The sequence below is a fragment of the Pan troglodytes genome, chromosome 10 (assembly GCF_028858775.2).
Source record: "Pan troglodytes isolate AG18354 chromosome 10, NHGRI_mPanTro3-v2.0_pri, whole genome shotgun sequence".
Taxonomy (NCBI): domain Eukaryota; kingdom Metazoa; phylum Chordata; class Mammalia; order Primates; family Hominidae; genus Pan; species Pan troglodytes.
Genome location: NC_072408.2, coordinates 23320926 through 23465104, shown reverse-complemented (window position 1 = coordinate 23465104; position 144179 = coordinate 23320926). Strand labels below are relative to the sequence as shown.

General features: G+C 37.1%; 1 protein-coding gene across 1 annotated transcript; it reads left to right on the top strand.

Annotated features, from left to right (window-relative positions):
• The first annotated feature begins 53343 nt into the window (after window positions 1-53343).
• SLC15A5 (solute carrier family 15 member 5) lies at window positions 53344-142200 on the top strand. The gene is made up of 9 exons (XM_001142606.6): window positions 53344-53719; window positions 58279-58501; window positions 73150-73319; window positions 86209-86429; window positions 91143-91329; window positions 106198-106386; window positions 113786-113917; window positions 136262-136370; window positions 140872-142200. The coding sequence occupies exons 1-9, from the start codon at window positions 53359-53361 to the stop codon at window positions 141029-141031; spliced, it is 1752 nt and encodes a 583-aa protein (XP_001142606.4). The 5' UTR covers window positions 53344-53358; the 3' UTR covers window positions 141032-142200.
• Window positions 142201-144179: the final 1979 nt, after the last annotated feature.

Genomic DNA, 144179 nt, shown 5'->3' with positions numbered 1-144179 from the left:
TAGGTGGCCCACAGGTATATCTAATTTCCTTAAGGGCTTGAATCAAGTGTCATAAAATGAAATTAGGATCTCTCCCCATTTCTCTGCCCTGCTTCCTTGGTGTTGACTGCATTCCAGGCAAACTCTCTGCTCATGTTTGGAAGATATGTCTGACTCTAACAGCATACTAAGTCACAGAATTAAACCTTCTTGACCCTAATTTGTCTTAATTGGATCTGATATCTATCACTGAAATTAGATGAAATGCACTGAATGTCTTACACTAGATGAGCCTACCTGGAGAGGCAGGGATGGAAGTGAATCTTAGTCACCTATCAATTGGGAAACTTGGGAAGAGTTTTAAGAATGGGGTAGAGACGCTTGTATTCTAAAGGCATGAACAAATGTCCACTAAGAAATAGCAATTTTCTATGACTCTCTGTTCCTCTGCTTCCTTTTATTATTTATTTCTAAAACCAGGTGGTTGACTGGGGTTGAATTTCAGTTCTACCACATATTCAGAACTGCCATATTCAGTTCGGCTTCATTCTTGAAGTCAGCGAGACCACGAACCCACCGGAAGGAACCAATGCAGTTCAATAGTTAGTGGAAGAAGCTGGCTATCAACAGAAGTCAGTGTGAGATGACCTGAGGTAGGTTATTTAACTCCACTAGGTCCCAGTTTCCTCATCTCTAAGGAAGAAATAATAATCCCTACCGAATAAAATTATTGAGTATTAAATGAAATGAGATAGATGGCATATATCACACACACACACACACACACACGTCCTTCAATAAGTTATTTTACCTCTGTATACCACATTTTTCCCTTCTGTAAACTAGAGATAATCATTGTACCTACCTCATGGGGATTTTTGTCATGATTAAATAAATAAATAGTGCTTAAAACAGGGCCTGGTGAGAGGTGAAGCCAGCTGGACTTCCTGGGTCGAGTGGGGACTTGGAGAACTTTTCCACCTAGCTAAAGGATTGTAAACACACCCTTCAGCGCTCTGTGTCTAGCTAAAGGTTTGTAAACGCACCAATCAGCACTCTGCAAAAACAGACCAATCAGCACTCTGTAAAATGGACCAATCAGTTCTCTGTAAGCAGGACGTGGGTGGGGCCAAAAAAGGGAATAAAAGCTGGCCACGGGAGCCAGCAGGGGCAATCCACTCGGCTCCTCTTCCACGCTGTGGAAGCTTTGTTCTTTCCTTCTTCACAATAAATCTTGCTGCTGCTCACTCTGTGGGTCCGCACTACGTTTATGAGCTGTAACACTCACTGCGAAGGTCTGCAGCTTCACTCCTGAAGTCAGCAAGACCACGAACCCACCAGAAGGAAAAAACAACTCCAGACGCACCACCTTTAAGAGCTATAACACTCACTGCGAAGGTCTGCGGCTTCACTCCTGAAGTCAAGCGAACCCACTGGAAGGAAGAAACTCCGGAACATCTGAAGGAACAAGCTCCGGACACACCATCTTTAAGAACTGTAACACTCACCACGAGGGTCCGTGACTTCATTCTTGAAGTCAGCGAGACCAAGAACCCACTGGAAGGAACAATTCCGGACACACTGGTACATAGAAAGTATTCTCTTGTATTTGTTATTATTATTTGATTATATCAATAGTCTGTGATCCTGACTTCTTCTTTCTCATTTGTTGAGTTTCCACTTCCTTCAAATTGCCTTACTCAGGGTTCCCAACAGAACTAGTTTCTTGGTCCAGTTTTTCCAGTCTTCTCTGGCTTCTTTATCAGAATTTACCTATGTCAATAAGATTTTTATCAGTGCATTCTTTCTGTGATTTACAAAGCTGACCAGAAACCCTACAATCATACATTTATAGAACTTGTAGGAACCATGGAAGCCATCTATTCTAGTAGTCTCCAAAGTAGGGTGCATAGGAATCTTGATCCATTGCAGTCAAGGGGAAAAATCTATTAAAATTTATAGGTCTGTGTATATTGTTAGTGTAAAATTTGAAAGAAATAATTCTTAAATGAATGCATTCAAAATGCTACATATTTATTATTTAAAATAGTCAATATATTAAAGGGCACATGCTCAATTTTTTTCTTTTTTACTAATAAAATGGTACAATCACAAAAGTTGGAAGATGAGTGATTTCATCTACTCCTCTTACATCACAGAAAAGGCAAGTGACACACAGAAGGAAAGCAACTTACCCAAGATCTCAATTGTTAGTGGAAGAAGCTGGCTGTCAACCGAAGTCAGTGTGAGATGACCTCAGGTAGGTTATTTAACTCCATTAGGTCCCAGTTTCCTCATCTCTAAGGAAGAAATAATAAGCCCTACCGAATAAAATTACCATGAGTATTAAATTAAATGAGAGAATATTTAAAGAGGGTAATGCAGTGCTTGATTGGCACAATCAAAGGTTCAATTAATGTTAGTCCCCTTTCTTTCCTCAGGGTAAATGTCTTCTTCATCGAATGACATTGCTTTTCAAAAACTAGAATAAATAAAATAGTACTTCACTATTTCATGGTGATAAGGTTATATGTTACTAAGATCTTTGCAACTTAAAACAGATTTTAAAGGCTGCAGACATAAGAATAAAACCAACAAATTCAAGCGTCACAGTAGGCTGGTGGCTGAGAGACGTAGGGGTAAGAGGCTTCTTTGCCACCTTTGGACCAATACTAGTGTTGGTCCCAGAATTCTCTGTTGGAGAAATTTAGGGGCAGTGCTGTTTGGGAAGGGGAATCAGGAACTTATCCTAAAGCTGGTTGCAAATATACCATTTACTTAGATGTCTGTTTGTTTGGAGTAGTACTTTTAAGGGGGTGTTTCTATTGTCTCCCCTTAACCCCCCACCCCGCAAGTCCCCCAGCCATCACTGGTTGCAGCCATTGGCCATCACATATCTCTGAATTACTAGCTTAGTCTTTCTGTTCCTACTCAAAATCCCATGCAAACAACAATAAATCTTCATATTCATATGTGCTCTAAATAGCCACTATACTAAGTAAACTGTTCACTTTCAATTTAATAAGTCTTCTCATCCCTAAATCAAAACTAATTAGCTTTGTTTTTCAAATTGCTGACACTGGGGGTCTTCGCTGTAACAAACCTGTGTGTGATTAGTGATGTAACGGCTGGTGCTGAGCTTGGGCAAATATTTATAGAGTAATCATATTGGATAGGGTTGAATAACCTCTTGGATTAAATGTGAGCTTCTGCCAGGCGATGCTGCAAAATTGTGCTAATTTAATGGTACAGTCCATTGTTCCGTCTGCTGATGTAACCTCTGTAGACACTGGTACAAATATAATCAAGGATATTAGAGCACAGTATGGCTCCTTTATTGGCACTCCTGGCAGTAATGTGCCAGAAGAATCCAAATATAAATTATGTGATAGGTAAATAGAAGTACATACAGGGAGCAGATCAAATATACACACACCCAGCACAGAGATGAGCCTAAGGTAAGTAGTCACTGGATAAATTGTTGTTGTGCCATTAGTATATTAGACACAAGAGGAACAATTTTGCTTTTATTTACTTTCAAGAGCATTACACAGATCTTAATTGGGTAAACCAGCTGTAGAGTTAAAGGAAGATTGTTTCTATATCAAGCTATATTGATATTAACTCCAACTCCTCACAGAGACACAGGAAATGAACCTGAAGATACAGTGTTAATTCTTAATACATAGCTGTTAACCCATAGTCTGAAAGGAAACTCAGACCTTGGAAGAAAGAGACGAAGGCAGTAGTTTTTCCAGATTTATGCACTTAAGCAATGGCCAAGTGGATACTAGAAATCCCATCTTCACACATCCCGCCCAGCGCTTTCTCAACCAGATTATAGGGATCCATAAAAGTAAAATACTGTAATATTGACCTACAAATGACTTGAAGAACCTGGGTCATTTCCTTATGCATATTCATTACTCATCATGTTATACAATTTTTAATTTAATAAAAGTTACATATTTGATATGTATAGGTAAAAAGACCTTGAGAGCTTTTTATTTGCATTGATTAATTGCAATTGCACCATTTTAAAAATACAGCTTCACTATCTGTCTTAGACACTCCAACCGGTTAGCTATATTTAGATGTGAGGAGGAGGCAGAGTATTTCTTAAAGAGTTCTATGTTTCTTACAACTGACTTGACTGACAGTCCTTAAGTGCTATTTCTTTCAAAGCAAATATGACTCACAGCCCTTAGGTAGAGTGTGTGCACAGGCTAGAAATATTGATCTGTCCACATCCTAGAAACATTCAAACACAATAAAAAAGAATTTTTAACTTGATTCTGAATAATGCAATAGCAAAAACATATGAACAGGACAAAATCGACAATGGTAATGTATCTGTAATGCTTTATAATGTCAAGGATTTAATTTAAACTCAAGAAACAGAAACTATCTTTCCAGCTCGAGCTTACCCTCTTCAGCTTAACTGTGACAGTTCTTAGAACAGGAGGTGCCTAAAGAAACTAATTTAAAGATATAAATAAATATGCATTTATTTAAGTCATTGAGTACAAAGTACCCACTTTATGAGTAACTCCAGTCACCAGCTTAAAATTTAGAAATGACAGCAACCAGGAGGCAGTTTGGTAAGACTTCCCTTTGGAGTTTACTGATACTGGGATGAAGAAATGTTCCCCATTACTCCACATCAACACTGGCCAGAGCTCTGTGGAGGAAGAGGCAGGTTTCAAAACGTAACCCGGGACCCTGAGGTTCCAGCCAATAGATGCTCCCCTCCCTTGTGTTTCCTGAGCTACTTGGAAACCCCTTTTTCTTCTTGCCCATGGCCAGCCTTCTTGCTACAATTATTTCTGGTTCCCACAGAAGGCAGCAGAAAATAATCAATACTGCTGTGGGTTACAAAACATGAAGTTTTCTCAAATTTAGCACTACAGAGGTGCCAGCAGCTGGATTCCTCTTCCTTCTAGCAGTGGTTCAGTGACAGATTTGCAGGCTACACTTCTGTCACTCATTACCTTGAGTAGTATTTTGTATTTTTTTTAAAGTTAAGTTTTCTACAATTAGCTCTGTTTCCATTTAATAAATGTATATAATCCTTTCCTGGGGTAATGTATATATGCTTCCATACAGTTACATGACTTGGGGAGCAGATGTCAATGAATGAGAGAGAAATGGGCTAGAGGCAGGAATTACTGGTGAGTGTGAGTTGACAAAGAATGACATCCCCAGCAGGCAATTTCCATGCCTGCTGACTTCTGTTTCCCAGGCCAGCCCCTCTGCAAGTCATTGCCTTCCTTTCTCACCCAATCCTTTCCCAGTATCCCCTAACATTGTTTGGCTCTTCCCATACAGATCAGGGTAGCAATTGGAAAAATGTCTGCTTAGCCTTCATCTATACACTGTAATCAGCCCAGTCCTTAGACACAAATAATTTCAGGACTTGTATTTAAGAAGTTTAATCTCCACACTACATCAATTTATTTTCTATCATAACACTGTGACTAGTGCAACCACGTTTCCCCAAGGCTGTGTTCCTGTCCCTGGCCACCTTTATTAGCTGGGCCCTCACATAATGGCAGAGACTGAATGTTTTGCATGCCACCAAAATTCATTTGTTGAAGGCTAATCTTTAATGTAATCGTATGCGGAATGGAGGTAATTAGGTCATGAGGGTAGAACCCTCATGATGGGATTAGTGCCCTTATAAGAAAAACACCAGAAAGATGATTTCTCAGTCCACTAAGGGAGGATATAGCAAGAAGGCATCCATTTGAAAACCAGGAAGAAGGCTTTAACCACAAACAGAATCAGCTGGCATGAACTTGGACTTCCCAGCCTCCAGAACTGCAAGGAATACATGTTTATTGTTTAAGTCATCTAGTCTATGGTATTTGTTATAGCAGCTCAAACTGACTAAGACATCTAATTTGATCCCCATCCCTACATCTGGGTTCTTGACATCTACTATTGAATAGTTGAATACCTTTCTCTTTGATCTCTGCCAGTTGTCCACTTTCTATGCCCCATAATAACTACCTGTTCCACCTCTGCTTAAGATAACATGTGAGTTTCACTCTAACCTTGGTTTATATCATGTCTGTTCTTTCCCCTTTGACTCATCTCCCAATTTCAGATTCCCTTTCTATATTCACATCCATGTCCTCCTATGGCTAGATTAATACTCTGGCTATAATCCTATTTTAGAAGCCCTGGGGGTGTCTATGAATTTATGGTCCTGGTCTTTGTCTCTTCAGCCCTATACTCCAGGTATAACAAGTGCCATATAAGTAATAAAACCATAAAAGATAATGGTAACTTATATCTGTTAAATACACACTAAGTATTAAGAACTGTTTTGTTTTTTTTTTTTTTCTATTTATTTATTTTGAGACAGAGTCTCACTCTGTCACCCAGGCTGGAGTGTGCAGTGGCGCGATCTCGGCTCACTGCAAGCTCCACCTCCCGGGTTCTCGCCATTCTCCTGCCTCAGCCCCCTGAGTAGCTGGGACTACAGGCGCCTGCCAATACGCCCGGCTAATTTTTTGTATTTTTAGTAGAGACGGGGTTTCACCGTGTTAGCCAGGACGGTCTCGATGTCCTGACCTCGTGATCCGCCTGCCTCGGCCTCCCAAAGTGCTGGGATTACAGGGTAAGCCACCACGCCCAGCTGACTAGGAACTGTGTTTTTAAGTTTTACGTTAACATGTACAACCACCTTTTCATTTATGCAGGGCTGATAGCCAGCTGATGGTCATATGAATATAGCATTCCCAGCTGTGAAAATACTGCAGTGCTTTCTCACGGGTTAGTAAATAGCCACTGCCCCAGTCTCCCAAAAACCTCCCACCTGACTTCCAAGTTTTCCAGGCTTTCTTACCATCACCTGCTCCCAAGCCCCATAATCCAGCAATCAAAAGGTTGATTCCTGGCACGGTTCTCTGGCCAGTGTTGATTCTGATTGGTTGCTGCCATGCCATGCTGGCTGTCAATTATTTTCAATATCAGCTCCTCATAAGCCATATTATGCCTAATCTACATACCAGCAAATTGAAGCTCAGAGAAGTATACTCACTCAAGGTCATAAATTAGTAAATGGTAAAGCACAGCCTCAAACCTGTATCTTCCTATCTTTGTAGACTATTCTCTTTCCCCTATACCAGATAGTTCATAGATGCAAAGAGGAGTTCCCCAAACTTGCCTGATAGTAAGTGTTTTGTCAAAATTACAGTTTCCCGGGCCACTCCCCGTGGATATTCTGATCCAAACCAGTCTAGTTCAAGGCTAGAATTGGTGTTTTCAAGAAGGTGAATTTTATGGTTATACAACCTTTGAAACACTGCACAGGGGCATTTTCTTTCAGAGTTTAATTTGAGAATGGCTGGAAACATTGTAATATCTTCATGTTTTAAGTGAGCAAGTAAAGACTGTATCACAATTCCGAACTTGGAGGAAATGCTTTTTGAATAAAATGGGATGTGTGTTTCAGGCGGTAGGCTACTTGGTGGTTATTTTAGATGGGGTGGTGTAATTCAAAAGTACAGTCAATCTTTGACAGGTCTGGAAACATCATTAGTGACAACCAGTGATGAGAATGAAACAAGATTTCAGTTTACCAATAGGTCAAATGAAAAGGACAGAATGAAAGCTAAAGCTAAAATAAAAGTAATTTCATGAAATGTAGAAAGGGGGCACTGAGTTTACTGAGGAACATTTTCTAACTCTAAAAACCATTAATTTACCCAAATAACACTACAGAATGTACTTTGCAGAACAATAACCTGTGAAAAAAGAACTTAAAGGAGGTTACATGTATAATGTTATCTGTGATGGCCATTGGTGCTTTCTCTCTGCGTGTTGCCATCATTCTGCAGTGGTGTATTTTCTGTTAATGTTTGACAATATGGTTTGTCACATAAAGCCTTTTTAGTAGCATCCCTCTCTGGAAATTCTCTCCCATTTCTGCTGTTAGCCAAAGCTAATCATGAAACATAAAAAGGTATCCAGAAAAAGGCAAGTACAGTATCACATATTAATTGCACACAGCAGGTTTATGATGCAGTTCTCTTTCACATGATGAAAAGGCTAAGAGAAAGAAAAAAAAAACAGAGAAAAAAGAGCAAAATAGATGAGCAATTGTCTCTAGTCTGGTCTTCTAGTAGACACTGATTCATTAAATATTTCTGAGGGCAACAGAGTCATCTAACCCAATAGAACCTCCTAAGATGTTCTTCCTGACATGTAAATCAGCAATGAGCGGGAGAAACCTACAATGGAGCTGAAATTTACTACCACAGGACGTGGCCCAAGCTGGGTTGGTTCTCTTCCAAGTGACAAACCTTGCCAAACGATTTAACACCTGCTGCAGTTATCAGTACACATATTTCCTTAGACAACTGAGAAACAACTCATCGGATAAACCAATAAGTAAAACAAAGTGCCAAACATATCCTCAGCAGAGACCGATAAAAGAAAACATTTAAATAAATGTAACTGAATACTTCCAAATGGCACACCTGACAATGACAGGAAAGCATAGGAGTGGGAGCCTTAAGGAGGAAAACAATATATTAGGCTTTTCTTATTTTTCTATAATTCTACAAAGCCAAATCCATATCTAACCGCACCCTCATTATCTGCAAAGAATGTGACTGCCTACCCTGGGGTGAAGAAATATGAAATGAAATAAAACAATAGCAATAACAAACCTTAGAATTGCATGGTGCAGGGGACCCGGAATAAAGAATGTTGCCCTCCCTGATTTACTTGAGTAAAAATCAAAGCTTTTCTTCATTTACTTGTTAGTTGGGCTTTCCCCCCACCGCCCCGCCCGAGTACTTACCACCTGTACGAAAGTCCCTGATTCTAGAGGCAGGGCTTATCTAATGAGGTGTGTCTACACAATTGGAAGCCCATTTCTAAATGAAAATTGCACTGTGCTGTGAGCACAATCCCTCCAGGTTGGAGAGAGCATTTATAAAGCAGCAGGGGTGGTAGCCAGTGCTTTCTCTTTAAGAAGGGGCCTGTAGGGTTACCACAGCTGGGAGAGAGAGGGGCTGACCTAGAGCTATGGGCTAACGTGATAATTCTCCTGCAAATCAGTCATATTTCTCCAGGTTACCTTCATAGATAGTGAGCAAAGGCAGATATAATCCCTTTCCTAATTGTAAACCAGCACAAGCCTAATTATATTCCCATTTACCCCAGATACTCTAAAATCATAGGCTTTCTGTTTGCTAATTCCTCTTATTCATGGTTTTATGACTCTGGAGGAGGCTTTGGGGAGCACAAATGGAAAAACAGTGCAGTGAGTTAGTTCCACATAGACATTAACTATGAAAAAGTAATAGCATGGAGGAGAAAAGCGGGTGGAAAGAAAAAAATCTCATATTTAGTTTAGACTGATTTCAATCCAAACTGGACGAGTGTTTGGAAGTCTTATCTAGTAAGCACAGTAGCTGAGGCCATAGTTACAAGAGTACACAGCAGTGTTTTAGCCATCGAGGCTGTATTTGTTATCTATTAAACAGCCTTTCTGCGAGAAACTTTACTCCCTTTGTCATAGAATGCCTATTATCTTTACCTTAACTGACATTTAAAATTATGTAATTTTTGAGTATTTTTATGTCAACCTATTAACACTAGCCTGAGGGGGGCCCCATGCACCAAAGCTTATGGGATCATGCTAGAGACCATAAGATGTTAGGAACAGACAAGCAGGACAAAGGGTGATGGTTGCAGTGGCAACCAAATTCATTCAAGTCTTTCCAGATAATGTTACCTCCATGTTCCTTTCTCCCATCCTCATGCACTTACAATGCACATGTGTGCATATGTGCATGGATCTGTGTGTATGTGTGTGTGTAAGAGAGAGGAAGAGAGAGTTATCAAACTACATAATTCTTGATGGAAAAATGAACACTCTAAAATAGGTTTAAATTATTTATTCTGGGTTTTTCGTGTAAGCAAATAATAAAAATCTTCCAAGTTATTGCCAAGATCACACAATCTTTGTCTCTTAAGTTTTCCCAAGGCCACACCTAAAAAGGGGGTTATGTCACTAGTGTTTGGTGTCAGTATCACGGAAGCCCAGGCATTATTTTAGTCTGTAGTTGCCAACATGTTCATTGCTGGTTGAACAGGTCAGTACCAGTTCACAAGATAGAGGAGGAACATGAATTAAGTTTGACCAGGTGCCAGGTAAGTATTCTGAAAGAAAAAGCATTTTCCACTTCTGGAAATGCAGGCATTTCTGGTGGAGACACATTACTCCAAAGCTATATGGGCCCAGGATTTGACCCTCCACTGCTACAGGTCAAGGAGTTTAATGGTCAGCTCCTCCAGATGATAATAAGGCCCACATTTATACTAAAACAAACACAACCTCACCTTACAACTTTGTAAGCAAACTGAGAACAGGGATGATGTTTCACTCATTTTTGTACCACCCCCACAGCCTAGAAGGATTGCTTGTGTAGATTAAAAATACTCAAGCAGCATTACTCAAATTGGTAGTAGAGAGCAAATTTAATAATTTTCCATGAAAATTTTTGATTTAAAACAGACAGGTTGTTTGTGTTTTATTTTTTGTTCCTAGTGCTTTCTTATCCAGGTCAGGAAACACTGGGAAATTGAATTTAAATTTGAAGGTTGTTTGGTAAATATGGAATCAGAGAAATCGAAATCACATGGCCTCAAAAGATGATACTTTTGTCAAGCTATGAAGCCTGGTGAGTCATTCCTCTCCACTAAGGGGTTATGTTTGCCAATGTAATCACATATTTATAGACCCTTGTCAAGTTACATTCTTTCTTTTGAATGCCACACTCCTGAAACACATTCATTCTAACCCTGCTTTTTGTTTTTCTGGATTCCACAAAAATCTATTATTTGTATTTATCGCCATGTTCCACATTTTAATTTAATCTTTATCATTCTTTTCCTACCAATCTGCAGAATATTCTCCCAAATAAGTTGTTAATTTTAATGTTTAGCTTAGGACCTTTCTTGTCTCACCTGTCCTGCTGACATTCTCAGACTCTTCAATATCTCATTCAATTTGATACACAACAATCACAGGTAAGGCAATGGATTTAGGGCTAAGTGGATACAAACATTTATAAGATATGGCCCTTGCTTTCATCATGTAGTATCAAAGATGACATTGATGAACCTGTAAGAAACTAGAGTAGGGTGGTCACATGCATGGGCTCTGAAACCAAACTGCTTGGATTTACCTGCCTTGACATTTGCTAGCCGTGTGATCTTGAGCAAAACTAACTCAACTCCTGTGTGACTATTTCCTCATTATAAAAGAAGAATGTTAATAACAGTTTCTACTTTTTAGGATTGTAGTGATAATTAGATGAGTTAATATAGCTACATTTCTTAGAACTGTCCCTGGTAAACAAAGCTCAGTGTATTTGCTATTATTATACACTTCTTTCTCAACTTTAAAAACCTTTGTATTTACTTCTTTTCAATTACCCATAGGTGCACAGACACCTTGTAAATTATCTTCATGTGAGGGGTCTTCTTGTCACCTTATTCTCCTACTCTGCTAACCATGGAGATGTGGATGGGCAATAATTCTTCCTTATGTTCATTCTTTCATTCACTCAACAATTATTTATTGTCTACTCTGTGCTAGGCTCTTTTAACATTGAAGATATAAAGATAAACAAGATAGACATAAAGTGTCTGGCCTCATGAAGTTCTGCTAGAAGAGAGAAGCATATATAAATAAAATAATAAAAAGGTAGTTAAAAATGTGATACCAGATCTGTGAAGAAAATGAAAGGGATATTGTGTTAATAAATTGCAGTAGGAAGATCATTCTTGAATGATCCAGACACATCATGAGCTTTTCATCCTCGTGAGATTAGTGAAAAAGCCCAAGAAAGAAGATGACCAAGAAGGAAACAAAAGGGGTTTGATGTTTTAAGGAACAGAATGAAGCCCTGTGAATGATATAAAATGAGATGGGAGACCAGGCAAGAAATCTACTTATGTGAGTAAATGGAGATCATGGTTTGGAGTTTGCATTTTACTCTAACCAAAACAGGAATTCATTAAAATTGGATATCCATAAGCAGAAGAAGGAAACAGGGCTCCTTCCTCTCATCACATACAAAAAATCAAATAAAAAGGGACGGAAGACTTAAATATAAGACCCAAAACTATGAAACTACTAGAAGAAAACATAAGGGAAACACTTCAGGCCATTGGTCAGGGGAAAGCTTTTATGAAGAAGACCTCAAAAACACAGAAAACAAAAATAGACAAATGAGATTATGTCAAACTGAAAAGCTTCTGCACAACAAAGGAAATAATCAACAAAGTGAAGAGACAACACACAGAATGGGAGAAAACATTTGCAAACTATTCATCCGACAGGGGTTAAAAACCAGACTATACAAGAAACAAACAACTCAACAGCAAAAAGTAAATAAATAATAATAATAATAATAATAATAATCTTGCCTGTAATCCCGGCACTTTTGGAGGCCAAGGTGGGCGGATCACGAGGTCAGGAGATCAAGACCATCCTGACTAATGCGGTGAAACCCCGTCTCTACTAAAAAAAAAAAAATGCAAAAAATTAGCCCGGCGTAGTGGCGGGCGCCTGTAGTCCCAGCTACTCGGGAGGCTGAGGCAGAAGAATGGCGTGAACCCAGGAGGCGGAGCTTGCAGTGAGCGGAGATCGCGCCACTGCACTCCAGCCTGGGCGACAGAGCGAGACTCCATCTCAAAAAAAATAAATAAATAAAAATAGTAATAATAATCTTATTTTAAAGTGAGCAAATAAGCTGAACAGACATTTCTCATAAAAAGCGATACAGATGGCCAAGAAGCCCATGAAAAAATGTGCTACATTATGAATCATCAGGAAAATGCAAATCAAAACCACAATGAGATGTTATTTCATCCCCATTTGAATGGCTATAATCAAAAAGACCAAAAAATAACAAATGCTGGTAAGGATGTGGAGAAAAAGGAACTCTTACACATTGTTGGTGGGAATGTAAATTAGTTCATCTATTATGAAAAATGATTTGAAGGTTCTTCAAAAAACTAAAAACAGAACTAACATATGATCCAGCAATCCTGTTACTGCGTATGTATCCAAAAAAAAAAAAAAAAAAGGGACATAAGTATGTCAAAGACATATCTCTACTCCTTTGTTGATTGCAGCACTATTTGCAATAGCCAAGATATGGAAACAATCTAAGTGTCCATCAATGGATGAATAGATAAAGAATAGTGAAATATATAGACACAATGGAATACTATTCAGCCATAAAGAACAAAATCCTGTCACTTGAAGGAACAACAATGAGCTTGGAGGACATTAAGTGAAATAAACTGACTAAAAATAATAATGAAAGCAAAAAAGAAAGACACACACCACACATTCTCATTCATGTGGATTATAACAGCTGATCTCATAAAAGTAAAGAGTAGAATAGTAAAGAGTAGAATAGATTACTAGAGGCTGGGAAGGATAGTGGGGAGAGGGGATAAGCAGAAATTTATTAACGGATGCAAAATTGCAGCTAAATAGGATTAAGTTCTATTACAGTCACCCTACAGTGTTTTATAGCACTGTAAGATGACTATAATGAACAATTTACTATATATTTTCAAATAGCCAGAAGATCGGATTTTGAATGTACTCAACACAAAGAAATAATAAATGTTTGGATGGATATGCTAATTACCCTAATTTGATCATTACACATTGTATACATGTATCAAAATACTACACTGTACCCCCATAAGTATGTACAATTGTTCTGTGTCAACTAAAAATAATAATAAAAGCAAAAAAGAATTCCTCAAAAAAAAAAACAAAAAAAACAGGAATCCATTGAAGGGGTCTAAATATGGTCTCTGGGCCAGGAGATGAACAGACTGCAGGGGAGAAAAGTGAAAGTAGGAGTCCCAACAGGAGGCCACTGCCATTGTAAAGGCCATGTAGAGGAGATAGGTGGACAATTTACGATGTATTCTTGAGGTAAAGCAGACAGTGCACCTTTCAAGTAAATGGGTGAGCACCGTGACGCTGAGAAGCTATTTTCCCAGTGAACCAGGAAGTGAGGTAGGTAGATGAGTCACCCAAGCGGGTGGGGAAGGAGGTGGTTGAAATTGATTTGTATATTTATTTTATAAAGTAAATGAATTAAGAGAAAAAAATTGGATCCTGAATCTGAACTTATTTACAAATTATTATACCTTACCAAAAAGGTCTTTTATGGACAATACTATAAAGACGGTAATGTTTACTTTTAGCATTACCATCCACACCTTTAAAATTATTAATAATTTGTGAGAGTTTGCTGTATACTAAGTACCCTTCATCCATTTTCTCATTTAATTCACAAAACAGCCCTATAGACATTTATTATAATTATCCCCAATTTTATGGATGCAACGAAATTGAATCTCAGTGAAGTTACTTTTCCAAGGCATTAGAGCCAGGTAACACACAGTTGGGTTTGAACCCAGGTCACTGACCCAACAGCCTGAGCTCTTAACCTCTAAGTAGAACACTATTATTCCCTTTTACATCACTGATTGCACCCTGCTTCCCCCAACAACACACACACACACAGAGACACAAGCACATATACGTCCACGTTTCCTTATAATCAAAATCTTCACTCAGAGAGAAGCTTACTCTCAGTCTCTCCAAACCCACTAATGATCTACCCAGTTTTGATAAATTACATCTTTCAACAGTAGAATCACTAATTGTGAAAATCAAGCTTAAGCAAGGCAGTAGAAGAGATACTTCTTGAAACACAGCAGCCTTATTTGTGCCTCTGATAGCACATCATAGCCAGCCCTGTGGATAAATGTGGCCTTAGCCAGGAAAGGATAAATGATAGATGATTTGGAAGAAATAAATGACAGGAGCGTTAAAATGTTTTAGGGCAAGGGACATTCAAATAAATGCTATTGGATGATTTATTTTCCAAAAGGTGTTACATTCACTGCTGAAACACACCTACATGTCTGCCAGAAATGTGGTCGTAAAAAATCTATGTGTATAAAAAAGTTACACTGTAGCAAGCTGACCTCAGCCCTTCATTTACTAAAGCCGCCACCTTAGCTGCAAGCACACATTCTCAACTTGCACCTAGATTTCAACACCTGGATGTCCCACAGCTACCTCAAGAAGAATATAGTCAAAATTCAGCTCATTACCTTCTCTCCAAACATCTAATATTTGAAATCCCAGTTAACATATCATTTCATCAGTTTTCAATGCTATAAACTTCAAAGTTTTCATAATCACCTCTCTTACCCTCATTCAGTTCTCTAATTCCAATCCCACGCAATAGCAAATATGGACAATTCATCTCCCTTAATTGTCTTACAAATGTACCTACCCCTCTTTACCATCTTCATTGACTCCTATAGTTCAAGTCTTCAGCATGACTCAAGCAAATTATCTTAGCCCTGGTTTTCTAAAAATCAGAGTTTAAGGCAAAGCATCAGTGCTAAAATGTTATTGAGAGGAAGAGCGAAGGAAAAAGAAAAGTGAGGCAAGAAAGGAGGAAAAGCAAAAATAAGATTATCTGTTACTGAACTGGCCACAGCTTCTTGAGGAAGCCTAGACAATGCCTCAGTTCCACAAGGTGGAAGGAAAGCACTGCTAGAAAAAAATCAATGAGAGAGGAAGAGTAAGCAGATGATCTGATCCTGTCTTCTATCTCTCATTGGTCAAAGTCCACCTCTTGGGGCTTTATTTTTCCTACACTTCTATTATAATTTCTTTCTCCCACCCTGGACAGCCACCAAAGAAATTAGAGTCTCCAGGCATGCATGCAAGTAGGACCTAAGCACTGAGCTACTATAGCTTTTCCATAGAATTGTAGTGAGTGAGATGAAGGTTGCCCTAAAACTCAGCCCTAAATTCCCGGGGAGGATACAAACAATGGGAGGTATTAGGAGATGGGATGACTGAGGCTGCAGCCCAGCATGGTGTGAGCAGTTGCTCTTTGGGACCAATCCAGATAGAAAGCCAGGCAAACGGCTGAAGTTGGAGTGGGTAGGCAAGGGAGTCAGGCTGGTATGAAATGACACGTAAATTGAATCTGATAAAATTCACTGAGTGCCACTCCATTCTGCTTACACTCTCTAATAACATATGAATCTTATATGTGAGCAAGGTGTCCTTACTTCTTCCGTGGAGGGGAAGTAAAAAATTGTAATCTTCCAAGACTGAGCCAGTTGCCATCTTCTAAAACAACATATAGAGGATTAGCAACCCAAGCTGCACTTCTAGCTGCTTTAGCTGATCCGAAAGCCCTATTGACATTCATCACCTCTCCCTTCCCTTACCCATTCTAGATTTTCTTTGTCCTTAGCCAGAGTTCCAGCTGATCTGGATTTCTTGTCTCATAAGGTGACCCAGACCTTCATTCTGGAAGGATCTGAGGTCTTAGTCACCTTGTCATTGTCAGGCTGTTATTGCTACGATTGCCTGTTAACAAATATCAGAGTGCACTGAAGCACCAAGGGAACAGCCAGTGAATCCCCACATCCTACCCCCATTGTGTAGTAGAAACCCTAGTTCCTGATAGTAGTTGGGATCAATTAGCCTAGTCTATAGGGTAACTCCTTTTTGCCTGATGATCTACTGGCAGGGAAATCCTAAAGCAGCCAAGCAGTATGTAGAGATTTTAGTTCCAACCTAACAAAGCCTAACTTTTCCAGGATAAGAGGCATGTGAGAGAATGGAAGTGCAGCGAGAATGAACAAATCCTACGTATCTCTCTTTTTTCTTCATCTTAAATATTCTTGCTATCAGGGACACAGTCCCATGTTCAGGTTGTAGGTGCAGCACATATATTGCACTAACCTCTTAAAAGTTGCCCCTGAGCTGGTGCCTTAACTGAGCCTATTCCACATGTTATCAAGCTGTCTATATACAAGTTATGAGGAACACACATCAATTTCATGTGAATGAGCCCAGTGGTGCACCTCCTTTGCCAAAAAAAATGGATCTCTGGGCCCAAAGCAATGTTGTGTGGCATATCATGTCAATGGATAAGGCTTTCTATAAAGGCTTGGAATGTAAGGCTGAGATTTGCACTGCAGGCAGAAAAAACAAACTCACATATTTGTTTTCTATTAAAGCTATGACAAATTATCACAATTCACTGGCTTAAAACAACAAAAATTAATTATCTCACAGTCCTATAGATCAGAAGTCCAATATGGATCTCACTGGTCTAGGATCAAGTCAATAGGATACATTCCTTTCTGCATTTCTCTACAGGAAGAATCTGTTTCCTTGCCGTTTCTGGCTTCTAAAGGCCTCCCACATTCTTTGACGCATGATCCCCTTCTTTATCTATCAAGGTTGAGCTGAGTCCTCACATTGGTATCTCTCTTCTGATTCTGTCTTCCAATTTTAAGGACCCTAATAATTAGCTATTAAGCCACCTGAAAAATCCAGGATACTCTTTTTTTTTTTTTTTTTTTTTTTTTGATGGAGTCTCGCTCTGTCACCCAGGCTGGAGCGCAGTGGTGCTATCTTGGCTCACTGCAACCTTCACCTCCCAGGTTCCAGTCATTCTCCTGCCTCAGGAATGAATCCAGTGAATCCCAGACAAGTAGTGGGGATTACAGGCACACGCCACCATGCCCGGCTAATTTTTGTATTTTTAGTAGAGATGGGGTTTCACCATGTTGGCTAGGCTGGTCTTGAACTCCTGACCTCAGGTGATCCACCCATCTCAGCCTCCCAAAGTGCTGGGATTACAGGTTGAGCCACCACACCTGGTCAACTCTTCTCATCTTAAGGTCAGCTGATTAGTAAGTTTAATTCCATCTGCAACCTTAATTCTCCTTAACCACAGGACCCAATATGTTCACAGGTTTTGGGGATTGGATGTAGATATGTTTGGGGAAGAGAGGAGCATTGTTCTGTCTGCCATATCCACGTCCAGAATAATGTTTTTGGTCTTAAATAGTCACTAATATAGGTCCAAAATCGTCCAGTATTTACAAATTCACATTATTTGATCTATTATTGCTTCTGGTAAGGATGAATTGCTCCCTCCAAGAGAGAAAAGGATCAATGTAATTGACCTGGCACTATGTGGGCTGGCCGTTCCCTCCAAAAAATGGTGCCAATCCAGGGCTAAGTATTAGTCACTCCTGCTGGCAAATTGTGCATTCCACACTGCCAGTAGCTAGACTAGCCTTCATTAAGAGGAAGGCCGTGTTGTTGAACTCATGTTTAGACTCCATCTCTGCCTCATGGCCACTCATGTTACAGGCCCACTAGAGAAGTACTGGGTACTAAGAGCAGCGCTGTATGATAACTACAGGACAGGGCCACTTGTTCCCTTTGGTACTTACAGTCCGTGCTGAGGTAATGCTTTCTAGTGAGCATGAGAAACAAAGGTTTACTCACCTTATGCCCATCCTCAAAGACCCACCTCCCAATGTCTTGTCCTTATTCTTTTAGGATTATTCCTTCCTGACCTCTGATTTGCTGGACAAGTCCAGGAACCAACCACTAGCCAGGAGTCTCAATGCCTATAACTCAATTTTCCCTTGTTAGCAACTAAGTTCTCCTTGCCACTGTCTTCATTTTTATTTTTTATACACAAATTGAGCAATACATTACCTGTTCCTCCGTCTCACTCTTAGGCATACCATGACCTATTGACCATTGCCACAGAATCCTGCAGGTAAAGGAACCTTGATTGTCACAATGTGCTACCTTTACTTCCAATTCTGTAATAAAATTCATCTTGTCTCTGATGTTTAAGTACTATCATCTGACCCCTGGCATAATGAAATCCCAACATCCCTACAGATAATAGGGATCTTAGTTCCGTGGCATATCTGACTGTCAACCACAACCTGCAGAGAGCACACAACAACCAATAAGCGTCTCAAAGATTTTGGTGTCTTGTTCTCAGGGCATTCCTTATTGCCTTCATGAAGGGAGAGTCCTCCCTGTTACTTCTCTGAAACCTTCCCAGGGACCATAGTCAAGTGGTTAGTCTTACCTAACAAAACTAGTCTAACATTCTCACCTCCCTGAGCCTTCTCTGGGAAGTTCTAGCCTCTCTACTTTATTCATCATAGGTCATCATCATGACCAAGCTTCAATAAATCATTCCAACAAAATACCAGAACCAATCCCCAAGTGAACTTGTCACAACACTGAATCCTGAGTCACTGTTGAATGCCCACCATGTCAATGGGTTTTTTTTTCATATTCAGTTTTCATTGCACATTCCCATGCCAACACATAAAATCCACTCTCATATATATTCTCCCAATTCCTGTTGGCATATAATAGCAAATTCTATAATTTCTTTCTGTTGTAGGCTTTGCCTGTCTCAAATAGGGATTTCGATTCCCCACTGAGTCTGTGTTGAGACTGTATCCTGATATTGGGCTACAGGCATTGAATGGTGTTGGTGGCACATCTTGAGAAGAGCAGGCATCTTCTAAGCTGAGGCTATTGAGTGGTGTTCAGGTGCTATGGTCTGAATATCTGTCTCCCCTCCACATTCATATGTTGAAATCTAATCACCAATGTGATTTTGGAAGCAGGGCTTCTGGGAGGTTACTAGGTCATGAGGTTAGAACCTTGATAAGTGGGATTAGTGCCGTTATAATAGAGGCCCCAGAGACTGTCTTCTCTCTTCCTTCATGTGAGGACACAACTAGATGCCACCATTTTTGAACCAGAAAGAGGGCCCTCACCAGACCCCCAACTATGCTTTCACCCTGATCTTGGACTTCCCAGCCTCCCCAGAACTGTGAAAAATAAATTTCTAGTGTCTATAAGCCATCCAGTCTATAGTATTTTGTTATCACAGCCTGAACAGACTGAGACATCAGGTAAATGGAGGCTGTTCTCCTCTAACAAAGGGAGAAGGGGCTTCTTCTGCTACCCAGGAGCACTCGGAGGAACTTCAGGGCTTTCTGTTCTTAGACTTGTCTACTCAAATGTCAAGGGTCCTACTTTTTCCCTATCAGGCATTCAGTGTTGACATAGGACACCTGGAATGGCTCTGCATTTAGTCTTCTTTGCAGCTCTACTTTGTAATGAGATCCTAGGCCTGATTTCTAGCACAGTCAGCCATATGGCTATATGAGATAAAAATCTCCTTTAAACCCGCCTGTGGCTTTAACAATATGCTTTAACTTGGCAAGTAGGGGCCCTAAGCCTTTTCCCAATTAACTATAAGAGTAAGCTTTTTTAAGCCATTTTATTGAGGTATTGACATGCATATTTACTGTGTACTAATTCAGTGAGTTTGGGGACAAGCATACACCCATGAAACCATCACCACCATCAAGGCCATAGACATATCCATGAACATGCAAAAGTAAACTTTAACAACTGTGATATTATTGCATGCTAGGGATCCTAATGCCTTGAAATCAGTGGTTGACTCAACTTCAAAATACTATTTGAGGGTCTGATTGCTAGAATCACTCCTCATACAGTTGTCTTAGCCTATCCCAGAGACGGAGGCAAAACATACATGTTAGTGTTTCATTTTGTTTTATGGGGGTAAGGCAGGATAGTCCTAGGAAAGTAGGAATGAAGGAAAATAAAAGTGAAGTAGGATATGAAACAAAGCAAAGATAGGGTGAGCTTGTTATAATATCTAACAAAAACAAACAAAAACCCACAGCTGATTGTCAGGACTAAATAGTCTCTGCTCAGAACTTGTCAAATAGAGGAAGCTGTTCATCTGTTGTGCTCCTTTCTGTCTCCTGTCTTCAACTGGCTACAATCCCATTGGTGTTAACTCCTTTGTACTTCTAGTTATATTACCTGGCCCCTCTGAGAAGCTGCTGGGAAAGCCAGTCTCCATGCACACTTGGTTCTCACTATGATACATGCTGTATTAGTCCATTTTACTGCTGCTGATAAAGACATACCCAAGACTGGACAATTTACAAAAGAAAGAGGTTTATTGTACTTATAGTTCCACCTGGTTGAGGAGGCCTCACAATCATGGCTGAAGGCAAGGAAGAGCAAGTCACATCTTAGGTGGATGGCAGCAGGCAAAGAGAGAGCTTGTGCAGAGAAACTCCCGTTTTTAAAACCATCAGATCTCATGAGACACATTCACTATCACAAGAACAGCACAGGAAAGACCCACCCCCATGATTCAATTATTTCCCACCTGGGCCCTCCCACAACACGTGGGAATTATGGGAGCTACAAGATGAGATTTGAGCTACAAGATGAGATTAGCCAATCGGGTAATGTGTAAAATGTGAGGTCCTATTCCAGCCAATGGAAATTGGACAAAACAGTAGGGCAGACGCGTCAGATTATGAATAACTCTGTCTCCTTTGTTTGGTGTGCTCTCATGGCTGGACAGCTATTGAGTAGCACCCTTTCTGCAGAAAGTAAAGCTCGCCTTGCTGAGATCATTTGTTCCTGTGTTAATTTTTTTTTTTTTTTTTTTTTTTTTGCGACACCAAAAACTTCATTCTCAGCATCCTACTCTTTCATTGGAAACTTACGAACAGCTTTCCCTGTTCTTAAGTAACTTGGCCACTCTCAGTTTATCCAGTATCCCTCTCCAAAACTATTAATAGCTGAAAAGCAAAGGACACTTCCTCCTGAGGTCGGTGGGAGTAAATATAGGAATTTCAAATAAATATTTAATATTTTCCCTGTATTGTCGCCTACCAACAGATTTAATGCTTCTTTTGCATTTTCCTTCAAGCTGCTCATGCACAATCCTGGCCACATATGGGTGCTCAATAAATATGTGTTTGCTGACTTCTTAGGAAAATGTTTCAGAAATTTTCATCACGGTCACCCAGAGTATTTAACAATATTAATCTAACACATAACTCCTGGACCCCTACTATGTGTGACAATGTACTAAGGGAGCTTTGGATGGAATGAGAGTGCGGCCAGAATCCAAAAGAAGTTCTGTCGAATCAGCCTGTGCATGCCACCAACCAAATAAAACTTGAAAATTGATCTGATGAGGTGATCCAAATGTCTCTTCAGACTCATAATTTTCTAAGGCTCATTATACAATTTCACATTAGCGTTTTCAGCTCTTTCAATCACAAAGTAATAGACCAAAAACAAACTAAGAATATAAGCAATATCTAGATCATGGTAGGAAGACTCATCCCCCTCTCAGCTAATTGACTGAACCAGAAAGCTACAATCACTTCCTACTGGAAAGCATTCACTGTACATTAGAAAAACCTAATGTTCACTAACATTGTACATTAAACCTAGATCATGTTCACTTGCAAGGAAATCATTTTTTTAATAGAAAGGATTCAGTTTGAATGTTCTGTAATGGGCCATTTATTAGTATACAAGAAGGTCAGAAGAACTAATTGGAGACTATTTGAGCAAGTGTAAGTAATATGGTTTTCCCAGGTTGCCAATTGGGATTCTAAATCCCAGAGCAGTATACTTAGATGCAGATATAGTATCAGATTTTACATGCCTGTGGGATTATTTGAGTGCCCCAAAGCTCAACTTAAATACCAGGTTGTGAAAATGTGCTTTAGTAAAGCAAGTTTAAGTCACATTCGTCCTTTTGATTTTTATGGGATCTGAGCAGTTAAAAGCCTGCTTGGGTTAAAAAAAAAAAATTAGCTGTGTGGCATTCCTTTTTCATTTTATGTACTTCGGTATAAACACTAAAAAGCAGTATTTTTTCTCTTTTTCACACCATCCAGCATTCATGACAGTAATTATCTGGATTGCTTAATTCCTGCACTCTTCCTGTTTGCATGTAACACACTTTACCAAAATTTCCTCAATATGAGACCATCCTAACGGTTTCTTTTTTCAGCAGTTGTGAGGCAAGCTGTCTAAGGAGAGGGAGTAATTTTGGAATTTGATAGCAAGGCCCCTGAGGATATGAAAACTAGCTCAAAATGCATTGTACAACTGCCTCAGGCAAGTCAGGTATACCCAAGCTACCCAAGCTATGAACATCTGGCTTGCAACTATTATTTACATAATGAATTCATTCTACCCTACCCTCACTATTTATCTCAAGATCCTCAGCTCTCTCCCACAGGGATTGCTCCAGAATACAGCTGAGAGGTTCCTAAGCCAGTCTGAGCCAGCCGGGAGACAGCCCAGCCTCCTCTTCCTCACCTCACTCTTCAAGGAGGTCAGGCATATGCTTTGATCCTCACTCTCTCTTTTATGATTCACACTTTCCTTGTTTCCAGCTAAAGTTATTTTTTTCTCAATGTATGGATTTGTCTTTTAAGCAACAATATATAGACATTGTCTAAGCAACAGCAAAAACTCCTTTTCTTCTTTTTTAAACAATTCCTTCCAGGTTACCTCTTTACTTTTCTTTGTTTACATTTGAACCAAAATTACAAATCATGTAAACACAGGAAAATATTAAAGTCAGACTTAAATCATATAAAAACAGAAAAGAAAGTCAGATTTAAGTCAAATTATATAAAAGAATTATGTTTAAGTAAATTTAAAAACAAAGAACTGGAGCTAAAATTCTCCCTCCAATTCGTCTATAAAGGCAATGAAATCTACAAATCTACAAAGACAGTAGAACAGCACAATCATCTGATTCTGAAGTTAAGATAGAGTAACAAAGAAAAAAGAATATCCAAGGTAATCATCAATCAGAACAACAAGGAGTGGGAGATTTGTCCTACCTGACACTCAACATTTTTATTAAATCTATAATAGTTAGGACAGTGTGGCATTTGCATGAGAGTAGATAAGCAGAATAATGGAAAAGAATAAAGAATCCTAAAATAATCCCACACAAATAATTTGAAACAGAAATTAAAAGTCACTGGGGAGAATAACATTTATTCAATGAGCGGGCCTGGGACAAATGGTTATCCGTAAGGGAATAAATAAATTTGATTCTTAACCCATATCATACCCTAAAATCAACTACCAGTTTTATAAATATATAAAACTGTATTTATATTTATATAAATAAATAAATTTATATAAATTAAATAAATAAAACTGTATATGTATATACTATATATATAACTATTATATATAGTGTGTGTATATATATATATATATATATATATTTTTTTTTTTTTTTTTTTTGAGACAGTGTCTTGCTCTGTCACCCAGGCTGCAGTACAGTGATGTGATCATAGTTCATTGCAGCCTTGACTTCCCAGGCTCAAGTGATCCTCCCACCTCATCTTCCAAAGTGTTGGGATTATAGGCGTGAGTCACTGCACGTGGCCACTAGTTGTATATTTAAGGCAAATATAAAAGGTAAAACTCTAGAAATTATAGAATAAAATATAGGATATCTTTACAACTGCAAATGCAGAAAAATTTCCTAAACAATAGTAAAACTTGCACATGGTAAAGTAAATGGTATATCACTACATTAAGACTAAAAATTTATGTTCATCACAAGACATGAGGAGTTAAAAAGACAAGCCACAGAATGAAAAAATTTTGCTATACATATTTTTTTGACATAGGATTTATATGTAGAATCAATAAAATAAGACAACCCAATAGAAAAACAAGTAAAAGTGTGAATGAACATTTTATAGCAAAGGCAAAAAAATGGCCCTGTGTATATGGAAGAATACTTATTGCAAATCAGAAAAACACAAATTGAAGCTACAGAGAAAAACAATTAACTTTCATAAACATTAAAATTATGATTTCTGGCAAGGCTGCGGAGAAACAGGGACGTTTTTACACTGTTGGTGGTAATGTCAATTAGTTCAAACATTGTGGAAGACAGTGTGGTGATTCCTCAAAGACCTAGAACCAGAAATAGCATTTGACCCAGCAATCTCATTACTGAGTATATACCCAAAGGAGTATAAATCATTTTACTATAAAGATACATGCATACATATGCTCATTGCAGCACTATTCGCAATAGCAAAGACACGGAATCAACCCAAATGCCCATCAATGATAGACTGGATAAAGCAAATGTGGTACATATACACCATGGAATACTATGCAGCCATAAAAAGGAATGAGATCATGTCCTTTGCAGGGGCATGGGTGGAACTGGAAGCCATTATTCTCAGCAAACTAATGCAGAAACAGAAAACCAAACACCACATATTCTCACTTATAAGTGGGAGCTGAACAATGAGAACACATAAACACAGAGAGGAACAACACACAGTGGGGCCTGTCAGGGTGGTGGGTGGTGCAGGGAGAGAGAGCATCAGGAAAAATAGCTAATGGATTCTAGGCTTAATACCTAGGTGATGAGTTGATAGGTGCAGCAAACCACCATGACACATATTTACCTATGAAACAAACCTGCACATCCTGCACATGTACCCTGGAACTTAAATAACATTAAAAAAAATTAAAATGATGACAAATTTTAAAACTAAAACTCAACCAAAAACAAGGTGAAGGTCTCTATCACACTTCTGGTGATAATATAAATTGTTACAGCCACTTGAAAAAAAGTCTATCTTGGCATGACTAAGGAAAATTCAACATAGGCATATCCCATGTTTCAGCAATTTCATTTCTAAATGGATACCATAGGGAAACTCTAACTATGAGGGAAGATGTCTTGTTCTTAATAGCCTAAATAGGAAATGATCTAATTTCCATCAACAGGTCAACAAACAAACTGTGTTGTATTTACATAATAAAATAAGACATAGGAGTGGAAGTTAATGAATGAAACGATTACACGCATCAGCATATGCATGTAATGGGATATATTACTGAGGAAGTATATATTGCTTGGGAAGGTGAGGAACGAGCAGAATTCAATAAAGGTGGAGCTACAGAGGACTTCTAAGGCACTCCTAGCATTGTATTTCTAATTCTATGTGATGGTCTCATGGGTATTCATTTTATTATTATTCTTTAAACCATACAGATGGGTTGTACACACTTTTGTATGCATGATATATTTTACAATAATCAAACACCTTTTTAAAGAATCAGAGTAGTAAAACTTCAAAACCCGTGAATGTTCCCAGAAGTCCTCTTCAACATCTTTGTTCAGACTCTTTTAGTAGAGGGTCATTTGAAATAACTACCTCTCTGCAGTATTCCTTCAACTGAAATGAGGTGTAGAGTAGAAACATAGAGGCTAATTATTGGCAAGATCAAATCCAGAGAGATTTTAGGAGCAAAAACATGCTCCTTCAAGGTCATTACCATATAAATTTTGTTCACTAGTATATCTCTAACAACTGGCCTAGTAGATGACACATAGTAGGTGATCAGTAAATATTTGATGAATGAATGAATGAATGTACACATTATGTACTATAGCAGATTGGATCCATGAAGGACCCTTAAATTCTATTTAAACATACCAAAGAGTACTGAGAATAATACTCTTCAATTATATTAGTTAATATTAATATGTCATCTAAGCTGATAAAGAGATCCCCCCCAAAATTGCAGTACTTCAAATAAGATAGAAATGTATATTGCACACATGTACCAGTACAAAAATAGGAGTCAGGGGACCTAGAGTAGATATGCAACTCAGCTTTTGGAAGTCTCAGGGACTCAGGTCCTTTCTCTCTTGTTTCAACATCCTCCATAACAGGAGTTGGCAAATATCTGTAATATTTTAAAATAATAAATATGTTAGGCTTTGCTGGCCAATTATGGTATCTGTGATATATTCTTCTTCTTTTTTTCACAACTCTTCAAAATTATTTTAAAACAGAATCTTAGCTCAAAGATCATATGAAATGAGACCTTTGGCCCAAGGACCATGATCCGTGCCCCAGGGTACAGTCTGTGCCTTCAAGATTGAGGATTGAGACTGGATTACCAGCAGTTTGTAGGTATTTTAGCACGTGGGGAAGGGGAATGAGAGGAGGTAAAGACAAGCAATTTCCTCTAAGAAAGTGAGTGGGAAGTCACACATATCACTTCTAATCACATTAAGTTGGCAAGGATTTAGTCAAATGATCGTAAGCAGCTGCAAGAGAGACTGGAAAACCTAATCTCTAGCTAGGCAGCCATATGCACTGTTAAACTCAGGTTAAAGTTTCTATTCCTGTACAAAATAGAGTAAAATAAGATCACAGATAGAGATGTAGCCTCCTCTATAAACATCTACTCAGTTTTGTTCCCTTCACTTCTTCCTTGAAGATAACATCTATCCTGAATTTGCTATTTACCATGCCCATTCATTTGTATTTTTCTATGATAATTATCGATTTTTTTTTAGTTTTAACCTTGAAAAGCATGTTATCGTACTAGATGTTATCATTTTACAAATTCTTTCCATTCAATCTTACGTTTTTGAGATTCTTTTCCTTGTTAATACACGTAGCTTAGTCAATTTGCCTGCTGTATAGTGTTCTTTAGGTGAATGGAATACAGCTGCTTATCAGTTCTGTTGGTGAAAATTAGGTTGCTTCCCACTTTTCTCCAAGATCCGGAGCTCAGAGAAAAGGTATTAGAGAAAGTCCAGGATGGAAATGGTTATGCCCTGAGGAAAGGTCTGGATTATGAAAATTAAGAAAACAGCAGACTTGGAAGAAGGAAAACTTGTTTTTAATCTCCTTCATTGGCAGGTCTTCTTCCTCTTAAATGTTTGTTTTCTGCAAAGTCTTGTCCTTTTTTTTTTTGTTTGACAGTCTCTCCTTATATAATATCATCTGCTCCAATGAATCAAAGTAGATAGCCAGCTACTGGAGCAATTCGGGTTCAGGTCTGCCTTCCCTACTCAGACCTCCTTTGTTCCTTCTTTCCTCCCTCTTCTCAAAACCAACTCCTACCACCATTTGCCCATGAAGAGCAATTCAGTTCTCTCCACACCCCACCCACAACCTCTATTTTTAATTCTATACCTTGTTTTTTTAGAGTGAAGCATCTCTAAAACCTCAGCAAAAAAATTTTTTAAAAACTATACACGGAGGCTTACGTTCTTGACAAAGGCTTTCTGGCCCACCCGTCTGTGTGTGTGATGTTATTTGTGGCAGGATTTTGGTTTTGTGTCTTGTTTTTTTTTGTTTTTTACAGGGGTTGGGTGGTGAGAGAGGGAGGAGTTGGAAGAAAGTGGGCATGTTTCTAGTTATAAATGCGAAGAAGGTATCTATGGCATCTTCCTGTGTGTGTGTCCGAATACTTCCTTGGTGTGTCTCCTCTAAGCACGAATAAGCACTGGTTGATTTAAATATTTGTGCTTTTCAGCCATGTTCAACACATTGAATCTTGGATTTAAATATAGTTGACAGAGGTACCACTAATTGTCTCAGATATTAATGCAGATTTATGTAAAAAATAGCCAAATTAACACTGGTCTAGCACTTATTATTTTTAATTTGCACATAATTGTACATATTTATGGGGTACAGAGTGATATTTCAACATATGTATACAATGTGTAATGATCAAATCAAATTAATTAGCATATCCATCACCTCAAATATTTATCATTTCTTTGTGTTGGGAACATTCAAAAACCACTCTCCTAATTACTTGAAAATATATAATCCATTGTTGTTAACTATAAGTCTCGCTATAGTGCTGTAGAACATGAGCCCTTATTCCTCCTATCTACTTGTACATTTGTATCCATTAACGAACATCTGGCTATTCCCTGACCCCTTAACCCTCCCAGTTTTCTACTCTCTTATAAAAGTAGGAGGCTTCCCAGCTTCCCACTCTCTACTTCTATGAGAGTAGAAGCCACCTTTCTCCTCTCTACTTCTATGAGATCAACTTTTCTGGCTTCCATATATGAGTGAGAACACAGGGTATTTATCTTTTCTGGCACTGATTTTAATGGGACAGGAGTCTAGTTCTAAAGAGAAACAAGTTAACGTAAACACCTGCCTTTAGGAACTGTTTTTCTTCAACCCCTTTCACAGACTGATCTGTCTCACAGAGAGTTGTTCCATAAAAAGAAAAAAAGGAAGAAACGTCTTAAAATATAATGCGCAACTTAAATGCTAAGGCAACAAAAATCCTTTTTTTTTCCTTTTTTTGAAAAACAAATTAGAGGACAAAAAAAGGTTGGATTCTTCTCACTGAATCATAACTTAGCTTGTGTCACAATCTAGAAGTCCTTGTCACCACCACCTTTTTTTTTTTTTTTTTTTTTTTTTTTTACAGATCATCTGCACAAGACTGCAATCCACAAAGCACTTTATCCTCTCCTGGGTTTCCTACACGACCTTGGTCAAACTGACTTCCTGTAGCCTTGACTTGGAACTAGCCAGAAACCCATCAGGAAGCATGAGGCTGGGACACTGCTGCCCATCCAACATAGCACACGCACATCCTAAATCCAAAGACTCCACTGCTTTTATTATTTGGGCAACAAAGTAGGATACATAATAATACAAAATGAAGAATAATGCTTCAGAGACCTAAAAAATCAGCCCAGAGGATATAGAAATGTGAGAGACTGGATCCAGTCAAATGGCATAATGCTTCTATCACTATCCCTCTCACCCCAACATACACACACACTTTGCTTGCTTTGAAAACTTAACATTCTTGATCAATTAATTGTAAACCAAAAGGAAAGAAAGGCCTCCAGAATGTCTGAAATAACTTTTTAGTGTAATGCATTTACACACTATTGACAAAACCAGGCAAGATTGAGATGCCCCGAATAATATTCAGCTATATAGACAGATACATTGGGAAAAAATTGTTTAAAGAGCTTTATAGGTCAAGAGAGGGCTATTAAGTGGATGTGACTGACAGCTGATCACTAAGTAGATAATAATATTAGCAGTACCAGTGGTATGTTGAACTTACATGGAACTTTCTATTTAATATCATTTGTGGTAATTTATTAATAATTAAATACAAAGTGTACCTTGGTTTCCTATCTTCGTAAAATGCATGTTAAATTCATCCCAGATGTTCATTCACATTTGCCAACATACCTTCATCAATTCGCATAGCAGAATAGTTTTGTTAGCAAAAGGGAAAGGGAGAAAAATATTTAAATTTTATTGTCAACCCAGTGCCAAGACATACTATGTACATTGCAACATTGAATCCCCACAATAATCATATGAGTATTATATTGCTATTTTCAATTTATAAATGAGAAGTCAGAGATTTAGAAAAGCCAAATAACATTTTTAATGTTTCACAACTAGGAAGTGGGAGAATCAGTACTTGAATTGTAGCCCATCTGGCTTCAAATCCCAGCAAGCTTTCTTTCCTCTGTGTTAAAACCCTCCCTAGTGAATGTCTTATGCAACTGTGAAGAGGTAGAATGGAAAAAATTTTTCCTATTCCCCAAATCTAACTTTGAGGGTTATTTTTAATAGAGAAAAGTGACAACAGGCGGGGCGCGGTGGCTCACGCTTGTAATCCCAGCACTTTGGGAAGCCGAGATGGGTGGATCACCTGAGGTCAGGAGTTCGAGACCAGCCTGACCAACATGGTGAAACCCCATCTCTACTAAAAATACAAAAAATTAGCCAGACATGGTGGTGGGTGCCTGTAATCCCAGCTACTCAGGAGGCTGAGTCAGGAGAATCGCTTGAACCCGGGAGGCAGAGGTTGCAGTGAGCTGAGATCGCATCATTGCACTCCAGCCTGGGCAACAAGAGTGAAACTCCGTCTCAAATAAAAAATAAAAATAAAAATAAAACTGACATCAAGCCTTATACCAAAGGCTGCTAGTAGTAAAGGCCTTTGTGGAAACTTCTCGGAATACCAGTCCCTGTAGGTCATTAAGCAACATGGCTTTGCCTCCTACTACTAAGTCATTCACAGGAAATGCCTTTCACTAAAACGCTGTTGATTGCAAGTGACTTCCAAATTCAAATAAGCATTTTAGGTCTGTTTAATAGATCAATACAGTAATTCGTTCCTGGGCCCCTGAAATCATTTGTTTGGACCTGATGTCTATGTAGTCAGATTGAGGTGTATATATTAGCATGTGCAGGGAATTACACAAATAACTTGCAATGAAAAATGTTAAACCAATTTAGATTGTGTGAAGGAGGGAGTACTCAACTCATTTCCAAGTGACTGGGATTAAATGGGTCATTATAAAGGCAATATCTTCAACAACCATCAAAAAGGAAAATAAACCTTTTAGCCAAAAACAAACAAACAAACAAAAACACTCCATCATGTAGAGATGCTTTGGAGTTCAACTGAGCAGAGGTTAGAAAGAAACTAGTAAAGAAAACCTAATACAAGTTGAAGAGATTTTTTTTTTCTTTTTCTTTCTTTTTAAAAAATCACTTCCACTCGACAGTGAAAGACTTTCCCGAGGGAAATAGTAGAGGACCTGTTGCTTGATTCTCTTAAACTCAGTGGACAAAACACCAGAGGGGAACAATTTTGCCTTCACTCCCAGAGGCACAGGGTCTATGTGAAACTAATAATAATTTTCCATTTCTAATTTTGATGACACAAAAACCAGAGTTATGTGCTTATTTGATCGAGTGTTGGATTGGATTTGAGCAGCAACATTTCATAGCAACTGAAGTCTGCTCATTATGTGTGCTGGGACGCCAGCCAAAATATTGTTACAATAGTCCAAAGGGAGTAAAATAAAAAGTTTTAACATGGATCCTTCCATCAGGAACAGAGAATTGGCAGTAAAAGAAAAATTTCATTACAGTTGAGGTGTGACTCATTTGTCAGGTATTGAAATAAAAGAGGATTCTCCATAAGAGACACAAAAAGACACCTTTCAAAATAGCATAAAAGGAAGTTCTTTGCTGATCAATGAATGACTTGAATGTGTCTATTGATATAATGCCGTTTACAGTGAAGTCATGTACACATTCATTTATTCAATCACTCAATCGTTGTTTTTACCACAAAGTACTTTTTAAGTTTTGTTTTTAACTGATGCCTAATAATCCTACATATTTATGGGGCACAATGTGATGTTTCAATTTATGTATACATTGCATAATCATCAAATCAGGATAATCAGCATATCTATCACCTCGACATTTGTCATTTCTTTGTAGTAAGAACATTCAAAATTCCTTTTTCTAGCTACTTTTTAAATGTACAGTACATTATTATTAACTACAGTCACCCCACTGTGCAATAGAACACCAGAACTGATTCCTTCTATCTAACCATAACTTTATATTTGTTGATCAACTTCTTCCAATCTCCTCTCTCCTTTACCCTCCCCAGTGGTTACAGGGAACCGCTGTCCCACTCTACTTCTATGAGATCAACTTTTTTAGATTCCACGTATGAGTGACATTATGTGGTATTTGTCTTTCTGTGTCTGGCTTATTTCACTTAATAAAATGTCCTCTAAGTTCACCCGTGTTTTCACAAATGACAGGATTTCATCCATTTTTATGTCTGAATAGCATTTCATTGTGTATATATACCATTTTTTAAAAATCCATTCATCCATTGATGAGCGCTTAGCTTAGCTACAACTACCATGTGATCCAACAATCCCACTTCTTGGTGTACATCCAAAGGAAATGAAATCAGTATGAGAGCTATCTTCATTCCCATGTTTATTGCAGCACTATTCACAATAGCTAAGATATGGAATCAACCAAAGTGTCTATCACTAAGTACTTTGCCAGATGCCATCAATACAAAGAGGAGTAAGGCTCAGTCCATGTATGAAAAATATAAAGGGAAAGCAGGGAAAGGAGATGTATATTGATAATTACACTGTAATATTATGAAACAGAGAGTGTTATGGCAACACAGAGGAACAACATCTTACCTGCCACCCACTGAGACATGAGGACATCCTCCTGGAGGACAAGACCCCTGAAATAGATCTTGAAATATGAAAATAAAATTTGCCTGGCTACAGAGGGTAATATTTATGAAATCATAGACAGCATGAGTTAAAAGAAAGAAACTAACACCAGGGTTATATTGAGAACTACGGGTAGTTCAGTGCTGATGAAGTAGAAAGAAAATTGAAGGATGAGGAACAGGCAGAGGCAGATTATGGTGGGCAGTATGAGCCTTCTCAAGGGGCATGGGCTTTATTCTGGACACTGAGATGCTAACAGAAGACGATGGCAGCTGAGTAGAAGAGAGATTATGATGACACAAAAGTGGAGGCAAGGTGATCAGTAGAGAATCTCTTATTATAATTATAGCAAGAAATAATGATGGCCTGAATAAGGAACAGTACGGGTAGTGTAAGGAAGGGACAAGGGAACACTTCCCCTTTGCCCTTTGAAGGGTTGCTGAAGATCAGCTGACAAAAGGCAGATTAAGAGGAGAAAAGGCATACACATTTATTTGATCACAGTTGTATGTGACACAGGAACCTTCAGAATGAAGACCCAAAGATACAAAGGAAATTGTCCAGTTTTATGCTTAGATTCAACCAAGTATGAACAGTCATGTAGAAATATGACTGGACAAACAGACCACGACCTCATGCAATAGACTGGATGGGAAACCCAGCCAGGCCTGTCTGTCTGGAATCTTCTTGGCCTCTCTGAGCATGCATTCCTTCCTTCTAGGTATGGGGCAGGAATCTATCCTGAAATTAGAGTTTCATGACCTACAATCAAATAAAGCTTGTCAGGTCATTTCTTTTTGGCCAGTTTTTTTGCACAGAAAGGTGGGGAGGGGAGAAGAGGGAAGTTAGAGTGATATTTTTAAGTTTTATGGCTGGTTTTGGGGAAAAGACATTCTGGTTTCTATGGCCCACCTTGGGGAGAGGGATTCTAGTTTCTATGGCTGGCCTCAGGGGATAATGAAGGGATAGAGACAGGAGAGCAGGAGAAGGTCAGAGAGAAACTTGTACTGTTTTTTTTTTTTTTTGAGATGGATTCTTGCTCTGTCGCCAGACTGGAATGCAGTGGTGCGATCTTGGCTCACTGCAAACTCTGCCTCCCGGGTTCAAGTGATTATCCTGCCTCAGCTTCCCGTGTAGCTGGGATTACAGGCATGCGCCACCACGCCCAGCTAATTTTTGTATTTTTAGTAGAGACGGGGTTTCACCATGTTGGCCAGGTGGTCTTGATCTCCTGGCCTCATGATCTGCCCACTTCGGCCTCCCAAAATGCTGGGATTACAGGCCCGGCCTGAAACTTGTGCTTTTGAAGCTGCTTCTGAGGCCTTCATGTGGAGCTATCATTTTCTGAGCCCCAAGGTAGAAAAGAGAAGGCAGTGTGAAAAATATTTAAAGATAAAATGGGTAGAGCCTGATGATTGGATGTGGAGGACAGTGAGGGAGAAGGACAAGTATCTGAAACCTCAGAATTTTAAATGAGAAAGGGGAAGGGGGTAAGAAAAGACATTAACACTTGGTCATAGGGCCAGAATGTAAGAAGCTCAAAGAAATGGTGATAAAGATGGCACCGAGAGAGAGATCTGAGTAATCCTTGGTAAATTATGTCATTTCCCTGGGCTAATGACCTCATTTTTACTTGGAGTACTTGATTAGATGCCTTCTAATAACATATCCAGGTCTATATTTGTTTTCTAGTTTTTATTTTTTACTAGATAACATATATCTGTATGCCATATATAAAAGTGCCTGAGTATATTTTGGCTGATTGAATTTCAATCTAAATCTGCTAGTACTGAAGTGTACCATACCTACTTTAAAGTCAGTTGCCAAGCCTGTTCCATAATGCTATTTTAGGCCCATCATTTACTTCTCTTCATTTTTCTATCAGTGTCTTCTAAATAATGAGGCACAACGGAAAGTTTGTGTTTCATCTGATCATCCTGAAGCACAATTCTGCTATGAATCAGCATCTTCATTATATAAATCTCAATTTTCATTTCAAACCACTAAGTACATAAGGCATTACATTTTCTGCTATTTGGAATCTCTGACTCAATCAGAGTTTACCTGTAAGTATGAGTTAAGAAAATGATAAAAACCAAAACATAATTTTGGTAGTTATTTGGACAGACAGAAAAATGTCAACATGGCCTTTCTATTCTAATTGTTAGTAATCTGCCCTGACATATATATTTTTTTGTTCATTTACCAAATATTCTTTGAGCACCATTTTGGGGCCCTTGTAAATGCTTCTGTTGGGAAAAAAAATAGCAAGAATTTCTGCCATTATAGAACTTAATCCTAGTATGGGAAAATATTCAATTAAATGTGTGTGTGAGTGTGTGTGTGTGTGTGTGTGTAAAGATAGATTACACAGATAGATTAAAACTTGGGCACAGTAAAGGATATCAGACTGAGGGATTTCATGGGATGTGGGACTTTCAGTGTTAAAACCGGGAAAGTGTCAGGCAAACTAGGACAAGTTGGCCATCCTACAGTGTGGAGAAGGCAAGTGGTAAACAATTTTAAAGAGGAAGCTCGGTGTCAGCTTAATTGAGAATATATTATCTGAGCAAGTCTTGATGGAGGTGAGGAAGCTGGACATGTGGCTATCTGGGAGAAAAGCATTCTAGCTAGGGAAGAGCTAGAGAAAAGCACCTAAGGTGAGAGAACGCTTGGTGTGAATATATCAGGTCGGTGTAAAAGTAATTGAGCAAAACCACAATTACTTTTGCACCAGTTTAATACATAGAAAGTAGATATTAAGAAGGATTATGTCTATAAGGCAGCAAAATAAAAAGACTGAGGTATGAGTCAGAACAGCGTTCAAATTTAGGCTCTTCTACTTCCCAAGACTCATACTGGATTTCTCCAAACTCCTTAAGGGCACAATTATGCATTGTGAGAAATAATAAAAATACCAAGTTTGGACAGTCAGTGAATGGAAAGGGATTTAATAAAATTACATTTGTACCAAATCAACGAACCAGAAGAACTTTGGAACTAAAATACATCGCACTTTTTCTTCAGTATCCTTTGAGTCATTTAGACTTTGTCAACATAAATAAACCCAACATGAAACCAATCGATATAATTTTTTCGTACATATTTCTGGCACTTAGTTTCTGCCTTGTCTTAATGATAAAATATGGGCATGAAGAATCCTGCAACACTCGATAAATATTTGGTATGACCTTAATAACCCCAGTCTTAATCTGTACCAAGACTAAGTCAGCATTTCACAAGAAAAATAGAATCTTGCATTTTCCCAATTTTTTAATTCTTATTGACAGCTTCTCTGGATAATTCACACCAAAGAAAATCCTTAGCTGAGAAGGACTTTATTTGAATTAGTTAGAGCTATTTCAGTAAAGCATGCAATTGTGTTAAATTTTAGATTCATTTTGCACGTTGTGGACAGAGTGTACCTGTTCAACTAGAGTGAATACTTCAAATAAAACCAGATTTACAAAGCCCAAATCTTTCCTCTTTGGTTATTTTTTACTCAAGGATACATTTTGGCCTAACATGTACCAATTCACAACAGAAGTCCCTTTCTTTTCACTTTTTACCACATCCTAAGCAATTCCTCCAAGGACTTCCTCAGCATTATCTGCAGATGGGAAAAGCAATTCACAATGCAATAAAATTTATAGCTCATAAAATTATGAATAAGCCAAACGTTAAAAAAGAAAAGTTAAACTAGGTTTAAAATGATTTTTATAATATCAACCACATGAATTGACACAGAAAATGAATTGCAAATGTAAGGGAATGCAACAACTAAATGCTCTGTGCTCTCTGGGTGTTAAATGGAGACTGTCAGCATAGCATAAAGAGATTCAAGAAACAGTCAATGATTTCTCTCAGTAGAGGTGGCCAAAGTAAGGCCCAAAGTATATATTTTAAAGTAGATTAACTGGGTATGACTAGATGTACACAAGCCCCAAAAAAGGAGGTATCTGGAAATGAGATGATGAAATGATGTGTCTCAAATCATTACTGTGGTTTTTATGTAAGAAAAATAAAAATACAGCAAATAAAGAATTAATCAAACCTTTTTTTCTCTCAGTAGTAGAAGTTTCATTTTTAAAAGAAACATTAGAATACCTAGCAATGTTAGAACAGACTCGATTTTCCATTTCCCTTAGCTACTTATGAATACCTTTGGCCACAGTGACATCAGAATCTAGAAGGGTGAGTAATGAAAACATACTAGAAATATCTAATCCAAAATGTGTGGGTCTCTCACAAGGTTTGTTGTTGGTGGCCTTTCATTTCTTACTATACACATTTTTTCCTGGATGACCTCACTTATTTCATTGGCTGTAATGATTACACATTGATGATTCCCAAATGAACATCATTATCATTCATATTCTTGTGCCCCAGGATGTATTTTTAACATGATCTGAATTTTTTTCAGTAACTAACCAGCATGCCTAAATTCAAGCTAAATATCCGACCCCAACCTGCTTTTTCCTCTGTATTCTCCATCCCAGTTAAACATCATTCACCCAAATAAGTGTGGGATGGCAGAGGAGGCAGAGACAGGGGGAATATGCAGTCACTGTCTATATATCCCTCCAGGCCCAATATTCCTGGCCCTATCCACATAATTAACATATTTAGATGTTGATACCTACGACATGTTTGTTGAGTTTACCTTTTTCTCTTTATTTCCAGCATTACTTTCTCTCAGGTCTATTCCCAGCCTTTCCTCTATTTTGCTATCTATAACTGGGAGGCTGACCTCTGCAAACTGTTTCTGAAACTCTTTTACAACTTCCTTCTACTTAACTTTGATCAATGGGGTACACATGGAAAATTGGAGGCTTGGAGAAAGGGGTAGGGTCAGGTTATTTCAAGCCAAACTTCGACTCAAATATATCACGTTTCTTAGGCTCAGGTCGTTTTTCTGGATGGAATTCACTTTTTTACCTTTTCCACGTAACAAATTCCCACTTTCTTCATGTCCAGCTCAAGTATCACCTGAATGTCTCCTCATCTCAGGGGAATTCATCAACTTCTCCCTCTTCCTGAGCACTTTAAAAATACCTTGAGTGTAGTACTGAATGTACCAATGAAATTTATCCCTCACCAAAGACATCAATATCCTGGTTATTATTAAATCAAATAAGTACATTTTAATAATTATCAACTTCACATTTGACTATTCAGTTCTTCCTAAGTCTACCTGGCAATACCACTCCTGCCATTCTCATTTCTTCCTACTTTCCCACATAAGCAATGTTTTTTCTGTCTTAAATATTGAAATCCTCCAAGAAGCCTTGCTTTTCCCTTGTCTTACTCTTCCCACCCTCCTTTAGTGACCTCGACCACTCTTATGGCTGGCTCCCTCTACCATCAGTAAACAGATGATTCTTATTTAATCTGTATCTCTGGCCCAGGTTGGTCTCCCCAACTTCAGACATGAACTGTCTGGGCATCTCTTTCTCTGTGTCCCATAGGCTTCCCAAAGCAATATATCAACACTTGGTTCATTTTTTCCCTCACCCCTACCCAATCTCCTACCACCCACCACCGTCTTCACTCATCTGCGTCTCAGGGAATGGCACTGTGAAATTTCTCCAGCCAGAAATCTGGGAATCAAGATTGATTTTCCCTCCCCTAGCACAGATATTAAATCAGTCAGAAATTTTTGTAAATTTTCCCTCCTTAATGACTCACCAATCTGTACTGTTTCCTATAATGCCTGTTAATAGGCTCCTATCACTTATCACTACGATTAGTTCCATACTACCCGGTTACTATGACCTCCTGTCCATTCTTCCCATTGCTGCTAGAAAAATGTTCCCTTTGTTCTCTAGAATGTAGTCCTGACCCCACTAATCCTCAGCTGAAAACTTTTAATGGCTTCCCACTGAGCTGAGAATAAAATCTAAACTCTTCATGACTGGCAAGGCTCTCCACAATTTTGTCCCATCTAAATCATTTCTCACCACTCCTTCTCTTCACATTATGCTCTAGAACTAGCTAAAAGTATCTACTGTTCTCAATTTCTATTTGCTTTCACATATCATTGCCTTTTGCCCTTTCTCCCCTCTTCCTGGAATGCGCTTTACCTTCTTGTCCTAGACAACCCTTTGTTCTTCCTTGAGATTTCATGCAGACATCACTTTCTCCAGAAAGTTTTTATTGTACAATCTCATTAAGGTGCACCTCATCCGCTATCCCACAGTGCCCATGTGTACCTCTCTGAGAACAATTTTCACGGTTTTCTAATTGTATTTATATGTACTTATTTCTGTCTCAACCCTGAGACTATGAATTCCTTGAAGGCAAAATCCATGTCTTTCTCTTTGGGTCCCTCCTACTTAGTACATTTTTTAGCCTACAGCAGGTGTTAAATAAATGTTTCTTGAATGAATGAAGTAATCTTATCATACTTATATGTATACATATGGCATATCTAAAACATAACATACTTGCTTAAATAAAATGAAAGTTAATCAGGTCTTATTCACCTTAGAAACCACACCACCGAGCAGAGTGTCTGACATAGCAAGTGCTCAAAAAATGTTGAATTTTGTTGGCTGCAAATGGTTTCGATCAAAATGATTTGGTGCCTGAGTTTATTGGATAATTATGGTAGCTCTTTGCTCTCTTGCCTTATGCCAAACTATTAAGACAGTCTGTGCCTTCTGAGGACCTATACTAGGCTGAGTGAGCATGATGAAAAGCTTAAAAGTGGTACAAAGCTTGGTCTTTGTTCTCTTAGAATTTTACAATCTAAATATTTACATTCATGCATATGTAAATTTGCTGTCAGAGTCCATCATATGGATGGAACAGACAGGACCTTACTAGACCTATAAAATAGTTCACTGCTCTTCCTGGCCCCCATAGATCCAGAACCAACGTTGCTCCCATTCGTATATGCTGTTTTACAATATACAAACTTTTCTAAAATCCATGTCAAGAGCTGGGAAATGAGTCAGAAAAAGACATCTCACTCTATGAGATAACTTACTCTAATTTCCTCATTAGTGAAAACGACATCATAAAGAATATCTGCCAACAATCTGATATAAAAATGTACATGCATCATGGAAAATAATTGCTGTTCAATTACTACTGAATTATAAAGCCGTCGTCGTACAGGTGCAATAATGCAAGAGCCTTGAAAAGTATGAAAAATTGCTTAGCTCAGGTAATTACATGTGTGTGAATAAAGTCCCCAGAATAAAATGTGCAGAGTTTGAAGAAACAATGAAATCAGAACCAAAGAGCTATTTATAACTATATATTTTTAAATGTTCTGTTTTTTTTTTTCTTCTGTATACATTTTGAAAGGCCAGGGATAATTTTTGAACTATGGAGTGCAGGAAGAGAGAAAGATGGAGTAGCTCTTCCTTTGCTTTCCTCTGTGTCCATCTCTCAAATTGGATCCATAGGGAGGGTACTACAAAGATAGAAATCTAGCCATAACCATGGTAATTGAATCTTTCAAAATGGTTAAATCTTACTTATGCCCTGTGCATAGTTTACATATATGAAAAGTAAAATTTATAGGAAGATGATTCTATTACTACTGTGAAAAAGATTTATTTCTTGTAAATTTCCAGGGTCTTTAGAAAGGGAACTTAGACTCAGAAAACTGGAGTGTTTTAAATATCATCTAATCCAAAGCCCTTAAGTCACTGTATAAGAAACTGAGGTCCTAAGAAGTTAATTGTGCGAATTTGTGTAGATAGTGGAAGAACTAAGTCTAAAAGCATTTCTATAGCATTATGGATTTGATTAGGCATACACTCTATTGGTCCAAGTCAATTTCTAGTTTTTAAGATACTCAAACTTCAAAGCTCTAGGACAGATTTTTATCCAATTACAATGTTGAAGAAAAAAATGGGATTAGCAGCCAAGGGGCGTGAATTTTATTGCAGAACAACCTATTAATTAGTTAAGTTAGCTTAGACCAGTCAATTTACCTCTCAGATCTTCAGCTGTATAACAATGTAACATAAAGGACTTGGCCAAAATGCCCTCTTTCAAGTCTAATGTTGTATAAATTTGAAATTAGGGGAGAATCGGTCTAAAATGATGAATTATAAAAATCAGATATCACCGTCCTAACTCTTTATCCATCTCACCAATCCTGCCCCCTTCCATGGTAAGATGCCTTCCTGAAGGTAGCCATTTCCTCAAAACATGTCTACTAACTCATATTCTAAGCAAATGATAGGTTTAAAAGTGGGGGGCTTAACATTCATCAACAATTGAATTTCCTCCTCCACACCTTCCCTAAAGTTTTTGCAGGCAAAACTCAAATCTCAGATGAATGACAAAGAATTAGTTTTATCTTGACACTGACTAACAGTACATGATCCAAATGCTTATGTTTTACTTATAATGAAAATACAATCTTGCATTAAAATAGTAGCCAAATTATTTAGTTCACTCCAAGAAATAAAAAAGACACTCAAATAAATTAAATTTGATTTAAAATTTAAATTTAATTTAGTTTAATTCAATAGCTTCTTGGCCTTTTGGCTAAGAACAAGTGTAGAAATTAAAATTAAATTTTGATTAGTATTTTGCAATTAATTTCAAAATAACTAAAACCTGTCCATTTTCCTATTTTAATAAAAACTTTAATTTTTTCTCAAATTCATTGCTATTCTACAGTTTATGTTTAGCATTGTATAGCCTTTCCTAGGTAACTTGCAAAGGAATAGCACAGTGCCCCAATAAATTTTCATGAAATCCAAATGGTATTCAGGAGAGGGTAATTAAATAGTAATGTTCTAAGCTGCTTTTGGCTTGGGAAGGTTTAACATTGTTACATAAAATGTCATTCTGTTCTTTCTGCACAATAGGGGATATATTTCACCTCCACTCAAAGGAAAAAGTGACTTCCTATGAAAAAAAGAGAGGGAGAGAGAGAGAGAGAAAGAAAGAGAGACAGAGAGAGAGAAAATGAATTTGATTCCCTTCTTTCGTCAACTATTGGATATGCCCTAGGTGCCTCGAACTCAAAATGTCAAATGGTAAAGTCATGTTCCTTTCTCCTGGTCTGTTCCCTTGTGTGAATAGCACCACCGTCCACCAGGATGCCTATGCTAGAAACCTGCACAGCATTTTTGATGCTCTCGCTTCTGTCATTAAGATTCTACCTTGAGGCTGGGCACGGTGGCTCACGCCTGTAATCCCAGCACTCTGGGAGGCCGAGGCAGGTGGATCACGAGGTCAGGAGATCGAGACCATCCTGGCTAACACAGTGAAACCCCGTCTCTACTAAAAACAAAAATAAATAAATAAAAATAACAAAAAAAATAACAAAAAAAATTAGCCAGGCATGGTGGCAGGTGCCTGTAGTCCCAGCTACTCGGGAGGCTGAGGCAGGAGAATGGCGTGAACCTGGGAGGCAGAGCTGGCAGTGAGCCGAGATCACACCACTGCACTCCAGCCTGGGCGACAGAGCAAGACTCCGTCTCAAGAAAAGATTCTACCTAGAATTTTCTATCAAATTCTGGTACTTCTGCCAAATCCTGGTACTTCTGTTTCTGTACATTTTGCTTAGATGATGACAGCAGTAGAGTGGTGGTAGTAGTAAAAGAAATAGCTAAGAATTATCAAATCTCACCAGTCCCTCTTAATTGGCACCCAGACTTCTGACCTTAAACAGGCAAAGACTTTAGCTCTTTATACCTTGCTTTATTGTAGAAATTCACTCTATGTAGACAGGTCCAGGAATGACTTCAAGAATGAGTCAAAATTCTGTCTTATAAAGCTGTGTATGATCTGGTTTTTCTTACTCTTCAGCCTCATTTCTCCCCCAACTCCTGCAGTCCCTGACCCCGGACTTCCAAATCTGCTCCTGCCTTGAATCATAAAAAGTTTTTTTCTTAGATCCTTAAACAGTAGCATGCTCGTTATCACAGAGAGCACATCCTCTGTTAAGAACAATGCTAGACTTATATATCTTCCCCCAGCTGAATTCTATTCCTCCTTTAGATCCAAGCACAGATATTATTTCCATGGAAAAGTTTATGTGGGCTTTCTCAGGTGGAGATGCAAGCCTTGCTATATGCCTCCATGATATTTCCTTCTTCCTCCATCATAGCATTTAGCTCACTGGACTGTAGTTCTTGCTAATTGCTGGTATCCCTCACTAGATTGTAAGATCCATAAGACCAAGATAGGTATTCTGTCATCATAGCATTTTGGTGCCTGGCTTCTATTAGGTGCTCAATAAATATTTTTTAGTAGTCAGATACAGTCTACTTGCTGCATAGTAATACATTTACTTCATTCATAACAGTCTGAGTGTATAAACCTACACCATTCATTCATTCATTCAGAAAATCAACCAGGCATTCATTCATTCACAATGTTTTAATATATAGGTAGCAAGTGGATTTTACCCGGTTATTAGAGTCAAGATCCTGGTAGTCAATTGGGAGGAAAACTTAGTAAGCAGCACTTCTTGTAGAATTCTGTCTGAACGAAAGTAATTTATGTCTGGGTATGTCACATGGCACAGCCATGTAAGCCACTCGACATGTACTGAAATAACTAGTACATTCCAGGCACTGTGCTAGGCTTATAAAGATAAATATGAAACTGCCCCCTGTTATCAAAAAAACTCATGGTAAGCAAGAAAAGGGGCATTCAAACTAATTAATATAATATACTATGTATTAGAAGACAGAAACATAAGCAGTGTTTTAAGAGCCCAGAGAGACTATCTTTGAGAATCAAAGAAACATTTACTGAGACGTGATATTTATGCTGAAGTTTAAAGAATGAAGAGAAGTTCCCAAAGTGAATGGAAAATGAAAGTGTCCCAAGAACAAGAAATAGCATGTGAAAAACCAAGACAAGGTAAAAGAACATGGCATAGTCCTGGGACTGTGAGCATGTTATCCAGCTCCATGGCAGAACAGCAAGGGAAGACTCTTATCACAAGGCAGGAACTTGATCATAAAGGGCCCTTTGTGCCAGCAAAGAATTTCTAACTTGATCTCACAGTTTAAAGGGATTATTTACAGACTGTAAGCAGGGGAGCATATTGAACAAGTTTAGATTAAACAAACAAACAAAAAAATCTCTGGAGGTTTAGGGAGGATTAAATAGAAAAGTGTTTCCCAATATCTTGGAAATTGAAATGATTTTAAGTGATATGTGGTTTGGGCATTAGATAATGTAGAATCCTGCAGTAAGAAAAGTGGTTGTTTATGTACTATCTTTTAATTTTTTTCTTATATAAAGGAAAAAGCATATGTTGAGTGGAGGTGGTGGCATCAGGTCACTTAAGTCCCTGCTCTACTACTTGTAACTGATCTTGAATAAGTTATTCCCATTCTGTGCCTCAGTTTCCATAATGGTAAGATGGGGCTCATAAAAATGGTATCTTCCTCATAAGATAGTTTCAAAGATAAATGAATTCATTCTTAGAACAGCCTGGCCAAAGAAAAGCAGTTAGTAAATGTTAACAATTATTTTTAAGTAGTATTATTTTCCTTATCGTTACCTTCCATTTATGGCAAGTAATTTCATTTATGATAGTAAATTAAAGTTTCATTGTTGAGGTGAAAGATCTCTACAAGTAGAACTATAAAACACTGCTAAAAGGTATCACAGATGACACAAACAAATGAAAAATCATTCTATGCTCATGGTTTGAAAGAATCAACATTGTTAAAATAGCCATACTGCCCAAAGCAATCTACAGATTCAATGCTATTTCTATCAAACTATCAGCATCATTTTTCACAGAACCAAAAAAAAACTATTCTAAAATTCATACAGAACCAAAAAGAGACCGAATATCCAAAGCAAACCTAAGCAAAAAGAACAAAACTGGAGGCACCATATTACCTGACTTCAAACTATACTATAAGCCTGACTTCAAACTGTACTATAAGCCTGCAGTAACAAAAACAGCATGGCACAGGCTTTTATATCATGGCATTAGTATAAAAACAGATACATGGACCATTGGAACAGAATAGAGAGCCCAGAAATGAAGCTACACACCTACAACCACCTTTGTTGATGTTCAATTAAGTCAACAAAAATAAGCAATGGGGAAACAACACCCTATTCAACAAATGGTGCTGGGATAACTGGCTGGCCATATGAAGAAGCATGAAACTAGACCCCTACAATTCACTATATTAAAAATTAACTGAAGATGGATTAAAGATTTAAATTTAAGACCTCAAACTATAAGAATCTTAGAAGAAAACCTAGGAAACACTATTCTAGGCATCAGCCTTGGGAAAGAATTTATGACTAAGTCCTCAAAAGCAATTGCAACAAAAACAAAAATTGACAATTGGGACCTAATTAAACCAAAGATCTTCTGCACAGCAAAATAAACTGTCAACACAGTAAACAGACAACCTACAGAATAGGAGAAAATATTCTCAAACTACGCATCTGACAAAGGTCTAGTATCCAGAATCTATAAGGAACTTAAGCAACTGAACAAGCAGAAAACAAACAAACCCATTAAAGAAAAGGCAAAAAGACATGAACAGATACTTCTCAAAAGAAGACATACAAGTGGCCCCCCCCCAAAAAACATTAAAAATGCTCATCACTAATCGTCAGCTAAATGTAAATCAAAACCACAATGAGCTATCTCACATGAGTCAGAATGGCTATTATTAAAAAGTCAAAAAAAACAACAGATGCTGGTGAGGCTGTGGAGAAAAGGGAATGCTTAGACACTGCTGGTGGGGATGTAAATTCATTCAGCCATTGTGGAGAGCAGTTTGGAGATTCTTCAAAGAACTTAGAACTACTATTCAATACCCAGCAATCTCATTACTGGGTATATATCTGAAAGAAACCAAATCTTTCTACCAAAAAGACACATGCTCTCACCTGTTCATCACAACACTATCCACAATAGCAAAGACATGGAATCAGTCTAGGTGCCCATCAACAGTAGAGTGAATAAAGAAAATGTGGTACATATATACCTTGGAACTATGAAATCACAATAAAGAATGAGAGCTTGGGAGGCTGAGGCAGGTGGATCACTTGAGGTCAGGAGTTTAAGACCAGTCTGGCCAACATGGTGAAACCCCATCTCCACTAAAAATACAAAAATTAGCTGGGCGTGGTGGTGCATGCCTATAATCCCAGCTACTAGGGAGGCTGAGGCAGGAGAACTGCTTGAGCCCAGGAGGCTGAGGTTGCAGTGAGCCAAGATAGCACCACTGCACTCCAGCCCAGGCGACACAGCGAGACTTCGTCTTGGGAAAAAATAAAAATAAAAAATAATAATGAGAGCATGTCCTTTGCAATAACATGGATATAGCTAGAGGCCATTATCCCTAGCAAATTAACACAGAAACAGAAAACCATATACTGTGTGTTCTCGCTTGTAAGTGGGAGCTAAACACTGGGTACTCATGGATATAAAGATAGCAACAATAGAAACTGGTGACTACTGGAGAGTGGGAGGGAGAAGGCAAGGATTGAAAAACTATTGGGTACTATGCTCACTACCAAGGTGATGGGCTTATTTGTACCCCAAACCCCAGCATCATGCAATATGGCCAGGTAGCAAACCTGCAGATGTACCCCCGCATCTAAAATAAAAGTTTCCTTGTTAAATAAACTTACTTGATTTTTAAAAGTAAGCCATTTTAAATAACACTATTTAGGAAATAAGGCAAAAAAAGAAAACAATATAACATATGGCAAAAATCAGGCCAGTCAGAGGGGCAAGAGGTAGGCAGCTAGGGCAAACTGATGAAAATGATGTACAAGTGACTAAGGTATAAGAAAGATGGAAGCAATGCCTGAGGCAGCAGTGCAAAGGAGACAAGCTAAAGGACTCAAACTACAGCAGAGTAGAAGGCAAAGAAAAAGGATGGATTTGTAAAATATTAAGAATGTTGAACTGACAGCACTGCCCCTCCCCACCACCACCAAGTATAAAATAGCCTAGCACATGTTAGGGACCCAATAAATATTTTCCTGAAAAAGGTAAATATAATAGGCAAAGAAGTGAAGAAAGAGACTAGGCCATCTCAGTTTTTTACCTTGAATATGTGGATAAGTGGTGATGCCATGAACCATTAAGAGAAGGAAAAAGAGGAGTAGGATCAGGCAAGAAGATGATGAGTTAAGCTTGGAACAGGATGAGTTTGAATTTTCGACATGAAAGCTAGGTGGAAGTGTGTACCCACCTACCAAAAACTCAAGAAGTCTCAATTCCACACATCAATGTGAAAGCTACCAGTGTTGTATTTAAATCTTTTTTCCTTTATGATCAAATAGAGAAAAAAAAGAATGAACAGAATGAACAATAGGGATGATATGGGCAGTGTCTATATTCGTGTTCTCCACAGAAACAACCAACAGAATATGCTAGTGTGTATATATCAATGGATTTTAAGGAATTGGCTCATGTGATTGCGGAGGCTTGGCAAGTCCAAAATCTGATGTGAGTTTGACAGTATGGAGATTCAGGAAAGAGCGGCAGTTGAGTCCAAAGGCAGTCTGCTAGGAAACCAGGTAGAACTGATGTTGCAAAGGAAGTTTGCAGTCTGCTGGAGAATTCCCTCTTGCTGAAAGCGGGGGTATGCTCAGCCTCAGCCTCTTGTTCTATTCAGGCCTTCAATCAATTAGATGAGGCAATCTACTTTACTCAAAGTCCACTCACTTAAATGCAAATTTCATCCAAAAACACACAGAATCATCCAGAATAATATTTGACCAAATATCTGGGCCCTATTGCCCAGCCAAGTTGATACATAAAATTAATCATTATGGTGTTCATGTGATGACTCATTCCCACTTTACTTACTTTATACTGATTTATCTTGCATGTAGAATTCAACAAAATAGCAAGGTTTGTAATGGTCATTGCATAGTGTGGAGGGAAAAACAGGAGAAAAATACCCTTCATTCTTAATTGTCCCCAGGAAAAAGGAAAAAAACACACTATATTAGAGAATTGAATATCTTATATATTCTTGGGACTATATGAGTTATTTTCTGCTAGGGGCTTGCATTAGTCCATTTTCACACTGCTACAAAAAACTACCTGAGACTGGGTAATTTATGGAGAAAAGAGATTTAATTGACCCACAGTTCTGCGGGCTTAACAGGAAGCATGAGTGGGAGGCCTCAGGAAACTTACAATCATGGCAGAAGGTGAAGGGGAAGCAAGCACATCTTCCCATCACAGAGTAGGAGACAGAGAGAGAGAGAAGGGGGAAGTGCCACACTTTTAAAGCATAAGATCTCATGAGAACTCACTCACTGTCACAGGAAAGGCAAGGGAAAACCACCTCCATGATCCAATCACCTCCCAGCAGGTCCCTCCCCCAGCACTGGGGATTACAATTCAACAGAAAATTTGGATGGGAACAAAGAGCCAAACCGTATCAGGGCTGAAGTAATTCTCTTTCACACTGGACAGAAGGATCAAGGTATAGATATCATATAATTGCCATAGCCTCTTTATAATGGACGAGTAGAGGTTTACACAGAGAATATCTTCTTTACAAAGCAAAAAGTAAAGCCCAATATGTTACCTTTTCATTTCTGCTTTACACCTTGAACAATGAAGCAAAAATTTCACTCCAAGCCTCTGATGTGCCATTTTTAACAATTAAATTATAGGGAAGCCAATCCTCATGTTCTTGACAAAGCTTTCAAACCAGCTACCAAACCTCATAGTCAATGGAATTAAATGGAATCGATAGGCCTAAAAGAATAAATATCTTCAAATGACCTTTGTGTATACCATTTACAGAGAATTACTGAGCTAGAAAAGCTCTTCCCTTAAAAATACTTACTGTTTAGAGGACCTATGAAAAGTTATTCTGAAAATACATACACAAATGGAAAAGCATTGCAGCAACCCACTGTACAAACATTTTAAAAGGCACCACCATTTTCTCAGAATGTATAATCATATTGGAGGTAGCTTATAGAGATTCTTTCTAATCCTGAATATTTAAAAATAGCCTCCTTAGAAGCAGGGCTTGCATTCCTAGTGTGTTCCCTAAACAATCCTTACAAGATCTGATGTATCCATGCTCTGGGTCCTCAGAAAAAAACATGGATGTCATCAGCTCATGAAATGAGCATCTGACTAATTTTCTCTATTAAATAAGATGCATTTGCCAACATGTACAAGTATGGTCAACATTATTACTCCCTATGTTTCATTTGTGACTTTGTCTTTCCAATGAAGAATTCTAGTGATAAGTATAGTCTTTGCCTTCCAAAAACAATGTAGGCTTTCCAATTTTAAAAAATTCCTGAAGTTTATATTGTAATTTTGCATTATATATCAAGAAACCGAAACACTTTCTCATACTTTTAGCCAGTGATATTGCTTCTGAAAAACCAGCCTAAGGATATAATCAGGGAATGGGGAAAGCTTTATGCGCAAATATTCATTTCAGCATTATTTATAAAGGTTTTTTTTCTCTCAACTGTGGGTTCATGGTCAAATGTTTGACAAAGGCTGGCTTATAACCAATCTGAAACAAATATAACTAACCAACGATGGAAGAATAGTTAAGTAAACTATGTCTCCATTAATGCAACCATAAAAAACTATGTTTACAAAGAGTTCATAATGGCAGGTTAAAATGCTTTTTAACAGTACCTACAAATGGGGTAGAAAATGTATTGAACAATAATTGTATACAATTATACAATTTAAATATTTTAAATCTACTAATAAAGAGAACACGCCATGGGGAGAAAACATCCAACAAAATGCTTCAAAAACTTCCATGGTTTTTCTTCTATTTTTAGATATTTTCCAAATTGTATCCAATTTACATACATTCCATACATTGCCTCTATAAAGGAGAAAAATATCACTTTATAACAGAGAGAAGAGGCAGGGACAGAGAACAAGCCTGGGTTGGAATGGGGGAGGGGTTTGCATAAAACTAAAGTATGCATAAGTCTTACTCAAGGGCCCAAGTCTGTTGATAAAGATGATGACATTCAATATACCCTGCCAAGTATTATTCTCAAATGGAATTACTACTTGTCCTTTGAGCTCACTGTGAACTTTGTACTGAGAACTAGTAGGGATGTGACAAATAAAAAGGGGGTGGTTTCCCATTGCTTCAACTCTATTCCGCATAATCCAGGCCTCCTAAGTCTGTCTCTTGTGCAAACTGGAATTTGGAAGTGGTTCCATGACATTTCTTTATGGCTCATTGCTTAGAGTAGCTAGAAAATGCAGGAATATAGAAGCAAGTAATAACAAAGGCATTTCCATGTGCAATTCTTGACATTTCATAAGCCCTTTTTTATACCAAGCCTCAGAAATGATCTTCTGAGACAGGCTTTACTGTTTGTATTTTGCAGTTAATGTAATAGGCTCATAGACAGGAAGAAATTTGCCTTAAGTGATAAAGGGGCAGGAATATAACTTAGTTCTCCTAACTCCCACTTAAATGAATATCCTATTTGCTAACTATTATGTCCCTATTGAAGTCAGATTTTTCCCCCTTACAGATAACTAAAATAAACTTTATTTCTAAATAGGTGGCTCTCTTGGAGGGTTACCAAAATATCCCCTCCAAAGAAGGCAAATGCTGTTGCTCTTACTGACTCAAGTGTCCCCAAACCACAGGTACCACCACCTGGAGCCTGATCTTTTTTTTTTTTTTTTCTTGCTGATTTGTAATGCTTTTTTTTTTTTTAATTATACTTTAAGTTTTAGGGTACATGTGCACAACGTGCAGGTTTTGTTACATATGTATACATGTGCCATGTTGGTGTGCTGCACCCATTAACTCATCATTTAGCATTAGGTATATCTCCTAATGCTATCCCTCCCCCCTCCCCCCACCCCACAACAGGCCCCAGTGTGTGATGTTCCCCTTCCTGTGTCCATGTGTTCTCATTGGTCAATTCCCACCTATGAGTGAGACCATGCGGTGTTTGGTTTTTTGTCCTTGCGACAGTTTGCTGAGAATGATGGTTTCCAGTTTCATCCATGTCCCTACAAAGGACATGTACTCATCATTTTTTACGGCTGCATAGTATTCCATGGTGTATGTGTGCCACATTTTCTTAATCCAGTCTATCATTGTTGGACATTTGGCTTGGTTCCAAGTCTTCGCTATTGTGAATAGTGCCGCAATAAACATACGTGTGCATGTGTCTTTATAGCAGCAGATTTATAATCCTTTGGGTATATACCCAGTAATGGGATGGCTGGGTCAAATGGTGTTCATAGTTCTGGATCCCTGAGGAATCGCCACACTGACTTCCACAATGGTTGAACTAGTTTACAGTCCCACCAACAGTGTAAAAGTGTTCCTATTTCTCCACATCCTCCCCAGCACCTGTTGTTTCCTGACTTTTTAATGATCACCATTCTAACTGGTGTGAGATTTCACTGTGGTTTTGATTTGCATTTCTCTGATGGCCAGTCTGAATTGTTTGGCTCCTCTCTGTATACTTGCTCAAGATCAGGCTCCAATGCAAATGGAGCCTGATCTTGAGCAAGTATACAGAGAGGAGCCAAACAATCCAGATGGGATCATCATCAGGCCCTGGGAAAGAGCAGTGCTACTCTGCTTAGGAAGGAGCACTTTGTCAGGGTCTAAAGAAATCAGCCAGTGGCTAGAGAACAGCTTGCCCTTGCATCTAGGTAGACAAAAAAGTAAAGTATCATTTAGGGTTCTTTGTAAGCCACAGAAGCCAAATGGGGCTAACTAAATCAAACTAAAATTAATAGGAATTCTTTGAGCCTTCTACAGAAGGAAAAAGTAATCGTGGCTCCAGAAGAAAAAGAATCAGGGAGGTGCTGAGTTTATCAGGGCCTCATGGGCAGTCCCTTTTGGGTACTGCTGATATGATTTGACTGTGTCCCCACCCAAGTCTCATCTTGAATTGTAACTCCCATAATTCCCAAGTATTGTGGAGGGACCTAGTGGGAGGTATTTTCGTCATGGAGGCAGTTTCCCCCACACTGTTCTCATGGTAGTGAATAAGTCTCACTAGATCTGATGGTTTTATAAGGGGTTTCCCTTTTCGCTTGGCTATGATTTTTCTCTCTTGCCTGCTGCCATGTAAGATAACACCTCTCGCCTTCCATCATGATTGTGAGGCCACCCCAGCCAGGTGAAACTGTAAGTCCATTAAACCTCTTTCCTTTATAATTATCCAGTCTTGGATATGTCTTTATTAGCAGCATGAAAACAGACTAATACACTGCCATCTGAATAACTCGGCTGCCACCATGCCCATTCTTAAGTCATTCCACTCAAGATTAAAATTCCACAGGAGAAAAGTAAAAGGACTATCTTAGACTGGGTGTTGACCCCCTTGCCTAGAAGAAAAGGGATATCCTGATCAACAGCCCCACCATGATCTCAGGTAATAGATAGGAGTCATTCTCCAAAGGTAGGGTGAACACGTGTTAGAATGTTGCCCTGGACAGTCCCAGTTTATAACTGTTTTTTTTTAGGAGTAACCATAAATAGCATCACTTTTCACCTGCACAAAACTGTCCAAGTTTGGATCATAAATTGCATGATCAATTTACACAAAGGAAATTTAGGGCATTGTTACCAAAGTAGCAATGCTGAGCAGAGACAAATAGCTACCATTACAATGAGGCTATTAGAAGGGGTCAAAACAGAGTATTTTGCCCCCAGTCTCTCACAACCAAAAGATGAGAACCAGAGTCAAAAGTCCCTATTGGTCTTTAGGTTTTGACTCCAGCATGAGAATAACATTCCTATACTCAAGTGTTGAATTATTATGACTTTGACCCAATAGTTCCGGTCCCTTTTCTTTCTATGTCCTTGCAGCTAAGCCACTAAGTGTTAAGGTGTTCTCTTTCACTGCTGCTTTTTTAGCTTAATTGGCCCTCCTGCTTTCCAAAATAGAATGCTAACACCCATTCACCCAGCTGAAGGGTCAGGGTGATACCAGATCCAATATTCCCCAAAGCCTGTGTAGGCTGGTTGCTGTATCCCTGACTACTGATTAATAATAAAGGAGTTAAATAGCACTTTTTGATTCTGATTTCCTCTGAGAGGCTGTTCTACAAGCATGGGGTCAACTAAAAGGAAGCAGGGTTTCGTTTAATATTTTCTCCTTTCATTAGTGCACTTAAATTACTTTCTTGTAAACTCTGCTTGTTACCTAAATGTACTAGCACTTTTGTTACCTAATTAAGTTTCTTATCAGAATTCCAACCAAAAATAACAAGAAGTGTAATAATGATAAGATATCGTGCCCCTCAAAACAGGTTTCCTTTTGCGCTTTATCTCTTGGTACTGTTCTGGCTTGTTTAATTAAAGTATCAGAAATTATTAGACTCAAATTATTTCTTGATCTAGTGCTCAAATTCTCCCGAAAAACTGCTTCTTCTGCCTCAATATTTAAACCTTTATCAGTATGAGGCAGATGAGTTTCCACATGTTTGCAACTGGATTCATGTAATTCAGTACAATTTTGGAGGACGATCCTAATTTAGCCGCTAAGTAATTAAGCAAACAAATCAGATTTGGCTACACTGAGCTACTGTGAACATTTAAATACTCATGCTCTTGGATCATCAAAAGGAACAACGTCCATGTGCAAAAAACAAACCTTATGAAATTCTAGCATGGAGATGTGAAATTCAAAGCAACGTTCTTATTTTTTCATCAGAGGGATGGGGCTCAAAATATCACCAAGTTCAAACCGCTAACATAAGTTGTGTTCAAGGAGGGTAGTCATGTCTGTTACAGACTTTACCATAACTGATGAGAAAGTACACTTACATCACAGCATTGAGAAGGAGAAAACTGTAAGACATATTGGCGATTTGTGTTCCTCACACTCTGTGAAAAAAATTCAGGTTGGAATCTGCTTGCTTCTGGTGGAGCTGTGTGAGAGGTTCACGTTCTTTGAAGTCGTCTGCAACATGATCCCCTTTTGCACTATCAAGCTTGGCTATCACAATTGCCAAGCAGCCATCTTAAACTTGTGTTTTATTGGAACTTCAATACTTACCCCTGTGTTTGTCGGATGGCTCACTGATGTCTATTTAGGAAGAAACAAACTGGTGTATATTTGCTTGTTTCTACATTTTCTAGGTGAGTGTCCTCTGCTGACTGGATTGTTTTGTGACTTAATTAAGTAGATTTTTGTTAGAATTTTTAGTTTATATTATTTTCACTCTGCTCTTAGCATAAAATGTGATAAATGAAGTAAGAATGTGGTTTCAATGTATTTCATTCTTTGTACTATTGGAAGAATGCTAGTAAGTCTGTGTGTGTGTGTGTGTGTGTGTGTGTGTGTGTGTGTTAGAGAATGCTTTGATGCCTATATCATTGCATTTATATTTTATTATAATTACTCCTTTACATATCTATCTTACTCCTTAGAGTGCCCTCCTTTCCCAAAACCTTTTTACCTCAAGCCCAAATCATGACAAATTCCCTCAGAAACGTGAAATGTATCTGCTTCACAACTAAGATGAAATGTGCTAAAAAAGGTTTTCGAAGTTCATGTAAAATAATTGAGAAATGTGTTTATCCAAAGGTGGTCTTTTAATTAGTCATATAGTAATTAAGATTGCATATGATGTCATGATTTCTGTATTATTAACTATGATTATATGCTTTAGAAATGAGTAAATTGGACACTACAGTGTGCGTCTTTACATATATACTAATACATATCTGCAAAAGTTTGGGACCGATTGCGAGAAATGCTGGGAAAATACCAAGATAGTTTAATAAGGAATAGAGAGCAACTTGAAGAACAGACTAGAATTTTAGACTGAAAAGTTCAAATTATTCTTCTTAAGCAACAAGAAGTCTCTGAAAATATCATGAAAACAACATTTGAGAAATGCTATTCTGCAATACAGGATGGACAACCACAGTGAGGGATTAAATAGAGAGAGATCAGAAAATCTCAGGATGATGGTTTAAGCAATAAAGTGCCAATTCAGGAGAGAACAAGTGAAAAGCTATAAGGCAACTAAATAAAGGTACAAATGTGACGGGGGTCAAAAATTAGCTCCAAGTTTCTGATCTGAGCAACTTGGGAATATAGCATGCTGTTCACCAATAATGAGAGGTACAGCCGAAATGAGTGTTGGTAGGGGGACAGATGAGAAAGAGATGGATAGATATCAGGTACTCAACATATCACACAATCTCAGGCAGGTAGTAAATTACCATTTAGAGAATCCAATGGAGTTTAAGTCAAACCTGGAAACTTTGCAGCTTTAGTTCTGTGGAATAAAAACTAAGTCACTGCATGGCAAATAATCACTCAACATTCAACAAATATTTCTTATTGACTACTCTGTACCAGACATTATTCCGGGTCTGGAAATGCAATAGAGAAGAAAGTCATCTGTTCCTGCTAAAGTTGACTTTTTGGTGCAGGGAGAGAGAAAATAAAAGATGAAATAGATATGATGTCATGTGGCAATGAGTTAGGATGGAAAAATAAAGCTGGGTAGGGGGACAGGATGGAATGGGTGGTGATGAGGCTGCTACTTGGTACCGAGAAAAAGTTTTCTGATAAGAAGACATTTAAGCAAATCCCAGACTAATTTACTCTGCTTACCTTGGTAACAGGCCACACCAGTAGCATTTGTTGACTTCTTGTTTAACATGGTAATTGCTATCAGTCTAAATTCTGAGGTCAGTCATCAGACAGGATGGAAATCCCAACTTTGGAATCTGGCAAACAAAAGACTTAAGTCAACTCTACATCCATTCATTTTTTTTACTAAAAGTTATTTCTTTGTTGCCCTCCACTTACAGCTGCCATCAAATTCCAACTGTCACTAAATATCAGAGGTTATATATTAAAAAAGTCTCCTGTCTGAATTGCTACTACCCTAGCTGAAAAAATGCAGCTTTCTTGTTTTTAACCATTCCAATGGCCTACTTACTCGGCTGCCAGTTGTCAGTCAGTCTCCAGTTTGTACTCCATTCTACCAACAACACTGACTTCCTGAACAAATAAATCTCTATATTGGTTCTATTATCTAAAAAATTAAATCCAAATTTATTAATTTAGCATACAACAACTTTACCAACCTACTCTAAGTTCACCTCTCTAGACTTGTTGTTCAACATGCAACCCCAACCTTGCTAACTTCTCCTGGCCTCCTTCCCTAGTTTTCTAATCTTGTACATGCTCTTCTCTCTTTCTGAAATTGTCACCTTCCCTTATCTTTCCATCCCTTATCCATGACTGGAAAACTCCTGCTATTCTTTCAAGAACCAAATAGTGTTTGTTGCTAGCTTCTCTGTGTTCAACCACACCCATATAATACTTATACGATTGCATCCATCACTTTATAATATAATTGTCCACCTGCATGGCCTACTTCTCTGATGGACTCAACATTTCCTGGAGAGAAGAGCCAGCGGACCCCCATCACCTGGCAGGGGGTATGACACATCATGGTGCTTCTACAGAGCTACTAAATGCAGGCATACTCATGATGAGATACACAATTGCACACACCACAGAGGAGACTTTTCTTCATATATGTCATTGTTTTGTCTCTTTACTGCATCGTTTTACAACAGATAGGGATAAAGTTTTGATGTAACACAATCAGCCTATTATGACATTTTCTCAAAAGATGGTAGTAGAGTGTGTTTCTAAGTTACACAAATACATCATTCAAATAAAAGTGCCTTGTTCCTAAGTAAATAGTTGCTGCATGAAATATTTGTCCTGTCCCTCCTCTTTGGCCATCCCTTTGTCTAGCCAGGCCTCACGTCACATCTACAGAAGAGAAGACTAAGTGGTAGAAAGAGAGCAGTTAGTTTCATATCTGGCTAACCTTAAAAGGGAACATTTCAAACTCAATAATTTAAAGGGCTCACCTCATGGTAAATGAATCTGTTGCCAAATAGCTATTAAGGGCATATAGTCTTTACATTGTGAAAGCCTCTGTAGGGGAGATGGAAGCATTAGACCAAATTTTTATCTGTAAGGAATTTATAATCTAATTGAGAAAACAAACCACATGAAATAACTGTATAAACATTTATACCAAATAACATTAATGCCAAATTAATAAAATGAAGAGCAAAATGAACATGGAGGAGCCATTTTTCACTAATCGAATCATCAAAACAAAAAAATTAATGATGGTAACCAGTATGAATGAAGATCTTCTCATACAATGATGGTAGGAGATTAACTTGTTGCATTGTTAAAGAACATTTGCCAGTGGTATTAAGAAGCAATAAAAATAGGAAGGCCTTTGACTGAGAACTTAGGCTAATAAAGATGTGCACAAAACTTATGTGTCAGGGTATTTTACGGTATTCATTTAAAATAACTGAAAAGGTATTTTAAAACACATTATGATTAGAATATCACATCATCACTAGAAATCATGTTGGAAAAGTATAAAGGTATTTTAAAAATTGTTCATATTATTTGGTTACATTAAAAACTCAACAGTGTAACCTCAATTTATTTAAGTAAAATACATTTATAAAATATATTTATATATATTTAAGTAAAATATAAATATTTATAAAATATTTTATTTTATAAAAGTAAAATTATACATGTAAAGATGATCTCTGAGTCATGAGATTATGGGCCTTTTGTATTATTCTGAGTGCTTTCCTCTATTTTTCAAATTTTCTGAAGTAAGAATGTATTACTTTTGTAATCTGATAGGGGGGAATGCTATTTCCAAAAAAAAAAAAATTTATTTGACTACTTGATGGTAGGAGGTCCAAGAAGAGGGAGATTACAACTGGGTTACTTTATAACATTGGGCAAGCCACTTAATCTCACTGAACTTATTTCTTTAAAAAAAAATTGAATAAGAAAATCTATCCACTCACATCACAAAGTTTTTCCAAGATGAAACAATATAGTCCATGAGCATGCTTGGCAAAATATAAAGAGCTTAGCAAAAGCATGGAATTGTATAGTAATTTTTATTAGACAAGGAAAGTCATCAAGTGTGGTCCCTGCATGGTGGAAGAGAGAAGGATACTCGACCTTCTTTTGTCACTTTAGGTCCCCTCTCCTTCCACTCACACTCCTCTGTCCCCAGCTTTCTCAACTCTGTTTGTGGCAAAGAAGGCTCCATCCAGCTGTGTGAAAAATAAGAGAAATAAGAAAGACATTACAAGGAGAAACAGAAGTAGGAAAGAAAAAAAAAAGGCTGTGTTCTCCTCCAACTATGATAATGTTCTTCAAAGCTTTTAGGTAATAAGCTTCTGAGATGTGTGAGATCGTGGTGTTTTCTGTCACTCGATTGATTAAGAACAAATAACCTTTATTAACAGTGGTTTTCTCTGGGGGTGGGAATACTAACAGCTTCATTTTTTATACAATGCTTTCCTGAGTTATTTTAATTTTGGCAAAATAAACATGATTTGCTCATACATTCTGAGAGAAAACATAGTTCAAGCTTGAGGAGAAAAAAAAAACCTAAAACTCCGGATTAGTTAAGACACATATTGAAGGAAGTTTTTACAATTGGAAAACATCAGGCTATCCCTGAAATTGCAATGACTACCATAAATGTTTGGATAAGACAATCACAAAATGATGCCACTGTCAGAGAAAAACCCTGTTTAAAATGTGATTTGGTGATCCAATTGTTCTATGCTACATTTATTCTTTTTTTTTTCTCTACCTACAGGCACTGCTTTGTTATCTGTGGTGGCTTTTCCCTTGGAAGATTTCTATCTGGGCACTTACCATGCAGTTAACAACATACCAAAAACAGAGCAGCACAGGCTGTTTTATGTAGCACTGCTGACCATTTGCCTTGGCATTGGAGGCATAAGAGCCATCGTCTGTCCACTGGGTGCTTTTGGCCTTCAGGAGTATGGATCACAAAAAACGATGTCTTTTTTTAACTGGTAAGTAGCACTGGCTAGGAGAGAAAAGAGGCTTATGACCATTCTCACTGTTTACTTTCTGATTCCACTTGGGTAGTAGTTGCTCAGTCTTTGTGATGAATTGGGCTAAGTGATGATGTGATGAATCTGTGATGATGATTCAGTCAGTAATCACAGGAGCTTCTAAGTCTCATGCAGACCAGTACAGCTCACCAGCACCTTCCCAACACACGCGGATACATTTATCCTCCAGGTAAAAAGATTTGAAGTGCCTTGTCCTGCAGAATAGAATGTGCCTTTGGAACCAAAGAGACCTGGGTGGAAGTCTGGACCCTGCTTAACACAAGCTGACTGACATTGACCTAGTCATTTATTCTCTACTTCAGTTTATTCATTTCTGAAGGGGGATAATACCTCCTCTTCTCCAGTTTTATTAGAGGTAACACCATGTGTATTGCTGGCAAAGAACTTGGCACATAGTAAGTGATCAAAAAATGGTAGCTGTTAGTATATCTGTATTGTAATAGACTAATTTGGCAGAGATTATAAATTTCTAGGCCAATGCAGAGAGAAGATGCAAAGATGAAAGAAGTATTTTGCAATTTGTTAAAGCATCACCCAGCATCTCTGTTTCTCACCCAGTTCGCTCCCAACACCTAAAAGAGTTTATATTCCATGAAAATCAAACAGCCTTCCTGTGAATCTTTGTCTCTCCCAACGAGTTCTTATGGAGTTCGTCGGTTTTTGTGTTTTTCAAGGAAACAATTTATATTACCAAATACAAATTCAAGAAAACAAATTAATATATGGATCTTAAGGGAGGGTAGTTAAGAATTTAGTATAAAACTTCTTTGTTATTCTTTGTTATCTATCTATCAGTGGATGTCAAACAGATGTGAGCTACATTGTCCATTTTTAGAGTAAATAGTGTCTATATGTGTATGTATAGGCATATGTAGCTATCCGAGGCAGTTCCTCTTTTCTCTCTCTTTCTTTCTTTTTCTTTCTCTTGCTCCCCTTTTTTCTTTCTCCAATTATATTAATATTACAAAGCACTCAGCCCTATTTTGGATTAAGTCCTAATGTCAGAGAACAATGCAGTCTTACCAAAGGTAGAAGGGACTCTTTACTTCCTTGCAGCAAATTCTGCCTCCTTGACCTGCCCAAAGGAGAAAGAAAAATCCTTCTTTTTTATTCTATTCGGAGGTTTTAATCCTTAATTAGCAACATCATTTTGATTAAATAAGACTCTGGAGGATTAAGACTGGAGAGCAATCAGTTGTTCTGAAAGATAGCTCTGGAGAATTTATTGTACTGTGGTCTTAGTCATTCAGAGTTGTGTTTAATCAAAGTGACATTTCTCAGTGTTGATTACAAAGGAGACATTATATGAATGAAATATTTCCTTTGGGAAACAGAGGGGACTCCCACTGCGTTTGTGCTTTAGGGCTTCAGGAAGGGGGATGGCGAATGGGGTGAAAATGAATTTCTGCAGCTGTAAGGAACCAGGCCAAATTTAGGATGAACATATTTAGATTTTTAAAAATTATTTTCTGATTTCACTAAACAGCTCAGTATTTTGAAAATTTAAAGCATCTAGAAATGTGTATAAAGAATCAGGCTGTGATTTTTTAATGTGATAAAAGAACTGGATGGTAAGAGCCTTGAAGGCTGAATCTGGTTGTCTTGCCTTTTTTTATTTTTCCAGTTTAAATACTAAACTACAGGCCAACGTTTATGAATGTTCACTTACCTTATTGCAGTTTATAGCAATGAATGCTGATTCCATTCCTGTACACAGTGCGGGGGCTGGTGACAAGATGGACAGAGACTCCACTGGGCAACCAGACAGCTGGCAGAATCCTGGCTCTGTCACTTAGGAGTTTTGTGGTCTTTGGCAAGTTCCTTAATTCCTCAGAGCCCCAGGTTCCTCATCCACAAAGTGGGAATATCTTGGAGAGCTATTGTATCACTTATATATAAAGTATCCTAGCATATTATAGGTATTCAAATTATGATAGCTATTGTTATGATTATTGCTAAATCATGGATAAGCCATCAGCTGAAACCATTGTCTAAATGCTGGGAAAGAGGGAACCCATTTAGGAGGAGGTCATCTTTGAAAGGAGCAGTTTATTAATGTGTAATCTATGTCTTCCAGTCAAAAATGCCTCTAGAAATTACAAGACTGGTAAATATAATGAATTTCAGCCGTGCCTTTAAAAAACAACATACCCCTTGAATCTGTAACCACTTGAAGGCTTTATTCAGTCCTATTTGCAGCACAGATGTCAGATGTTCATAGTTATGGGACCTTTAATGAGATGTGTCATTACTTCTATACCACCTAAAGCTTCCCAATGATCATGTTAAGTAGCATAGACTGGAAGTCTCAGGCACTGAAAGCACCACTTCCGAGTAAAGCTGCCAAATGTAGGTGAGAAAACCACTCCCAGCCAACATTACCATCTGGTACTGGATCTTCCTCAACTAATGCACCTCACTACAAAAATAAAGCTAAACTCCCTGAAATCAAGAGACATAAAAATCTGCCAACATCCTTGTGTCATTATCCAGATCAGAGCCTGGCTTTCCACATATTCCAAAAGCTGAGATGGACAATTAAGAATCGCCATACTGGAGATCACCTAGGTAAATACGCCTGTGCAGACTCTTTTCTGGAAGCAAAAAGAAGGAGGATAACGAAGTCTGTTCCTGGCCACAATTTTAAATTCTACCACAATTAACCTCAAATCTTGCTTCTGCATTTCTCTACTTTCTTCACCTGATAATTTGCATCCTATCTGCATATCACAGTCTGTTGCTAAGGGGTTACTAGGGTGAATTATATACATGATTAAAAGCCCAAATAGAATATTGGTAAAGTTCTTGAAGAAAGTCTAGAGACTGACTTATTTCACCCCAGAAATGTTGACTATCTGGTACTCAAATTGACTCTACATGGTATCTGAAATATTCTGATTTTAACACTTACTCAAATTAAATATATTTTATCTTAGGGAAGCACTAGAGGTAAAAATGTATTATCCCACAGCATTTTTCCAGAATCTATTTTAATATTCACAAGAACACTGAGAACAATGATTGTCAATCCTAGGTGCATATTAAAGCCACCTAAGGATTCTTTTTTAAAAAGTACAAATGCCTGGGTCCTGCCACCAAAGATTCTGATTACATTGGTTAGAGGTAGGACCCAGGGACCAGGATTTTTTAAAGCTGCCCAGTTAGAGTTGAGAACCACTGTTCCAACGCAGTGTTGCTCATTTTAATTATCACTTGAGAACCTTGTTGAAAATGTTTCCCAGGTCCCACCTCGAACCTCCTGGATCAGAATTTTCTGGGAGGACAGGTGGGAAATGCATATTTTAAACAAGTACTGTCTTAGTCTATTCAGGCTGCAAAAACAAATCAGCAGAGATTGGCTGGCTTATAAATAGTAGAAATTTATTTTTCACAGCTCTGGAGGCCAGAATTCTGAGATCAGGGTTCTGGTGAGGGTTCTCTTCCTGGCTGTAAGACTGCTGGCTTCTCACTGTGTCTTCACATAGTGGAAGGGGCAAAGGAGCTCTCGGAGGTCTCTTTTATAAAGGAACTAATCCCATTCAGAAGGGCTCCACCCCTATGATCAAAAGCCCCACCTCCCAAATACACCACTCCCTAATACCATTGTTATAGGAGGTATAACACCTAATACCAAGTTAAGATTTCAACATATGAAATTTGAGGGGACAGAAATATTCCTACCATATCAAGTACTTCAGGTGATTCAGAAGAACAAAGTTTGAAAACAATTCCAGAGCCATAAGGAAAATCTAGTGATGCCTTTGAAAAGAAATGAAACTAATCATTGATTGAACCCACTACTGTGTTTCAGACTGCTTTGGAACTTTCTGACAATTTTATAGCAATTATCTCACATTTAGAAATCTGCCTGATTGAGAAATTCAACATAATTCTGAAAAGAGAGAGAAAAAAATATAAATCTACATATATTCTTCAATTGTAAAATCGTAATTTATAAGGTACATTTCAGCAAACAAAATCAAAGCAGTTCATGAAATATTCTTATTAATACTCAAAATGTCCTTTGAGTTGCATGCTGAGGAGTAGTAGCTTGTAAATAGCTATGAAAAAATCACCAGACCTTCCCAAATTCTATTTGCACTGGCTCTAGCCAAGTTTAACAAATGCTACCCTCTCACCTTAATAACAACAAGCACTTCCTTCTTTACCTTTGCGATCTGAGCTCACTGCAACCTCCATCTCCCAGGTTCAAGCAATTCTCCTGCCTCAGCCTCCCAAGTAGCTGGGACTACAGGTTCATACCACCACGCCAGCTAATTTTTTTGCATTTTAGTAGAGATGGGGTTTCACCATGTTGCCCAGGCTGGTCTCAAATCCCTGAGCTCAGGCAATCCGCCCACGTTGGCCTCCAAAGTGCCAGGATTACAGGCGTGAGCCACGGAGCCGGGCACATGTTCTCTTTTAAGCTTGAAAGGTACATGAGTCAGGACAACTGTTAAAATTTGGGTGTTGGCCAGGCACAGTGACTCACACCTGAATCCCTGGGCTCTGGGAGGCCTAGGCAGGAGGATCACTCAAGGCCAGGGGTTCGAGACAAGCCTGAGTAACCCCATCTCTACCAAAAAAAAAATTTTTTTTTAATTACCCAGGCATGGTGGGGTGAACCTGTAGTCGCATGTACTTGAGAGGCTGAAGCGGAAGAATCGCTTGAGCTCAGGAGGCTGAGATTACAGTGAGCTATGAACACCCTGCACCAGTCTAGCCTGGGTGACAGAGTGAGACCCTATCTCAAAAAAAAAAAAAAAAAAAAAAAGGTAGGGGGTGGGCGGGGGTTGTTGGCAAAAGAATGAGGGAATGGGAAAGGAGGGAGAGGGAATGGGAAAGGACAGAAAGGGAATGAAACAGCTTTAAGAGAGGTAGGGAGAGCTTGGGAGAGAGAGTAAAGCAGTCCCCCAAATTTTTAAATTAAAAACTTAACTTCTTCAATCCTAATGTCTAGTTACCAAAATCAATATTTTGTTAAATTGTCTTTAACAGCTTTGCTGGGAAAAAAATATGTATTTACAGATAAAAAAGAACTCTAAAGTTTCTATTTTCCCCTTCTTTCTCCAAATGTTTGGCTGCCAGAATATTCTTTGAAGTACTTCAGTGGCCAATGGTTATGCTAAAAGAGGCAATGATTGACAACAGCCATCCACCATGAAATCAGTGCCCAAGTATTTTATTTCACTGACTCCTCTAAATAGTTCAGTTTTATCCCATTGAAGAGTCACAAATCCCCTGGAAAATTATCTGAACATTGATCAATGTAGAATAAAATACTTTCTCTGGAATATTTAAATGGTACACTAATGCTATGAAGACCTGAAACTTACAGAAAATTTGCCTTCTTTCTTTGATACTGTCTCAGATTAGGAAAGACCATTTAAATAATTTCTCTTCAAATCACCAAAAGTAAACATGAAGCACATCAAAACTGGCCAGTCTAAGAAATGACAAAATATTTGAGTAATTTAAATTTATTACTAAATTAATTAAGTGAATATTTAAAATAATCTCATAAGGATTGCTGAGTTTTGCAGCAACAATTTTTCTCATTTGTATTCAATACCATGCAATCATGAAGACAAAAAAATTACCACTTATATATACTCCCAATTATTTGCAGTTCCCAGTCTGTATTTAAAAGTAGGCTAAAGAAACATATTTTCACTGCTGCTTTCAATTTTCCTTAATCACTGGTATTTGTTTTGCTTTAGTGCTTTGCTCTCTGACTTTTTGTGTGAGAGGTGCTTTATAAATTCAATTTGCTAGTGAGCTATGAGATGAAAGGAGTCTTAATGGTAAGTTTGAAGACTGTGGGTTTTTATTTCTTTTTTTTATAGATGATACATATACAATTTCATCCTTAATTATCTGTGGCTTGTCCTGTCCATGGATCAACAAAGACATATATAAAACATGACTGTACTAGGTAATTCTTTCAGAAAATTACACAATCAAATATGTTGGGTGGCATTTGTTAAAATACATTTAGTACTTCATGTAAAATCTCTTCCTAGACATAGATATTCAGTACTATAATTTTTGGTTTCTAACTACATTTCACAAGATTTAAGTCTTGGAATAGTTGTAATTTTCCTTGACCCTCTTTAGAGCAATGCAGTTTACATCACCATGTGGTATACTGAAGAGTCACACAGTGTTCTCTGAGATTTTCTCAACAATGCTTAACATTTTAAAAAGAGTTTCCTAAAGACTGAAAGCACTGTAACAGTGCTTTTGGCTCCAGATTCTCTGTGTTGCTACAGCCACAAGTCAAGTGTACAGCTTGCAGCAGTAAGAAAGGACAACCTGTGGCTGAGCCTAGGGACTCCACCCAGTTATCCTAGAAAATTATAACTTTTTGTACCTCACCTACCTTATGATAAATACATTTAGTGGATCACAGTAAATCAGTTTGCTCAGTGTGGTCACGTTCCATGTTCTATTACTTTCTAGGCCAATTATTGAGAGGTTTTAGTTTTTTTACGTTGTGTTTGTTTGATTAATTGATTTTTATGAGATGCCATATTATTAATCTGTTATTTAATCTCCATTTATTTTGAATCTAGTACTGTGCTAGGTCTCATGGAGATAAAGAAATAAAGAATAAAATCTTATCCTCAAGGAGCTTCACAATCTATAAATGAAAAGCAAAACTGACAAAAATGAAATAATTGAAGAAAGAGTATTTTCTTTAGAAGTTCAGAGAAGAAGCTGGGTGTAGTGGCTCATGTTTCTAGTCCCAGCACTTTGGGAGGCCAAAGCGGGTGGATTGCTTGAGCTCAGGAGTTCAAGACCAGCCCGGGCAAAATGGCAAAACCCCATCTCTACAAAAAATACAAAAAAAAATTAGCTAGGCATGGTGGTGTGCACCTGTGGTGCCAGCTACTCGGGAGGCTGAGGCAAGAGGATCACTTGAGCCCAAGAGATCAAGGCTGCAGTGAGTCAAGGTCATGCTGCTGTACTCCAGCCTAGTCAACACAGTGAGATAATGTCTCAAAAAACAAAAAAGTTTACAGGAGAGAACAAGCAGAATATTCAAGAAAGTATTTAATGAAGGAAAAGAGACTGAATATAGGACTTTGAAAGTGAGACAGGGCAAGCCAAGAAATAGGACAAGTTAAGGAGACAAACATGAGTAGGTCTGTTTCTGGGACAGTGAGCAGACTAGCTCAACTTCACACATCTTCTTTCCAAACACATACCACATATCTATCCACTTCTATCTCTTTCCTTTGCTACCACCATGGCCCAGTTTGCTCTTAGCTCTCATCCAGACTTACAATAGCTGTGATTTTCTCCATACCTTGCTACAATAGCTGTGATTTTCTCCCTACCTTGCCGCATCTGCAATTCATGAAGCTGACACAATAATCTTTCCACTGAAAACAAGATCATATGAGACCCCTGCTCAATTCCCTTCAAATGACTTCCCAATGCACTGAAAATAAAACCTAAACTTCTTGCCATGAACTTCAAGGCCCTAAATGACCTGGACCACACTTCCTGCTTTATCTTTTCTTCTAATATTTCATCCCTTAATCACTGTATTAGTCCACTTTCATGCTGCTGATAAAGACATACCCAAGACTAGGAAATTTACAAAAGAAAGAGGTTTAATTTGACTTACAGTTCCATGTGTCTGGAGAAGCCTCATAATCATGGTGGAAGGCAAGGAGGAGCAAATCATGTCTTACACAGATGGCAGCAAGCGAAGAGAGAGCTTGTGCAAGAAACTTCCCTTTTTAAAACCATCAGATCTTGTAAGACCTATTCACTATCACGAGAACAGCATGGGAAAGATGTGCCCCCATGATTCTATCATCTCCCACCTGGTCCCTCCCACAACATGTGGAAAATATGGGAGCTATAAGATGAAATTTGGATGGGGACACAGAGCCAAACAATATCATTCTGCCTCTGGCCCCTCCCAAATCTCATATCCTCACATTTCAAAACCAATCATGCCTTCCCAACAGTCCCCCAAAGTATCAACTCATTTCAGCATTAACTCAAAAGTCCACAGTCCAAAGTCTCATCTGAGACAAAGCAAGTCCCTTCCATCTATGAGCCTGTAAAATTGAAAACAATTTAGTTACTTCCTAGATATAATGGGGGTACAGGTATTGGGTAAATACAACCATTCCAAATGGGAGAAATTAGCCAAAACAAAGGGGCTACAGGCCCAATGGAAGTCCAAAATGCAGCAGGGCAGTCAAATCTTAAACCTCCAAAATGATCTCCTTTGACTTCATGTCTCACATTTAGGTCATGCTAATGCAAGAGGTGGGTTCCCATGGCCTTCAGCAGCTCCGCCCCTGTGGCTTTGCAGGGTACTGCTTCCCTCCCAGCTGCCTTCACGGGCTGGCATCCAGTGTCTGCTGCTTTTCCAGGCACACGGTGCAAGCTGTCAGTGGATCTACCATTCTGGGGTCTGGAGGCCAGTGGTTCTCTTCTCACAGCTCCAGTAGGCAATGCCCCATTAGGAACTCTGTGTGGGTGCTCTGATCCCACATTTCTGTTCCACACTGCCCCAGCAGAGGTTGTCCAAGAGGGCCCTGCCCCTGCAGCAAACTTCTGCCTGGACATCCAGGTGTTTCCATACATCTTCTGAAACCTAGGTGGAGGTTCCCAAACCTCAGTTCTTGACCTCTGTGCACCCACAGGCTCAACAACACATGGAAGCTGCCAAGGCTTGGGGTTTCCATCCTCTGAAACAGCAGCCTGAGCTGTACCTTGGCCCCTTTTAGTTATGGCTGGAGCAGCTGGGACACAGGGCACCAAGTCCCTGGACTACACATAGCACAGGGACCCTAGGCCTGGCCCACAAAACCATTTTTGCCTCTTAGAACTCTGGGCCTGTGATGGGAGGGGTTGCCATGAAGACCTCTGACATGCCCTGGAGAGACATTTTCCCCATTGTCTGGGGGATTAACATTTGGTTTCTTGTTACTTATGCAAATTTCTGCAGCAGGCTTGAATTTCTCCTAAGAAAATGGGATTTTCTTTTCTATTGCATTGTCAGGCTGCAAATTTTCCAAACTTTTATGCTCTGCTTCCCTTATAAAACTGAATGCCTTTAACAGCACCCAAGTCACCACTTGAATGCTTTGCTGCTTAGACATTTTTTCTGCCAGATGCCCTAAATCATCTCTCTCAAGTTCAAAGTTCCACAAATCTCTAGGGCAGGGGCAAAATGGTGCCAGTCTCTGCTAAAACATAACAAGAGTCACCTTTGTTCCAGCTTCCAAGTGTCTCATCTCCATCTGAGACCACTTCAACCTGGATTTCATTGTCCATGTCATTATTAGCATTTTGGTCAAAGCCATTCAACAAGTCTCCAGGGCATTCCAAACTTTCCCACATTTTCCTGTCTTCTGAGCCCTCCAAACTGTTCCATCCTCTGCCTGTTACCCAGTTCCAAAGTCACTTGCGCATTTGCAGGTATCTTTTCAGCAGTGCCCCATGCTACTGGTACCAATTTACTGTATTATTCTGCTTTCACACTGCTGATAAAGACATACCTGAGACTGGGCAATTTACAAAAGAAAGAGGTTTAACTGGACTTACAGTTACACATGGCTGGAGAGACCTCACAATCATGGGAGAAGGCAAGGAGGAGCAAGTCACATCTTATATAGATGACAGCAGGCAAAGAGGGAGCTGTGCAGAGAAACTCCCATTTTTAAAACCATCATATCTTGTTAGACCCATTCCCTATCACGAGAGCATCACAGAAAAGACCCGCCCCCATGATTCAATCATCTCCAATTGGGTCCCTCCCACAACATGTGGGAATTATGAGAGCTACAAGTTGAGATTTGGATGGGGACAGAGAGCTAAACCACATCACTCACTATGTTCCAACTTCACTGCTTTTTTTGTTCCTGAAATCAGGGTTGGAGAAAAATGAACATTTGATGATGACATTTGCTTAGCACCATGTAGTTATAATCCATGTTCTTCATGTAATGTTCTTCATTAAAATTCTTAACAAAAAACCTTGTTTAGAGGGTGTGATTCCAATTTTTAAAGTTCCAGAGAGTAGAAGATCACAGACCATGTGATTTTCAGATTTTGTGACTCTAACTCATGTCTTTGGACTACCAGTCTGAAGAGGCAGGACAACATTTACAGTTAATGGTTGATATATAAAATGTGATGAGAGGAATGAGAGGAATGAAAGGTAATTTCAAATGTTAAAGGCTGGATTAACAAGAAAATGATAGTGTCATGAAATTGATAACTGCAAAGATGCAGAAAGAAGTATTAACAGGATATTTAGCCCAATTAGCCCTGTACCAGGATGATGGCTTCTGCTCATGGCTCTACAAGCAACACAGCTGTGTGAATTTGGATGAGTCATTTCAGTTCTCCAAGTTCAGATTTCTTCTCTGAAAGAGAGGGAGAAAAGTTTTCTGACCTCAGTTTAGGCAATGATTTCTGAGAAACAATTCTAAAAGGACGATCCATGAAAAAAATTATAATAGGACTTCATCACAATTAAGAATTTCTGCTTTTCAAAAGACACTTTTAATAGAATGAAAAGACAAGCCATAGACTGGGAGAAAATACTTACAAATCACATAATTGAGAAAGGACTTATAGCCAGAATACATAAGGACAGAAATTTCACCAAAGAAGATATGCAGATGGTCAATAAGCACATGAAAAGATGCTCAATATCATTAGTCATTAGGGAAATGCAAAATAAAACCACAATGATATACCAGTACACATGTACTATACCAAGTTTTGGCAGGGATATGAAGAGATTAGAACTCTCATACACATGTTGTGATAACGTAAAAATGTTACAACTACTTAAAAACTATTTGATATTTTCTTAAAATATTAAATATACATCTATCATATCACCCAGCCATTACACTCCTAGGTTTTAACCAAGAGAAATTAATGTCTATGTCTGTTCAAAGGCTTGTACATGAATGTTCTTAACAGCATTATTTGTAATAGCAATAAGCTGAAAAAGTCTATTAACAGATAAATGCATAAACAAACAGTGGTACATTTACATAATGGAATAGTACTTGGCAACAGAGAGGAATGGGTACAGATAAATATACTAACATGGATGAATCTCAAAATAATTATGCTAAGTGAAAGAAGCCAGATTAAAAAATACAGATAATTTAATATTTTTTTTAAATCTATGAATTGCAAACTAATTTATAGTGACAGAAAAAAGATCAGTGGTTTCCTGGAGATGAGGAAGGGGAAATGAGAAGGGGTAAGAGGAAGGATGACAAAGGGATGTGACTGAGCTTTAGAAGCAATGGATATGTTTGTTATCTTGAATGTGGTAATTATTTTGTGTGTACATACATATTCAAAACATAAAATTGCACACTTCAAATATATGCAGTTTACTGCATCTCAATTATATCTCAATAAAGCTCTTAAAAAAAAAAAAAACAAGAGAAAAGAAAGTAACCGTAACCAAGACAGTATGGTATTGGCATGAGGATAGATTAGTGGAACAGAACTGAGAGTCAGAAAATACACCTACATTTGTATGGTCAATTGATTTTCAACAAAAGTGTCAAAAGATCACTGAGGAAAAGATCATCTTCTCAATAAATGGTATTGTAATAACTGAATATCCATATAGGAAATAATTACCCCATGACACTCTACTAAAAATTAATTCAAATTAGATTATTAACTTTATATGAGATCAAAACCCATAAAAGTGATTTTTAAAAAAAAGGGAAAATACTTGTGACTTAGGTTTAGAAAGTATTCTTTACATGGGACACAAAAAGTATGAACCAATAAAGATAAAAATTGATAGACTAAAATCTATTAAAATTTTAAACTTTTTCTTATCAAAAGATATCATTGAGAAAATGAAAAGGAAAACCTCATATTATAAGAAAACATTTGTAGAACATGTATCTGACAGATGACATGCATCCAAAATATATGAAGACCTTTGACAAATCAATGATAGGAAAAGAAACTACCCGATAAAAAATAAAATAAGAGGATTTCCAGTATTAGCCAATATGAGAAGAGCCCTATTTCTCCCAAGTACTTCTTACATTGAAAAAACCCGAACTTAACACAACAAACGAACGTAGGGAGATTCCAAAAGGTGGAAAGAAGACAGTCTCTTCCTAGGGGCCTTTGAACTTGAGGAAGGACAATAATGAATTTCCTGGGTTTTCTTTTTGTTATCAGTAGGGCTATGGAGAAACCTAGAACCTGGAACCAGGTACAGACGGGTAAGAGCCGAGGTGTGGCAAGTAATGGGCAGCTCCAAAAAAAGTCCTGCTCCCCTTACACAAAGTATTAGGGAAAAGGTAGACTAACACAGGAGAAAATATTTTTGACAATATCTGTCCTTCTCTAGCCAAACACTATTAAAAACACTGCCTCCCCTGCATATTCCTGGCCTAATAGTTTCAGCAGACATGAGCAAGACTTAATATTTTACATAAACACTTGGAGAATCACACAGGAACACTCTGATTCCCAAGTCCGGTGATGTTGCTGAGGCCAAGTGAGGAGCTTGTCTTGGATCTCCTGCCCAGCAGAAACTGGAAGTGCTCTAATTTACCCCCCTGGGCGGTGTCAGCTGGGTACAGCAGGGAGTTGAGCCTCCATTCTCAACCAGAAAGTATGCAGCAAGGCTAGTCTCCAATTAATTAGCAATAATATTCCATGTCTTCAATTATTTTTCCCTCCCCATCCCCCCAGCTTACTTTGTCATACTCTCCTGTGTGATGGAGGAAATAATCTTAGTTAAAATTCAACTCTCCACATATTCCATTATTGTACTCACACAGCAACAAGTCTGAGAAAAATGCAAAATTATACTATGATCGCATTAAGTTCATGACCACCAAACTGGTTCCTTATCATTGCCTAGCAAGTATATGATGCCCAATTTCTCTCCTTCTCCTTCAGATTACAACTTCTAAACATTTTCTTTCTTCTCAAACCTTCAATATTCCCTTTCCATAGCCAGTTCTACCTGTTGTCTGTACTTCTCCTTTTACTTAGAGGAAATAGAGGGAAATAAGGGAAGGAAGGAGGGAGGAAGTGGGGGAGGGAGGGAGGAAGGAAAGAAAGAAGGAAGGAACAAGGAAGGAAGGAAGGAGGGAAGAGAGGGAGGGAGGAAAGGAGGGAGGGAAAGAATGAAGGAAAGGAAAAAGAAAAGGGGAGGGGAGGGGAGAGGAGAGGAGAGGAGAGGAGAGAGGAATCAGATGTGCAGCCTGGGCAACACAGTGAGACCTCATCTCTACTAAAAATAAAAAAAGAATTACCAGGTATGGTAGTGCATGCTTGTGGTCCCAGCTACTTGAGAGAAGCTGAGGCAGTAGGATTGCTTCAGCCTGGGAGGTTAAAGCTGCAGTGAGCCATGATTGCACCACTGCATTCCAGCCTGGGTGACAGAGTAAGACTTTGTCGCAAAAAAAAAAAAAAAAAAAAGAAAGGAAAGAAAGAAAAGAAAAAGAAAAAAAAAAAAGAAAAAGAAGATGTGGCAGACATGCCCCAGGATGACCCCCAGTGGACAACACTTGTTTGGACCCATCCCCCTGAGTGTAGGCACAACCTGTAACCCGATTCTAACCAATAGAATATGGGAAAGATTATGGGATATCACTCCTCTAATTATGTTATATGGCAAAGGTGAAATAATTTTGCAGAGATAATTGGGGTTTCTCATCAGTTGATTTGAGTTGATCAGAGCCCAGATTATACTGGGTGGGTCTCATCTAATCACATAAGCCCTTTAAATTTTAATGATAGTGTAAGTGTACTAAGGCTTGCACAACTGAAACACTTAAAAAAACTAATATGTATATAAGTTATATATGTAAATGAGTAAATTTTATTGTATTTAATTTTACCTCAATTTTTTAAGTAAAAGTTAAGATCTCTTCTTTGCAATGGGATTCTAATGGCAAGATTTATACCCAGTGAAAGGTTGAGAGATAGAGATGATTTTCCCAGAACTTGCAAACCAGACTACTGGGGTAGGTACCTCTCTGTGATACTAATCATTGGAAAGAAAAATGGAAAGTTTTTTTCAAATGTCACTCATTTCTTTAGTTACATGCTATTCTAAGTATAACCCAGATATTTCTGAGTATTTGTGTTTTCCTAAACTTTGAAAACTGGAATATACAGGAAGGATTAACTTTTTAATCCTTCCAGTTTCATTAGGGGTATCTGAATGATTAAGTGTTGTCTATAGCTTCTTTAGCACCACAGTGCTACAGAGACTGTATGGCCTGCAAAGCCTAAAATATTTACTATCTATTCAGCCCTTTAGAGAAAAATTTTGCCAACCTCTGATTTAGATGAAAGAGAGCACCTTCTTTCTATATCGATTCTAAACAAGGATAAAACAAAGATAATGAAACTGCTAAGTCAGGGCTGATGTTTATATACTTGTTAAGAAATCTGATAAACAATATTTGCAAAATTGGGTTCAGTTAACATGCCATCATTTGGTAGTTTACATTTGATTAGAAGCATTAAAATTAGCAATAGTTATCTAAAGCAATTCAATGGTATTTTTATTTTTGTCTGTCTGTATACCCCAGGTTTTATTGGCTCATGAACCTAAATGCAACTATTGTGTTTCTGGGAATATCTTACATCCAGCACTCACAGGCCTGGGCCCTTGTTTTACTTATTCCTTTTATGTCTATGCTTATGGCTGTGATAACTCTTCATATGATACACTACAATCTAATTTATCAGTCAGAAAAACGTAAGTAAATTATGCGTTACATTAATTTCTGGGTTTATATTGTTTTCTTGACAGATCTCCTTTCTCTTTGATTCTTTATAACTTCTCTTTCAACTCAGAATTTGAAAATTGTGTCAGATATTACCCTTGATAAAGCAATGGTCTGCAAGAATATTTTTAAGTAAAAATTAAGACTGCTTCTTTGCAATTGGATTCTAATGGCAAGATTTAGACCCAATAAAAAGTTGAGAGGTAGAGATTCCTCTTCTCCCCATCTTTCTTTTTTCCCTGGTTGAAAAAGTTTTAATAATGGAATATCTTAAGCATAAACAAAAGTAGATAAAGACTATACATGAACCTCACCTAGGTAGCTCTGAGCTTCAGCAATTATCAACTCATCTTCACTCACTTTTTCTTCTTCTCACCCGGGTAATTTTCAAGCAAAAACTAAATATTATAGCATTTCTTATTCTTGTATTTTGTTATATTTATTAATATGTAATATATTATGTAGGTGTATGCATACATAAAAGTTAAATTCCATTTGAAAAACATAACCACAATGTCATTATCAATCTCTCTCTCTCTGTCACACACACCCACATGTGTTTGTGGAGGAAGAAAATTTCTTAACACCATCAAATATCTAGTCACTGTTAAAATCTCCCTGATTGTTTCCTTTTTGAAATTTGTTTTTTTTTGTCTTATAGTTTGTTCAAATCAAATCCAAAAAAGGTTTAAACATTCCAAATGCCAGATATGTCCAGAAACTATCTATCTATCTATCTATCTATCTATCTATCTATTCCCCATGCATCTCTATCTCTATTTAATTTATTATTATTATTATTATTTTTTGAGACGGAGCCTCTCTCTGTCGTCCAGGCTGGAGTGCAGTGGTGCGATCTCCGCTCACTGCAAGCTCCGACTCCCAGGTTCACGCCATTCACCTGCCTCAGCCTCCCGAGTAGCTGGGACTACAGGCGCCCGCCACCACGCCCGGCTAATTTTTTGTATTTTTAGTAGAGACGGGGTTTCACCATGTTATCCAGGATGGTCTCGATCTCCTGACCTCGTGATCTGTCCGACTCAGCCTCCCAAAGTACTGGGATTACAGGCGTGAGCCACCACGCCCGGCCCCTAATTTATTATTTTTTAAAAAGAAATCTTAACATTTCTTAGAGCATTTCCCATAGTCGGGATTTTGTGAATTGCATCCGCATAGTGCTTTCCCTCTGTATTTCCTGTAAATTTTCTAATAGACCTAGATACTTGCAGATTCAGATTTTATTTTGGTCAAATTTCTTCATAGGTGGCATTATGTACTTTAATTAAGAGGCATAAAGTCTGTTTTTGCAGAGTTAGCATTCATTGATGATTTTTGCCCAAATCCAATATTTTATTGAGGATTGCAAGGTGATCATATTCTATATTTCTTCCTCTTTTACTAGCTGAAATAGTTTCATAAAGACAGGTATCTCCTCATCAGCTAGTTACATTGAGGTATAGTATATGTAATAAAAAGAAGATAAACATTTAATTATTTCCTTCTATCTATAGATTTGCAAATTATTGAGTTGAATTTCAACATTCTGCTAATGTAACTATTAGGATTTCTTTTTTAAAAAAACTATGATTATGAATTTATGCTCTTAAGCGTTTTTTATGTATTTTAATCTACTACAGCTAGTGATTCTCAAATTTGTTTCCATATTTGGACAGTGAAGTCCCCTTCATGTTGGTACCTTAGTCGTTCAGATAAGCCTCTTGCTGTTTTTCATTGCTTCCTTTGTTTTATGGATTATCCTTCCATTTTTAAATAAATGCAAATATTAAAATATGTGTGGGTGCATGTAGGCATATATATTGTCTGTCCTTTTGATGTAAGAAGTAACATATAATTCACACTTTTCTCACTTACTTTTTTTTTTACTTAGTATAGTTTAGGGATCGTTTTATAATTGTATATTCACCGTGTAACAAACTATCATTTATTTTACCAGTCCCATATGGATAGACATTTGGGTTGTTTTTTTACATTTGCCATATTAAGTAGATTCTAACAAATAGCTTGGTGCATGTTTCTCTTTGCTTTTCTTTTTTGCCAGTGTATCTTTAGGATAGATTCCTAGAAGTAATATTGCCAAATCAAAAGTAAGTCCATATATAATTTTTCTATATGTTGCCAAATTCCTTTCTATAGTGGTTGTGGCACTATTTTGTATTTCTACCAAAAATGTACAAGCATGCCTTTTTCCCCACACCCTCTCAAACAAAGTATATTGTCAAACTTTGGGATTTTTGCCAATTTGAGGGTGGAAAATGGTATCTTGCTGTGGTTTAAATTTGCATTTTTCTTATTTTGAGAAGAGGTGAGCATCTTTTCATTGCCTTAGAGCATTTTGAATTTCTTTTTCAGTGAATTACCTGTTCATGTTTCTAGTTCAACTTTTCTATAGGGTTGTGGTATTTATTGTGGTAAAAAAACATACAATATAAAATTTACCATCTTTATCATTTTTTTTCTGAGTGTATAAGATGAACATGTAATTTTCAGCTCAGGCATTCAGCTATCAGGACTATTTATTGTAGCTTTTAACTGATAATAATAATTGTACATATTTACAAGGTACATAGTGATGTTTCAATACATAAAAGGTATAGTAATCACATCAGGGTAATTGGCAGATCCATCATCTCAAACATCATTTCTTTGTGTTGGGAAAATTCAATATCCTTCTTCTAGCTATCTAAAACTATATAATATTTTATTGTTAACTATAGTCATCCTACAGTGGTATAGAACACTAATACACATTCCTCCTACCTAGCTATAATTTTGTGTCACTTAATAAATCTCTCCCTTTCCCCTATGCTTCCCAGCCTCTAATATCCTCTGTTCTACGTTTTACTTCTTTGAGATCAGCTTTTTCTGGCTTCCACATGTAAATGAGAACATGCAATGTTTAACTTTCTCTTGGCTTATTTCACTTAACATAATGCCTTGCAGTTTCATTCATTTATCCAAAGGAAGGAAAATCAATACATCAGAGACATTTGCACCCTCATATTTATTGCAGCACTACTCACAATAGCTGAGATATGGCATCAGTCTAGGCATCCAACAACAAATGAATGAATAAAGAAAATGTGGTATCTATACACGATGGAATACTATTCAGCCATAAAAAGGAATGAAATCCTGTCATTTGCAGCAACACCAGTAGAACTGGAAGACATTGTGTTAAGTGAAATAAACCATCTTAATCATTTTAAGTGTACAGTTCAGTAGTGTTAAGTATATTCATATTGTTATGCAATGGATTTCTAGAACTTTTTCATCTTGCCGCAACACTAAAGCTGTATACCCACTAAACACTAATTCCTCCTCCCCACTCCTCCTAGCCCTTGGTAAATGCTCTTCTACTTTCTGTTTCTATTTTTTGACTGCTTTAGCTACTTCATATGAGTGGAATCATATTATTATTATTACTTCAAAGACAGGGTCTTTGTCCTTTTATGACTACTCACTTAGCCTAATATCCTCAACGTTTATCCATGTTGTAGCATCCTGTCACATGCTACAACATGGATATACCTTGAGAATATTAGGATATTAATACCACATAACATTCCATTGTATGTATATACCACATTTTCTTTATTCACTTGTCTAACAATGGACATGTGGGATGCGTCTAGCTCTTGGCAAATATAAATAATGCTGAGATGAATGAGGGTATGTAAATATTTCCTCAGAATCTCACTTTGAATTCTTATGGATATATACTCAGAAGTGGGATTGCTGAATCATATAGTAGTAATTCTACTTTAAAGTTTTTGAGAACTCTTTTTACTGCTTTCCACAATGGCTGCACCATTTTACATTTCCACCAACAGTGCACGAGGGTTACCCACAATTTCTCCACATCCTTGTCAACACAGTATTTTTCTTATCTTTTAATATTGCCCACCTTGAATGATGGCTATGAAGTGATATCTTCTTATTGTTATTTCAAATACAGGGTCTCCCTATGTTGCCTAGGCTGATCTCAAACTCCTGAGCTCAAAGGATTTTCCCACCTCATCCTTCCAAAATGCTGGGATTAGAAGTGTGAGCCACGGCACCCAGCCTCATTATGGTTTTGATTTGCATTTCCCTAGTAATTAGTGATGTTGAGCATCTTTTCATGTGTGTATTGGCCATCTGTAAATCTTCTTTGAAGAAAATTCTATTCAAGTCCTTTGGTCATTTTTTAAACAGGTTATTTGAGGTTGGGGGGATTTTTGTTAAGTTGTAGAAGTTCATTATATATTCTGGATATTAGCCCCATATCAGACATATGTTTTGCAATTATTTTCCCCCATTCCATATGTTGCCTTTTCACTCTGTGGATTGTTTTCTTTAAAATGCAGACGTTTTCATGTTTGATGTCATCCCATTTGTCTATTTTTAATTTTTTTGTTGCCTGTGTTTTATTGTCATGTCCAAGAAATCATTGCTAAATCCAATCTTCTGAAGCTGTTGCCCTATAGTTTCTTCCTGTAGGAGTTTAATGGTTTTAGGTCTTTAATTTATTTTGAGTTAATTTTTGTACATGGTCTAAAGCAAGGATCCAACTTCATTCTTTTGCATGTGGATATCCGATTTTCCCCGCCCTATTTGTTGAAGAGACTGTCCTTTCCCCCTTACGTAGTCTTGGCACCCCTGATGAAAATTATTCGCCAACATATGCGAAGGTGTATTTTTGGGTTCTCTACCCTGTTCCATTGGTCTTATATCTATCTTCATATCAGAACCTTGTACTCTTAATTGCTGTTACTGTGTAGTATGTTTTAAAATCAAGAAGTGTGGGACATCCAACTTCAATTTTCTTTTTCAAGTTTGTTTTCACTATTAATATTCCATATAAATTTCAGGAATTTTTTTCTATTTCTGCAAAAATGCTATTGAGATTTTGACAGGGATTGCATTGAATCTATAGATCACTTTGGCTAGTATGGACATTTTAACAACATTAAGTCTTCCAATTCACAAGCACAGGATATCTTTCCATTTATTTGTATATTCTTCAATTTTTTTTTTAGTAAAGTTTTATAGTGTCCACTATACAAGTCTTTCACCTTCTTGGTTAAGTTTATTTCTAAGTATTTATCTTTTCAATGCTATAGTATATGGGAATGTTTCCTTAATTTACTTTCAGATCAGTCATCGTTAATTATAGAAATGCAACTGATTTTTGAGTGCTGATCTTGTATTCTGAAACTGCTGAACTCCTTTATTAATTCTAATGACTTTTGTGTCAAATTCTTAGTGTTTGGTACATATAAGATCATGCCGTCTGTGAACAGAGGCGCTTTTCCTTCTTCTATTCTGATTTGTATGCTTTTTAGTTTTTTCTCTTGTTATTTCTCTGTCTGAAACTTTCAGCACTATGTTCAATTATAGTAGCAAGAGTGGGCATCTTTGCCTTGTTCCTAATCTTAGAGGAAAAGCATTCAGTCTTTCCCATTGAGTATGATGTCAGCTGTGGGATATTCATATATGACTTTTATTATGTTAAGGTAGTTTCCCGCTATTCTTAGTTTGTCTAATGTTTTTATCATGAAAGGGTGTTGAATTTTGTCAAATGTTTTTCCTGCATCCATTGAGATGATCATGTGGTTTTTGTCCTTCATTTTGTTAATGTGATGTAATACATTGATGTAATACATTGATTGATTTTTGTATGTTGAACTATTTTTGAATTCCAGGTATAAATTCCACTTGTCTGTGGTCTATGATCCGTTTAATGTGCTATTGAACTTGGTTTGTTTCTATTTTATGTCAATATTCATCAGAACTATTGATCTGTACTTTTCTTGTTATGTCTTTGTCTGGTTTTGGTATCAAAGTAATGCTGGCCTCAGAATAGTTGGGAATGTTTTCTCTTTTTAGAGTCTTTGGAAGAGTTGAAGAAAAACAGGTGTTAATTCTTCTTTAAATGTTTGGTACAATTCTCCAGTGGATCCATCTGGTCTTGGGCTTTTCTTTGTTAGGGGGTTTTTGATTACTGTTTAAGTCTTTTCACTAGTTTTAGGTCTTTTCAGATTTTTTATTTTGTCATGATTCAGTCTTAGTAGGTTGTATGTTTATAGAAAGCTATCCATTTCTTCTAGGTTATATAATTTGTTGGTGTATAATTCTTCCTCTATAATCCTTTTTATTTCTGTGACATCATTTGTAATGTCTCCTTTCATTTCTAATTTTAATTATTTGAGTCTTTCCTCTATTTTTCTTAGTCTAGATAAGGGTTTGTTAATTTTTTTATCTTTCCAAAAATCAACATGCTTTCATTGAGTTTTTTCTACTGTTTTCCATTCTCTATTTTGTTCATCTCTGCTCTAATCTTTATTATTTCCTTCTCTCTTCTGACTTTGTGTTGTTTGTTCTTTCTCTAGTTCCTTGAGGTGTAAGGTTAAGTTATTGATTTGAGATCATTCTTCTTTATTAATGTAAACATTTGCCATTATAAACTTTCCTCTTAGTATTTACCACTCTTGCTGCATCTCATAAGTTTTGGTATAGTGTGTTTTTGTTTTAATCTGTGTCCAGATATTTTCTAAATTCCCTTGTGATTTCTTCTTTGTCCAATTTGTTAAGAATAGGTTGTTTTGTATTCATTTCTTGTCAATTTTTAGAGCATTATATTTTGGGAGTATTAACACTTTGTCCATGACAAAAGTTGCAAATATTATTCCCTATTTATCACACATATTTTTAACTTGCTTCTTGTGTTATTTTTTTATGCACAGGGTTTTCCATGTGTTTGTTTTGTCTTTCATTGGGGCTTATGTTTGTAATAAAATTCATCAATATTCTCCCTTATTGCTTCTAAATTTTGAGTCATGGTCAAAAAGTTTTACTCACTTTCAGGTTATAAAAGAATTAACCCACATTTTCTTCTAGTATTCATTTTATTGCCTCTTTTCTTTACCTCTCTGACCCCTTCATAAATTATATTAGAATATCTTTTAAGAATAAACCCAACTGTATCTTTTTTCCATATTATTACCAACTTATCCTAACCTTACTTATTAAAAAGTCTATGTTTTTCAAACTGATTTTAGATGCCATCTTCACTGCGTACTTTCGCTTGCACTTCTGGAGTTTCTATTCTGTTCCATTGTTAAGTCTCTCTATTCGTCTTGTTTAACTCAGACCTTAATTCGTAACATATTTTTCTTTTCCTGCTATTTCTCTATACAGCTACTACCAATAGTAATGCAATGAGTTACATTTTTAAAAATGAAGCGCATTCACCAATGTTATTTTATTTTTATCATATACCTACAATGTAGTGGGGAAGGGCACCTTTTGCAGACTAGACTCTGGATGCTTTGCCCCTGCTCCTGTAGCACTCTGAACACATCTTTACCATTTTATTTACCACATATGTTGAAATTATCTATTTATAAACACAATTAGAAATTCCTGTGTCTTATAAATACTTGAATATGGTAAGTGTTCAATCAGTGTTTGTTATTGTTAAGCTGAGCACAGAAACTGAGACATAATATAATTAAATGACTTGCTCAAGATGTCACAGAAAAGAGCTGAAGTGGAACGAGAACCCAAGCCTATTTTTCTTAGGCTGGAGCTCATTCTATTACACCACATACTGAGGCAGTGAAGCATGGAAAATATTATACACAGAAGCCTCTGCCCTGTTTCTGAGAGCTCTGTGGCCTGTGGACCACACTTAGCAGTACATATCCTCCTAGTAGTCTATAGAATGCGGTCAATATGCAAAAAGTCCCCAATAGCAAAAAAAGAAGAAAATGTAAAGTATATGATTTTTCCTAAAAACCACTTTGGCACTTTCTCAAGTGTCTAATTATCAAATAATTTGGAGTTTTGTGAATACACACACACATATGCACACATATGTATACATATATTCATATATACTATTTTTGGATTCAAATTTTCTAAATAACTGTTCAGCATCCATTCATTTGCTTCTTAATCTACTATTTGAATATACATTCATCTGAATCAAGAAATACAATTCTCTTTCAACTAATACAGATCTATGTAATAAAGTCTGTTTACTGCCAGCCTATTGCAGTCCATATATTACATATTTTAACATGTGATAAGGTAACCTATTTTTGGATGTTAACAAGAAAAAACTTTATTAGCTACAGGAACAATTAGCATAGAAAATGTTCTCAAGTGGCTGACTTTATACAAGGCTCTATAAAATGAATATTTGAGGGTTGTGCTTTGTTTTGCTTGTTTTGTTTACTATTTCTAAGCTCACCCAACTATGATGAAGTAAAACTCTGTCTTTCCTTTAGTGAGGTGTATAATCCTTATTTTGGCTTCTTTCTGATGACTAAATTGGAAATTCCTCAAAGCTGTAATTCAAAGCCATAGGTGACCTTAAAGAAATGATTTTTTATATGCTACCTTTTATTTTAAGGTAACTTTTCAAATGTGGACCATGCATTTCATTATGTTTAGCTGTCAAGCACGGCATTCATTTGCATTTCTTCCCACTGCTATAATTTTGAGAACTGGCAGGTGACCAAAGAAGAAAAAATATGCATCTACCATCTAGAGTGCAATGTAGGCTTTTTTTTAATTATAATTAAGTAGCATAGATATTCATGATTAGATCAAGGTCAGAAGAGTAGAATATTAGAGCCAAGGACTTAAAGGCACAAAGAATAGGAAAACTGCTCTCCAAAAGTTTTTTTAAAAAAATAGTAATAACTACAATCTTTAAGTTTTGCAATAAAACACTTAAAATAGCTCATCTGTTTTATTTTAAAATGTGCACGCCTGGTGTGTTTGCCATGCACATTTAAACCAGAGCTTGAAGTCTCAGTTGAATTTTTCATTTCAGTATTTTCGTCAACTTCCCATTTCTGCTCCTGGTACAGAAAATCAATTTGAGAATTGTAATGATAATGGACTTTTTTAAAGGCTGAGCCTACATGACACCCAAAATTATTTGCATAGAAGGCGTGAGTTTTCTATTAAGTCTAATGGATTAATCCAAGGAAGTGGTATGATGTTTAGATGTAAATGTTTTCAACAGGTATCCATCCTAACATTCAGTGGTAACTACAGTTTCATGGGACAAGGGCCACTCCCTTTGGGTAGACAGATTATTGTACAGTTCCTTTTCTTGGACTCTCTTGCTGACTTACTGGGTCTCTCTCAGTCCAGTTGATCAACTTAGGTTTATTACTTCACCACTTTCTTTCCCTCTTACAACCCATCTAGCACATTGTCTACCTCTTCTCAGTCTCCTTAACCAACCTTTCTCCTGTGATAATTTCCTAACTGATGTGCAGCCCTAGGATTCATTCCAGGGACCCTGAATCTTCTCTTCCTGCCCTCTTTCCTTAACTAATCTCTGGACTCATGGCTTTTAATGCCATCTAATACACCAAACACTCAATGTTATATTGACCTCTCTCCTGACCTTGAAAAGCATATATTCTACTTCTTATTTGACATGTTGACTTGGTTATCATCTAATAATTCCTCAAACTTAATTTGACCAAAACACAACTCCTGATTCAGCTAACTACACACTGGCTTCTTGTTTTCTCCCTCTCAATAAAGTCACCAAGGGGGAAAAAAGTAGACATCTTCAAATTTTCTCACTTCTTCACCCCTTTCCCCATCAGAAAATTTTACTGATTGTTCAAAAACCATCCTATTCTCTTCATATCTCTTCGTGGCTACTACTGTACTAGTCTGGGTCAGCACTATCTCTTGCCTGTTCCCCAGGTCCCTAAAATTCATTATCCATGCAGCTACCCAGGTTCCAGGGTAACTATTTTAAAATATACATCATAAGATCTCTCTAGTATACTTAAAACTTCTTAATGGTTTTCTATAATATTGTAGATAAACGTAAGTTCCTTACTTTGAGCTATATGATCTGACCCCCCTGACAACCTCCTAGACCTCATCTCCCCGCAATCTTCCCTCTAACTGAGCTCCTGCCTATTGGCCTTTATGCTTTCTGAACCCCTCCTGGCTAATTTCTACTTCATGATAAGCCTGGCATATGTTTCCTAGGTCTCTTTGCCTGTTTCTAGTCATTTAATCCTCAGTTCATATGTCAACTCTCTAGGAGGTCTCCTCTACCCCACAATGGGTCTCTATCATAACAGCCCACTGTGTTTTCATCATAGAACTTGCCTAATATTTTCCTGCTTTTAGGGTCTCCCCCACCACAAAGAAGAATCAGGAGTTTGTAGGTACCGTTCACTGCTATATTTTCAGGGCCCAAAACAGTTTCCTGACTCCTAGTAGATTCTCGGTAAGTATGTGGAATAAATCAATGATTGTAATGACATTTCTTTGGCATCAATTATATGCCCTTGCTGTGTTAGCTAGAGTTTTAGCCCTCATTCACATGTTCTCATTTCTTGTTTCTTGACCATTTTGTTTTTGTTGCTTCATATCACTATATCTGATACAATTTTATTTGTTTAAACAAGTTCATTTTTCAAAGTACATATTCAACTGAAGCCAGTGCTTCACACAAAGCATGGTTCATGGAGCAGTGCTGGTCTCTGAACTGTTTGTTGCCAGTATACAACAAAATAAATACAGACACTAAGAGAAAACATATAGAAATATTTATGGACAGTGACATCTTATGTCTGTTGAATCTAATAATAAAAATATCAGGGCTTATATTTTGTATGTCTTTATTTTATGTTTAGATATTTCATTTTTATTGGATTTCACAAGTGAATTGACCATGATAGTTGAGAAATTTTTTTTAAAACTCATTTTTAACACAGGTTGAAAAGCACTAATCTGAACTACCACTACCTCTCATTAGAAATAAAATGATGGCAATATTAAATAATTTAATAAGATTGCAGGTATCAATTTGTCATGTATTAGAAGCAGATCCAAGTTTATCTTGCAACAAATAGTGATTGTTTATACAAAAAAAAGGTTAGTGAGTTTAAAATATATTATATTTAATACAAATTCCTGAATTTTAAAAATTGGGGGGAAACTGGGGAAAATATCTTTGGAAATAATCTTTCATCCTGCAAGCACTTATCATTTAATAATCAAACCTATCTGAAAGCATAAAGTAATTTGGATCAGTGTTCATAATAACCCTACTATCTACCCAGCACCACTTTGCAAGAGTTTAGCAGAGAACAGGTTGATGAGTAATAGAGACAAGATTGTAAGGAAATGTCAGGAAGTTAAGCCACCCAGCCCAGGCTTCTTCAAATTCAGTCTCCAGACTGTTCATCAACACATTCTCTGTTCTCATCTTACTTAAACCTTAAGTAAACTAATTGAAATAGCTAGGAAAGTCTCATAATAGAGCAGTTCATTCTCTAATAATAAAGAGCAGTCCCTATTACTTCTTTCCTAAGAGAAACAAATCTTGGCCTCTCACAGGGGCTTCTGTATTCTTGGCCTTACCAGTACCTGGGCCTTCATCTACTTCAGGCAATAGTGACTAAGAAGAGGCAAAAGTGACCATACATATAAGCCTATCTCCTGTTAGCAAGTATCCCAACATACTCCCAGATGACCTAAACACACTTCACAAAGGCCACCAAAGAGCTACAGCTGTAATCATTCTTGGTCACTACCAATTTGGGCTGGATTTGATTCAGTGACTTAGAGGTGAAAGGCTCCATATTCAATTACCAGGCCCCCAGCTTCCTCAATTAATCAAAGGCTGACATAATGGGTCTATTACAACTCTTGAAGAAAAGACCAGATCAAATCAATCTAACCACTTTATAGCTATAAAAATATATTAATACATATTCTTTATTTAAACATAAAAACCAAGACTCTATGGCATATAAATGAATTTCATTAGAATGCATTTTATCTAGAATTTTATTATAGGAAACTTGAACATAATCAAAATGATTTTCAAACTATACTTTGAGTTTCTATAGCAGCCTTCTTTGGAGAAACACAAACATTTTCACATTTATTATGCCATTTACCTGGCAACAGTAGTTTGGTGTCTACATAATTTCTGGGGGGATTTATCTGGTCAAAGGGAGTGCTATGAAAAATTGTAACTATCATGATAGCACAGCTGAACTGCTGCCTAAACGGGGGTCTCTTATCTGTCATTGTATCAGGAAATCCTAATGAAGTCAAAGAAAAGGTAGGAACTGAAAGATCATAAAAGAAGCAACAATGAGGTTGCAAATCACTAGCAGTGACTGCTGCCATCTGAAGCAATAAAGCGCTTCTGATCGTGCAGCAACAGCCATGTAAACCTAGAAGAAACTACTGGAAAAGTCAAAAGCCAACTCATCTAATCTGAACTCTTAATGACACTATCAACATGCATAAAATCATTTAGAGAGTTCATAGTCTAACCTTATTTCTAAATCCAAGGATAAAGTCAAAGCAGAGATTACATTTCCCTTCATCTCCATGTCACAATAAGAAGCCACCCTCTACCTGCCAAGTAAAATGAGGATTATTTATATAATAATTTATATGAAAAAATAGTACTAGTTCTTTGTGTTAAGGATGTTAAAGAAAGTTCAGTTTATTGTATTCATTAATGCATTAAAGTTAGAGACTTCTGAGAGATTCTGAAGTCCTTAACTTTGGCGTATTATTTTGTCACCTTTCTTTCCCTTTTAATATGTTTTCATTGATCTTACCTTTTATACTTTTGACATCAATTGCTAGATGCCACCATGGGCTGGCCATCAGGATGCCAGAATCACTGTCAGAAGCGTGGTCCTTTGAGTCCGACCCCTTGGGTGCTAAAAACTTTCACACTTCACTGCCCTGAATCCTTGAATCGTTATCTTTCTGATCAGCATCTTGAAAAACTGGAGAACAATTCCTATACTAATACATAATATCTCCAATTACTTGCAGGTTGTTCTCTCCTGACAAGCGTTGGGGTGTTGGTTAGTGCACTGAAAACATGCCACCTGCAATACTGCCATCTTGGCAGAGACGTGACAAGCCAGTTAGACCATGCCAAAGAAAAAAATGGTGGCTGCTACAGTGAGCTCCATGTAGAAGACACAACATTTTTCCTCACCCTTCTCCCTCTCTTCATTTTTCAGCTCCTATACAGAATGTGCATTATGCAGGTAAGGACAGGTGATGAGTACTACCCCAACAACAGGAAAGTGATTGCATGTCAACAGTGCAAGTCAAGGTGAATTTTCTCCCCAACGAGCGCTTTCCATATACGTCGGCAGGCAGTTATCCCACAGAAGCTTCTCATCATTACAGGCTCTGATTTCCAGAGCTAAGCGGGGTCAGGCAGAGGCATACCTGAGGAGACCCTGGGATGTGTTTCTTTTGTGGAGCTATAAATGTCTGTCAGTAGGTGCAGACAGTACTTCAGAGTGCATAGTCGTAAGGCGTAAGAGCAGTGCACGAACATATCAGATCTGTAGGCAATTACCAAACTTCCCTTTAGCCAAAGGTTTTGCCTTCCTCCCTCATTAAACCTTTAGAAAGTGGTACTAACGAGTAGCTAAATTGACTGATTTGAGTACCACCTCCACTGTACTCTTGAATATAAGTACTAATGAGCAAGTGATTCTCTCCCCACCCACTCTATTAGTTCCTTGGGGAATTCGTTCCTGCGCTGTGAGAAAATCAAGAGAAAATGCTAAGCCCAAAGTACCTTTTATAGATATATGTGATTTAAAAATTTTTTTTACTGTGGTTAGAGTTAAAGACTAACTTATTTACTGAGAAAAATAAATGATTACAAAAGTCTTTGAACAAATCCGGGACTTTGTTCATTGCTAACTCCCAACTTGGAAGTTAGAAGACTCATGAATGAGTTACATTTAGAACTCATAGAATAATAGAGCTGCAACAAAATTTAGAGATTAACTTCATAAACTACTTTATTTGTTAAACAGGAACCTTAGGCTCAGAAAAATTAAGTGACTTTCTTTTGGTAGAGGTGAGGCACCGTAGGTCACAGTTAATAGTAGTGTAAGGGAAAGCGGAATCTGTCCTCTGCCTCTCAGTACAGTGCCTGCCCCTCTAAACCAGGGGTTAGCCATCCACTATCTGAAGGCCAAATCCAGTCCACTATTTTTGTACATCCTGTAAGCTAAGAAGATTTTTACATTTTTATATGTTTGAAAAAAATAAAAAAAAGAATAGTATTTTCTAGCACATGAAAATTGTATAAAATTTAGCCCAGCGTGGTGGCTTACACCTGTAATCCCAGCACTTTGGGAGGCCGAGGCAGGCAGATTACCTGAGGTCGGGAATTCGAAACCAGCTTTACCAAAATGGAGAAACCCTGTCTCTACTAAAAATACATAATTAGTCAGGTGTGGTGGCCATGCCTGTAATCCCAGCTGCTTGGGAGGCTGAGGCTGGAGAATCGCTTGAACCCAGGAGGCGGAGGTTGCGGTGAGCAGAGATCATGCCTTGTACTCCAGCCTGGGAAACAAGAACGAAACTCCATCTCAAAAAAAAAAAAAAAAAGAAGAAAAAGCAAAGAAAAATATTAAAATTTAAATTTTAGTGTCCATAAATGAAGTTTTATCAGAACATAGCCATGCTCTTTGTTTTGTCGTATCTATGTCTGCTTATGCACAAAAATAGCAGAGTTGAGTAATTGCCACGGAACCCATATGTGGACATATTTACTATCTGGCCCTTTACAGAAAATTTCTTGACCTCTAGACTAAATAATGCATGAAAGCTAGTCTGATTTAGGAGATTCAGACTCCCTCTTGACTCTACAATAGCAGTAGGCACAAAAACAGAATACAGCAGAAATATTACCCATATATGTAAGCATTAATATAATAAAGCATCTTAGATTGGAGGAACTGATAAACAGTACAAAATTACTACATGGCCCATAGCTAACCTCAAAAGCTTATGTGCAAGTAGCACAGAATACCAGTTCCTTACCTTCATAATGCAATGACACCTGACATTTCTTTCCACTAAGTTGGACCCTTCTTTGCACACTGTCATATATTTTTTAATTTAACATAAATTACAATAAATTTTGATGAACTAATTTTTAAGCATATCACCAAATCTAGATGTGCAACTTATTGCAAAGCACAGAAACTAACAGTTACTGATCACCTATTAAGTGCCATAGCTTCTAAAAGATGGCTTCACAGTATGTAATTTAATCCCCACAGCAAGGCTACATGGCTATTACTCTCCTAAATCTGAGGCTCAGAAACTAAGTTGCAACTTGTTCCCAGTCACCTTGCTAATGTGTGGCAGAGCAACATCCCACCTCAGGATTAGTGTCAAGCGCCATGCTTTATTATCCTCAATATCACTCTTGCATTGGGTTAAAAGTCCCTGATACAAACTACATAGATTCCAAAATTATATACAGTAATGTTATGCTAGAAACTTCAAAGAAAATGCTTAGATCATACTTCGCCAGGAAGGCAGAGGAATTTCCAATAGGATAGGCTGGGTTTAGATTTTTGCCCCCAGATGAAATAATCACCAGTACAAAGGCAATCAAAGTACCAAGAATAAAACATCATAGAATTTCATACATATTTTAAATTTAGTAGCCATTATTGACCTTCAGTTGCAAGACATACATCTAAAATATGTTGATATTACGGCTGATGAGGTTGCCATTTGACATTACTGGCCAGTCAAAGGTGAGAATGAATCTCTATTGACAGCAATTATTTCTGAATACTCAAAGGCTTGGATGAAATAAAAGTATTTAAAATTTTACAGGGCGATGATTTCAGAACTTGAGGCAGAGGCAGAAATGATTTCAAGCTTTCAAGACACTGCAGCCTTTTCTAAGATTAGGCAATATATTAATATTGCTTCACTAAAGATTAATAGTACATTTGCCACATTATTAAGTTAACAGATTTCTGTGTCTGTGATTCATGCCGATAATAACTTTATTCCTATTAACAATAATTCTCATTTGAAATCAGTAACAGAAACTTCCAAGTTGTGCTGGGAGCCTTTCAGTCTTAGAGTTGTTCCGCTGCCAGCACTTTTTGTTAAAACACATCATTCATTTTCCTCCGATGGGGGATCCATGCTTAATAATTTTATCGAAGGAGGGCAGAACTAACTAATGTTCCTTTAACTCTTGCCATCTGTACTCAGCCAAAACAATCCTTGTTTACTATACTAAGGGTCAAATTAAAGATTGGGAGATAATGATCACCAGGACACGTTGTCTATAGAAAGAATCTCAGTGAAAATGTGGTCTTGTCCTGTGTTTGCGCAGTTAACATGGCAATAGGCTCATTTTACAATTGGTGGACTTGGTAACAGCTGTACTGACACCATAATACTGATTCTCCATATATACCCTCTTGAATTGTACAATTGAGTCTAGAGAAGGGGTTAGCAAATGTTTCAAATGAGAAGTTATCATCTGGATATTTGAGCGAGGCTGCTCTCCCAGGATTGTGGTGAAGCAGGGATCCTAATGCAGCTCTTGTACCATAAGAGTTTGGAGGATCCATTCCTCAAGAAGACTTGGTTGACTTTCTGTCTATGACACTCAATAGCTTTGTGTACCACTGGGAATTAAAGAAATACTATGCGCTACTAGAGATCATGATGGGCCGGGCACGGTGGCTCACACCTGTAATCCCAGCACTTTGAGAGGCCGAGGCAGGCAGATCACGAGGTCAGGAGATCGAGACCATCCTGACTAACACGGTGAAACCTCATCTCTACTAAAAATAAAGAAAAATTAGCCAGGCGTGGTGGCGGGTGCCTGTAGTCTCAGCTACTCGGAAGGCTGAGGCAGGAGAATGGCGTGAACCTGGGAGGTGGAGCTTGTCGTGAGCCGAGATCGCACCACTGCACTCCAGCCTGGGTGACAGAGCGAGACTCTGTCTCAAAAAAAATAAAAATAAAAAAGATCATGATGAAGCTGATGAAGCTGTAACAAAGCTCATGTACTAGAAAAGTGAAGAGACACCTCTTTCATGTGACATCATCCCTTGGTTCTGATATCACACCCGGTTGCCAAGAGGATTGGAATACACTAAGAGGCTCCAAATCAGTGTTAGAGTTTTAGTTAGCATTGGGGTTATTTTTAAAATGAAGAAATTCTAACAATACATTGAGGATTTGGGGTGGAGCACAGGGTTTTTTTTAAAAAAAATTGTATCTTTCACTTTATCATGCAAACCTTTTTCATGTTGTTTCCTTTATGGAATTCTAGCATCATGTAATTAGTTTGAAGGGAGGGCAAAGACACAAGGTTTTTTTTTTCCTCCCCCTGTTACTTAGTTCACAATGGAAACAAAGCCTCTCTAAATAGCCCCCTCAAAGACAGCCTACAGCAATTAACATGTGTCCACATTGGGCCCCTCTTCTTAGGAAAAAGTCATTTCTATATTGCCACCAAACTAGATGCTTTTTAAAGAATCTATTCTAGCCTCATTTTTTTCATCAGGGTAAAAACAGACGTCTTTAGTATTTTTTACTGGTTTTGTATTAGTGTTCATGAAGAAAAGTCATTTTGCTTATCTACAGAATTTAAGTTATTTGGCTTTTTATGTGTCATCTTAAGCACAAAATTGGGGCCATCATTACTTTTCATAGAAAAATTAAGAGAGACTAAATGATGATAGTCTTTGATGAGGAATGAGTACTATTGTCAATAGACTAGACAGAGCTCCTACCACCACAGATGAAGACCCTTTATCAGTTCATAACTGGGAACTTGAAAAACTAGGGAACATCCAGCTCATCCATCACAGAGTATGTGCAAGAGGGTAGGCCTCTGGTGGACGATGCTTTCTTCAAAGTTAAACCCCTGTCTTAATGCATGGATGTTTCCCTCTCGAATACAGATTCCTTCAGGATATTATCTGCAAACTATGAATTCCAACCTGAATTTGGATGGATTTCTTCTGCCGATTGCAGTAATGAATGCCATCAGCAGCCTACCATTACTAATTCTGGCTCCTTTTCTGGAGTATTTCAGCACCTGCCTGTTTCCCTCTAAGAGAGTTGGATCATTTCTGTCAACATGCATCAGTAAGTACAATTTAACCATTTCATGCGAATCGTTTGAAACTTTTTTAAAACAACATTCTGCTAAGATCCGAACTAGCTATATGCTCCTGAGTAGTGTCAGATTTTGATAATATGGAAAACAGGTGAATTTGTGACTGATAACACCCATCTTCCGAAATCTCTAGCCAGACATGTGTCCCATCTTCTTCCCATCCTTTTATGTTTATGTCTCCTCAGAAGACACACCTGATATAAAGAGATGGTGAAATTTCCAGCACTACCAAATGACCTATCCTTAAAGTCAGGCAGTCCTTACCCCTTAAGTCTATGTCAAATAGGTTCTTAAAAATAAACAGTTAATTAATTCCAAAAGATCATTTTAATTTCTGAATCGGTTAACAAAATTGATTAAGGATGAGTATTGTAAGTTACAGCTTCAATACAGTACTTTATCAAATAGTAAGTGCAATTTAGGATATCATTCTCAGAACATAATCAATAGGACATAAAATAAAATTTATCTGATTGAAATGGGAGAGGATGGAAGTCCATTCTGATCATATTCTCCTCTGCCTGTCTTCCTTCGACACCATCAGGGAACAAGAGAACAGTGGGGGTGCAGTAAAACAAGTTTCAATCTAAGAATCAGAGAACTCTGACATTGAACTGCTCCTGGTGACTTTGAAAAAGCCACTGAAACTTCCTTGTTTTAGTTTGCTTATTTTTTTTCATTGAGGGACATACCCTAGATAAATTTTGGATCATTTTGTTCTGTAAAACTTTTGAAATCACTCAGGATGACATCAGTGCCCAGAACGTAGTCCAGACACATAGCAAAAGCTCTATAAATGTTAGCTATTATTATGAGTCATTATGTGCAGGGGACACATTTAATTGTTTGGTGAGCATAAACAGAAAGCAAAGGAAGTTTGAAATTCTTAAGTAATATCATGCAATGGTAACCTAATGTCTTATCCTCTACTTGAGAAACAATTCTATTGAAATAGTCAAGGTCAGGCATATAGAAGATTCTCTTCTCTCGGTTAACCTTTTCTTTTCTTTTTTTTTTTTTTTTTTTTTTTTAAGACGGAGTCTCGCTCTGTCGCCCAGGCTGGAGTGCAGTGGCGCTATCTCGGCTCACTGCAACCTCTTCCTCCCGGGTTCACGCCATTCTCCTGCCTCAGCCTCCCGAGTAGCTGGGACTACAAGTGCCCACCACCACGCCTGGCTACTTTTTTTTTTGCATTTTTAGTAGAGACGGGGTTTCACTGTGTAAGCCAGGATGGTCTCAATCTCCTGACCTCGTGATCCGCCCGCCTCGGCCTCCCAAAGTGCTGGGATTACAGGCGTGAGCCACCACGCCCGGCCAACCTGTTCTTATTCTTAAGAGACTTAGGAGACTATGGCGGAGTCTTCTAGTCACAGATATTTTTTGTTGCTTCTCTGTTTACAGAAGTTACATTTCATTGTGTGTGTTTCCTGTTCTTTATCTACCAGATCACTCAAGATCACATCATGGAGTGGGTTTATTTTTGGTTAGAACTAAGAGTGACTAAACTCACCTTAGTTTATTTTATCATCTTCAATTATAGAGGAGGACTTTACTATATAACCTTTTGAGATGTATTTCTTAAGCCAGTAACCCCATCTTTATTTATTGTAATAGGCTTTAGCAAACTATAAATCTTTAGGTTTTGACAATCCTTAAGACTTAAAAAGTGCTTTTCTGTCTGCCAATGTAGAAATCCAAAAGCCAGCACATATTTGGTGAATGTCCAGGATTAGCAGTAAAATAAAGATAAAAAAGGAAAAGTAAGACATGGTTTGTATATACCTTCAGCAAGTCCATGATTGAAACATAATGCATGCAGGACAAAATAGGAGTAAAATCATATTGTGAAATGCCAAAAATCTCAGCAGTTTTGGACAGTGTCATGAAACACCCCAATCTGAGCTTCCAAATCATGCTTAATTACCACAAATTTTAAAATTTTGGGTACCCTAGAAAAATATTCTATACAACATGGCTAAAATAAATTCTTCCTAAGAATAAGAAATCTTAAATTCACTTTAAAGTTAAGCAACTTTCTTTTGGACAATTCTCTACTCCTGCATATTTGAAATCACATCTCTTCCTAAAGAAGAGTACTTTTTTTCTGGATTTAGAAAAGTTAGACAGAGTTATTTAGTATATTGTTTGATGTTGTTAATGAATTAAATATTCCCCTTCAAGACTGGTAACAAGACCTATTGCACAGGAAAAAGGAAAAACTAGACTCACTTCAAAAGAAACTAAGCTACGTTCCACTGGGTACAGAATACTGATTTCAGTTGTTTCTGAACCCCACTCCATTCATTCATTGATTTGCATACTTGTACGTTTATTTGCATAACGTTTTGCTATGGGAATATAAAAGTGCGATGATATGCGTCTTTTAAACTAGATATTTGCTTAAGTTTTCCATATTCTGGTTATGATTATGAAAGATTAACAAGTTTTATCAGGACATAAAAGTACCAACCTGGGGTACTTTTTGATACTAATTTACATAACTGAATTAGTCTAATATTAAAGTTACCTTTCACTTTGAACTCAAGTGCCCGAAAATGTGGGTGAAGTATATAGGTATATGAATTATGAATGAACATATATTTGTGAGTTCCTAATTTGAATTTAGGAACCTTCATACACATATTACATTTAATCTCATGATAAACCATCATTTAATAGATCAGGGTCACAAAGATAGTGTCATTTGAACAGGTTTTCTAATTTTAAGGGCATAACTTTATCATTATTATTATTACTATTACTATTCTGCTTAGTGGCTAAACGTAGCTGTTAGATTATAGAAGTTAATGTATTGATGTTAGCTTGGCATCCTTATTGATATTTCCAGTTAGTGCCATGAAATACCTGAAAAACTCCTTTTGTCATCACAATGGGCAGTTACTCCTTATACTGTCACATGCCCTTCCACATTCAGGTATTCTCCTTCCAGGGACTGTCATGTTTAAGGAGGCAGATGGTAAAGTCGATGACAATGCCTAATGTTTTACATGCAAAATCACAGCCCAGACCAAGAGTGAGAGATGGGGAAATCTTACCCAGCTGGTCAAACTAGAAATTTATAAAGAAAAAATAAACTTACTTTTTTATCTAGCTCATAAACAATGCAATAACAAAGGTGTTTCTGATTCAAGATGCAACATTCCTGAGTTCATCACCTATGGAGGTCAAGAAATATGTCAGGGTCTCCAACTATTAAAAAGAAAAACCTCTAAGTCTTCCAAGACTGTGAAAGGCAAAGACTTCATAGGCTCAGAGTGTTTTATCAAGGGCTGCATTTTCTTAATATTACACTTGTGTGGATTTATCTGTTTAAGTCAACCTTAATTCACTACAAATCCAGAACTAATGATATTATTGTAATTTATCTTCTATCATAATTGGGTTTACCTCATTTTATATTTTTTTTAGTTCACAAATGTTTACACTATGAGTATTTCCTTTCCTTAGCATTAATTAAAATCCTGCAGTATGGAGCATTCAGTAGTTAGTGCTGACACACACAAGTATTAATCTGACCAAAATCAGCCTAATTAAGATTGTTATTAAGGCTTACACAAAGCAGAAGTGTACAACACAGTAGGTAGCAATTATCTTGGCTTTTAAATAACATTTCAATTTAAATGTAGATGAAATATATTCACATAACTGCAATACCTTTTTTCTTTAAAATAAAAACATGAAAATTCAAGTTCCAGCTAAAAGTCTTTTATGATATAGTCACAGTCAATGTAGGTCCCTGTATATATAACCAGTAACCTCAACTAGTTCTAATAATTTGCAGTTGTATAAAGTTCTTTTTGTGGTTGAAACCAAAGTGGTTGCTAAGCTAAAAGCCAAGTCAAGGATCCAGTTATTTTCATTGCAAGTGCAATTATCTCAGGGAAAATTCTTTTTTGATACAGCTTTCAAACTGATATATTTTCCCAAGAAACATCATGGTATGTACCCATTGTAAAATACTTGATAGGAGGAACTGTGTAAACACCAAAAGAAGTAAACCATGAATTGTAAACATCTAGCCTGAATAAGTCATTCATTCGGTTGCACATTTGTTTGATATAAGCACATTAGTATTCTCAATTCTTAAATGTAACATCAAGTTGGAATTAAATCAGAAGTGAGGTAGATCATCTAATATGCAATCTGAAGCAAATAACTGATGCCTTATAGAGATACATTTGCATATTTTATCTCTATGTAAATGACTACCTGTTCTACATTCAGAAATAAAACATAAACTGAAGCTGGGTCTTCTGAAATGAATTCCAATGGTCTACAGAGAAACAAAAGATAGAAGGTCATATATATGTACATATACATATACATATATACATATATATACATACACATATATACATATATATACACATATATACTTATAACATGTCATGTGTTTTGTATATATTATGTATAAAAACATGCCACAAATAGGGGAAAACAATAAAAATAAAAAACATATGCCACCCTAAAAAGTGAGTGACAAATATCTTCCCCAAAGGCAGCAGATACATAAGACAATAAAATTATAGCTGTTTTTATGAGAGTAGTTCATGAACACTGAATGATATATTAACACTGAGCAAATTTCCTATCCTGGGAATTTGCCAAAATCATGGATCCAAAGGGAATTTCTCAAGGACTCCATAGAATTTCATACTTAAGGCTGTGAGCTTACATATCAGAAACTCAAACATCACACTACACATAGAAACCCATAGTTTTCTCAGCAAATAAATTTATACCTAAAGAATCTTATACCAATACCTAAAGAATCTTAACATGCCCACTTTTTTAGTATAAGTTCAGCTTCATTATGAAATCACAAGTGCAACCCTAATGTTTCAATAAATTCGGAATGTCTTTTATTTCATTGTAGACTAATTTGGAAAATTATTACATGGTTCAATAATAGCATAAATTATAAGAACTTCAAGACTCTTGTGGACTTGTCTGCAACCACACAGGCAGTATTAAAACACACATTATTTATCTGAATATAATATCTCCTATGCAACCATTGTGCTTTATCTTGTAAGTACAGATCTGCTAGAGGTTTAAAATGTGTACATTCTGATAAACTGCACTCTGCTTTGGGTGTGTTATTATCTCATACAAGTTAAGAATTAAAAATGGAGTGGATTAAATTTAGGTCGGAATCAAAGTTTGCTTTAAATTTTAAGAAAGTTAGTTTTCATTGGCACCAGAGTGCAGTAGCAAATAAGAAGCAAACATAGATCCTTAAATACTCTAAAATATGCTTTGCCCTAAAATACCTAGGTAAGAGTGCTATGGTTTGTATGTTTTTGTTCCCTCCAAAATTCATGTTGAAATTTATCCCCAGTACAACAGTATTGGGAGGTGTTGGTTTTGGGAGGAGAGTGAGTCATCAGTGTTCCACTGTCATAAATGGGATTAGGTGCTCTTATAAAAGGTCTTGATAGAATTCATTCCATTTGCTCTTCTACCTTCTGCCATGTGGAACGTGCCATCTTGGAAGCAGAAAGCAGCCCTCCCCAGACAACCAATCCTACCAGCACCTTGTCCTTGAATTTTCCAGCTTTTAGAACTGTGAGAAAAGAAATTTCTGTTCTTTATAAATTACTCAGTCTCACACTTTTTTTGAATAACAGCACAAGCAAACTAAGACAATAAACTAAATACGTGTGCTTTGCTTGAAATTTTCTGGAGAACAGTCTTTCATTGGATTTTGCTAGATCAGGCCTGACAGTGTTATATGCTTGAGCAGTGCTTCTCATAGTTTAAGTTTCATGCATGTGTATAGGCAGCAGTGGCCCAGGTAAAATGCCATAATTTCTCTCTAGGCCAGAACGAAAGTTCAGTAACAGGTAATAAAAGCTGATGACTAAACCAGGGGTTAGCCAATCACTACAGCTCATGGGCCAAATCTGGCCCACCGTCTGTTTTTGTATGACCTGCATGGTAAGAATGGTTTACACAGATGAACATTTGCAACTGATTTGATAATAGAAAACACCTTTGAACTCTAATTAATTGAAATTGCATCACCCTTCCAAAAGAAATAATTTTAAATTTTATCAATTTTAAAAATCATAGAAATTTATTTCTCTCTTGTTACATAAGTACCTACTTATCCTCAATTTTGTTGTTTTTCTCACAAAGTCTGAAGTACTTATTACTGGCCTTTTACAGAGAAAAAAAATAGTGATGCTTGTCTAAACTTTTGCTGATAATGCCACAAACTTTCCTTCATAAAATATAAGCATTTTTACATAGCACAAGTAACAATCAAAAAAATAAAAGTGCATGATAGTTTTAAAATCTAAATTACCTCAAATTAGTCAGGATAAGGGGTATCTTAGAAGATACTCACAGAATTCAAATTCTGAAAGAAAACCAAAGAAAGCAACTTAAATTACTGTTGAGAGGTCTAGTGCTTTTCTTCCTTTCTTTCTCCTTCCTTCCCTCCCTCCCTCCCTCTCTTTCTTTTCTTCTTTCTTTCCTTCTTTCTTTCTTCCTCTCTCTCTCTTTCTTTCTTTTTTAGACAGAGTCTAGCTCTGTAGCTCAGGCTAAAGTACAGTGGCATGATCTTGGCTCACTGCAACCTCCACCTCCTTGGTTCAAGCAATTCTTGTGCCTCAGCCTCCCGAGTAGCTGGGATTACAGTTATGTGCCACCACACCCAGCTAATTTTGGTATTTTTAGTAGAGATGGGGTTATGTCATGTTGCCCAGGCTGGTCTTGAACTCCTGGCCTCAAGTGATCCTCCCACCTCGGCCTCCCAAAGTGCTGGGATTACAGCTACAAGCTGCTGCACCTGGCCAGAAGTCCATTGCTTTTCTGATGCTTATCCTTGTGTTACAATCTTTTTTTCCTAAATGGAAAGCTCTTCTCTCTTTCCATGCTGTTCTAAAATTTCATCTTATTGTACTTTGGTAAAGGTCTTTTTCAACCATTGTACTTTTGACCCAGGTGGGCTCTTTCAATTAGAAAAATTTTATTTTTTAAAAAAGTTTCCTTTCTTCCATTTTCTTTGTATTTCCTTTTGAACTCCTATTGATCAGATGTTGGACCTTCCTAAAATAACTCAGTAAGTCTCAATATTTTCTCTTCAAATCTATAAATGTGTTTGATTTTTATTGTTATTGCCTTTTTTGGTTTGTTGTTTCTCTATTTGTTTTGGAAATTTCTTTGACTTCATCCTGCAAATTTTCTGCTGAGTTTTGTATTTCAGAAGTCATATTTGGTTTCTAAGATTTCCATTATTCTTTTTTCATAGCTACTTATTATTGATTGCATTAACTACAGATTACCCCCACTTCCTGTTTGCTTGTCTCCTTGTTTTTCACATGGGAAGCTTTTCTCCACTGTCTGGTGATCTTGGGATATCTATTCTTATAGATTGTAAAATAATAGTATTACTCAGGATGATATGACTTTGTACATAAGTGAGACTTATGGGGTTTCTCTGTAGAATGCCATTTGGCAAGGGAACCAGTCATATTATTATGAGAATCTCCCCTCAGCTATTATATGCAGCAATCTTTTAATGGAGTTATTCAGCTTATTGAGAGAAGATTTCTTCAGCCTCCTGCTTTGAGGCATACTTCCTAGTGCTGAAAGTGAGGTGTGGCTGTGTGCAGATAGGAATGGAGGATGTCTCATCATTCAAAATCTTAGTTTTTACCCATTTTCCATTTTCAGCCTCAGCCTTCTCTGAATCCAAAGTCACACCTATTTAAATTCTGCAAAGTAATCTCCAGTCTCTTACCAGAGGAGGAGATGGAACACATACTCACCTTGTTTCATGGGGATAGAATTGGAGACTTGACAATTTCACTGTTCAGTGCACAGACTTTCAACCAGTCCTTGCAGTTTTCCTTCTGAGTGTTACCCCACCTTCTGAAATACCTGGTGCCTTCAAGTCATGAGCTTCTAAATGATTCCTCAGGGGATTAGGAGGATTAGGGTCATGCTTCTTCAGTCTCTCACTCAGCTGTCAGTTTAGATTGTAGCTCCCTCATTTATTTTTCTAAATCAGTTATCACTTCTCTTTCCAATTTCTACATTTTTTTCAATTTTTGTCCACCATTGTTTTCTCTTTCTCTGACTTTTTACCTTTTCCAAATTGCTTTGCCATCATTTAACTAGAATCATGAGAAAGAAAATTAAAATTGTGTGGTCAATCAGCCACCTTAACTGGAAGTCCCTAAACTGCTCTAGATATTGGAATGTAGATAAAAATCTTCTTTTAGTGGAATAGGATCTTAAAAGTATTCTAAATCTGCATAGTTTTTTCCAACTTTCTTTTCCAACTTGCAAAGAATTTGCACGATTATGCATTATCTAATACCAAATTTTGTACAAAAGATACTTGAGAATTTTTAAGGTAAAGTGACTGGCCCACAGTTATGTAACTAATAAGAATCATACTGGTGGAGACTATTTAATTAGAAAAATACTTGGCCATTATCTAGGTCCTAAACCTTGAAGAACATAATTATGTAAAGTTTTTTTGTCTTTTTTTTTGAGACGGAGTCTTGCTCTGCAGCCTAGGCTGGAGTGCAGTGGCACGATCTCAACTGACTACAAGCTCTGCCTTCGGGGTTCACGCCATTCTCCTGCCTCAGCCTCCCGAGTAGCTGGGACTACAGGTGCCCACCACCACGCCCGGCTACTTTTTTTTTTTTTTTTTGTATTTTTAGTAGAGATGGGGTTTCACCATGTTTGCCAGGATGGTCTCGATCTCCTGACCTCGTGATCCACCCGCCTCGGCCTCCCGAAATGCTGGGATTACAGGCGTGAGCCACCGCGCCCGGCCTTGTCTTTTTTAAGAATTAAAAAATAAAAAATACTCAAGTGCCTTATTCTCTGGGTGTAAATAATTAAAAATTCATCTAAATTTTGTAAACAAATTGAATAATTTAACATCATTCTAATTGTTTACTGTAATGTCAAAAGCAAAGCCTATGGGACAAGTATTAAATTGTGCTTCTATTGTCTGGGATAGTTCAGCTCTTGCACTATTAGGACAAAAAAAAAAAAGAGCTCAGTAAAATAAGCTGCAAACCTCAGCAACCAGCTCTAATTTTACTGTAGACTCTATCTTTTGTTTAAACTCATCAACAGTGGGTTGTTGAAACTTACCTCTCTATCCTCTCAATTTCATTCCCATCTACTCATTCTCACCAAGTGACTAGCCTCTCTAAGTTGCAAGAATAAGATTATATGATAAATACGTCCTCAAATTCACTTTTCTATTTGTCAATATTCTCCGTATTCTAAACATTCTATACATTTCTTTTCCTTTAGAGGATAACTTTTTTCTTTCCTTGCTGGGATTAAACTTGGGCCCCTAATCCTTTTCTCTCTCTCATCTACTTCAGGATGCTTCTATATTATTTATTTTTTCCTCATGTATCTTTAATTTTTCCCATCTCCATTGACTCCTCTTCCATCTATACAAACATGACTAAGCCTTTCACATCTTATAAAAGAGCTTCCTGTGATCCTGCTAACTTCTTAAGCAATTTGTAAAGCTTTCTCCTTTTCTGCACACCAAACTTCTTAGAAGATTAGATGACACTACTTACACATACCACCCACTCATTGTTCAACCCCTTGCTTTCTGATTTCATCATGGGAGTCCTGTTGAGTGTAAAAAGTAACTTCTAATCCATTCTTCAATACAGTAGACTTGTCACATGTTTCATTATCCTCTATCTCTTAAAATATTAAAAATATTAAACGTGGTCATTTATTTATTTAAGATTGTGTGTGTGTGTGTGTGTGTGTGTATGTGTATGTGTGTGTGTTGCTTACTCTGAACCTGGGCCCTTTTCTTGGTAGTAAAGAGTAATAAACAAGACAAACTTAGATCCAATTCTTGTGAATCTTCCAATGAAGTAATTGAAACACATGGTACAAATGAACACACTAAAAATATTTAATTTCAAATTGTAGTAAGTATAGTGAAAAAAATGGATGTTAGGGGATCTAATTTAGATTATAAAGTGCATATCTAAAAGACAAAGAGGCATTAGACAGGATGGTTTCAGACAGAGTGAAGAGCAAATAAAAGTCCCTAAGATGGAAAAGAAAGAGTTTAAGATACTCAAGAAAGACGAAGATTACTGTGGCTGAAACCTGGTCAGACAGTAGAAAGTAGCAGGCAATTAGACTGAAGTAACAAGCATAGGCAAGATCACACAGGCCATGTTAAAAGTTATGGATTTCTTCTTAACTGTGTGGACACCCATAGAAGGAATTAAGCTGAAGAGTAATATTCAATTTACATTTACATAAGCTCAATCTGGCTGCTGGGTGCTTAGTAGGTTAGAGGTGGACAAGAGTGGAAACAAGAAGACCAGTTAATATGCTACTGCACATCATCTGAGTTAAAAATGAGAATGGCTTGGCTTGGAATGATGGCAGTGGCTATGGATAGAAGCAAACTGATTTATAATACACAGTTGACCCTTGAACAACGCAGGGGTTGGGAGCATCAAGCCCCACACAGTCAAAAATCTACGTGTAACTTTTCACCCCCTGCAAACTTAACTACTAATAGCCTACTGTTGATGGAAAGCCATATTAATAACATAAACAATCAATATACATTTTATGTTATATGTATTACATAGTGTATTCTTACAATAAAGTCAGCTACAGAGAAGGAAATGTTATTAAGAAAATCATATAGAAGAGAAAATATATTTACTCTGTATTAAGTGGAAGTGGATCATCACAGAGGTCTTTAACTTCACTGTCTTCACACTGAGTAGGCTGAGGAGGAGCAGGAGGAGAGGTTGGCCTTGCTGTCTCAGAGGTGGTAGAAGTAGAGGAAAACCCGCATGTAAGTGTACCTGAGCAGTTCAAACCCATGTTGTTCAAGGGTCAAGTGTATTTTGGAAACAAAATCTACAGGACTTAATGATGTATTTGGAGGTAGGGGGAAGAGAGGGGACCACAGATGTGGAAGAGATCAGAGAGTGAAGGAGAAGAATTAGAGAGAAAGATCAAAAGTTCTACTTTGTATATCCTCCTCCTTGAAACCTTTTCTTACACATGACCTATCTTTCTGACCTTGCTTTCAGCACTTTTACTTCATTGTCTTGCCCCAAATGCAAACATGCTTGAAGGCACTGCTTAGATATTCTCTGCTGTCCCTCCCCAATCCTCTTTCAGTTTCATCTGGCCCTAAACTCTGACTCTAAGCAGATGACTCATTATTTTTTCTCTCTTGATTCACCCAATTTCCTGAGCTATAACACATTTTCAAATGTCTTCTGATCGTTTCTCTTTAGATGACCGCTTTGTACCTCCAACTCAACTCAAAATTAAATTCATGTTATTCCCATATCTACTATAGTTCTTACTTATATTAGCACTGCCATCTTTCCAGTCACCTGGATTCATATTCATAACTAACTTCTGCTTCCTCCTTGCTCTTTGCGTCAGTTGCTATGGTTTTATCAGTGCACTCTAATGCATTTTATGTTTCTACCTTCCTTATATTTTCCAGAAGTGGAAGCCCTGATTGTAACTTAAGCCCCCATTATACGTTACCAGATTATTTTTATCACTTCTATCTTCCTACCTCCAATATCTTTCCTACTCTACCAACCAGCACATGACCTTTAGAGTAATCATCCTAAATAACAATTGTAATCATTTCACTTGTGTCTAAAATCTTCAATGATTCTATTATCTTCATTCTCTTATCTTCAGAGTAATTTTCAAATTTCTTAAAAGTGTATTAAATGCTTCTTATGATCTGACCCCAATCTATCGTCTACCTTGATTCCCAAATAACTTGAACGTCTCATCATCCTGAAAATCTGTCTGATGCTTTCACAACGCTGTCCCTTTGCTCATGCCACGTGTGCTGCTTTCACCTTTTCGTACTGAAACCCTTCTTTCTTAAAAGCATAAAATGATGTCTCTCACCTCTCCAACTAGCAATAAGTTCTTCTCCTGATACTCCCCAATAGAATATGAGTCTGCAATGGAACAGACTCTTTTCATCTTTTATCCCCCACGGTGCTGAGCATACTATCTTGCATATAGCAGGAACAGAGCAAATATTAAATTGAATTGACATATTAGCACTCTTTCTGATGAGTCTGTAATGTGTCCAATAATCTTGATAAAGGTGATTATATAATGAATTTGGTCTTAAAGTCAGATAATATGTGAAATGTATATTTTTTATGTGAGCCGTTTACAGAAGCAAAATCTCTACTTTACTATGAATAAGCCTTTATAGTCCTTAATTTAAAATAGTAATAAATTAAAAATTCCTCAAATTTTTGAACTGAGGTTTCCTCCTTTTTTACACCTTTGATTTCTTGGGGACCCTGGAAAGAGCAGTCTTTATGAATATATTTAATTTCTGAGATATAATCAAAAAAATTACCTACCAGTTTCTCTATCAACCAAAACAAACACTAAGCTATTTAAACATTAGATTGATTTTTCTGAATTGAAAGCTTTGCCTTATCTAAAATTGTATGCAAGTTAGCAAAATGTGACTATCTGAAAATTTCAAATAAATTCCATCAAGCTAAAGTTTGCCTCCACTCTAACGAAAGGATTAAGTCCAGTAATATGAATGCTAAATGGAGAAATGGAATGGTTAGAGTAGATATAGACTCGGTAACAAAATCCTACTCAATTTCAACAAAAAACTTTTAGATAATTCCTTAAAAGTAAAAGGAAGAGAAGAGTTTGACCACTATAATTGTTGGCATTTACACTCTTCACTTAGCTAATTTATCTCTTTAAGAAATTTTTTTCTAAACAAAAGTTTTAGTCCTTAATTCTCTAATAGCTGTTTTACCTTCTCTGTGAAAATCAGAGAAATGCCAGACAACTGAGGACCAATAATACTTTAAGTTTATTTCAAAAACATGTTTAAAATAATAATTAAAGCTATATATAAAGATAATCTTATATCTGAACTTCCTCCAAATAATTTTTGACTCATACATCTTTTTTATGAAAGTTATCTAGGATGATATCTCTTTTCTGGGAAAAAAAGTTTTAAAACATTGCTTTATCTTCAATAATAATTGCTACTAATTCAAGGGATCCACACCTGCAGATTCAACCAACCTTGAATAAAAAGTAGTTGGTTGCATCTGTATTGAACATGTATAGACTTTTTTTCTTGTCATTATTCCCTAAACAATATAGTGTAACAACTGTTCACATACTATTTGCATTGTATTAGGGATTATAAGTAACCTAGAAATGATTTAAAGAATAGAGGAAGAGGAGCATAGGTTATGTGCAAATAAATACAAAGCCGTTTTATATAATACACTTGAGCAGCAGGAATTTTGGTGTCTTTGGGGTCTTGGAACCAATCCCCAGCAGATATCAGTTGTCTTATTTAAATGTCACAAGCACTCTACAAAGTAAGCATCATTAACTCCACCTTGGAGCTGAGGAAAGTGATAATGAGGTTACATTACTGGCCTGAGGTTCTATATGTAGGAAGTCAGGGAAGAGGAAGTCAACTCAGCCCTTTGTGAGGCCACAGCCTAAGCACTGGATGGCCAAACAGCACAGATCACTGGCGTCTGGATCTCCGGAGGGCAAACAAATGTTGAGGAAACATCTAATGTCCAGCACCTGTTGTTTCCTGACTTTTTAATGATCACCATTCTAACTGGCGTGAGATGATATCTCATTGTGGTTTTGATTTGCATTTCTCTGATGGCCCATGATGATGAGCATCTTTTCATGTGTCTGTTGGCTGCATAAATGTCTTCTTTTGAGAAGTGTCTGTTCATATCCTTCACTCACTTTTTGATGGGGTTGTTTTCTTCTTGTAAATTTGTTTGAATTCTTTGTAGATTCTGGATATTAGCCCTTTGTCAGATAAGTAGATTGCAAAAATTTTCTCCCATTCTGTAGGTTGCCTGTTCACTCTGATGGTAGTTTCTTTTGCTGTGCAGAAGCTCTTTAGTTTAATTAGATCCCATTTGCCAATTTTGGCTTTTGTTGCCATTGCTTTTGGTGTTTTAGACATGAAGTCCTTGCCCATGCCTATGTCCTGAATGGTATTGCCTATAGGAACACTTTTCCACTGTTGGTGGGACTGTAAACTAGTTCAACCATTGTGGAAGACAGTGTGGCCATTCCTCAGGGATCTAGAACTAGAAATACCATTTGACCCAACCATCCCATTACTGGGTATATACCCAAAGGAATATAAATCATGCTGCTATAAATACACATGCACATGTATGTTTATTGCGGCACTACTCACAATAGCAAAGACTTGGAACCAAACCAAATGTCCAACAATGATAGACTGGATTAAGAAAATGTGGCACATATACACCATGGAATACTATGCAGCCATAAAAAATCATGGGTTCATGTCCTTTGTAGGAACATGGATGAAGCTGGAAACCATCATTCTCAGCAAACTATCGCAAGGACAAAAAACCAAACACCGCATGTTCTCACTCATAGGTGGGAATTGAACAATGAGAACACTTGGACACAGGAAGGGGAACATCACACACCAGGGCCTGTTGTGGGGTGGGGGGAGGGGGGAGGAATAGCATTAGGAGATATACCTACTGTAAATGACGAGTTAATGGGTGCAGCACACCAACATGGCACATGTATACATATGTAACAAACCTGCACATTGTACACATGTACCCTAGAACTTAAAGTATAATAAAAAAAATTTAAAAAAAATAAAAACAAACAAAAAAGAAACATCTAATGTCAATGGGTAAGAAATGTTATGGCTTATTACATGAATCTCTAGCTCTTCGTTTAACTTTTTTTTCTTTTGCATTATTTTCCTTCAGTTGCTGGAAATCTTTTTGCTGCATTGTCTGTGATGATAGCTGGCTTCTTTGAAATACACCGAAAACATCTCCCTCCAGTGGAGCAGCCCCTTTCAGGAAAAGTTCTCACTGTTTCCTCCATGCCCTGTTTCTACCTGATTCTTCAGTATGTTTTACTTGGAGTGGCAGAAACGTTGGTAAACCCAGCCCGTGAGTAAACACCTTTTCAACTAATGTTAGAACATACTGAAACTTTACACAGAACACATCACCTCAACCAGAACAATTAAAGTGGTATGTCATCTATTCACCTCCTAGAGAGTTCCCACAATACTTCCAGCAAATTTATTTATTACTTTTTTACAAACATTTCATTTCTCCTCATTCCTCTGCCATGCACAGAACAATTATCAATTCTGCCTGGATGCAGATGGAACAAAAGATTTTTAATCTGGTTAAAGGCAATAACCATTTTGTCAGACGCACCACAGGAGGAAAACCTCCGCTAAAACCCAGAAGACAACTCCAGAACACTAAGATGTAAAGCCTCTTCTCTTCTCCCTTCCCTCCTCTCACCTCCCCAACTCTCACTCATAGATAAACTCACAGGCCAGGTGCGGTGGCTCACGCCTGTAATCCCAGCACTTTGGGAGGCCAAGGCAGGTGGATCACGAGGTCAAGAGATCAAGACCATCCTGGCCAACATGGTGAAACCCCGTCTCTACTAAAAATACAAAAAATTAGCCAGGTGTGGTGGCAGGCGCCTGTAGTCCCAGCTACTCAGGAGGCTGAGGCAGAAGAATCACTTGAACCTGGGAGGCGGAGGTTGCAGTGAGCCGAGATTGTGCCGCTGCACTCCAGCCTGGCGACAGAGTGAGACTCCATCTCAAAAAAAAAAAAAAAAAAGCTCATTTATACTCCTCCAAAAATGACACTTAATGTTCTTTGAGAGTATATAAACATGCAAATGAAATGAAAATTTAAGCCAATTTTCCAGATAACTTGATGTCTTTGAATTAAATTACACTAGATTAAATGAGATCACTAATGTTTCATAAGACAGGTTCAAAATAAGTTTATTAAATATCAAGGGTTTCTGAATTATCTAGATTGCTTATATTAATTAAACTAGCCACTTTACAATTTATCACAATATTTCAGTGACTTCTTGCAATACAGTAATGTGTGTGTACATCTATTTATCTGTGTAATTGATTACATCTTATGTTTCTATCCTCCTTAAATTTTCGTGTAGTAGGAGTCCTGATTGTAACTCAAGCTCCCATTATACTTTATGGATAATATTTTTATAACTTCTAACTATCTTCCGACCTCCATTATCTCTCCCATTCTATCAACTGGCACATGGATTTTAGAGTAATCATCCTAAATAACAATTCTAACCATTCCATCTGTGTCTACAATCTTCAATGATTCTATTATCTTAAAAGTTGTTTCCAAACTCCTTAAAGAAAAATATTTAATAAATATGTATTTATACACACACATACTTATGATACCAAGGCAATTCATTAAATAATGAAAATAAAATTAAGTTGGAGTATATTCATATATATATGTGTGTCTCAGACTTCTTTTTTTATAATTGTATATCATTTCATTCCATATATTTTGCATACATAAATTACTTTATGAGATTTTATACTGGGGACCTCACTGTTTAACACTGCAAGGAAGACAAAAGAAGTGTAAAGCAATGCTACTACACAAATATTTGTGATCTTCTCTGGTGTTATTCCGAAAAATGTGTTGGAAGTGTTAGCCAAAATTTTCTGGGCTGGTATAGAGTAAATAATGAGTAAAAGTAATGAGTGAATATGTGGAGGAAATTGCTAGCCAGCTTAGCAATAGTGGTTCAACATTCAGAAGCCAGAGAGGTACCGAAAACCAATGACTGTGAAAAAGGCAGATCATGTGCTACACATCACTTACTCCACCACTCCCTGATTTACTCCAGGAAATCAGGCCTAACTGAGGTCTAAGTCACTTGACTCATCTGCTATCGGGATCATGGACCAGGGACTGAAAGAATTTGGTCTGATATCTAGCTTTTCCATTACTACCTACATAAACTTGGGAACTCATTTAACCTCCAATCCTCATTTTTCTGATATTTAAAATAGAAATAATTGTATTCTTCTTTATATCACAGCATTGATAGGGTAAGAATCAATGGGAATGAGAGACTACTCCTTGAAAATCAAATGACATAAAATATGAAAGGGTATTTCAAACCATAAAATCAAGTATTACCCTTCTGGGAGACAGTACAGCACAGAGGTTAGGCTCTATGGTCTTAAAGTCAGACAGATCTGAATTCAAACCCAGTTCTGTCACTGACTAACTGTGATGTTGGGAAAATTATTCCTCATTTCTGGGCTTTTCTCATCATCTATAAAACAGGGAGTTGTTCAAAGGACTAAGTGGAAGATTTTATGTAAAGCAAAAACCGCAGTGCCCCATATATAGACAGCATTCAATAATTAGTAGTTATAATGTGTTGTTATCATTACTAAAAGTAATGGCAAAAACCACAATTACTTTTTCACCAACCTAATATTATTATCATGTTTCACATGAATTAATAGTGTCAGACTCAGAACAGAAGCACAGGTGTCCTGTTCCCAGCTCTTTCTGCCATAAACCACCTGAACAGCTGGGAGACCTGGAAGCATAAGCAGAACTGTCTCTCACTTGATTCATCCTAGATCCATCTCTTTCCTCTCACCTCTCCCCTCCAATCCAACAGCAAGTCCTCGTTTTTACTCTGAAATAGAACTTAAATCTGGCCACATCTCACTATCCCCTTTGTTCTCCTGGTGTACAACACCATCATCTCCAGCCCCAATTCGACCAGAGCCTCTGAACTTTTCTCCCTGCTTCCTCTCCTGCCCCATGAGTCCATTCTCTTCAAAACAGTTGTGGTGTTCTTCTCAAAACATAAGTTCTATCATTCCCCTGATTGAAATTCCACAGTAGAGTTTTAGAGATAAATTATTCACAATGGTGAATAATGTTCCACATGATTTGGTCTCCACGTGTTGTTCCATCTACATTTGGTTACAATCTGCCCCTTGACCACATCCCCAGAAATGTGTGTGTTTCTAAGATGCTAGATTTCTGTCTACCCCAAGTCCTTTGTACTTGCTTTATCCTTTATTCAGAATTCCCTTTCCTCTGTTTTCAAATGACTGGCTTCTCATTATTGAGCTTTCTCAAAGGTCTTCTCTTCGGAGGGGCTTCCTTGAGCATTCCATCACTTTCCACTTAATTACCCTGGTTTTTTAAATAGCACTTGTCAGAATCTGAAATTACTTTATTTATATTTGTATTGCCTGCCTCTCACTGTAAGAATATACACTCCTGACATCAATGTATGTTTCTCCTTTCTGAAAAGTACATATACAAAATAGGTGATCAATAAATACATTTTGATTGAAGAAACAAATGAATGAAATCTACGGCTATTTCTATATGGTACAATAAAAATGTATTATTCAAACTTTTGACAGTGTCCTACATTGATGGCATTGAGCAAGGAAACACAGTGAATCACTCCATAAATGACAGTAGACATAGTCTACCCTACTAAGACATGTTATACATTGGAGATGAGCTAGAAAAAAAAAAGCAGTAGGAAACTTTTCAAATTATGTTTTAATTGTAGCAGCGTACACCTCAGCTGTCTCATACCCTATGTTTGTTTATTCAAAAAATACTGTGTGGGTGTCTACAATGTGCCTAATACTGCTCTCGAAGCTTTAGACACATCAGTTAAAAAAAATAAGACAAAAATTTCTGCCATTATAGCTTATAGCATCTCTGTGGTTGAATAGTAGAGAGTAAGTTGGGAAGATAGAAGGCTCTAATCAGAGAAGGGTGCACAAAATTGTGATTATGGAGTGGGTAGAGTTATCGATCCAAGACATGGTTTTGCAGGCCAGTCTCTGTTACAATTACTCAACTATGTCATTGTGGTATGAATGCAGCCATAGACAACATATAATAAATGAGCGTGGCTGTGTTCCAATAAAACTTTATTAAAATAGGTGGCAAACTGAAAATTACCGGACCATAGCTGGCCAACCACTGGTCTGAGGTACAAGGCATAGGCCATGACCTTGGGTGTGAGTGGAGTGGAAGCTGAGGTAGATTGGAGATCAAGGACATTGGAGGTCAAGGAACTGGACAACCAAGATTGAAAGGATGCAAGGTGGGAAGGATGATCTATATGTATAGTAAAATTGCCAAGTATTAAGGCAGAAGTAGTACCAGAGAGTGTGACAATGAGAGAGGAACTGACAACTCTGAGAAAAAGAGGAAAATGTCCTATAGATTGGCAGATGACAGCATGAAAGGGAAGTAGATGATATAGTCTGATAACATGAGCTTCAAAGCTGAAGCTTTTTTAGGGTTAAGGGAGATATAATGGTCTAAAAATGGCAACAGGATAAAGTTCCATTTTCTGGGACTGTGGTACTTCTTCTCCACATGTTCAAAATAACTTTTCACCAAACACAATAAACACATTTTAACTGTTTAAGAACAACTAGAGTGAAAAAAATTTCCAGCAATAAGTCCCCAGTACCAGGTGCCTTAGGAAGGTGGTTATGGCCCTATATTTTGAAGATTCCTCATATGCTGTGATGTGGCATCTTTGCAAGCACTAACCAGCTACTACCTGGAGGCACATTTTTAGCGCTCATTGGCAAGAAGACCAGCTCTCACGTATCCATTGAATATTTTTTATTGTGTCTTCATAGAAAAACGGGAACTTTACGATAGTGACAGACTTATTGATATTATCTACCTTGTAATGGGCTAAAAGAAATATCTCGGAACCTAAAAAAAAATCAAATTGATGATCACTAAAGTTTCAAAAGATCAGAACATGCAAGTAGATGCCTAAAAATGAAGATTCGAGGACTTGAAAAGCTAAGTCCTATAAAAGGGAACTGGAGGTTTTCAAAAACGACTAAAATGACACCAAAGAGAGATTAACCAGCAGGCAGAGAGCTGGCAAAGTGTGTTCATGAATTATATACCGTACCAGAAGTTCTAGCAGGAGAAAAGCATAGGATTAATAATTAACTAGCAGAGTAATAATGGGCTTGTATGTTCTGCTTTTTCTTAGTGAAAGAAATAGGCCTACTTACTCTTTCTGCTCATTGCTTGTCTCCTTGTACTTATGGAAAGGAAAGTTTATAAGCCAAATCCTTTTTATAACTGTGAATCATTTATTCCCAAAGCCTATTCAGGCTTCCTCTCATATTCCCATTTGGACCTTTCTGAAAATACTCCAAGGTTTCTGCTGGTGATTGGTACTACACAAAGAGCTGTGTTACCGTGCCACCAATATTTGAAGCCCTTCTCCACAGTATTTTACATATCACCATTATTATCTTCATCTCCAATCAGCGTTTGTGGGAAAAGTGCACATTTAGCACTGCCCTTTGTATTAAATAATGTGCTGTTTCTGCTCCAGAATTTAAAGTCCAGGAAAGATAAACTGATGTCTTTTCCCACCTCTCAGTTCCAGCACTGAGTACTTTCCTGAAGCGCAAAATGGGATTCCTTTAAATCTTTATGGGATAAATAAATCAAGACATGTGCAGGACACACCGAAAGTAAAACAGAAATTTTACATTAAGGAAGGAGCATTAATACATTTACATCATGTGTTAGTAAGATCATGGAAAAGTTCTGGTAAATGCGGAGTTTTGCTGCAGCAAACTATTAAAAACAAACAAACAAGCAAACAAAAAACCAGGGGTAAATATTCCCGAGAGGAGCAGGAGGAGATAATAAGATCTCTTACTTCTCATAGAGAAGGAAACTAAATGTTTAGTGTTTACAGTACAGTCATGCAACACGTAACAACATTTTGATCAATGATGGATCACGTATATGACGGCGGTTTCATAAGATTATAGTATCATATTTTACTGTACTATTTCTGTGTTTAGATATGTTCAGCTTCACAAATACTTACCACTGTGCTCTAATTGCCAACAGTATTCAGTACAGTCACACGCTGTACAGATTCGTTGCCTAGGAGTGATAGGCTACCCATATAGCCTAGGTGTGTAGTAGGCTAGACCATATAGGTTTGTGTACGTATACTCGATCATGTTTGCACAATGGCAAAATCACCTAATGACACATTTCTCTGGACATATCTCCATCATTAAGCCATGCATGACTGCATATCTGTTTTCTATCATCACTTTTCTTTTTAAAATGAGCTGTAATATTTACTTATGATTTCGTTGTGGAAAGATTCGCAAAGCACAAAAGAGTAAGAGGAATATTAGAAATCCAGTAATTCAACCACTCAAAGCTAAGACTGTTAATATTATTTAGTGTATTTCCTTACAATTTTTTTTGGCACACATATATAATAGAGATTAGTATAATAAACTCCCCTGTATCCATCTTCTAGCATCAATAATTTTCAACTCATAGCCAAAACTTGTTTCATTTCTACTCTCATTCACATCTTTTTTCCTTCTGGTTGTATAATTTTGAAGCAATCCCAAATATCATATTATAATAAGCATCAAATATTTTAACACATATCCCTAAGATTGTCATGCATTTTAAAATATTATGTTTATATGGCATGTACAAAATCTCATATACTTATTTTCATCTATTTCTGATTCCAAAAGAAAGTTATTTTTAATTGAAAATTAAAAAAATTTTTTTTCGTGGTTTTTTTAACCTCTTGTTACTATCATTACTGGCATCCAAAAAATGACTTGGGAAGGAAAGATAACCACTTTGGAGAACCAATGCTTAAGCTATTGTCTCTCTCTCTCTCTCAGCACCTCTCCTGAAATGAGATAATGCATATTAAGGGCTTTGTACAGTGCCTGCACAAGTAGGAACTACTCAATTTGATAAGATTAATACTGTCAAAAATACCTAACCCTTATTCAGGACCCAGGACCTACGAGTCAGCATTGTACTAAGCACTTTACATGTAGTATTGCAGGTAACTGTCCCAGCACCTCTGCAAGTGAATAATGATATTATTCCCATTTCATAGAGGAGGACATTGAGGCTGGAAAGTTTAAGTCACCTACCTAAAATCACAGAGATAGTAGATGGCTGACATGGTATTTTAATACTATCTTGTCTAACTCCAGAGCTCATGCTCTTAACCTTGATGCAAATTTTATACAATACAAGTTTTCTATAAGGAACCTAATGAATTACACAGAATCACAGAATTGACAGATTGTCATGATATTATCTAATAGAGGCCACACCTCTATCCAAAATTTATCAGAAATATTCAATTTGGAGTGAAATTAGGGTGAATACATTAGGACACTCAACTACTAAGTAATCAAATTCTCCTTGTAGCTGGGTCAAGGTATATTTTTGTCATATTTTATTCCTTGAAGACATCTGTAAATTGTAACACAGTATATCTTACTATAGTAACCTTAACAAAGTCCAACCCAAATTTTTACTGTATCAGTAAATTTTCTTTGATACATGATCAACATCAATTTGAACAGTCTCTATGAAAGCATTTTCAGGAGAAAGTTCTAAATTCTGACCTCTCTTTTTCTCTCAGTCTCTGTAATATCATACAGATTTGTTCCAAGCAACGTCAGAGGAACCTCCATGAATTTTCTGACACTGTTCAATGGATTTGGCTGTTTCACAGGGGCACTGCTGGTGAAGTTGGTATATCTCATCTCAGAAGGTAAAAATAGGTTCGTGGCATGCTTATATACATTGAGTTGATGACTAGGGAATGGGGAGACCAAACCTTAAGAAAGGGGCTTTGTCAGTGCAGTCTTTTTTTAATTGATCCACTTTTGCAATTAAGATAGAATTAAGATAGGAAATACACTCTTGCTGTATTAATTAATTTCTGGGAATTGTTTTTCTTTTGATAGGAGGAGGTAATTACAGAATGTCATGCTGTCCTTAGTGTATTTTAAAACAAACTGGTCATTATATTCTTATTAGATCTTTCAGTGAGACCATATGCAATAATGCCTCACAGCTGGCATAGACAGTCCTCAGAAAAAGTAAGACCTGTGTAAATATAGGGGATAGGGTACCTGAATGATCTTTTTTTCTCATGATTTGCCACAATTCTTGTCTATGCAATCCAAGAGAAATTGTGAATTGTGAATAATAAATGATATTTTAAAATTTTCCCAGTAGAGATTTTGGTCAGGAGAAACAACTAATCTGAAAAATTCAAATATTGTTTGAAATATTAAAGTACCTACTAAAGCAAATATTAGACTAAAGCAAATTTTAAAGAACTATTCTTTGGTTGCACATGTTGGTAAAAACAACAGCCAGACAGGATGACAATAATGATAAGTCATCACAGTGATATGACTTTGGCTGTATTTTAAATCTGGACTTTTGAAATTTTGTTCTAAAATGTCGATATATCTTTAATTTTAATGTACTTTTGCTTATTTTATGGAAATGATCACAAGTGTATTCTCTACTTTCAAAAATACTTATTGTCGTGCACTAAAAATGATGTAAAGAAAGTGTTAGTTTATATTCTCTTATAACAGACAAATTTAATTTACCTGCTTTCAAACTATGGGAAAAAATCAACTTATATGAATGAGACACTCCTTTTAACACTAAACCTCCATTCAAAAAATATTTATCAAGGACCCATTCTGTTCCAGGCACCATACTGGGCACTGGTGATACCATGGCAAGCAAAATAAACACTTGCAAGCCCTCAGGAAATTTCCAGGGGTACAAGGAAGCAATGAAATTAAAAGTGAAAAAGCCAATGATAGATAGAGCAGCAGAGTTCTTGGGAAGAAACCTACTAATCCTTGACTGACGACTGACAAGGTCAAACTCTGCCCTTTCCTTACTTATCTGAGAAAATTAAGCTGAAGTGTGTGTTGAATATTTACTGTGTACCGGGCCGTGTGCTACATGGAATTGTGTGAGATATGGTCCAGTTCTCAAAGAACTCAAATTCAAACTGTGATAGCTAACTGTGTGAACGGCAGCAAGTTGCCGACTTCTCTAGTGCTCAGATTCTTCATACATAAGCTAGAGACAAAGCACTGGCATTAAGGTTTTGTAAGATAACCTTGAGAAGTCTTACCTATATCCACACCTGAAACATTTTCAATGTTGAACATGTTTCCTTTCTTTACATTACTCAGTGAAGATATTTCCAAAAATTTACTAAAACAAAATTTCTAGAATCAAATCACATTTGACATATACATGAAGAACTGCAAAGTCAAATATTACTACCAGTTTATCTTTTATATAAATCTAAATGTTTCATATGCATGCTTAAGCAACCTACCCAGAGTTAGACCAAACAATCTTGGCTAAGTTCTCCCCAAGACTATCCTCACTTTTTTTTTTTTTGAGAAAGAGTCTCACTCTGTCACCCAGGCTGGAGTGCAGTGGCACGATCTCAGCCCACTGCAACCTCCGCCTCCCACATTCAAGCAATTCTCCTGCCTCAGCCTCCCGCGTAGCTGGGACTACAGGTGCACACCACCACACCCAGCTAATTTTTGTATTTTTAGTAGAGATGAGATTTCACCATATTGGCCAGGATGGTCTCAATCTCTTGACCTCGTGATCTGCCCACCTCGGCCTCCCAAAGTGCTGGGATTACAGGCGTGAGCCACCGCACCTGGCCAAGACTACCCTCACTGTAGATACTAGCCTCAAGTTTGGAGATTCCTAGGGCTGTCATCACCTCTGACAAGCTGCCTATAAATGTGGGGATCCCCACAGACTCCCTCAGGTATGATAATTTGCTAGAAAAATTCACAGAACTTAGAAAAGTACAATACTTATAATTACTGTTTATTATGGCAGAAGAATACAAATCAGAAGAGGCACATGGAAAAAGGTCTGGGAGGGTTCCAAAAGTGGATCTTCCTTCATCCCCAGGTATGCGCTAACCACATCAATATAAGAATAATGCCAACCAGGTGAGCTCACCTAAGCTTCAGTGCCCAGTGTTTCTGTTGAGACTTTACCACATAGGCACCATTGATTGAATCATTGTGAGCTCAGTCTCCACCCTCCTTCTGCTCCCCAGAAGTTGGGCTGGTATATGTGGCTCAAAGCTCCAAGTCTGATCATGTGGTTGGTCTTCCTGGCTGCCCACTCTCCATTCCGGGTCATCTGATTAGCATAAATTATCTATGGGCCCTCTCCATTCTGAGTTGCCTCATTAGCATAAACTATCAGGTGGGGACTGAGGGTCCCACCATAAATAACAGACATTCCAACCACTCAAGAAGTTGAAAGGATTTAGATTACCTCCCAGGAATCAGTCCAGGCAAATTTTTTAATCACACAACTATTCCTACAAAAGCATTTCACTGAAAATCTAAATTTTTATTGGGAATCTGTATAGTATAGTAGGAGCTTTTACATGCATTATTGCATTTATTACAACAACCTTACATTATTATTCTAATTTTTTAAATGTAACGATTAGGGCAGAAAAAATAAAGTCAAGTTCTCTAGTCATCACAACTGGTAGCTGACAGAGATCTAATCCTCTCAGCATTCTGAAACCAGTTCCAACATTGATTTCAATACACCAAGCAACTTGTAGAAATCCCGAGATGTAAGGGTGTTTAAAGACATTTGTTACTTTTGCAATATAACCTCCTTGGATAGAGGTCTGTATAATATTGATAATATTCTAGATACAGTACAAAGGTAGAGAAACAAAAGTTTATATAATTCTGGCACAATTTGGTGCCCATGAAAGGAAATTTACCAAGGACACATGGTGAGGACATCTTAGCAAGATGGGTTGTGGGGTGGGGCACTTTCCAAACTGTGCTCAAGAGAACACCATTTAAATTACCACTCATCAATTTAAGCTACATCTTATTTTAAGTGTATTCTTTCTGGTTTATAATAATACTGTGTTATATCAAATTGTAATCCCAATAAATCACAATCATAGAGTTGAATGTTGCCTTAGATCTCAACTAGTCTAACATAGTACCAAAAATAGAAGATGTAGTAGCATAATCTAGTGCTCAGAAAAATTCTCTACTTTGAGATATAACCTGAGTGTGCCCATCTATTGATCACTACGTTCTACAGAGTAAGTCCAGTTCTCCATTCACATAGCAGCTCTTCAAACATTTGATAAATACTTGGAGAAATAATATGGTATAGGGGTTAAGAGAATAGGTTCTGGAGTCAGACCACCTGAATTTGAATCCAGGTAGTCTAGCTATGTGTTCTCAGTTTCTATTTCAGTAATGATAATAAATTATATATTATGTTGTTCTGAAGATTAAGCAATTAATATGCATAGTAAGTGTTCAATAAAGATGGCAGTCATGACCCCTTCTATTTTATAGACAAACTCCCCCAGTCTTTTCATATTGCATGATTCCTTGATTTTTCTCTATCAAGGCCCCTCCATCCATTAAACAAACAGCAACTTGTCAGTATCTTTCTTAAAATATGGCTTCCAAAATCAAACATAATATGGGTACAAAATGGGTACAATCAGGATAAGTATGTTACTTTTATCAACCTGGACTCTCTCTCTGAATGCCAACAGAGATTTTGCTGACTTTCTCACAGTTGCATCCTGCTTATGGTCAATTAAAATTTGAAACTTTTTTTAATTTTCAGGAGTTGCTTTCAGCTCAGTTCTACTCCTTACAGTTCTTTTTTCTAATTAGATGCAGCACTTTATTTTTATCTTTAATAAATGTCAACCCATCATCCTAAGTAATAGACATTTTTGAAAATTGATTCTGTGTCATCCAGGGAATTACTAATCTTTACTTCTTTACTTGCTTTGTGTCATCTGCAAATTTGGTAAGCAAGTTCCTAGACTTCTTCCAGGTAATTGATAAAATTTTTGAATTGGACAGGACCAAAAAAGAGTCTTATAGAAAATTCCCAGACCTCATTTCAAGTTAATGACAACCCATTAATCCTCTCCTTTTGGATATAATCAGTTCCCAATTCACCTAATTACTATCATTCAGCCCACATACTTCTTCATCATTCACTAAATGACATCACAAGAGACTTTTCATATGTTTTTCTGGAAATAGGATAAGTCTCTTTGTGACAATCCCTTTAGCCATCAGAATAGTATTCCTCAATGAAAGAAATGAGGTTCATTTAGATTATTTGGTTATAGTAATCCTATACTGGTATAATAAATAAAGGCCCTAAAAGAGAGTGACCATAAGCATGGCTTTGGGTAGGTCAGTATCCCTCTAAAACTGGTTTTTCTTAATAAAAAAAGGAAATTGTACTTCACTTTTCTCAGACAGGATGAGAGAATAAAACTAAATAAGATATTTGAAAATTTTCTATGCCAGAGATTATTTTTAAATATAAAATTGTCATACATTATAATGGTTCATTTGGCCAAAAACAAGATCAGGCCACTCAAACAATCAGACAAATTTTTTTGACAGAAGTGACCATAATGAAACAAACACTATAATTATACATTTAGGCACCCTACATCCTTCAGCATTTCATTTAGTATATAGGATATTTTCAACCTTTAAGGATTCATGTCAGCTGAGCATGTGTGCATGTGAGTGTGTGAGAGTGTTAGTATACCCGATTGGAAAAGAAGATCAGCTATCACAGTCTTCCAGTCTCCAAGCTGCATTAGTCATTTTTAGCACCATAATGGAGAATGGTGTGAATGCGGTAAATTCAAAAGATTTCTCAAAACTTGACTGTGCAGACAGATAACTGTTAGAGTGACATTTTCAGTACAAGTGAGAAAACTGATCCTTCTGGGATCTCTAACTCTGAGTGCTTTAAAGGAGAAGATACAAGACTAAACTCATCCTCCTACACTAATCATTTCAGGAATAGTTTATCTAAAAGTAGCAATGCTAATATAAGGGAATGAAGAAGTCAGTCAGACTGCTTATTTTGACTCTATCCCATTAGCAACAAGATCAATTTCCTCACACTCATGAATTCGAACTTAAACCTTTTCATAAAAATAACAAAACAGAATTCAGTAAAAAATGACATCTTAGTTATGGACATGCAGGCGATTGAAAGATCCGAAGCAAAATATTTAAGAAAAAAAGGGATAATTGGGCAGAATCAAGAAGTCAAGTGGTATATCTTCTTGTCCCTACAAGTTCCTTCTCCTCAAAATTCAGGAAAGGGGCAAAGAATGTAGCTGTTTAATTTCCATCAAGATTCTCTTAAATTAAAAATGAGATCTCCTAAAAGACTCATTTAAATATCTATGATTTTTGAGGCCACTGACAGTTATGTTGGCACGAATGACTGAGTCACTCTTGAAATAGGAATTTGCAGTTGCAGTAAACTTGAAGAAAATATTTATGCATCTGGAAAAGTATTCCAACTGCATTTCATGGGCTCATACCTATTATCTAAGAGATACACTTCTTCAAATTCAGATCTATGCCTCGGGTCCAACTTCATATGGGATTTGGGTTTAGAGATTTTCAGATTCAGAGGGGAAAATATGTGGCCTACTGCCATAATTCACCCTTAGCCAGGCCCACACTCTACTTGTCAACTGGTTTAGTGCCTTTGTTCCTGTGGCTAAGTCAGCAGGGCCCCAATAACTCCCATAGGCAAACCCTGCTCATGGTCCTCAGTCAGAATTAGATGCAAAGCCCCCCTCATACAATGGTTTTATGTATTTCAGATACAATTTGTTCTATATCATTAACCTTTTACTCCACAGAAACCCCTGATGCTGCACAGAGGACTTTGAGTTTATAATAGCATCAGGAAAGAGCCAGCTTTAGACTGTGGAAAGCAACAGTCCATTGCTATTGGCTCACGAGAGGTAGAAAAGGCAGACATTTGAGTCAGATGAACCTGAATTCAATTCAACTCAGCTCTCAATGAGCTCCTAGGTCTTGAGCTCACTACTTAACCATACTGAGTCCCAGTTTATCCTTCTCTAAAATGGAGGCTGTTTCTCTTTCTAGTCTTCACTAGTAACTTACCTTTCAAGCTTTTTATGAGGACTAGAAGAAATAGATAAAAATCACCAGCTAAATGTAGGTGCACAAAAAATAATGATTTTGTTGTTATCTTAATTTGAGTGGGACCTCAACATCTTCCAGGTGGACTAGATGTATTATAGATATGATGTTTTGGTATGGCACTTAATTCTCCAGAAAAGAATAGATTCCATATTTGCAGAGTTCAGTTGTCCTGTTCAACTTCAATTCCAGGTGGAGATTGGGAGAAGAAGAAATTAGAAAGTGCTCTGAGATTCTTCTTGGCCTCACGGACCCCTGTAATTAATGAAGCCTCCTATGCATGGCAAATTTATAAGTCTAGGTGGAGTTAGAGACACATGCACACGCATACTAGGAGTACCTGGAAATGGTATTGAAGCTGAAACTAGAAAGATGAGTGCAATTTAGCTTGGTAAGCCTAGGAAGAGGTTTTTCTGGTAGAGAGCACATATATCAAGGCCCACAAATAAAGAATTGATAGGTGCATAAGAGGAACCCAGAGAAGGCCAGTAAGCTGAAAATATTCAAAAAAGGAGGAAATGCATGAAGTCACATTGGAGAGTTAGGGGCAAAATCACGTGAGATCTTTGAATACAGGGATTTTACTTTTACTTGAATGCTATAAGAATGGTAACATTCAAAACACCAATGATCTACTGGTGTTTTGGGAAGATCATTATGGATCCAGTATGATTTTTGAGGGAAGAAAGAATAATTTGGGAGAAACAAGGAGGTAGAATTGAAGTAATCCAGGAAAGTCTGGAATAGTAATGAACTAGAGAGGAAGTAGGCAGATGGAGCGAAGTGAATGGATGTAAGCTATATTTTAGATGTAGAATCAATGTCTTAGCAATGGTTTTGAGAAAGTCAGGAGACAGTAGGATGCAAGAGGGAGGAGGTAGTGTCAGGAAAGCATTCCAGTTTCTGCCATGAGCTACTGGGTGGGCAAAGATTCCATTTACTAAATGGAAAAAGCTGGAAGAAGAATAGACTTTAAAAGTTGCCATCCATTTGCTTTTTAACACATTGTTTGACATACCTGTGAGACAACCAAATAGAAATATCTGGAGGCCAGAAAAAAAGGTCTTCGTTAGATATATAACTATGAAACTCTATGGCACAAAAATAACGTTTGAAACCATGGAAATGAATAAAATTACATAGTGTGAGTATAAGAATGAGGAGAAAAAGGAGCCCCAACATTAGAGGTTGGATGGAAAGGAACTAGTTTGCCACAGAAAATACATAGCAGCCAGAAAGCTGGAAGGAGGGAACTATATATGTATATATACACACATGTATGTGTGTATATGTATGTATATATGTATATGCACATATGTATATTTACTGAAGATAAGAAAGAAGACGGTTTCAAGCAGAGAATGGTAAATTGTGTCAAATGCTACTATAAAATCAAGTAGGATGAAGAATGGAAGGTATTCATAAAATTTAGCAACACTATGATCACTGATACCTTTAATAAGAGCCATTTCAGTGGTGAAATGAAAACTAGATTGGATTAGGGTGATGGAAGTCCAGTACATGAAAAAAAAAAAAAGGCATCATGTTTAAAGAACTCTTTTGAAGAACAAGAAACTGAAGAAGATTTAAGAGATAGCATGATGGCTAGAAGGGGATGTGGGTGGAGTTGCCAGATTTAGCGAATAAAAATACAAGATATATAGTTAAATTTGAATTTCAGGTAAACAAATAACTTTTTGGTCTTTAAGAATGTCCTATGCAATATTGAGGACATACCTCCTTATACTAAAAAATGCATACACCTTCTTATACTAAAAAATAATTCCTCGTTCTGAAATTAAAATTTAAGTGGGAACCTTGTATTTAAAACCTTAAGTGTGGGTTCAAGATACTTTTTTATCATTTTATTTATTTTGGGGGGTTTTTTAGAGATGGGATCTTGCCCTGTCATCCAGGCTGGAGTGCAGTGGCATGATCATAGCTCACTGCAGCCTTAAACTCCTGGGCTCAAAGGATCCTCCTGCCTCAGTCTCCGGAGTAGGACCGTAGGCACACACCACCGCGTGGCTAATTTTTTTGCATTGTTTTAGAGATGTGGGTCTCATTATATTGCCCAAGCTGGTCTCAAACTCCTTGCCTCAAAAGAGCCTCCCACCTCAGTCTCCCCAGTAGATGGAAATATAGCAAAAGCCACCACACCTAATACTTTATTTCTGAGAGACATTTGAGTGTATTTTTCTGATAAGAATACCTGGTGTAAATGGAGAAGTTAAAAATGCAAGAGAAAGAACAGAGAATTTATGGAGCTAATGCCCTGAGGAAAGGAATGTTGGACTCAGTCAGGGACAACCCAGAGAGTGTGACTTCTTATTGGAAGGTGGATACTTCTTTCCTGAACTGAAACAGAAGAGAGAAAGGAGAAGATAGGCACAGGTGCACACAGATGCATAGTTCTGATACTGGAAAGATCCTGGAGCCTTCCTGTGGCACCCCCCATGTTTTTTAATGAGGTATGCAGTGAGCCATCTGTGAGAGCAAAGGGAATAGGATGAGAATGGGGAGTTGGAAGAGCAAGGATTACAAACTTATTATGAAGGTATGAAAAGATGATTTAGAAGACAAGTGTTAAGATCGCTGGTGCTGGCCGGGCACAGTGGCTCACGCCTGTAATCCCAGCACTTTGGGAGGCCGAGGTGGGCAGATCACCTGAGGTCAGGAGTTCGAGACCAGCCTGGCCAACATGGTGAAACCTGTCTCTACTAAAAATACAAAGATTAGCCGGGAGTGGTGGCGTGCACCTGTAATCCCTGCTACTTGGGAGGATGAGACAGAAGAATCGCTTGAATCCTGGAGGCGGAGGTTGCAGTGAGGCAAGATTGCACCACTGCACTCCAGCCTGGAGCCTGGGTAACAAGAGCAAAACTCCGTCTCAAAAAAAAAAAAAGAAAAAAAATTATCGCTGGTGGTGTTGAAGGCCCCAGTTGATGTTGGTGATCATGAAGAGTGATCCCAAACTACCTAAAGCATGAATTTGCCCAGTGATATTCAGAAGCTCAATGCAGTCATAAAGATGTCTGATAGATTTTTAAATAGCCTAAAGAGCACAAGACACAGGATGAAAGGCACAAACTCTACTCTTAAAGTAATTTGGGGTAAAAGTTTATTTTCCTCCAAATATGCAAAAGAAAGGCTTTCTTCTAAAATTATGAAATCATTATATCTACGCTATTAGTAGAGTTGCAAATGAAGAACAGACTGTACAAATAAGCAGATTCTGGGCAAAAATCAGTGTTGTTATATCCATGAAATTATTTAAATTCAACATTTTACTATTTTAAATAACCCCACTTATAGACTGATTTATTAATTCAGTTGCAAATACATATTGGTTTCCTACTATGTGCAAGCACTGCTAGATGCTGAATTAATAATATCAAGTCTGATGTTTAATTAATAAGAAGAACCTTATAGAAATATTTGACACTCAAATTAATATCAGATATATTCATTTGACTAATGCTATCACAATTACAGTTCATAGCTAATGGCATTATCGGGCTATTATCACAAAGCATTACCTCTCTTCTAAAACTCATTTCCATGATAATTCATTGAAATCATCATGAGAACACACTATCTTGATGGGTTTTTACCTCCCAATGCTCTTCAAGAGAATGAACTCACCCTTATAAGAAAGCTAGTTATGCCAAATATCACCCATGCCTGTTCTCTCTGCAGCTCAGGTGAACAATGCCTAGCAATTTCCCTACAATTTTGAAAGACACAGTGTTCCTTCCTGGAAACAGCAACCTGACTTCATTTTTATCCACAGTTCCCAAGATCTGGAAATGCACATTAAAGTCATGATGCAGCCATTATTATCTAGAGCAAAGTATCGAGCATGTACAGATCTGAGGCCCAATCTGAGCTCATCCAGTCACTCAACAAATATTTATTCTGTCCCCTTTCCATGACTTTAGGCAAACAGTTCAGCGCTCTGTGCCTTTGTTTCTTGTTTATAAATTGAGGGTAATAAAAATTTGAGTCCTTATTAGATAAATATGAAAAACTGGTAGAAAAGTCAAAGTTAGAATACAGTGGTTAGGTATTATTTCCTTCAGGTATCATGAAAATTAATGTGTTTTAAAAATTAACTCAGGTAGGAGAGCTATGAATCTCAAATGAAGCATTTAAATCAGGTTACTGAAAGGAGGAAGGAAAGAAATTAACATTTATTAAGTGTCAGTTATATGCAGACCTTGCTATATGCATTTCAAGAAGATACTATTTCATTACATCTTCACAACAATTCTTTGGAGGTAGATTTTTGTAGCCCCATCATATATAAGAGGAAAATGAGGTCAGAGAGTTGCATAAGTTGTCCAGATCACACAGCAATGGTGGATTCCAGATTCCAAAGCTCTTTTTACTACACTAGTTTTATTTCCTGTGGTACAGAAGCACATCCACCCTGGAGACAGACTGTTACATCTTTTTAATTGCACCCTTCTTCACTCCCAAGCAAAAAGCACATAGTGAAGTAGAAGGCATGCCTCAGATAAAGCAGAGTATAAAATCCATTTCAGTTTTGTCTCGACAATTTTGGACTTTTGCTAGAACATCAGCACTACAAAATAACTTAAAAAAATTTAGTGAAATCTGAGGGAAATAATTCCTCACTGTCTCCAACTATCTTTTGAAGAGATTCCAAAAGGCACATTTTAAGATTTTCATAGTTCCATTACATTCAAAATAAAACAGTAGTTTGTAAAGAGGGGAAATATTGCATCTTTCTCCAAAGAGAGATAACAGAAATCTGCCTTGAATCAAAAGCAATATGCTATTGCACTTAATGCCACATACACTTGAAGTATCTGATAAAGCTCTGATTTTGGTGGGAGATGGAGTGACATATTGCTGAAGTGAGGAAAGGTGCATATACATGTGTATATATGTGTATATATGTGTGTGTGTGTGTGTGTGTGTATATATATGCACCTTTCCCTTCTTATGGAATATTTAGGTTATTTCTAATTTTTCATGCTATAAATATTACTAAGGTAAGCATCCTTTTCTATGATCATTAAGTACATAACTTATTCCCGCCTTAGACTAGAATCCTGGAAATGGGATTATTCCTTCAGTGAGGATAAATATTTTAAAGACTATTGAGAATTAAAGCAAAATTGACTTCTAAAAGACTGCATCAATTATGTGTCATTGTCAAATGATAATACTTGCCTCAAGATATTAATTTCAGCCCTTAGCATAATATTTTGATCTTTGTCTATTTGATTGGAAAAAATTACATTCCATTGCTACTTTAATTTGTATTTTTTAGAGTGTAAAATTGAAATGTTTAATGTTTATAGAGCATTTTTATCTTTTCTCTTTTATGATGTGCTTAGTCATATTCTTGGCCTATTTTTCTTCTGGTCTTCTTTTGTCAGTTTATATATGCTCATGATACTTTAAGAATATTGTGATTTATGTCATATTTATTGCTAGTATTTTTCCAGTTTTAACTCAACATTTTATTTCATAAATTTGTTTTATACAAGTTTTGCTGCTATATGTAATCAAATCTGTCCACCTTTTTCATTATGATTAATTTCATTGCATTTATCTATCTATGGTTGTATAATTTTAATGGTTTCCCATTTTGGATTAATTTTATTATTCATGTGGATTTCATTTTGGTTTTATTAAAGAAAATACTTATTTGCTTCAAATAACCAACATTCACAACAGTATTTAATATACGTTGTGAAAAGTTGGTTAAACTTTAAATATTTCACAACCATACAGTAAGTGAAATGAAACTAATCAGTTTTACATATTTTAACATATTTTTAGGTGATCTTGGGACAGTTTCAGGGCTTTCTGTCCTGTTCCTTTCAGCTGCCTCTTTATTTTAGCTTAGTATCACTCTCCTTTTAATTATTATAATAATTTTATGATATATAGTTTATATCAGTTATTACTCATACTTATCTTTTTGGTTATCTTTTGTTTATGAAAACCATATTCTCCATGGCTTATACTTCTAGATGAATTTCACATTTTTATTATTTTTTCTCCAATTTTTTTTTTTTTGAGACAGTGTCTCGCTCTGTTGCCTAGGTTGGAGTGCTGCAACCTCTGCCTCCCGGGTTCAAGCAATTCTCACAACTCAGCCTCCCAACTAGCTGGGATTACAGGCTTCTGCCACCACGCCAGGCTAATTTTTGTATTTTTTAGTAGAGACGGGGTTTCACCATGCCAGCCAGGCTAGTCTCAAACTCCTGACCTCAAGTGATCAGCCCACTTTGGCTTCCCAAAGTGCTGGGATTACAGGTGTGAGCTACTGCACCCAGACCCCAATCCTATTTTTATTTTAATAAAATGAGTAAAACTTGTAAGTTAATTTTAGAAAAACTGAAGTTTTTGCAACAGGTAGTGGTCCATCCAAGTATATAACATACTTTTTAAATTTAATATTTCAAAATTGAGTTCAGTAAGGTTTTTTCTTCATATAAATCCTGATCATTTCTTGTTGAAATTATCATAGACATTTTATACATTTTTCCTTTTTGCTATTTGAACTGATTCATTTTCCCTCATTACAACTAACTGAGGTGATCACTGTTATACAGGGAGATTATTACTGTTTATTAATGTGTATGTCTTCATCTGCATCCAATTTAATAAACTTGGTAAATTTATAAGAGTATTTCAGTTGACCCTTTTACTTTTTCAGCAAAATTAATCTTCAGGTACATGTAATTTTTATCCTTATTTCCAATATTTACTCCTATGCTTTGCATCTTTCTCAGGACCCAGAGCTTACGGGGCAATGGTAATACCAGAAGACAGTCACACCATATCTTGCTCATGATCTTAATGAGGATATCTTATTTTTTTATTAAGTATATTTGTAGGATTATAAAGGTGATCTTAAAGAATATTCCTTATCAGACAAAAACTTTATTCTTGTTTTCTAAGAGGTAAACAAATCAGTTTAAATTGTATCGAATGTTTCTTAAGTAGCTATTAAGATCACCTTATGATATTTCTTAATCATAAGAAACTGGACCTATCATTAGGGTGCATTTAACAAATTTTTCAATATTAAATCATCTTTATATATGTGCAATAAACAATACTTGTTGGCAATTATGATTCTTTTGCTATGTTCTGGAAAGATCCAGAGAAAAGATCTACTTTTTCCGTGAAATTTTAAAAATGCCTAATATCTCTCTTTTTTCTTAAATTGCATGTTATTTTTAATTGACAAATAGTAATTGTATATATCTATGGGGTACAATGTAATGTTTCAATACCTGCATACATTGTGGAATGATCAAATCAGTCTAATTAGCATGTCCACCACCTCACATAATTATCATTTCTTAGTGGTGAGAACATTTAAAATCCACTGTTTTAGCAATTTTGATATATACAATACATTATTATTGACTATAGTCACCATGCTGTATAATAGATCACCGGAACTAATTCCTCCTGTCTAACTCAAACTTTGTACCTGTTGGCCAATATTTCCCCTTCCCCCACCCACTCCCCTTCCCCACTTCAGCCTTTGGTAATACCACCATTCTACTCTCTGCTTCTGTGAGTTTGACTTTCCTACATTCCACATATAAGTGAGATGATATGGTATTCGTCTTTCTGTGTCTTGCTTATGTCAATTAGCATAATGTACTCTAGATTCATCCATATTGTCACAAATGACAGAATTTTCTTCTTTTTTAAGGCTGAATATTCCATTGTGTATATATACCACTTTTTAAAATGTATTAATCAATTGATGCGCACTTTAGTTATGTTCATATCTTAGCTATTGTGAACAGTACTGCAACAAACTGAGAGTATCCTAAAATTTACAAAAGTTTCTTTGATATACTGATTTCAACTCCTTCGGATATATATCCAGTAGTAGCATTGCTGGATCATGTGGTAATGCTATGGTAATGCCATTTTTAGTTTACTGAGGTACCGCCATACTGCTTTCCATAATAGATGTACTAATTTGCATTCTCACCAACAGTGTACTAAGGTTTCATTTTCTCCACATCCTCATCAACACTTATCTTTCATCTTTTTCATAACGTTCTCACTGGTGTGAGGTGATATCTCATTGTGGTTTTAATTTGCATTTCCCTGATGATCATTGATATTGAAAAGTTTTTTATATACCTGTTGGCCATTTGTATGTCTTCTTCTAGGAAATGTCTATTCAGGTCATTTGCCCAATTTTCGATTAGCTATTTGGGTTTTTTCTTACTGAGTATCTTGAATTCCTTACATGTTTTGGATATTAGGCCCTTACTTGATATATAATTTGCAAATATTTTTCCCAATCTGTGGGTTATCTCTTCACTCTGTTATTTCCTTTGCTGTGCAGAAACATTTTAGTCTGACACATTCTCATTTGTCTATTTTTCCTTTTATTGTCAATGTTTCTGTTGTCATATTCAAGAAATCATTACCTAGACCAATGTCAGGAAGCTTTTCCCCTGTTCTAGTAGTTTTACAGTTTCATGTCTTGCATTGAGGCCTTTAATCTATTTTGAGTTTATTTGTTCGTATCTGGTATAAGTGTCCAATTTCATTCTTCTGCATGTAGATATACAGTTTTCCCAGCAGCATTTATTGAAGAGACTGTACTTTCTCCTTTGTTGGTATTAGTCCGTTTTCATATTGCTATAAACAGCTGCCCAAGACTGGGTAATTTATAAAGGAAAGAGGTTTAATTGACTCACAGTTCAGCATGGCTGGGGAGGCCTCAGGAAGCTTACAATTGTGGTGAAAGGTGAAGGGGAAGCAAGGCACCTTTTTCAAAGGCATCAGGAAGGAGAATACTGAGTGAAGGGGGAAGAGCCCCTTATAAAACCATCAGATCTCCTGATAACTCACTCACTATCATGAGAACAGCATGGGGGAAACCACCCCCATGATTCAACTATCTCCACCTGCTCTCTCCCTTGACACATGGGGATTATGGGGATTACAATTCAAGATGAGATTTGGGTGGGGACACAAAGCCTAAACATATCAGCCTGTTCTTGGCACCTTTGTCAAAAATCAGTTGTCTGTAAATGCACAGATTTATTTCTGGACTCTACTCTGGTCCATTTGTCTATGTGTCTGTTTTTATTGCCATGCTGTTTTGATACTATAGCTTTGTAGTATATTTTGAAGTCAGGTAGTGTGATGCCTCCATCTTTGTTTTTTGCTCAAGATTACTTTGTCTATTTGTAGTGTTTTGTGGTTCCATATGAATTTTAGGATTGCTTTTTCTATTTCTGTGAAAAGTGTCAGTGGAATTTTGGTAGGGATCTTAATGTCTCTTTTTAAAAAGTAATTCTTTGTAACTTTTTCCTACTACTATTGGTCATTAAGTATTTCCATTTCTTCTTGGTTCAACTTTGGCAATTAATGTTTACCTAAGTACTCATCTCATTTCCGTAAGAGTTTTGACTGTAAAATAGCATACGCGTAACTAAACATTGTTATCTCCTCTGTATCTGTTGTTACATATTCTGATTGGATTTGCCAGTTTTATTTGTCATATTTTCTCCAATGAATCATCTCTTAGAACTATTAAATCTAAAAATGTTTAATATATTGATTTCCTGTTCTTATCTCTATTTCCTTACTCCTACTTTCCTTAGATTTGTTTTATGCATTTCCTGATTTTTTTGTCTTGAATGTTTATTTGATTGATTTTAATTCTGACTTTAAAAATGAAAACCTATGTGCCTTTAAATGTGCTTCTGGGTAGAGTTTATATCTGTATCTCTAAATGTGTAAATGCAATTTCCTCATTCTCTTCATTTTCTAAATACTTTGATATTGTGGGTTTCATTTCTTCATTGACCAGTTAGATGTCCAAGAGGCATATCTTCAATTTCTTGGAGGTTTGGTTTATTTCTAATGTTATTGAAACTTCTGTAAGAGGGTGAAATATTCTTTCTTCATACTAAACAATGTTGTGATCTTTATTAAACATTTGTCAATCACATTAATTTAATTCTCTACATCCCTTCTTTGACAATTTGATCAAAAACTGGCAAGAGTGTGTTATAGTCATTGATAACAATTACCTATATATCATTTTTTCCAAAAGACAACAGATTTTTTTATGATTTCATTACTTAAGTGAAATCCACTGGCATATCTTCAATTTGAATTGTGTTTTTTATCAATATAAAAAAAATTTCAATGTCCCTTTAAAATAGTTTTCCTTTGAATTCAACTTTGCTGAGATTAGTACTTCCCAGTATTTTTTGTCTTTGTCTGAGTTTCTCATTCATTATTATATTATTATTAATAATATTATTATTATTTTAAGCTTTGTCATTCTGTGTTCAGGGTGTTTCCTGTAAGCAACATTTATAACATGTATCGTAGTCACTTTTCCTTACCCATATTGACCCTTTTTCTGTTTACTCATCCTCAAAAGAAGAGATTTGCTGAGAGTAGTGTTTACTAACTGAGAGTGTATGTGGATATTTTTGCTAAAGTCTACAGTTAAAGTGACCCATTAAACCCAAGACTGCTAGGCTACAATGAGAACTTTACAGCATTTTTAGGTTTTCTAACACTCTGACTAGATAGAGTGATTATAGACTACAGTGTCAAGCATACATGGCTATCTGGCACCCCCCAGAACTCATACTCACCTATAATGTTTTATTTTTGGTCAGGCAGGTTGCACTGCATCCAATACTTCTTGGATGACTATGTCTTATTCCCATTACTTCTTTTGTTTATTATTTTAAAAAATTTTTTATTGATACATATTAGGTGTACTTGTTTTCAAGATACGTGTGATCATTTGATAAATTTATATAGTCAAATCAAGGTAATTTGTATATCTATTACCTTACATATCTGTTCCCATTACTTCTTGTCCTGTGATTCCATGGGAGTTGCACTCCCTGATGTAGTTTAGAAGCAGAGGTACTTGGTTCTGAGTAGTGGTACGGAAGGATGAATGGGAGGGTTCCTTTCTCTTTTCTCCTCCTTCCAAAAGAAAAATAAACGGTAATTATGCATTAAAGCAAAAGCTATTACTATTTTCTCTAGAACTGACCTTGATTTCTGTGGTGAGGGTCTGTTCTGATCATCTCTTATTCACCACATTGGTGACCTGGGGGTGCCTCTTACTCTAAATAGTATGAGATTATGGAAAACATGCATCCTTTTTTTTTTTTTTTTGAGACAGAGTCTACACATGAGACTGACAGCAGTTTATTCGTCACATACTCACAGCCTGGGAAAGGAAAATACCCTGATATGTGCAGGGTCACCTGGGGTTGCACTCAGGCATACAGTGAACAAGCAGGGTCTGTGGGGGGCAGGCTTTGTAGTAACAAAGGGTTGTGGTGACAGGCTGGTTCCTGTCGGCTGAATGTGATTGGTTGCTTTGAATAACGTTGAGAGCTAGCAGGGAAGTGAAACCTCTTAGGTTGAGACCCGGGTGGAGTGCAGCTGGCCTGGCTAATAGGGGAACTAGCCAGGTGGGGAGCTCTTCCCTCTGGGTGAGGAGCATATCTAATGAAAGCAGGGGAACATGTGGTTAGACCTTTGGGGACTGTGAGGCTCAAAGGCATCAAGGCAGCAAATGAAATTTTGAGCCTTACAATGTAGCGCATTAGATAGAAGAGAAATAAACTGTATTTTTCTTTCATATTAGCAAATTTGTGTAGTTTATAGTGTTATAGCATGTGTGTATCACCATATATGTTTCTCAATCCAGTTTCAAAAGCTTTAAATTTAGTGTAAATTGCTCTAAGAATCTCACAGTAGGTTGAATGCCAGTCTCAGGACCGGAGTAGAAATGTTGTCCTTAGGTATTTTAGAAAGAATTTGAGATAAGTGATTTCAAAGACTGAAATCCAGACATTTTAAAACTGTTGAGAAGATGTTAAAGAAAGTCATAAAAGTGGTAGTTGCATTAAACACCAAGAGGTGGACTACAGCAGTGCATTTGATATAACAGCAGGAAGATGAGGGTTCTGCTGAGTGATGTTTCACTTGACCTCTCTGTTCCTTCACTCATTAATATATAAAATAAAGAACGAGTCTAGATGATTCTACAATCCTTTGTCTCTAAAATGACTGTGATAATTTCGGATAAATAGAAACATTTTATTTAGTGTCTACAAGCCCTAATGCTCCAGAATAATTACCCTTTGCCTGTCCCCTACTAATTTATGAATTCCTTTTCTTAAGCAGCATGGAATGCACATTTCCTGGTACACAAAAAAATTCTAAAAAATGACTTTCAAATGAACAAATACATCTAGCTAAGCAAGAGATATTTGGAGGAATTCTGAGCAATGCTAAATATTTTGAGTCCTTTACTACTTCAGCAGTTGAACACTATTACTAACTAGCTGGTTAGTATTATGAAAGTACTTAACTAGGGTGCACTGTGGGCATTACGAATGGCAGGAAATGAATGACCCATCAGACTCTATGTGGCACACTGTTTCTCATGCTCCTGTTCAGCTATCCTGCGATCTGGAGAAGTTTAGTTAGTCTCATTCTAGACCTCAAGTCTTCACTATGTCTCCTTTGCAAGGATGCTCCTGATTTCAATCAGCTACTGGAAATGTCAGATGAAAAATGGCACAAATGTGAATTACGACAATAAAAGTTTATAAGCTACTAAAATAAAGTTATAGTACCTAAGAGCTGAGTCAACTGACAATGTTAAATGGAACATTTTACAACCAGTCCTGGGATAATGATAAAAAAAAAAAAAGGCATACAGAACATGAAGAACTATCTTACAGGAGACAGACCCAAGATCAAGCTCAGGCTACATGATGGTGTGTGAGCTACCTGGAAAGGGGGCAGGAGGAGGTGATAATGTAAGGTTTGTGGAGTGCCTCCTCTGTGTCCGGCCCTTGACAACCATTATCTCTTTAACTTCTCATGACAACTCAGTAAGGGAGATTCTGTTATCATCATTTCATAGAAGAGAAACTGAGGCTTAAGTGGTCCAGTTATTTGCCCAACGACTACACTGTTAAGGCAAGATTTAACTTTAGAAGTCTACCTGACTCCAAAGCCCATGCCCTTTCTATATCTTTTTATACCCAATTCTGTCTCTTCACATAGACAGATAATCTCCATATAAATAAAGTAAATTTTAGGTGTCCTGAAGAATCTTTCTGTCTGACTTGATACAAGTGTTTGTCCCATGCTATCAATTCAGGCAATGCTTCTCTTTACCATGTAAATTAGCTATACAGAGAATGTTAAATGAATCTAAATATGGAAAAAATGTGGGACTAGAATGAAGATGAGCATTAGAAAGAAAGCCACATGCTAAAAATGATATTTAAGAATGAATACAGGAGCATTATAGAAAGTTTGAATACGTAATATGGCAATCTTCGGTTTGGGGTTTTCTTTTCTTTTTTTTTTTTTAAGATAATCCCACTCACAAAATGTTTTGTCCATATCCACAGATTTATACTATCTTTCTCTAACTTTTCTAGTACAAATGTCCTTCTCTCCTGTCACCCACAAACTCCCAAATACCAAGTCACAGTACTTGTCATTTCTGTTTTCCACAGCATCCCCAGTGATGAGAGTGCTCTGGTGTGCCCAGGGGGATCTAGTAGTATCTCCCAAAAGCCTGGTATTTGCCATAATGAAACAATTTCCTTAAAATATTATGTTTTACCTTTAAAGATCTTAGTGAATTTATATTCTTCTTCCTCATCTGACTCTCTTATAATATAAAGATAGTCTTTTCAATTACTTATTATGGACCAGAATTCATGCTCCAAGAAGAATTAATGTCATGTTAATTCTGAGGCTTCACATACTCTGTGCAAACTCCTCTTACACTAATCAGAGAAACATGGTGATAAAAAGGTATAATCGCATGACATGCAAAGTGCTGATGTGAAATGAAAAGGACAGAAATACAATTGGGATATTAATTCAAGAGGGGAAAAAATAGCACTGTTTGAATAGGCTTAGAAGGATGGTTTAGTTCTTCCTGAAAATAAGTAGGATGTTATTGCACCTTATCTTGACCTCCACCTCAACTCTCCCCATTCAAGTACAATCAAATGTTTAGTTCCTGTGTGCACACACGCACGGGCACACACACACACATGCACACACACAAAAGCACACATATATACATCAAAAAGGCTACACAATATCCAATAGACAAGACTTATAGAGAAACATTCAGTGAACTTCATTTACTCATCTAAACACCAGATACAGGCATCATGTAACTGTAGCAATAAAACCATAAATTTTCATTATAATAGAACCCAAATAAAATGGTAAAGTGGAACCACAAAATAGGTATAGTAATACTTATTTATACCTATCCTAATACTTATTTTGGTATTATTTTAACAAATAATCCCTATTTGTCAGGCACTGATCTAAATACTAAAAATATAAGGATAAGACACACACAGCTATTGCAAATTAATAGCATAATCAGGATTACCTTTACAACCCAGTTCTTTTGACAAAATAATACCTATTTTGTAAGTTGCACTTTACCGTTTTATTTATTTGTGCTATAATTTATTTAGGCTAGCTTTCAGATATAGGTCCAAGAATATAATAGACACAGCTAATTTTCATTGTTGATCCATAGTAATAGTCATTGAGTAGGTAAAAGACAGAAGACAAACAGCTTTAAATGGGAAGTGGCACAATCACAATTGTCATACTTATGCACTTGCTGACTGTGATCAGAATATTTAAGTTAAATCCCATTTAAAAGTATGCATTGTCAAGGGAGAGGCCAAGAACCACTTTCTACTGCAGGAAACAACCCTACAACCCATGTGCCAAAGATGGTAGTGAAGCCCAGTCCTATTGGGTCAATAGACTGATTGCTCTGGTCCCACACCCTCTTCACCTCCCATTGTAGGAGTTGTTCCTATAAAAAGGCAAGGAAATGATAAAACCTTGGCATTGGTGTCTTCAAAGATGATAATTTCCTGTTCTCATAATGCATAACATTAAAAAAATTCAACTCATTCAGAGCTAGCTACAGTTAAATTAAATTCGCTCTGTTAAGTTAGATTTTTCCCTTTTAAGCATTCTGTAGTGCAATGTAAATACATTTGGTAATACTAGTTCTCCTTGCTGTTTTTAAAGTATTGCCTAAAATTAAGTATCACATATACAATATTTATAAAATAGTGCATTATATTTTATATATTAAACAATACCCCAAAATTTACTGAAGAAATAAAAAGTATGTATGTGGATAGAGATAGAGACAGAGGCAGAGGCAGGGACAGAGACAGAGACAGAGATAGAGATAGAGTTATAGCACAGATCCAAAGCAAAAGTCAAAACTTAGAAGCAAATTAAAGTAATTACCTTGAATCTTGAATAGTTTCATATATACCCAGTATGACATCATAATGAAGTAGAGATCCTTTATTTGGTGGTATCAAATTGAAGAATTTACTTATTAGGTGAAAAGAAAATCTCCATGTTAACCAGAGATTGCAAGTAATTTGACCAATGAGGTCTGTGATATTATCATAAGGTAGCCCTGGATTTATCAAAGTTGTGAAAATAATCTAACATCTATCACCTATATACATCATCTCACTATCCTTACAATTAGCATATGAAACAGACTCTGTGGTCATAGAAAATACTTTTCATTCATTCACTATATATTTGCCAAATAATCCCCACATGCCAGGCACTGTTCTAAATACTACAAATATAAGGATAAATAAGATACACACATGGCTCCTGCAAGTTAATGGAATAGTCAAGATTACCTTTACAACCCAGTTCTTCTGACACCTATATTTGTGCGATGCAAATTACGAGTGTTTTGTGACCTTCAAAATATTTGGGGTGCTTTGCTTATCATTTTACTGTTAATTACAGAATTAAATAAATTTTGACAATCAAGTTTCAGATGAGCTTTTTTGCTTTGTGGATATTACTGAAGCGAACAAAGCTCTATGAATTGTGGAATGATAAAATATTCACAGAAACTTACAACTCTGCAGTTGAATAACAATTACATTTGTTCCAAACAGGCAATTGGTTTCCAAACACATTAAACAAAGGCAATTTAGAAAGCTTCTTCTTCTTCCTGGCATCATTAACATTGTTGAACGTCCTGGGATTCTGGAGTGTTTCACAAAGGTAAGTAAGTGTGTGGTAAGATGAAAAATTTCTGAGTCCATGAAATATTGGTCTGGGAACCATCACTGAGCCAGGGAATTCTGTACACCATGACTGGACAAATTAGAATATTAGAGCAATTCAACAGATTATTCAGGGCAAGAAATTTCAATTTGGAACTTCACTTTTTCCATCAATCCTTATAATAAAATAGTACTTTACAAATTCTAAAACATGTCCTAACACAAGATTTTTTTCCCCACTATGTAGCATCACTTTAGAATTAGAAATAAGCTTATCGATAATAAGAATGAGTGAATCATTACCATTAAAAGCAAATACCATTAAACAAATAGCTAGAAATCTAATGATGCTTGAGATCTGGATCCTATTCAGGCTTTTAAATCAGCAGTGACCATTTCAAGGTCAATTAAAAAAAACTACAAAATCCCTTAGCTTGTCACCTGAGATCACCTGAGAGTGGCTTAATATGTACCATCTACCATCCATCCACCCATCCATTGCCAGCCTCTCTCTCTCTCTCTCTCTCTCTCTCCCCTTGACATATTCTTGGACAGCTGTGTACTTTTGAGAAAATTCTCTAACCTCTCTGGGCCTCTGTTTTTACACATGTAAAATAAAAAACCTCTTGTGGGTTTTAGGGGGACGAATATTGATAAAGGGCTAATCACAATGTCTGTCACGAAGCAGAAACTAAGCAGATTTTCATTTTCCTCACTTCCTTCCATCCATTTATCTCCTTAGTCATTTAGTCATATATTATCTCATCCATTGTCACTTCACCTTTGCCTAGGTCATTATTTTATTAACCTAACAAATCTCTTTTTGAACATCAGCCATGTGATAGGTGGTGTCATAAACCAGAAAGATGTCAAAGTCAGTACGTCAATAAAGGTTTATTTTCACCAGTGTTCTGCTCTCATTGGGCTTATGGTCCAGCATAAGAAAGAATCAAACCTCATGCAAGGCAGAATTGATAACAAAATTAAAAGCCTTAATGGCTCCCTGAATTTTTATATTTCTTACACTCCAAAGTGTATAAATTATCAAACTGATCCTTCACAGTGTATACTTTTCCTAAATGCTGATCTCATTCTTAGATTGAAAATCAAATTAGAGAACCAGAAAGTTTTGCAGAAAGGTCCAACAGGAATGTTCTCAGCATTGTAGCAAAACAGATTTCACGTGGCCTCATTCCCCTCCCTCTACTGCCTCCAGACACATAAGTGGTGCTCACCCAGCAATTCTCAAAAACCTGCACCATCTCTCAATTTTTATTTTGTATCCTATGGTAAGGTTTGATCCTTGTCTTTCATAAAATAATTTAGTCACCCAAGTTGAGTCCAGTTTCACAATTTACATGCTATACAAACTTCAGCAAGCTGTTTAACCTTGCTAAACCTCAGTTACTTCATTTGAAAAATGGAAATGATAAAAATAGTAACTGTATCATAAGGCTTTTGTGAGGATGAGTAAATGCTCTGAAGTGTTAGCAATTGTAATTATAATGGTCTCATGCCTAGCCATATGCTCTCTTCTTCCTCCTTTTTATTCTTCTCCTAGACTTACGTTGAGGTGTGGCCAAGATGACCGCAGTCATGGACAGAGTTCAGGTAGAAATGGCACTGGACCCAGAATCTATTAGCCCAGGGATTTACTCATTAATATATACACTCAACCAACATGCTAAGCATTGTTCCAGGCAATAGAGAAATAGAGTTGAACAGGCAAACTTGTAGTCTACATGGAGCTAACATCTAGGGCCCAAATTAAAATATTCAAGTGTGATTCCATCTCTCTGATTGTGGAACTAGTGAGTTCCTGTAAAGAAGTGAGAAATAGTGGCGTGCAGTGCAGAGGAGGAGGTAAGAATAAAAATATACAACACACCAGAGACTGGAGGAACCAAAGATGAGAAGTGACTAAGTAAAAATGTAAAGTTCATTCAGAAATAAATCTGATTCTTACCAAATCTTCTCCATCTCCTATCTACTTTCTCTTCTCCTGCATACTTTCTTAGGGAGGGAATAAAGATAGAGACAGAGGAAGAAACAAAGCAAGAAGGAAAGAAATTAATTTTCTATGTGTTGAGCAGCCTGTGTTTCTTGGGTGGCATGCTATACACACACAAACAACTGCACTTACTCCCCACCACCTTCTTGGCATATAGATCTTCTCATTCTACATTATAAATCAAAAAACTAAAGTGCAAAGCTAGTTAAATAAACTGACCAAGTTCACACAACTACGATTCAACCCCAAATTTGTCTCTGAAGCCCATGCTTCTACACTTCTATACTATGCTGCCTCCAGGTGCCATAGAAGAGCTGCCTTCTTGCTCTCTGACAATTCCTAACTTGGTTTGGGAGAAAACTATTTCCTTCAGTTAAAATAACTCTACCCACTACCACCTGTTGACGAGCACCCCACAGGAAAAGAATGGATGTCACATGTCAGAAGTAAGGAGATTCTGGAAAATTTGCCTCCAGAGATTAAGCAGCTAGAACCAATGACATCAATGCCAAAGCACATGCTGCCTTGGGGACCTATTGGCCATTGGGATTGGACAGGCCTAGTCAGAAGAGTTAAGCAAGACACAGTATGAAACCTGAGAGAGAAAGACCAGTGTCTGCAGCGAGGAGTGCATGATTCCGATTTTTTTCTATACTGTTTATTTTTTTCAAACACTAATGAACAATAAGCATGCAAAGAAATGGGGAAAAGTACCGATGTCCCAGGGACAGCATTATTGAAACATATTACTTACAAGTCAAATCATATTTAATCTCAGCACATATGCAATCACAATCCCATTTTTTATCAAACCCAAAGGTGTATCTGTTCAGAGCCAGGTAATAGTGGCAAATCTATCAAGAACAAGGCAGTCCCAACTTATTCTTGTCCTCAAGATCTTGAGGACAGTGTATTAATTATGAAACAACATCCTCACCAAAATACAGGTAGGATGAGGTCTGTTTTAGCACCCTAGACACCCCCACAGCCAAGTTCATATTAGTCTGATACAATCTTATTGTTAAGTCCTAGAACCAAACCAATCTTGTGAGGGTTACTGGGACATTATCTCAAATCCCCAGCTGCATAAAGCTAGGAATTATCCATAAATATAAGGCCAGACTTACCTGTCACATGTACCACATCAAACAAACTGAAAACAACCCCTCCACAATCAAATTTGAAATACTGCATTAGTGACATGTCATACTCGAGGCTTTCCAGTTTAGGGGTGAAGGAAGTAGGTAGATGAAAGTAAATATGTCTACAGTGCTTTAATATAAATATGTATTCTATCCCACATTTGGTGCTAAAATAAAAAGAAATTTCAGGTGTTTTGAGAGGGAGGGGGCAGAGAGTGTTTGTTTTTATAACTAACACCACTGTCCTTCCAGTGTTGTGAAACACATGTTATACAGTTGATATTGCACTTGTTTTGTCAAATATTCTAGTAATCTTTTGTGTCTATGCTGTAAGAATTATTGAAAGTGACATAAATCAGAGACAAATGACCAGAGTTGTTCAGGCAGTATTCATTCTCTTAGAGTTACAGTTACAGTTATTTTTAGTAATGTATTGAGAAGGAAAAGAAGGTAAAATTAACTTTTGAAACCTTCACAAATCAAAAATAGATGACTGACCCCATCTATTTTTGAAACTTATGTGTATGTGATAAAATTAAACTTATAGCCGATATTCATTTGTTCATTTGACAAATATTTATTGAACATCTACTATGTATCAATCACTGGGAATAAAGCAGTGAATAAAGCAATTTGAAGTTCCTATTTTGCTGGAACTTACCCGAAAGTGTTTAAGAAAGTAATTTGTCTTTAGAGGCAGTATGCCATGGAGGAAAAGCGCCAGGATTCAGAATAATCAAGTTCTGGTTCCAAATCCAAACTCTGCCAACTACTATTTCTATGAACCTTAAGCAAGTTATTTAATCTCTTGGAAACTTCAGTTTCTTAATCTGTGAAATGGGATGATTCTATCCCACCCTTGCATGGGGCTGGTACTTAGAAGACACTGGAAAGGCAGGTTTTTCTGGAGGTTGGGGATGGAGAGTGCACATTCTAGAAATATATTCATAGACTCCTTCTTTGACAATGGTGCTTTCCACATAATCTCAGCACTGAATTTACAAATTCCCAGTAAACCTCTTATGCATCCTGACCGCCATGAAATCTGTCAAGTCAATAGGCTTTCAGCCTTCTCACCATCTCTCTGTCAGCACTGAAGACAGCGTAGCAGGTTGTTAAAAAGCGCCACCTAAAGGTCCTTATGAGACACTTTACTAAGTCACAAAAACTCCTTTTGTCCTTTTAAAAAGGCTGTTTTGGTGAGCAGCGCTCTTAAATAATCGTCACTGTTGTGCCAGTATCTATGAGCCCATCATAAAAGGTAGACAAGCGCAGGAGGGAAGCAAATGATTTATCAATTCATCTACATCTGGTCCTAAGAAAAGCTTTCTTTCTTTCTTTTTTAGATATTGTAATCTAAATCATTTTAATGCCCAGAACATCCGTGGAAGTAATCTTGAAGAAACACTTCTCCTCCACGAAAAATCTCTGAAATTTTATGGCAGTATACAGGAATTTTCTTCAAGTATTGATCTTTGGGAGACAGCCCTATGCAACTGTGTTTGAGTCTACCTGTCTTATGAGAACAGTATTCATTGTTTTCTTCTTCAGTTGAGCATTTTATGTGTTTTAGTGTAAAAGCCAATATATACGGAGGTGATTTTACAAATATCATCTGTATACTTTATTTACAAAGACTAATTATGAATTTTCTAGTAAACTGTCATGCTTTTGCATTAACATGTTATAGCATTAGAATTAATAAAATAATTTCAAAGTCTCGGTGATTACTCTATGACAAAAAAAATGACAGTTTTCTATACACCAATAATACCTTACAGCTTTCTACAATGGTTCAGCCACTGAAAGCGTATGGCCTTTTTTTTGGAGTTTTAATGAGTCATTAGAAGCAAAATGACAGTATTTTAATATACTCTCTTTCAATACACTTAGTGATCCCTTATTACATGCGACCTTATTACATTGTGACCATATACTGTATATAACTGAGTAAATAATAAACATATACATGATTTTCTATATTTGCTGTTAATATTATGCTATCAAAATATGACTTCATTAAGGACATTTTCTCTGAATTTAAAAGCAGTATTACTAAAATAGATGTCCTTAACAAAGAGAATGTCCGCATACTAAAAAAGTTGAAAAATAAATGTAAGTTATGGAATTGTTGGAATTAAAAGAAAGAAGGAAATTAGGGAAGAGAAAATGAGGGCTGAGAGGAGGGTAAGTGACCAAACCAAATAGAGATGCTTAAAGGAATTATACGAATAACATCTTTCGGTCTCCACTGCCAATTCAGATGCATTCAGAAAATTATCTTCTAAGAGTTTCTTCTTTCATAAGCAAAAATATGTGGAAACTCATTTTTTAAAAAATCAAATAAAATTAAAGTCTGTTTCTCAGTAGCAGTATTTGTCAACATTTGGTTGAGGACAACTTGCTACAGGTGAATCTTTCTGGCCCCTACACAGACTGCCTTAACTCCAATCTTTTTTTGAGATTGGGGTCCAGCAATTGGTGGTTTTAATAAGCACACCCAAATCATTCTCATGTTCCCTAAAGTTTAAAAGCCATTGCTTTCCAGGACAATTCATGTTGGATAGGACAGGTGAGTTTATCAGCCGACTGCAAATTATTCTGCAATTATGCACCTCCCTTGTGTATACATAAAATATTTTAGGTCTGTAGAATAAAAGATTTACTCAACTTGATTAGATATGCTACGCATTTTTAATTGCAAAAGAGGAGCTGTAAAGCACCAGGTGTTTCTGTTACTCAAACTATTTTTTGTTTGAGGACAAATGAAAAGACTTGCTGGTACAGGCATAAATTCGTTTCCTGCAACTTTTTCAAATCCTTTCTGTTTAGCAATTGTTTCCTGGCAAAACAGTGAGGCAGACCCCTAATATTCCTTAGAACCTTTCCTTGCTGCAAAAGGTTAAATGCCAAGTTTGCAATTTGGGTTTAATGAACACCCACAAGAGCAAGAAATCTTTAAACACTTCACCTCGGTACAAGTGAGAAGCTCTAGTCCCTCTTACTGATACAAAAGGAGCCTGCTTTATTTTGTTCTCCCCCTCCCCACAAATTTGCCTTCATCTCCTTAATTTCTACATCATAATAGAAAAAGGTGCTCATTACGGTTTCACTTGTCCTTAGAGCTGAAAGATCTACAGAATTATAAAGTTGACCCAAAGCAACCACCAAAAGAGCTTAGAATCCTCACGTTGGCGTTGACACTCGTGATTAGCTAAATTGCAGTAACTACACAGGCTTCCATTCGGAACAGGATGCATTCACACAGCAGTTTCTTCTCTACTGCCTAGCAACATTATCATTGAGCACCTGGAATAGTTTAGGCATTAAGTGTAATTGGTTTTGCTTTACATAAATCTGTAGCTTTGTAAATAAGCGGAGCATTTCAGCTTCTATATAACACCAATTAACTTAAAGGGATGCGTTGTTTGCAGAAGCCTGCTGGGTTTCGTACTGTATTTCTCCAGTAATATGCTCAGTGGCGGGGGAAGTTCTGTGTCCCTGCAGTGTTCCATTTACTCCAGCCACTTGGTGCCAAGGGTCTGTACCCAGCCACTCATTTGCTCCATTTTTTACTTGTGGCAAAAGGTTGGAAAAGTGAAGACTTCCCTAAGAAGCACCTTCTGTGCTCTATTTCTGTCCATGATCAAGGCCTGAAACGCAAGGTATTTGAAAATGTTTTCTGTGACCCGCAGAGCACAGGTCTGACCCCATCTGATTCTGTTCACATCTGACAGTAACATCTCGTTTCTCTTCCTTTTTTTCCTTGTAACACTTCAATCCATTGTAGCCAAAAGTCACTACATTGACCCTATATACAAAATTAAGAAAACTATACTCTCATTACACAAATTTATAAGTGAAGATGATTTTCATCAGAGTGACTTCTTTAATAGCACAAAATAACATTCAGAGATCTGCTCCTGAAAGTAGGTAAATGTTCCCAAGCTCCGTGGATATTTCTCCTTATTTCCTCTTTATTCAGTTTAATCCCTTATCTCTCATACATATCCCCTTCAGGTAATCTTGATTTATAGCATTCATTCCACCCTAGCCAACCTTTAATTCTCTTGGTTTCTGAAAGTGTTTTATCAACTATCAGAGTAACAATATCACCAAATAACAGCTCGTAATTCCAAAAAGTTTCCTATTATAACATTGCACGATTTACACATTGAAAGAGAGAAAATAATCCTTTCTGAAAACTGTCAGGATCCCTTGTTCTATGAAAACAAAGCTTCCACACTGGTACTCTTAGCCAGTCGGGTGATAGGCATCCACCATCTACCATTCTCTCACTACAAGAGAAGCCAGCGTACAATTATTGGTCCCAGACTTATGAGTAAAGCCTTCAAATAAAATCAGCAGCCAAGTGATGACAGCACACAGGTGCTGCTAGAATTCAGGTCTGCTTGTAGAGAGCAGGGAAATTAAAAGAACCACTAACAGTAACAACTCACATCTATGTCACCTTTTATAGTTTACAAGTTGCTGTCGCACATATTATCACATTTGATTAGCACCACCACTCTGGGAGGTAGGCACATTTTAGCATGCCCATTTTGTAAATGAGAAATTGCAACTCTTGACACCTTCAGTGATTTATCAAGAGCCACAGAGATAGTAGGTGGCACACACAGGACTTGAACCTTGG

Coding starts and splice junctions, on each gene's coding strand:
- SLC15A5 (XM_001142606.6), top strand. CDS start 53,359: ATGTCTGTTACAGACTTTACCATAACTGATGAGAAAGTACACTTACAT. Junction 73,320..86,208: donor AATTTATCAGTCAGAAAAAC/GTAAGTAAATTA, acceptor AATTACTTGCAG/GTTGTTCTCTCCTGACAAGC. Junction 91,330..106,197: donor ATTTCTGTCAACATGCATCA/GTAAGTACAATT, acceptor ATTTTCCTTCAG/TTGCTGGAAATCTTTTTGCT.